We start from the raw sequence: 144,179 nt of genomic DNA, 5'->3' as shown, positions 1-144,179 counted from the left end.
GTACTTTTGTGATCGGATGTGGATACCACTGTACGGAGGACTAAGGAAACTGATAATGGATGAAGCGCACAAGGCAGGATACTCTATACACCCGGGAATAGATAAGATGTATCAAGACTTGCGAGATTTATTTTGGTGGCCAGGGATGAAGAGCGATGTGGCAGTTTATGTGAGCAAGTGTCTAACGTGTTTGAGAGTTAAAGCGGAACATAAGAAGCCAGGAGGACTACTAACACAACCAGAGCTTCCCAGCTGGAAGTGGGAGAAGATCACTATGGATTTTGTCACGAAGTTACCAAGAACGAGTAGTGGTAAAGATGCTATATGGGTGGTGGTAGATCAACTGACCAAGTCAGCGCATTTCATACCTATACGTGAAGATTATTCTATGGAGCAGTATGCACGTCTGTATCTTAAAGAGATTGTAGCTAAACACGGTGTCCCTGTATCAATCATTAGTGATAGGGATAGTCGATTTACCTCAGGATTTTGGAGATCATTACAACGAGCTTTGGGAACGCGAATCGATATGAGCACAGCCTACCATCCGCAGTCAGACGGACAGAGTGAGAGAACGATTCAAACACTCGAAGACATGCTAAGAGCCTGTGTCATAGACTTTGGAGGAAGTTGGGACACTCATCTCCCATTAGTCGAATTCTCGTATAACAACAGTTATCACGCAAGTATCGGGTGTCCACCTTATGAGGTTTTGTACGGAAGGAAATGTCGATCTCCACTCGCATGGCACGAAGTAGGAGACATGCAACTAATAGGTCCAGAGATCATTCTCGAAACTACTGAAAGAGTCGCTCAAATTAAGGAGAATCTACTGAAAGCAAGAGACAGACAAAAGAAATATGCAGACAACCGAAGAAAACCCCTAGAGTTTCAGGTGGGTGATCGAGTAATGCTTAAAGTTTCGCCATGGAAGGGCGTGGTCAGATTCATAAAGAGAGGGAAACTAGCTCCAAGATATTTTGGACCGTTTGAGATCGTAGAGCGCATTGGTGCAGTAGCCTACCGTTTGAAACTTCCCCAAGAACTAAGTAACGTACACGATGTCTTCCACGTATCGAACCTCAAGAAGTGCCTAGCCGATGAAACAACATATGTTCCTTTGAACGAGATACGAGTAGACAGTAACCTAACCTTCAAGGAAGAACCCGTGGAAATTCTAGAACGAATAGTCAAAAAGCTCAAGAGACATAAGTATACCATTGTGAAAGTTCGTTGGAACTCCCGTAGAGGTCCAGAATTCACTTGGGAACGAGAAGATCAGATGAAGCTTAAGTATCTGCATCTGTTCGCTTAGCGTATTATCCTAGTCTAGCAAGTAAACTTAAGGACTTAATTCCTAACTTGATACTTGATGCTTATTATGCAATGTGATATTTAGAAAAGTCAATGTGAAGCATGCTACTTGTTACTTTTGATGCAAATACACTTAGCACTAAACATGCAATCTAATACTTGTAAACTTAGTGTGCAAGCGAAGCATGAAACATGATGTGTAAATTCGAATTTCGGGACGCAATTCCTTTAAGTGGGGGAGAATGTAACAACCGCCTTAGAAATAATTTAAATAAATCCATGATATGTTCTAGTTTTGAATATGTGCACATGAAGGTCTATTCACTCTTAAATCTTAAATTATAAGACGCGTCTATGGTCTATTATGATAAGAATGTTAGGTTTCAAGACGTAAGCTATTGTATTCAAGAATTTCTAGTCTGAAAATGTTTCATTTAGACCCTACAATTATTAGAATCATTAATTAAGGGAAAACTATATAAGAGGTAGAAAACCCAATTTTTCCACTTCTTCTCCATTTTCATCCCATCTCATCTCTCTCTCTCTAAAAACACACACATACATTCACCATCTTCACCCACAAAAATTCATCATTTGATTTTGAGTTGTTAAACCAAGATTTCTTGCATTTTTAGCTTCCTTGTGATAATCAAAACATATTTCTAGTATCGATTTCAGGTAATGACAGCAAGTTTTGAGATTTTCATCAAAATAAAAGCTTACTTTTCAAGTGTATGTTCTTGATGATTTGGTCCATTTTTGGTGTAAAAGTCGTGTTAAAAGTTAGTGGGTTTGTGTCTAAAAGTGTTTAGTAACCTTTTCGTGATCAAATTTGGGTCGTAAACATGTTTTAATCTTCAAAACCCTCGTTTTTGTTTGAACAGTCCCAAATTCGTCCTAAAAACACTTAAAACGAATTTAGTATCCTAGAAACGAATTTAAGTCTTCCAAAACGAAGTTAAGCTTCAAAACGAACTTATCAAACAAACTTAAGTCCTCAAACGAATTTAAGGTCTATCTTCGTTCAGATACACCTTACGAACTTAAGGTCTATCTTCGTTCAGATACACCTTACGAATTTAATCTTCGTTCAGATACACCTTACGAATTTAATCTTCGTTCAGATACACCTTACGAATTTAATCTTCGTTCAGCTACACCTTACGAATTTAAACCCTATTTTCGTTAGTTGTAGAAATCAGGTTTTATACTTAGTTGTAATCCAAGTCTATCATGTACAAGGAAACCCTAATTAAGGTATAATCAAGACATATTCGATCTTGTTTATCAAAGTGCGAGTTCAAAGACGTTCATTAGGAGTCTAATATATGAAAAGCACTGTTGAGTCAAACGTTTAAGGATCTTTAGTGAACCAAATCATCAGTACATCAAGGACACTTAGTGAATAAATAATCACGAGAACTAATACATGTATCCATCTATACTCAATGGTTTGTGATTAGGTTGACATCAAGACATACTTGGATTCAAGTAGATATATTTTACTATATCTGTGCTTATACCCTGTGCTTGTAGAACTACGCTTGTAGCAGATCACTGTGAGTCTTCGTAGCCCCTTTTTTCTTTACTTATTTCGGGGTGAAAGGAATACTACTCATGCTTTTACACATGCCGTAACTACTTTTACTACTCTTTGGCTATTTGACTACTTGTTACATATTAGCCGGTCCTATTAAGGATTGTGTGTGCTCTATTGATACTATTAGTCGGTCCTATTGAGGATTGTGTGTGCTCTATTGATACTATTAGCCGGTCCTATTGAGGATTGTGTGTGCTCTATTGATACTATTAGCCGGTCCTATTGAGGATTGTGTGTGCTCTATTGATACTATTAGCCGGTCCTATTGAGGATTGTGTGTGCTCTATTGATACTATTAGCCGGTCCTATTGAGGATTGTGTGAGCTCTATTGATACTATTAGCCAGTCCTATCGAGGATTGTGTGTGCTCGCTTACTTATGTGCAAGTTGGTCACTAGCCACTACATACTACTTAATACTTGAGATCTACTGGCGGTACAAAATGCTTTATTACTACTTGTTTATACTCAAACCTACGAACTCACCAACCTTTGTGTTGACTCTTTTAAGTATTCCTTTCAGGTAATCAGGCTAATCGTGGCTAGGAGTGGTAGCATGGGACTATTAGCAGACTTCAGGATTTAGGGTTGGAGTTTGCATGCTTGTAATTTGTGGTTGGTGGCAATATGCCCAATCGTATCCCCTGCGTGGGACTTTTCATACTTGATTTGATCATCTTTGTTGAACTTGTGTGTAATAACTATTACTATGCTTGTTTGGTTGTGAAATTGACTATTTATGTTTATTCTAAGCACCCATTTAGTATTCCTATGTAACATCCATGTGCGCGTGTGCTTTATCTTATATCCCGAGTTTTCCGCCGCTGTCGGGGTGTTACACCATTTCATCATGTTTATGTCTGTAGAGAGCCTCAACACCACTTGTTTGTAGAATCATTTCTGCTCAGCATCCAAGTGATCTTTTTCAAGGAGTGGCAGCTGTCTTATGAATTCCAAGTTTTTCTTTTCATTTTCTTGGTTCTCTTTAATTCTGTCCAGCTCCTTGATGGCTTCTTCTTGAGTTTTACCCTCAGCAATCAAGGCCAGAATGTCAATCATTTGATGTTGATGACTTGCTGAGGATTGGATGGTCAAAGAATTAGCAGAGAGCGAGGTGGAAGAAGCTAGAGGTTTCTTGAAGAATCCAGACCCCGTGAGCTGTCTCCTTTGACTATCGGTCATTGGAGTGATTTCAGCATTTGCCAGATATCGTCTGTGAAAGATTGGAAACATTTCACTAGATCTGTTTACAGCCATTTCCTGAGCGAACCCGGCTTCCTATACAGCTTTCATGGTTTCAGGTTCCATTTGCTCAGCTTCTTCAAAAATGTCAGGTTAGGGAGACTTGGTAACTATCTGCTGCTCCCCTTCAAGATCAACATCTTCAGTCTCCCCCTCAGCACCATCAGGGGGAATTTCAGCATCCATTTTTGTCTCCCCCTCAATACCAGCAGGGGGAGTATTCACATTTTCCTCAGTGACAACCACTATTGCCAGTTCATCTTGTGTTTCAGTGGCCGTAGCAGTGTCATCTTCATTTGCAACCTTGTCAGCAGAAGCTTCGTAAATATCGCTCACCGCTTTGTTTACAGCTTCGTTGATAAGTGCCATCACAACAGCATCAACTTTCTCCCCCTTGGAGGTTGTATCATTAATAACAACCTCCACCGTTGCTGTTGGGGCTGCCTGCTGCTGAAGAAGTTGGGACAACATATTCTTTATTTCCCCAACTTCTTTTACTAAGTTCTCTTGGCGCTTACGATCTTCCTCAGTGAATGAGACATGAGGAGGAAGACTGGCCACTTGAGTTTCCAAGGCATTTATGGCCTTGGTGTTGCATTCAACCTGGGAGATGAGAGGAGAAACCAGGTCAGCAACCTTTTTGCTTCAGCAGCAGCAGATGCTGTTGGATGCCTTCTTTGCTGAAAACCATACAGCATTCCCAATCTTGCACAGCGATCACGAGAAACCTCGAATGGCCTGCTGATCTCTTTTGATGACAGTAGTATAAGTGTAAAACTTCTCTTGATCAGCAGCCATCGAAACAGATTTTTCTTTAAGTGTCTCGATGCTGGCAGTGTTCTCATTTTGCTTGCTGTACCAGCTCGCCAAGATCTTCACCAATCTGTCATCTTCATGACTTTTCAGGTGAACAGCGAGTGTGGTAGCCTTGGTGAGATCATTTAGTTGGTGTTCCACCCTGGCCAGCCTATCAGAAGAGTTAGTGGAGTAAGAGATACCCAACTCTTTGGCAGTTTGAGAGTCGATAGGCTTGGCAGCAGATGAGCAGCCAGGGACACTTTGGAAGGAAGAGGGTGGAGTCTGAGGTCTGGCAAAAAGAGTCAGCACCTCAGTTTCTTCAACATTTGCTGCTGCATTATCATCAGCAGCAGCTTCTTCAACACTTTCATTGATGGTTTCTGCATTTACATCAGCAGCAGCCTCTTCTCCAGCATCAACCTCCATGTCACTCGCTTCAAGTTCATCAGCCTGTTTGGAGGAATCCAGCTGGAATTCATCAACCATGAAATCTCCAGATCACTCTCCTCCTCATCAACATCAATATTTGCAATTAAGTTTTCTTGTGCGACAACCTCAGCACCTTCAACCAAACTTCCTTCACCACAAAAAACATCCTCAGCATTCTCAAAATCAACACTTATCCTTTCCTCTACTGAAAAATTTAAAGGGGTAGGGGAACCGGGTGCCTCAGCTTTAGTGTGTTGTGTCACCAAAGCATCATCGGCCGTAGATTTTGTTGTCTCTAGCATCACCTATGATATGGCTGCTGACAACGACTCAGAGGGTTGAGAAGAAGAGGGTTTTATTTGTTCGGTTAACTCAACTCTAGTGGGCTGGGGTGGCCCTTGATCTTCACCAACCTCGCCTACAGAAGATTGAGGTGGCTGCTTGCGGTTACCCTTTTTCTCGTCAGCAGCCGTTTGGGAGACTGCTGACGGGTTGGCTGGGTTTCTAGTGTCCTTGGGCAGTGAGGACTTCTTAACCTTAGTGGTTTTGCCCTTTGGTACTCGCTGCTGTTGTTTTGGGACAGCAGCAGGAGGTGAAGTGGAATAAAATGAAACAAGTGTTTTCTTGGTTTTCTTGGGAGCTTTGGAGGTTGCTGGGGGGATTATCAGCATACCAGCTCCAGCAGGGTTCGGTTTATATATTTCAGGGTACATAGAATATAGTACCTGTTTCATTGCTGGAGTGAGCACAACATACTTCAGATCAAATTGCTCTGGGTCGCAAGCAGGAATCTTATAAATGAAGCTCGCAACCCTTGGAGAGAGGATGAATTGAGCACCTTCAGGGAGGTACTTATCTTTTAGCTCCCTTCTGAAGATCATTGAGAGAAAACGTGCAAAAGGCACTGAGCTTGACATGTTCTTGATTGTGACCTTCCCTTTTAGCTCTTCAAAAATTACGCTGGCAAAGTCAATAATGTGACCATTTGCCAGCGCATATATCATTTGCATTTGAGCAGCAGTGGCTTGATCAAAAGAGCCATTGTTGCCACCAAGACATTGGATGACATGAGTGAACAACAGCCTCCACACACCCGACATATACTTTTTCTGAGGATTGCTGTGCACAGGTTGTGTTGGTTCCATGTTGGTCCCATACCCAATGGTTAACAACCATTCCTTCCATACTCTAATGGGGACCAAATTGACATATGGATGCTATTCCGATTGCTTGGGAAGACGGAGAGCATCTCTCAGTGAGACAACTGAGTTGGAGATAGAGTGTTCTCCTTTCATAATTGTGCCAGTGATGGTGCTACTAGCAACTTTATAGTCACATGTCCACCAAAACTCCCTTAGGAGGTGGACACACATCTCCTTGGGATCACTGTAGGCCTTTTTGGTAGGACATCCCATGATGAAGTCAAGCATTGAAAAGTATCCCTTGATTTTAGATGGGATATCTTCAGATCCCAGATAATTATTGGCCTTGATGACCAGTTTAGACGCTTGGAAGGACACTTGATTAGAAGAATAAATGCCTTCATTATCATATACTTTGGAAGTGAGATAGGAGAGATTTTGTTGTTCAGGAACGTTTTTCAGATGAGGAAGCCATTTTAGATGAGAGTAAAGATTAAGAGTATGATTTGAATGAGAATTTGAGAAGAAAAATCTTTGGAGAATAGATAAGATTTGAGAGAGTTTGAGAGATTTTGAAAGTTTGAGAGAGAAATGATCGTAAAAGATGAAGAAGTGGAAGAGATTTGTATATATATGGCATGGATATGGGTCCCATAACTGCAAACAGTGAGTCGTCACACGTACTCTCTTACATACGTGGCATATAACATATTATTTTAATTTAAAGAGCATTGTATATATGTACGTATGAGGGTTATATGATGTGACCACATGACCCACGATTTCAATTGTACTCGAGTACATACGGCGCATACAGTGTACAAGTTGGCCATTTGGGAGAAAATCGAGGTAACCGTTTGAGATATATATAATAAAATATTAACAAAAATATGTAGTGGAATACATTAAGATAAATAGAGGTATCCACTGAAGAGTCACTATTATATTAAAAAAAATGGTTACCAAGTTTTTAATTAGTAACACAAAGAAGGAGAGGTGGTTGCTGACTAACTTTATACAATTTTTGGCAAATTGTCAGCCATCAACGGATTTTAGATGTCTTTACCAGCAGTCGTTTGCTGCTGGACTAGATAGGGACTTTCAGCACCCTATTACTTTTGTTATGCTTTTTCCCAAAGCATCAGGGATCAACGGATTTTAGATAACTTTACCAGCAGCCATTTGTTGCTGGACTAGATAGGGACTTTCAGCACCCTATTACTTTTGTTATGCTTTTTCCCAAAGCATCAGGGATCAACGGATTTTAGATGTCTTTACCAGAAGTCGTTTGCTGCTAGACTAGATAGAATTTTAGCTCTCTATTGCTTTTTAGTTCAGCGAGTAAGACACACTTGAACTCGCTGAAATAATCTTGACAAGTCAAGAGTTAACTTACAAAAGACATGTAAGCTAAGTAGCAGAGTCACCATTCAGCATTCCCAACCTGCTGACAAGATCCTTGTATCTATTTTCATCTAAAGGTTTAGTGAAAATGTCAGCAAGTTGATCGTCAGTGGGGATGAAGTAGATTTCAACATCCCCCTTCATGACTTGGTCACGAATGAAGTGATACCTAATATCTATGTGTTTTGTTTTGGAATGCTGAATAGGATTATGTGTAATGGCAATAGTGCTTGTATTGTCACACATTATGGGGGTCTTAGAGAAATCTAAGTCATAGTCAGCGAGTTGATTTTTCATCCAGAGGACTTGAGCGCAACAACTCGCTTCTATTACATACTCTACTTCAGCAGTGGAGATGAAAATTATATGTTGTTTCTTACTAGACCAACTAGTTAGCCTTCCCCCCAACAGTTGACATCCACCACTGGTACTTTTCCTATCTAACATGCATCCAGCATAGTCAGAGTCAGAGTATGCAACTAAGTCAAAGTTAGAATCTTTGGGAATCTTTGGGATACCAAAGACCTAGGGAGGAAGTCCCTTTGAGATATTTCAAAATTCTCTTGACAGCAAGTAAGCGAGACTCCCTTGGGGATGCTTGATATCTTGCACAAAGACAAGTAGCAAACATAATGTCAGGACGACTCGCTGTGACTGTGAGATACATCAGCAAGCCAATCATCCCACGATAGTGAGTGGGGTTCACATGCTTTCCATCTAGGCCAGCATGGAGATTATTTGGAGGAGACATAGGAGTGGGCTTAGGAGTGATATTTGTCATATCAAACTTAGCCAGCATGTCCCTAATATATTTTTCTTGTTTTATAAAAATTCCATCAGAGAGTTGACGAATTTGTAAGCCAAGGAAGAAGGTTAGTTCACCCATCATACTCATTTCAATGTGAGATGACATCAGTGAGCTAAACTTTTTACAAAGTTTTTTGCTAGAAGATCCAAAGATAATGTCATCTACATAAATTTGGACATATAGGACATGAACACCTTTTCTATTAATAAAAAAGGTGCTATCAATGGATCCTCGCTGAAACTCATTAGAGAGAAGGAACTTAGAGAGAGTATCATACCAAGCTCTGGGAGCTTGTTTAAGACCATATAAAACTTTATAAAGACGATAAACATGGTGTGGCTTGGCTGGATCTTCAAAACCAGGTGGCTGCTCCACATAAACTTCTTCTTCGAGTTTTCCATTTAGGAAGGCACTCTTTACATCCATTTGATAGATTGTGAAGTTTCGATAAGCAGCATGTGCCAAGTATAAGCGTATGGTTTCTAGTCGGGCCACTGGAGCAAAGGTTTTGCCATAATCAACACCTTCTTCTTGAAGGTAACCTTGTGCTACCAGCCGAGCGTTGTTATGGATAACAACACCATCTTCGTCCATTTTATTCCTATAAACCCATTTTATACAAATGGGTTCCTTGCCAGGAGGTAGAGGAACCACAAACCAGACATGTTGTCTTTGAAATTGAGTAAGTTCCTCTTGCATGGCAGCAACCCATGATGGGTCAACTATTGCCTCTCCAATATTCTTAGGAGTGATCATTGACAAGAAATTTACATAAAGACATGTATTTCTGGTTGCTGATCGAGTCATAATGCCCTGCTGAGGATCACCAATGACTTGGTGGGCAGGATGACTAGATGTCCATTTTAGTGCAGGAACACTTGATGAACCAAGTAGAGGGGCAACGGAAGTTTGAGGAATAGGTTCAGCAGGAGAACTGTAAGAAGAGAGATCAATAGTTAGAGTTGGTTCATTTGGACTTTGATCAGAGGAGCCATTTAACTGAGTAGAGTTATCAATGATGATGGGGTCAACAACATACTCCATATCTTCAGTATTAGCTAAAGTATCATGAAACTCTTCATCAACAGAGTCATCAACTTGCAAATCGCCAGCCAGTGATCTAGGTTTGGCTGATGCAGCATGGATTGATCTTAAAATGGGCTCGACTGGCTCAATCGTGTAGATGTGAGCAGCAACTTGCTCAAGTTCAGGTTCCACTGAACTGTCCTCAGTGAGTAGCTGATTATCAAGAGGCAGCAAGCAAGAAGCATCAACAAATGAGTCAACCTCCATAGGAGGATCAGTGAGTTCATTAAATATATCTTCAGAGGATGAAGACTGGATATCTTTGAGAGTAGAAGAGCTCTCATCAAAAGTGACATGAATGGATTCATCCACCTTTTGAAGACGAGTATTAAATACTCTGAAGGCTTTGCTGATTGCAGAATATCCAACAAAATAGCCATCATCAGCTTTAGGATCAAACTTACCAAGATGATCCTTATTATTAAGAATAAAGACAGGGCAACCAAATACATGAAAGTATTTGATTTGAGGTTTCCTGCCTCTCAAAACTTCGTAGGCTGTCTTGTCATGTCTTCTGACAATGAGACAGCGATTTTGAGTGTGGCAGGTAGTGCTGACAGCCTCTGCCCAAAACCGGCTGGGCAGGGAGGACTCACTGAGCATTGTTCGTGCTGCCTCAATTAGTGTTCTGTTTCTCCTTTCAGCAACACCATTTTGCTTAGGGGTTCTAGTTGAAGAGAAATTTTGTGAGATCCCTTGATCAGCACAAAAGGATTCAAGAGTGTGGTTTCTAAACTCAGTGCCATGATCGCTTCTGAGTTCTTTAACCCTTATGTTGTTGAGATTTTCCGATTTCTTGATGAATTTAATGATCTCATCAGCAGCATCACTCTTGGAATGAGGAAAGATGGTCCAACTATATCGTGAATATTCATCCACAATAACTAAAGAGTATCTGCTACCCTTTAGACTCTGGACATTTACTGGACCAAAAAGGTCCATGTGAAGAAGATGAAAACAACTCTTGATAGAGTTGGCTTGTTTTGTTTTGAAAGTAGCCCTATGGCTTTTACCCTTTTCACAAGCACCACAGAGTCTATCTTTTTCAGAAGAGAGAGGAGGAAGGCCACGAACAAGGTTCTTTTTGGCCAGTGAGTTGATGGTTTTAAATTCACATGCGACATACGCTTGTGCCATAACCAATTTCATTCAGCTGCTAACTTTGCAAAGAAACAAATCTCACTATCAGTTTTAATAGGAGTGAAGTCTACAAGATACACATCTCTTTTTCTTGGTGCTACCAAGACGACTTCCTTGTTAATATTTACAACAATGCCTTGATGCTTATCAAGAATCACTTTGTAGTCAGCATCACAAAGTTGACTAATGCTTATGAGATTGTGTTTTAATCCATTTACATAGGCGACTTTGGAGAATTTTATAAGGCCATTTGAAAGAAGACCATACCCTTCAGTTTGTCCAGTGGAGTTATCACCAAACACTACAGTAGGACCAGGTGCCTCTGTATAGTTATCCAGCAAGGACTTAGAGCCAGTCATGTGTTTTGAACAGCCGCTGTCCAAATACCACACTCCTTTTCCCAGCAAGCTCTGCATGGATATAATCAAAGGATTTGGGCTTCACTTTGGGATTCATCAATAACCCTCTCAGTAGGGTTAGAAGATGGTTCATTAGAGGTAACAGTTGGCTCTAAAGAGAGAGCATCCACAAGAGTGGGAAAGTCACCCCCATCAATATCCCCACGGGATGTATCATTCTTATCATTGGGCATTATGTTTGTTCCATTAGTTTGGAGATATACATAGCTACTGACTACATTAGGAGCACTATATTCAACCAGCATTGCTGGTTGTCCCCAAGTATAAATGACCCTTTGAGAGTGAGGGATTTGATATGCTGAGAGGAGATGTACTCAGCAACATTTGCTTTAGTGACAGAAGTGATGTCACTGGTTGTAGGTTCAGGAGAAGGGTTCTCACTGATCCTGGTAGAAGAAGATGATGCTCCAGCAGACATAGAGGAGTTAGATTGTATAACAACCTCTGGAGCTTCCCTTGAACTCAAACTATCACATTCGGAAGCAACATGTCCTCTGCTACTACAAAGATAACATTTTTTGTCAGAAGGGTTGCCTTTTTGACTGTGAATAAGAAAGTCTTTCAGCTGAGAAGAGAGATCATTTAATCGCTGAGTGAGTTCATTGATTTGAGGGTTAGAGGAAAAAGCCTTACCCTTTTGCTTAGATTTTGATTTATTCCTTTGCTTAAATCTGGGTGGAGGCACCCGAGGAACAAGACCAAGGATGGACTCACCATAGTGATTTTGAGGATTTTGTGATCCTCGAATCATGGTCCATGCTTGTCTGTTAGCAGGGTGAGAAGATGGACCCTGCTGAGGTTAAGTCACTCTACTTGGAGTGATAGGTCTAGTCTGACGATTTGGAGTCACTGACCTCATTTGCCTATGAGGTAAGTACTCCCTGTTTGACAATGAGGATTGAACATGCCGATTTGGCATTTGTCCTCTTTGTGGGGTAGTGGGTCTCATTTGCTGATGTGGCAAATGTCCCCGTGAGGAGTTATAGGCCTCACTTGCTGCTGATGTGGCAAGTGTCCTCGCTGAGGAGTAATAGGCCTATTTTGAGAATGTATTCTTCCTCTCTGAGGAGTGTTATACCTCGAAGTTGATTGAGTTGGCACTGATTGAGGTACCATATGGGTTTGAACATCAGCAGGTACATCCTTTGTGGGAGGTGTTTGCTGATATCTAGAATCAGCGAACCTAACACGTCTTTTTCATAAGGCGATCATGCTGATCATTCTTATTACCAGCATGAGCAGGTTCCTGCTGAGTAGAAGAAGAAGATTGAGCACAAGAAGGTTGTTGAAAGACTGGTTCCACTCGCTGAGGAGTGCTTTAGTCATATGGCGCAACAACAGTGCTCCTCTTAAAGGGTTCAACAGACTTTCTGGATAGTTGCTGAGGAGCAATGAGTATGTATCCATCACTTGAAATGTCCCCAAAAAAATGTTCTTGGAGGAGAGAATTGAATCCTCCCTTCATGTGGCATCATGCCAACAATAGGGAGATGAGAAAACATGTTATTAGTGCTGGTTGTAGAACCAGTACCTTGAACATTAGTGGAAGAAGAGAATACACTGGTGGAGGAAGAAGTAGCACCAGTATCCATTTCAGCATGGTAGTCACTTTGTCCCTTAACAAAGTACCACTTTTCATCTCCTTAGGAGAGATGGAAGCTGAAGAAGAGGGAGGAATAGAGATTTCTGGTTTAACATCATCTTTGAACTAGTCAGCAAGTGAGGCAGCAACATCAAAATTGCCACCAATCACTGCTTGTACTTGAGCAGGAACTTGTTCACTCAAGCACTGATGATGAAATTTAGAAGCTTTTGACCAAGAGGTCACAATCTTCTTAAGATTTGAGACTTCAATCTTGAGATTTTCATTTTCAAGTTGGAGTTTTTGAGTAATTCACTCATGAGATTGAAGTTCGACATGAACATTTTTCAATTTCTAAGAGTTTTTCAGACTTTTCACTTAACTCTACGCCAGCAGAGTTGAGTTTGGCTTGAAGTTCAGCACGTAGAGTTTCTACGAGATGAAGATCACAAGACAAAGACTCAATGATTTTAGTCTTGTCAGTTTCAGAGGAAGAAAGAAGAGAGTGTACCTTTTTAACAGTGATATCTACCCACTGACTGGAGGAGACTTGATCCTTTGTCAGCGTATCACCGTCAGCGAGTGCCATCAGGCACATGGTATCAACATAATCATCATCGTCTGACTCATCTGAGTCAGCCCAATCATGTTCTTCAGCAACAAGTCCTTTTGCTGGAGTTTTGGCCTCTTCTGTTTCAGCCATCTTTGCCTTTAGCTGATAGTATTTATTCCTGTACTCGTCAGCAGACTTAGAACAATTAGATTTAGGGCTGCTGGAGTGGGAATAGCAACCCTGCACTCCTTTTGGTAGTGGCCTTTCTGCCACACCTCCAGCATTCTTCCTGTGATTTGTCAACATGAGGCTTGTAAGGAGCAACCGACTTACGGTTGTTCCATTTTCAGGAATATTTCTTTCCAACAATAAGGGTATAGCCCATGAAGTCACTAAACATTTCTTGTTCTTCATTAGCATCAAGCTCATCAACAAGAGATTGGATAGGACTAGGGAGGTTAAAGAAGCTGGCACCATCATTGAGATTGATGGGCTCAGCAGAGATAAGTGCAAGAGGGTCTGTGATAGGATGAGAAGACAAGCTGACAGAAGAAGAAGAAGGGCCAGCATATCTCCTGGCATCAGCAGAGGCTCGAATGTTTTGAGCCAAAGCTCTCTCTTCAAATTGAAGAGTGCCAAAGAGTTCTTCAAGATCAAAATCTTGAATTTTCTTTGTGGTACAGAGAGTTTGTCTTAAGTTTTGCCACTTAAGAGGGAGAGAATCGATGAATTTGTGGCATACTTCAAAATTATCATGAGTAATGCCAACATTAGTCATATCATTGAGCAACCCTTTAAAGCGCGTATAGGTGCCTTCAAGACTTTCATCAGGAAGAGAGAAGAAGTTTTCATAAGCACGTTTTAAATCAATTTTCTTGATTTTAATAAGGTCAGCAGAACCTTCATAGGTGCTGACCAGTCTATCCCATACTCTTTTGAAGAGGGATACTTGATGACAAGCTTCATGATTTCAGTAGGAAGAGTGACAATAATCATGTTTTTGAGTCTGGCATCAAGATTTACCAAAAATTGTTTGATGGGTTGGCGACATGGTGTAACAAAATAGTCGTCTACCTGTTAACATGTTCCCTTCTGCAAAGAAAAAGATTATGTTGACGATCTTTTTTTCTTTGGGCTACATTCCGGAACCATTGTAGTGTATCGGGGCAATGGCCCCTAACGGCCTACAATTTTTTTAGTATAGATATATCATATTTACCTATATTATCATACAATTTGTACTCATGTTAAAGCCATTTGAAAATACAAACAGTTCCCATATCTTTGTGACAGTCCACGAATGCACAACTTATGTTATAATTAAGCGAGACAAGAAAGTAATTAAGAAGATAAACAACAAGAACAATGACAAGTTCAAATATAATAAATCAATGCAAGTATAATCATATGTATCATTGATTAAACGATGAATACATGGTTGATCTTACAAATTTGACTTACAAGAATACAAATGAACAAAGTAATTGCTAAGTCTAGACATACTGCAAACTTAAACAATTACAAGTGACACACACTTTAAAGGTGACAAACACACTTGATACAATGCAGCTGTGTTGCTTTATATAGGGAAGGAATTAGGGCAACACAGCCTACCTTTGATGGTGATAGATGGTGGTTGTCGATGTCCCATTGGCTCTTTGTACTTCCATACAAGAGCCCTTGTCTTCTTTACCAAAACGGGTATGAGAGAGAAGACCCTAGTTTTGGTCCCAACTTGTACCTTTGTCATATAAGGTATGTTACAGTTGGAAGAACCACCATGTGGCTCTTGTCTTTATCTAGTTTGAAATCTGCCCGCCTTGACCAACAATTTGGGCAACATCCAACCCGCTGAAGAGAGTGACTGGACTCGCTGACGACACACGTCAGCGAGCAAGTCTTGTCAGCGAATCCAAGACTCAACACTTTGTTTTTACCTTATATATCTAATAGATCCAGTATAGTCATGGAGGAACCAGATGTATTAGAATAATTCCTTGGTGGGACTGGATTGGAGCACATAAATCAGATCAAACATGCAGTTAAATCTGCAGCCTTCGATAAGGTTCCGATGCAATGGTGTCAATATTTCTTTAGAGAAATGATAACCGCAACGGCTTGGAACTGCAACATTATACACACAACTGCTTGCTAATAAGTACACATACTTGTTGTTATCTTCCTTTATTGATACCACGTAGCCCCGGTCAGGAACATTGTGAACCCACAGCTTAAGCCAACATTCCATTGGTGAGTTATGGGCCCAACAGAAAGGGACCTTGGAACTAATTAAGTTTCCGCTGTTTTTAGTGGTTTTTATAGTTACCCATATAGTATAACTTTACAAGTCACTGTATATATATATATATATTATATATATACCTGCAAATGTGTTCATATATGGTTAAATCACGATGTGCATCTAAAGTACAATTTAAGGGTTTCTAATTTTCAAATTATTTAGAATTAGATAGAGAACTAGCTGATATGAAGTTTTGCCAAATGACTGAGTAACCATAAAGAATTCTCTAGAAAACCAATGTAGTTTTTTCTCTTTTCAAAAATTACATTCTTTAAACATACTAACCAGCCACACAAGCATGGATCAGCATCAGCACCATAGAAATAAACACCGATTACTGAGGCGGGACCTATGCTTGCCCCTCATAAACACACCATCCACAGTTTCAACCTGCCTTGATTATCCGAGTAGTCCTTGTATCTAACTTTTCGTATCATATCATGCCATAATGTACTATTGGCTCACCTTCAAAGCCCGCTAGCACATAATCACTCGTGTTTCTTAGACAACAAATAAATTGAGGGTTTTCAATTGACATTAATTACTTTAAAAAAAGGCCAAAGTACCTTTTTCGTCCATGTGGTTTTTCGAATAAGCATTTTTTTCCATCCTCGCCGTTAACTTTTGGCTAAAATCATCCCTGTAGTTTGCATTTCGTCCCTGCCATTATAACTTTGTCGTTAACTGATGAGCGTCCATTTTGTGATAAAAACCCCTACGGAAATACGTCATTTCTATGCTTAAATGAGTTATTATTCCGGAACTATTGGTACTTAATGAATGACGTGTTTATGCAGGTTCCTGGAAGATGCGAGAAAGGGTAAATGACATCATGTGACTCAAGAAGAAAGCCTATGAAGTTACAAGACACAAGGAAGTGATTCGATAGCCAAACAAAGACGCAAGAACAAGAACAGCAGCCACCAGTGCAGCTGGCCACCTAGCCAGCGCCACTGGCCATCACCAGCGCCGCTCCCCAGTCACGAGCATTGCTAGCCCAGGGAAGCCCAAGACCAGCGTGGCTGGTCGGCCCAGATCAGTAACCGACTTTTATCCCTATTTAAGTCGAACTAACCCTCAAAACCCTAAGAGAGAGCCGATTCAGCAGCCCTAGCCGCCCAACAACAACCCTAGATCGAAATTGCAGATTCCAAGGAGGTTTTAGAGCATCTAAACACCTTCTGATCTTCACTCTTGGTTTAGATCTTTCATCTTTATTTACTTTATATTATCGAACAATGTCTTTCATCTTTTCAGACTTTGTTATTCCTTTAATAATGCTAGGCTAGTAAGCTGAATACTTGTTTGGATCAATGTAATCATGTAGATGCTTATTGTTTTACTATGTTTCTTTAGATTTTGTTGGTGTGTGCTTTACTGTTTATCGTAGATCCATGTTTATTAGTAATTTAAGTTGCTATTGGTTTTATATCTGAACATATTAGTTTAATTCTGATGGTTGTCTATGATCATACACTAGGACTAATATGCTAGGACAGAAAACGACTAGTCGGTCTATAACTAGAAGTAAAAAGTGATTCACTTGTAGCCGAGGGATCTAGAACCATAGTAACTAGGATGAATTGAACATGAAGCTTAACAACGCGAGACGCGATCCTTTGACTTGGAAACGAGCACTGTGGTCACCGGAGAGAATTATATCTGGTCATGGCTTAAGACCCAGGTAATTAAAAGATCAATTAGTAACACAAACTTTAGGTCATTAATGCTTAAAACAATGAATCTAGCAAAAATTGGTTTTAAAGGGTAGTGTGAGTCTAGCGACAGCACTACTAACTAGGCAAAGTGAATCTAACGAGAATCTAAACCGTGATTAAGTTTCCAACAAGCTAACAAACTAGTAGGATAGTATTTGGTCGGACCATGAGATCGGAGATGCCAAACGAGTATTTTAATTTAATTACTGGTATTTGATTTTTCCAAACTACTTTGAGATTAGCCTCTCGCTGCAAAGAGTGTGATTAGATTTTAATTTTTTGTTAAAAGTATTAGTTTATTAGGAGTTAGTGACAAACCCCCAAACAAACTAGAATTACACAGACTACTAGATTAGGTAACACAACGCGTCCCTGCGAACGATCCTGTAACTTACCACTAGGCTATACTACACTGACCGGGTTCTCTGCTCGTTACGTGTGTTTAGATTAGATAGTTACTTGTACAACATAAATTTAAAGACAAAATAAAAACGAACATCACAGTCTTTTGGCGCCGCTGCCAGGGACGCGACGCATTCTTGGTTTAGTAGTGTAGTTCGACCCTACTTTGTGTTTTGCCACGAAGTAGTTACTTTTCAGTACTTCATTTTTGGTCAAATTAAGTAGTAAATTAGGTTAAAATTAGGGTTAGCTTATTTTCTTTAAAATCAAAAATCCAAAAATATTTTCATTCTCATTTCTAGTTTAAGTAGTTTAATTTAGTTTTTCATTTCTAGCTTTATATTGGTGCGTTGATCTTTTTCTTGAGTTTTGCAGGGTATTTAGGTAATTGATGCGTTTAAGATCCGGAACAGTTTTAAGACGCAGCTTGACAAGCCTAAGTAGACTCAGACGAAGGAGGAGGCTCTACAGATCCAATTCTACCCCCGTAGGTAGTTTAGAGCACCATTTCAACTTAGAGGACCCCGTAGGAACAACCGAAAACATGTCGCAACCTAACTCCCCGAGAGGTGTAGTTGACAATTTCGACCGACCAATGATGGAAAGGACGAGAGCCGTAGCACCGATGCCAGGATCGGCTATAGTCTTACCCAACTTAGGAGATTCGTTTTCAGTCAAAGGACACCACCTTAAGTTAATTCAGGATAACCAGTTCGACGGCCGAGCCAATTCCGAACCTCATAAGCATGTAAGCAAGTTCACCAGTTTGTACAAAATGTTCAAATACGGAGGAGATGTCACCGATGACAATGTGCAACTTAGCTTATTCCCGTCATCTCTCACCAGAGAGGCACATGCTTGGTTTGATGAGCTCAATGAAGGTACCATCACTACATGGAATCAACTTCGCAGGAAGTTTGTTTCGCGATTCTTTCCCCCGAGTTTAGCTAGGAAAATGCTTCTAGACATCAAAGCTTTCAAGCAAGACGGAGGAGAATCACTAGTTGTTGCATGGAAAAGGCTTAGGGAGATGATCAGAAACTGTCACGGGAATGGACTTAGCAAGGATGAAATCATGGAAATCTTCTTCTATGGTTTAACAAAGAGCTCCCAAAAGGATTTAGACCTAGCCGGCGGTGGTAACTTTTTGTACAAGACTACAAATGCCGCATACAAAATGATGGAGGATATGGTGCAAGCTATCTTAGCTCTAGATGTGGATGATAAGGATCGAGAAAGGAAGCCGAGAAGAACCGTGGCTAGCATCGAGAGCAGCTCCGACAATGAGGTAATTCATGAAATTAAAGCTTTATCTAATTGTTTTTCTACATTTGAAGATAGGTTGAACATTATGGACAAAGACCTCAAGGTGATTGCACATGGGTGCAACAAATGCAGAGGAATGCACTATATCAAAGATTGTGAAAAGGAGGCTACCGACCAAGTCAATTTTGTCCAGAACCAATACCGATGAGGCTTTCAACAAGGACTATTTCAAAGATATTCCCGGTAATTCTAACTTTAATGCAAATTATTCTAGAAATAATTTTGGTTCTTTTCAAAATAGGTGGCAAAGGAGTAATGGTCAACCCGAGCAACCCAAGGTGGAAAATGAAGTCAAGGAGGACCCGATTGCCAAGCTTACCAATATGATGGAAAGATACATGGAGATGAATGACAAAAGGCATGACTCCTTGGCAAGCTACACGAAGTCGCTCAATGAGAAAATAAGCAATCTCAATCAAAAGGTTGACGAAGGAGCGAGGAATCAACAAGCCGCAATCAAAGAGCTAGAGAGGAGGATAAATAGATGGATTGAGCAGAATACAAGGAAGGAGAGCAGTCCTATGCCAAGGCCAATCTTGCAAGGAAGCTCAAGCTCAAGCCCTAGCTCGAGTCAAAAGTACCAACCTCCAATCAGACGAAATGAGAATGTGAACGCCGTGTTCACCGAAGGTAATGACTCTACTGTGGTTTCTAATGATTCTTGCGAAAGTTCCAGTCAGGTACAGGTCATACGGAAGCAAAATGGAGACGAAACGGAAAAAAAGGCAATTCTGGAATCTGTCCAGAACCCACTAGCGTCGCTGGAGGTACCTTCCAGCGCCGTTGGTTACACACCAACGCCGCTGGTGACCCTACAAGTGCAAACCAGTGCCGCTGGCTCCTTACCAGCGCAGCTGGTAGCTCCCAGGTGAACAACCAGCGCCGCTGGTGAGTCCGTCAGCTCAGATTCGCAAAAAGATTCGTTTTCAGAAGAAGACTTAGGTATCCAGCTCGCATCCAAATGCAAAATGAAGGATGGAGACGATTGGGACAGAAGTGAAGAAGTTCAAAATCCCAACACATGGGATGACGGGAAGCAGCTACCGCAAGCAACTGAAGATCCGGGAAGTTTTCTTATCCCTTGCACTATTAATAATGAATATTTTTCGAGTGCATTAGCTGATTTAGGGTTAAGTATTAATGTTATGCCTACTGCTATTTATGAGAAACATACCCTCAATTTGCTAAAACCCGCCAACATGAGATTCGGTTAGCCGATCAGACTTATCGACAACCCAAGGAAGTTGTCGAATGAGTCCATGTTAGGGTTAAGGATTTAGAATTTTGGATTGACTTTGTTTTGCTTGACATGGTTAGTGAAGTAGTGACCCTATACTGTTAGGCATAAAGTTTTTGTATTCGGCAGATGCTAACATCTATGTTTTAAAACGAGAGATAACTCTTTTTAAGGGGAATGTCAGGGTCACATTACCAATGTTAGATTCTAAGGATAATGATTATGGTAAAATGTGTTGCAACATTGAAATGGATTGTAAAAAGAAACCGTTGAGTGCCTATCAATGCCTTAAAAGTTTAAAGAATTTCGAGTTCGGTGGAGGTTTAGATATGAAAAATAGGTATGAGAGAGGGTTAAGTAATTTGCATAGGGAAGTTGACAGTAGTAATCTTGAGAAAGTTTTGGAGAAGGTAGAGAGAAACATTGAAAAAAGGCAATAAGATAATAACTGATGTAAACAAGGTTCTAGACAACATAGGATGGGATGACATTAAAGAACAATCTTTGGCTAGATAAAACCCTTATCTCTCGACCAATGCCCTAGGAGATCCGACCATCTTTAATATTAGAATGGGAATTCGGGGATATTTAGGCTATAGAGCATTTATTGATGCCAGGGCTACCTTGAACGTACTTCCCCTGGATTATCACAATAGATATGCTAGCAGAGAGTTAGGAGAGATAGAATGGAAGGATAAAATGATATATCTATTTAGGAATGTAAGGATTAGAGTTCGTGGAATTGTGAAAAAGGTAGTGATGAGCATAGGTGGACTAAGATTTTTGACAGAATTCTTTCTAGTTAAAGAAAATGCGGTCACTAGGGACAATCTGATTTTAGGTCAACCCTTTTTATGAACCGCATGTGCTGATATAAATGTTGAACTAGGAGAATTAATGCTGCAGTCCAGGGTTAACATATTGAAGTTCACAAAAAAGGAAATAAGTGATGATAATCCATATGGTTTTGACTGCAAGTATAAGCTTTCCAAGGACAAGGAGAAAGGATGAATATAGAGTCATTTATGGAAGACCAGTCGGACATTTTCATTCGATACAAACCGACAGGTGCCAGCCCTAGGCCTAACCCGTATTCCTCAACCTAGTTCCTAGGTCGAGTCCGGCTGAAGACTTGTTAAACTTAGCGCTTCTTGGGAGGCAACCCAAGCAGTAATTTTTATTTTTATTTTTCATTTTAAGGAAATTGTGACAAATTGGAACTAAGTGATTGTTTTAAATTTTATCATTGGTGATATTTTATGTTTTGAGTATCACAGATGCAAGCTTTCAAGGACCGAAGAAACAAGTAACTTATTGCAATCGTACTTTATGTTTTTATTTTTCATTTTTGTTTTAGCTCGAGTTTTTCCATTTTTGATAAATTGATTGAAGTGTGCAGAAGTATATTGATTTGTAGTCTGAAGGAAACCATACACTTGGCTAAAAGCTAAGTGTGGGGGAGTTCGAGCATCAAATCGCTGAAGAAATCAGACCTCAGAACATGTACTGGAGTCATGAGCGCCGCTAGTCACTAACCAGCACCGCTAGGACTGCATTGGGGCAGCCCATCGCCGCTGGCACCATCACCAGCGCAGCTCCAACGCCGCTCATCACTACCCAGCGCCACTACCTGTCCAGAAAACCACCACCAGCGCCGCTGGTCATCAACCAGCGCCGCTACCCACTCCACCAGCTTCGCTTAAAGCTCCGTTCGGCGCACCAGATCGCCAAAAACACAAAAAAATCAGAAAAATCCAAAAAAATTGAAAAATCAGAAAATACCAAAAAGAAAAGAAGATGGAGAAGCAACCATGGATCGCCATCATATGGAGACGATTGAATTCATCAAAAGCTCATCATGTTCAAATTACTCCACAAATGCCATCTTCAAACAACAATCATGTAATTTCAGGCCCGGGAAGTTTCGTTAAACCCTTTTTCTTTTACATTTTACGTGTTTTTCCTATAACCCTTTGTTACGTATGTCAAGTACAACGAGGATGTTGTACAATTTAAGTGTGGGGGGATGGAATAGGAAAAACCCTTGGTCAAATTGTTTGATTTTAAACAAGTTTTCTACTACTTATTTCATGCAAATTTAAGTTTTTAAGTGTCTGAAAACTATTTTGAAAATATAAGCTTTGTAAGTAGACAAAAGATGACGATAATTAAGCAACATTAGCTTGGTAGGATGAACGGTTAGTTAGAATTGGTAGCTTAACTATAGATTTGTGGTTATTCATGCTTCCAACTGGATTAGAGCTTAGACTGAAACCGTATGCGATTATGTTTGTCATAGCACACTTGACCGGACTTTAATATACCTAGCAATTTAGAGCTTTCTAGTCATTAGCATAGGTGTATTAATTGGACTTAACATACGTGCTTGTATAGGAACTATTTTAGATGTATGGTTTACCTTAAATCTTACACTATTTAATGTGAACTAGTTGCATGCGGAGTAGGATTATGAGTCATCTAGGATCTCTGATAATGTCTATTGCATTAATAATGTAGTAAATCTAAAGGAAAGGCAATCAGTAGATTAAATAAGTTCAAAGAACTATTAACGAGTAAAATCTATATAAATACATCAAGTTATGTCGCTTTGCGCGTAGGGACCACCGACCTGTCACCGCTGTCTTGATGTGAACTTTTAGTTGAGTTATGTCGCTCTGCGCGTGAGGAATCACTGACCTGTCACCGTTGTCTCAACTATTAAAGATGATAATATTGTATGACTGCTTTTGCATTTAGCTAGCAAACATGACTGTAGTGTAGAAGTATATCTAAGTAGTGACTCACAAGTACACACACTTTGAAATATAAATGCTTTGCTAGTAGCTAGTAGTTCTGATTGTTATACAAACTTGAATTAAGTGCTTAACTAGTCAGCAAAAGGTAGTAAGATTGAGCTGTAAGACATGTGGAAGTATAGAACTGTTTTAGAGGTATGAACACAAATAAAAAGTTAGCTTTTAGTTTTGATTTACTGATTATCTAGCCTCTAGCTATAGCTTACTGATTTTGTCTAAAGCTTTCTCAAATCATTTTGCATGACTATGCTTTCAAATGAATTCGATATAGTAGAATACTTTAACACTTAAAATGTCCACTCATCAATTGTTTTATTTTTCTCGGACTGTTTGCTTGAGGAAAGGCAAAAGCTTAAGTGTGGGGGTATATAATTAGCGTCTATTTTGTGATAAAAACCCCTAAGGAAAGGCTTCATTTCTATGCTTAAATGAGTTATTATTCAGGAACTATTGGTACTTAATGAATGACGTGTTTATGCAGGTTCTTGGAAGATGCAAGAGAGGGTAAATGACATCAAGTGACTCAAGAAGGAAGCCTATGAAGTTACAAGACACAAGCAAGTGATTCGGGAGCCAAACAAAGACGCGAGAACAAGAACAGCATCCACCAGCGCCGCTAGCTACCTAGCCAGCACCGCTGGCCATCACCAGCGCCGCTCCCAGTCACCAGCATCGCTCCCCCAGTCACCGGCGCCGCTAGCCCATGGAAGCCCAAGACCAGCGCCGTTGGTCAGCCCACCAGCGCCGCTGGTCGGCCTAGATCAATAACCGACTTTTATCCCTATTTAAGTCGAACTAACCCTCAAAACCCTAAAAGAGAGCCGATTCAGCAGCACTAGCCGTCCAGCAACAACCCTAGATCAAAATTGCATATTCCAAGGAGGTTTTGGAGCATCTAAACACCTTCCAATCTTCACTCTTGGTTTAGATCTTTCATCTACATTTACTTTACATTATCGAACAATGTTTTTCATCTTTTCAGACTTTGTTATTCCTTTAATAATGCTAGGCTAGTTGGCTGAATACTTGTATGGATCGATGTGATCATGTAGATGCTTATTGTTTTACTGTGATTGTTTATATTCTGTTGGAGTGTGCTTTACTGTTAATCGTAGATCCATGTTTATTAGTAATTATGTTGCTATTAGTTTTATATCTGAACATATTAGTTTAATTCTGATGGTTGTCTATGATCATACACTAGTACTATGCTAGGACAGAAAATGACTAGTCGGTTTATAACTAGAAGTAAAAAGTTATTCACTTGTAGCCGGGGGATCCAGAACCATAGTAACTAGGATGAATTGAACATGAAGCTTAACAATGCGAGACGCGATCCTTTGACTTGGAAACGAGCACTGTAGTCACCGGAGGGAATTATATCTAGTCATGACTTAAAAGCCAGGTAATTAAAAGATGAATTAGTACCACAAATTTTAGGTCATTAATGTTTAAAACAATGAATCTAAAGAGAATTTGTTTTAAAGGGTGGTGTGAGTCTAGCGACAGCACTACTAACTAAGCAAAGTGAATCTAACGAGAATCTGAACTGTGATTAAGTTTCCAACAAGCTAACAAACCAGTAGAATAGTATTTGGTCGCACCATGAGATCGGAGATGCCAAACAATTATTTTAATTTAATTACTGTTATTTGCTTTTTCCAAACTACTGTGAGATTAGCCTCTCACTGCAAAGCGTGTGGTTAGATTTTAATTTACTGTTAAAAGTATTAGTTTATTAGGAGTTAGTGACAAACCCCCAAACAAACTAAAATTACACGTACTACTAGACTAGGTAACGCAACGCGTCCCTGCGAACGATCCTGTAACTTACCAATAGGCTATACTACACTGACCGGGTTCTTTGCTCGTTACGTGTGTTTAGATTAGATAGTTACTTGTACAACATAAATTTAAAGACAAGAAATAAAACGCACATCATTAACCCCCTCACATGCAAGTCACATGAGGGGCATTTTCATCTTTTCATAGAGTTAAGTGCAAAAATCGTCCCTGTGGTTTATCGTTTTTGCATTTTTCGTCCTCGGAGTTAACAAATGTAGGAAAAAATTTCAAAAAAAACAAAACAAACAAAAATTACCGTAGCAATTTAATCCAAACAAAACAAAAACCTATATATTTATATTTGAGGATATGCTCAATCACTATCAATGTAAACACGTACATACAATGTTTTAAATACCGGTAGTATTACCCGTAATACCGGTATTGGAGGGTACCCCGGTACAACTATTTCTGATATTTTCGGCATTATCGTTCCGGTACTTCTGGTATTCACATTTTTTATTTTTTGAATTTTTTTAAAAATTATTTTTATAATGCTTTAATGTTATTTTTTGTAATTTGTGAACTTTCTTGTATTTTGTTATAAAGTACCTATTTGGTTTTTTTTTTTTTTTTAGTGAATTGTAATTATATTTTGACTATTTTCATTAAATTATAGTAAGTTTTATAACATTTTCTAGAAAAATAAAATAAATTAAATTAGTTGTACTAGTCGGTACTAAAGTGGATCCTTATATGTAGGTGTATATATATGTTTTAGATTTGAGTTTGTTTTGGCTTTTGATTAAATCTTCGTTTAGAAATTTGTTAAATACAAGGATGAAAAATACAAAAAGACAAACCATAATGACGAATTCTGCACTTAACCATAGGGACAAATGGGTGAAAAAGACATATATGCCCCTTACGTGTTGCACGTGAGGGATTTAACGGATCCAAGGACAAAATGCAAACCATAGGGACGATTTTAGCCAAAAGTTAACGGCGATGATGTAAAGTGTTTATTCATAAAAACACAGGGACGAAAAAAGTACTTTGGCCTAAAAAAAATAAAGTAGAAGTTCAAAAGGCAAAGATCAAACAATCATTTTTTCAGAGAATTGGGTTTGGGAGTGTTTCTTGCTAATAAACATTCAACAATCACTTTATTAGGGATAAGGATTCTTCTAAAGTTCATTGAACTTTATAGGTAAAGTTCAAGATATCTCAACCCTTTAATTAAAATTAAAGGTCAAGATTCAAACTTGATATTTGAATCTTGACCTTTGATTATAATCCAAGGGTCAAAATTTGTTTAACTTTACCAATAAAGTTTATTGAACTTTAGAGAATCCTTATCCCTTTATTGGTATATGTCAAATTTTCTTACGGAGTATATTTTTTTTATTTTATTACTTATGTTGATGTTGATAGTTTACTATTAGTAATGATTGTTTAGAAATACACTGACATCTTTAATAGGTTGTTATCAAAATTTAGAGAAATTATCACAAATCGTTCATGTGGTTTGTTCGATTCACATTTTCATACATGTGTTTTTTTTTATCATTAGGTGTCCATGTACTTTTCATTTTTATTGCCAACCGTCCTTAACACTAACAGTAGTTAGTTCTACTCCGTTAAACCCCTCATGTGCAATCCACATGAGGGTATAATTGTCAAGTTCGTAACCATAAGTACTACTTGTAATAAAAATATTGGACTAAAAGAAAATCTTTGGATTCCTTCTCCCACACAACTCCTACCCTCACTTCTGACCGGCCGGCCACCACCAGCTACTGCCGGAAAAGTTCGTCGGAAACCGAGAACCACCACCCCACTATAGTTACCGAAACAGAAGAGAAAAACATAGTAATCGAGCATGGTCAGATCTATAACGACCTGTGTTGAAGCTTGAATATCTCTTCTTCTTTCGAAACCGTCGTGAGGTGTTGGTAGTCAGGTGGTGCGTGGCTACGAGAGACAAAAATAGAAGAAAAATGAAAAGATTAGGGTTTTTAGAGAGAGAGAGACAAAATGGGTTTGTTTAGAAGATCGATACTTACGTTTCATACTTTCCTCGGATGTCACGGAGTCGTGTAGTAATGTCTAGAAAACGAAACAACAACGATAGTGGCGGTAGAGTAACGGCGCAACGGCGGCGGCAACGGTTTCGTTGTTGTGATTAAAGATGAAACCCTAATTGTTGTTGGGGATGACGCCAGAGTTTTTTATGGTGAAAAAGAGCGGCGGCAGGAGGTTGTGAAGGTGGCCGGAAGTTTGGCTGGTGGTGGGAGTGAGAGAGGGAGGAAGATGATGAGTTTTTGTCTTTTATTACAAATAGTCACTGTCCCTCAAAGATGTTTTATCACAAATAGTCCCTATAGTTACAAACTGGACGAAAATGCCCTCATGTGCATTGCACATGAGGGGTTTTACGAATGAAAACTAACGGTTGTTAGTGGCAGGGACGACTAGCAATGAAAATGAAAAGTACTGGGACACCTAATGATAAAAAAAACACAGGGATGAAAATGCAAATAAAACAAACCATAGGGACGATTTGTGACAATTTCTCCATATTTTAACTAATGATGATTGTGAATTATAACTTGTGGTCAAAGTTTGGTGCTTTATAACTCATAGTTAACTAGTTCATTTTATGGTTAAAATAGACATAGTTTGACATTTAAGATAGATTGATATTAATGGGACTATCAAACATTGAAACCATTTAACTCATACTAGATTACTACTTGTGGTTTGTAAAATTTGTACATCCATAACTAAGGTGAGCATGAGTCGGTTTGAGTCGGTTTTTATCTAAAACCAAAACCCAAACTGATCCCTTCGGTTTTTAGAAAAACAAAACCATTGGAGTCGGTTTTGGTTCGGTTTGTTTATTGTTGTTTTTTGGTTCTGTTTGGATCAGTTTCGGTTTTGGCTTCGTTTTATAAATATACATATATATATATATAGTTTTTCATGTATTATTTAATAAATTTAACTTTCAATTGTTAAGGAAAAAAAATATGATGTAGAAATTAAAATATACGGATGTTTTTTATTTATTAATTGTATTTTTTGAATGTTTAAATTTTTGATAAAATGAATTGATTATATTGTTTATTTTTATCTAAAACATACAATTTATATAGTTATGTATCCTAAAAAGGGAAATAGTTTAAGTATATCAACATATTTACTAAGTATAAGTAATGAATATAAATGTAATACAATATGAATATAAAATAAATTATAATATATCATGTTCGGTTGGTTCGGTTTTTGATCCCTTTTTTTGCATATAAAACTAAAACACGAACCAATTCATTAGCTTTTTAGAAAATGAAAACAAAACTAACCAGTATCGTTCGGTTTTCAGTTTGGTCGGTTCAGTTTTCTCGACTTTTTTCGGTTTTTGGTTTTACGGTTCGGTTTTTCTCACCCCTAGCCATAACGACAAAGCAAAAAGGGATCGATCCATTATTAAGTATGTTGGCATTTGTTTGTGTTTTTTTTAAAAAACTTCTCACCCTAACCTTAATTCCTGGTTCCACCACTGGTTATAGGGTTGGTCACATAGATTGCTCTCTCTATAATAAAAGACTATTACCACATTTGAGATATGATTAAATCTATGTAATAAGGGTTTGTAGAGAAAATCTTGTCGAGTTCTCAATAATTAACAACTTTTCCATTCTATTTTTTTCCAAATTTTTTATAATATACGTTAATATTATATATATTATAAAAACTTTATGACACATCTATAAAAAAGTCGAATGAATCTTGAATGAATCTTGAATATATTTGACGAAGGATATTATGAATAAGTCAAAGATATTACGAATAAGTCATTTCTTGTTCTTGAACACCCTGTCTCCTCATCCCACTGTCACATTATATCTTGAACACCCTGTCTCCTCATCCCACTGTCACATTATATCATCCATACTTTTTTTATTAGTTGATAAACCCCATGTTTCAACCCAAACTCACCACTTTTCTCACTCCTTTTGTTCTCGGAGTCTTCCTAGCGGTGGTGCCATATGTGAAGTTGAGAACGAGTAGGGCGATGCCCCACAACGCCCACAATGGAAGAGGTCTAGTTATCTTGTTGGCACAATATTTTGGTGTGGGCACTAAGAAAATTAACTCAATTAATATATATTTTTTTGATTTTATTTCTACGACTTGCAACCATAACTAATTCTAGTTATACTTTCATGACATAATTATGTATTAGACTTATTTTAAATCTAATATGAGTACTACTGTGATTTAATTAGACTTTGTGATCTAAAAAAACAAAGCCTCAGCAGAGGATACTTATGTAAGCAGCACAGTCCTATTAATCTATTATTGTCACAACAAAAGATTTGAAAACTTGAATCCATGGGAAGCCCATCAAAAGTATCAGGTTGAAATCCACTCCTGCCACTTGGAATGTTATAATTTACATATAAAAACTACTTGAACCGACTAAGAATAATAAACAACTCCCAAACGAACCCTTCTTAGATAGAAGGTAGAGCTCACTGTCTCTACGTCTCACTGAGGACGCTACTTTTGAATGCTTACTTTCTTAGCTATATATAATTATAAGTATTTAGCTTAGCATTGACACGTTAATTAGCCCAAGTAGGCTCAAACATTCATGATTTAGACCACCCATATGCAACTATCTAAGATTTTTACATATCAAAAGCTAAGTTTGAACAATAAGAAGATTTGAGCAAACCTTGTTGATCCTGTTAATGAAGAAATTGTATCCACAGCGCAGAACTGTCCAATTGCTTGTCTGATAAAAGTATCCAATGAATTTGTTCCTTCGTCCACTTTCATTGCATAAATCTTTTTTCCAATAGAGATCTAAGAAAAATATTAAAAACTCTTCAAGAAGACCTCCAAAAAAGAGTGCTAAGACTATTTCAATTAGACCAACATCGTAAAGTCATTAATCCTTGAGTAATTATAAAACAGACCCCGACTTTCTTCCAAGAACTTGCATGTTACAGATGCAATATCTTCATTCAATTGGTGGTAAAAAACAAATATAACTTGTAATTATAAAATTAGATTTGCGAACCTGCGTAATTCGTTCAAGCTCAATATTGAGCACCTAATTAATATGAGACTTGCTTACAGCATAATTTAAAATAATAATATTCTGTAGCTTCAACTAAAGGATACTTTGGAAGAAGTCCTCCATAAGTTCCTTAGACAAAAAACATCAAAAATTTATAAGAGACTTCAGTACCATTATTTATTTCGAGACTGAACTCTTAAATTGAAACTCGCTTACAGCTTACTGCATCCCTAATTATAATAAAATTATGCGGCTTCAGCTTGAGGTACTTGGGCAGAACTCCATCAAAGGTGCCCTTGTCAAATACGTATCAAAACTTTGTAACAAACGACTACTGTGCCAATATTTTTTATCAAAAATGGAACTGATCATTTCTTGCTCTTGTAGTTGATATTTTTTCGAATTACTCAAATACATTTCATGTGGTTCTTAGCCAGGTCTCTTCAATGTATCAAATCGGATAGCTGAGAGTAAAAGTTCACCTGTCCAAATCATATCAGAATACACTTTTCAAAATATTGACAGAAATTATTCAGTCCAGGCGTTTTTTATAGATCTTCAAACAACTATATACGTAATTTCTAGCAAAGGCTACTAGTAAGGTCTCATGTAACTGGAAGACCCTTGGCGATATTTGTTTGTCCAAACATTCACACATGACTTAAAACGAAATAGGACTTGAGTCAGCAATTTCACACCTTCTTATTTTAGAATTGGTAAGTTCGGATGTTGTTGTATTTCAAACGGGTCGGATGGATAAAAATGATATATATAAGGGAATAACATTTTTTATTTTAAAAATTCCAATAAAAAAGTTGCAAATCAATCCAACCCAACAGGTATTTTAACTCACTACTAAAGATAACCTGTTACAATTTGATTCTTTTTGACACATTACCCAACCCGCCTAACCCGTATGACCTAAACCATATAAATAGAGGGATTTACCGGAATCTTAACTTAATGATAACGGAATTCTCTTTGGAGATCCATTTCCAGCTTGACAGTACTGTTGGTAACATAGTGGAGAGCTTTCAAGTTTTCACTAACAGAATAATTGCATGAATGATCGTCATCTGTAATATAGTTTTAGTCCAGTTGATACAGGATTTTGGCAAACTTGAAAGAAGTTGTTTCAAGATATGTGAAGCTTTTTGATGTGCGGACATGGGCCCTTGTTCGCATGACCTATTTATCGCTACTGCAAAGGTTATGTTTTCTTGTGTATAATCAACGGGAAATATATCATAGAAATTTAAGTCACTACAGAAAATACATCCGACCCACATGCCCTATACCGTACAGGGGTGCTTAGATATGCCTTTAAGCTTAAGTTGCAATGATGTTTGAAGTCTTAAGAAAACTAATTATCACCAAAAACTCTCATTATCCAAATAGCTAAAGCAGAGGCCGTGCATTCATATCATACTGTTTTTGATAAATTGTTCCTCATGGAAAGCAATATATCCATAATGATCATTAAAAAACTAGAAAGACCAGCTTACCGATTCATACTTGAGCTAATAGGCAACCTTTTAATATCTATTTTATTCCTTTCATTGAATCCTGTACAGTGATAGCTGCAAAAAAAATTAAAATAAATAACACACCCAAATATAAATGAAAAAAATAAAAAATCAAAATGAACATTTACATCAGTCAATGGATTAACGCACTAAAAGCTATCACATTTATTCCAAACTGTAATGCTAGAATAGAAAAAATTAAAGTCTTTGAGAGCTGAAAAAAGTTAAAATAGTTTTTCTTTCCATATGTAAGACTGTAAACTCATAGAATTGAGAAGTTTTGCCAATTATAGCTCATTTCGGTCAGAAGGTCAAAACGGACTCAAATTTGTTCACATTCTTTGATGAGCTTTGTGAGAACTCAAAATGTTATCTTTATTCACATGAAGGGTTCTACATGAATGACATTGAATGTTGTTTTTGTAATCAATATTAGTTCAAAATATGCATTTTTTAAAGGCCCATATTTTTGTAAGTTGGTTCAACCTACAAACACCACCAAAATAGTTAGCCCCAAACATGATAATAAATGTCAATAGTTTTCCCCAAAATACTACTTGGTAATGACCTGACTTTTAACAAAATTCAAAAGGATTAAAGCCATACAGTTTAATTACCTTTAAGATGTTAGTTGGGTTAACAGTAAATTTAAAAGCCTCGTCAATTTCTCACGGGCATAAAGCAAGATTGGAACCGACAATCAAATCAAGAAACCTTATCTTCAATATCCACAAAACAGTAGTGATATAATCTTTTTCGGAAAACAAATAAATGCCTCAAACTTTAGAATGAAAAATGTATTAAGCACATAATTTGATTGGTTAGCCAGAAAAGCATCAATAAAAATAGTTACGAAAATATGTAAATTTGGACATGAACTTACCTGTTATTGTACCAGCAAGTGATCTTCAAAGAGTTTAAGTTGAGCGAAAACCCAACAAATGCCTCAAACTTTGTCTATCGAAAAACTAAGAAACCTGGTCATTACGTATCTACATAACACCAATAAAAGAGAATATAATTTTAGTTTTGATACAAATTAAGTAAGTAATCATATCTATAATGTATAGATAAATAAATATAAGATACCTCAGCCCTATTCCAATATTGAAACCGGAAATCCCACGGTAAGTGTTGATTCATGTCAAAAACCTGCAAGACATAACTAATCATATATATACTACAACACCACATTCATCATGAAGGAAACTAAATTCAATATTGAACTAAAAAAACTTAGAATCAATAACGAAAAAATTAATTTCAAGAAATATAGGAGAATAAATTAATACCTTGAGTTATCAAACCTTGTTCTTCGGCTGCCATACCATTCTTCTTACACCTACACCTACTTTAATACGGAAGGAAGATATGTAACAAAACTTTTCGACTCCCAATAGAATTAGATAGCTCAAAAGTCATCATTAACAATTCAATTTACTACAACACACTATAATTAATCCTAACAAAGCAGTAAAATCATAAAAGCCCTAATCAATTGTTAATCCTTTAACATTGATTTCTTAATTACAGCCACTATCTAATAACTCAAGTAAAATCATAAATACCTGTAAATTATTTTAATCCACAATTAATCTTTAATCCATCAGCGCTTAATTCAGGCTTACAACTTTTATAAGATATATAAGATACTACTTGATGAGGGTGTCTAATTTTGAAATTTCATCATAAATTTCTCGATACTAATCATCTACATTGTTAGATTATCACTCTGTTGTGCAAATTAGTTTATTAACTTCATTTATTGTCTTATAAATACTCGTATCAGTTGACTAATAATTATCATATATTTTTATAGAAGATAGTGTAGCAAAAATAAACACAATATACATAAGGGCTCGTTGAATAATTTAGCTACTAAATTTATTGAGCTTTCTTTCTTCTTCCCAAATTTAAAGGGGTTCAATCCAAATTTTTAAAGAGGATCCATCAAAATTTTATAAAGGGCTTTGTTGAAAATAATTTTCCCTAATAGGGGTCCAATGAACACCCCCCCCCCCCCCCCCACTATATATAAAACCGCCACTGAATCCAACCATCACCTCCACCGTCCATCGTCTTCACCTTATCACCAGTGAAAATAGGGACACTTGTATTCTATGTCAATGGTATTCGCCGCAACGCGCAGGTACCATGCTCGTTTTTTATGGGTTTCATCACATGAAAAGTACTTAACTATCGATGTGTTTTTAGCTTATGTTTACACTATTCAATGTGTGTTCCAAAATATCACTCATATTGTTTTTTCTTAGATGTTATTTCTGCAATATTAATTATTATTATTATTATTATTGACGTTTTCATATCAATGTGTTTAGTGATTGGTATTATTAAGTACTAATAGAATTTTTTAGTATTTTATACTATTAGTTCAACTTGTGTTTTTGCAATAATTTACTATTTAAGTACTCGGTAGCTCAATAAAAGAATGTTTTGACCGAGTGTGTCACTGTTTTCCCGAAGACCTTCAACGTCGCTTTTAACAAAACTGCCCAAGTACATAGATATCAACCAAGTGCCATAAGTATAAGATAGTATTTTCCCCTAACACTATCAGGCCCATAATTATAAGATCGCTATTAGACGTCATTGGATGTCTTATCAAGATGAGAGACATTATACTCTACGAGAGATATAAGATATTGCCCTTGCGTTGCGTCGGTGAGATGGTGGTAGTTATAGGTCAAGTTATACAGTATCATAACCAAATACCTTAGCCGTAAGAGCTCATTGGGAATAAAATGATTTAGAGGAATAAAATGATTTATGTAAGAGATGGAAAAAAGAGTGGTTGAGATTTAAGGAGAAAGAGAATAATGAATAGTTGAGATTTAAAGGTATTATAGGTATATTAGGTAGAGGTGTTTATATTAGTGAATAAAGAAGATTGGTAATTTAGGTAGTTCAATTAATTAATTGAGATTTGAAAAAAAAAAAAAAACAAATGTTTTATAAGATAGTATTAGATATTAGATATTAAATATTGGGAAGTGATTTTGCTACAACATTAATTAGTTATCTACAATAAATGTACAAATTTTATTGTACAATCTACAACTTTATAATGCAGGTATTGTTGTAAATGGCTAAATATTATTGTAGCAATATTATTTCCCTAGATAAGAAAGAAGAAGGTTGTTTTCAAGGAAGTTTTGACGGATTTGTAAATGCTCTATTACTTTGTGTTTTTTTTCCCAATTACGTTTACAACTTTTCACTGGTAATAAGGTTTAATTTTGTTCATTATGTTAATATTTTTTCACTGGAATATATACCAATATATATTTTAATTTAGAAGATCTCTATATATAGAGGGGGTCATAACTTTTTTTTTTAAAGTTAGTTTGGATTTTAACCAACAAATCGCTAGACCTCCAACCCCTTTCTCATGGATAATACCTTGAGATGAGAAACCCAAGATTTGAGACCTTGGGAAAAACTCACCTTCGTGGCCTACATTGTGGATTTAAATGTCACCATTATTTTTACTTAAATGTTTTTAGAGCTATGTGGATTGTATATACCATTGCTTGCATTTTACAGCTTAAAATAATCTACAGGGAGGATTCCCTAATTCGTAATGGTAATGGTATTCAGTCTTCTAAACTAAAGTCGTCTGAATCAGAACGTCAAAGTGATGCTATGGCAGTGCAACGTGCATTTGAAAATACAAACAATGTATGTCAATTATGATATCTTTGTTTTTACCTTATATTGGTATCTAATAGATCTAGTCTTGGGGATGCCAGATAATCAAACTTCTGAAATCTATTAGGTGGTGGAGGTGTTGATATGATCTTGACCCATGCAGTTAGTATTAGTGGGTTAGCTTTGACGTTCTCCACCAGAACCATATATCATGATCAACAACATCAAATCAGCAAGATATATGATAATTGTATCTATTATCATGTATCGAAATGTTCCGACTTCCTAAACGAAGTTATATAATTAAGCTATTTCAAAGGCTAAAATTTTGTCTTTGCTTTTTTTTAGGCTAATATAAGTCTTTATGTTGAGTATACAATGATTACTCTTCTCATAGCAATGACACATCTATTTCAATAAAATGATCAACATGAAAAACTTACACACTCAGCTCTTTCCATGTATGGATTTTTGTTTAAAACAATGGGATGAGTTACTTTGCCACTGAATCAAGTAAAGTTAGCCTTTTCCTGTAAATGCACCGGATGAAAGTATTTCAGATGCCTGTTAGTTCCTAGATGATCCGCTTAACCATTCTAGTTCTAATTTTAGGTGCTAACAGTACTAGATAAACAAGGAGCCCAACTTCTTGCTGTTCTTGTAGTTTTAAGAACATGGATATCAGATCGCATAGCTTCTTTAAATGGTATCTTCAATTCATGTTATTTCATTTGTTTTTTATTATGATTCTACATATTCTGATTGTCAATGTTTTGACTTCACAGGAACGACTGTGAAGTATGTTTTGGAGCAAGATAAAGCAGCCTTCATACGGTTGATTGGTGTTAGTGTCCTTCAAAGTGCGGCTTCATCATTTGTTGCACCTTCTTTGAGGTATCCATTATCATTCTGAAGACATCATGTACCTATACAAACCGCAAAGAAAGCAACAAACAACACACAAACGAACACCACGCCCAAGCTATATAATGTGTTGTGCTTGCCATTGGTCAGTGACTGGATTTGATTTATTTTTCTTATTTGTTACGTAAAGGCATTTGACTGCCAGGCTTGCACTCGGATGGAGGATCAACTTGACTTCACACTTACTAAAGAATTACTTGAGGAAGAAGCATATTACAAGGTGACATACAGTAACATGCGTTATGTTTTACAGAAATTAAAATTTGATGTATTTTGTATATCACAAATCGTTAGAGGCTATTTGCTAGTATTAATTGTGTAAAAGCTGTTAAAAAAAAATTGTGTGTAAAAGGGATAAGGTGTGTATTTATAGAGCTACAGGTTACACTTAGGTACCATCCAGACTAGTATATTTAAACTGTGTACCTGTCTATGATGCCTATGCAACCTAAGGACGGCGAAAAACTTGTATCTTGGATTAAGAGAAATCTTGGAGTTAACAGCTGCTTGATGAAGATATGGTTGATCTATGCATTCTTATATATAAACTATAAACAAAGATCTTTGAAGGTAAAATTTCTTCAAGGAAATGAAAATGAACTTGCCACGGGGTCTGTTTCAGGCTGTTTTAGTAGAATATTTCCTTATGATTTCTATGAAAAAATGCATTTTGAACATTGAGTCGTCAGCACTAAGAAATAGATAGCTCAGATGTATCAGGGATTACGTGCAATAATGGTAGAATAGAGGTCGTTGTACTCATCTCTATGTCCAGACATGGAAAATATAGACATGCAAAGGAGTAAAGGTTCTCAATGTCAACTGGAGAAATATTTTGATGAGTATGTTGATATCACAAACTTAGTCGTTTCTATTCTATAAGGTACCATGATTAAAATTGACGCATTAATGCATTATATAGAACAATAACATGCGTGATGTAAGAAAGCCAAATGTTAATTCAAACTCATTGTCCGTTATATATGCCAAGTGCATCGTATTTATATTTTGCAACCCAAAATATAATAAGTCAATTCATAAATGGTTCAAAGAGTGCAAACAGTTGTAACATTTATCTTTGTATGCCCGGGTACCTTTTGAGTTGAAAAGCTAGTGGAAGTCTGTATTGGGTTTCATGTTTAATATTGAGTAGTTACTGAGCTTTTGTTAACATAACACAAGCATGTGTGAGTGAGAATACAGTCTTAAGGCCAAAGCTGTCAAATTCTTGATGTAGAAAAGGTATACAGCTATAGGTTATTATTGTGCTCTTAATATGTTTTCACCTTGTTTTAAGCAATGAAGCTTTTTGGATATTTCTGACATGTTATAATCTGCGTCATCCAGGTTCATGCATGAGAGGCTGCGTACCCATGCTGAGTCTGTTGCGTTTTTCGGAGGTGGTGCTCGAGAAAGAGCGGTAACTCCTTTTACTTGAATAATTCTTTACAAGGCACAAGTATAACTGGCCTAAGCATACTGGAAAAAATCATTTGAAAGTTTGTTGTCTGTAATTGCTGAACACCTATATGATAGTTCTACAACTAATATGCTTGGTATGCTTCTATTCATCTATTGAGAAGTAATTTAGAGAGATGAAGTTTATTTAGTCAATATAGTACGTCTCTATTATTACGGTATCACTGGCTTTTATTCCAACAATAATAAATCATTGATATACTCCAGTTATGCCAGTGTGCACTGTGCAGGAAAATTTTGAATATGTACATCTCTAATGTATCATTTTATAATACTTCGGATTTATACATTATTGCTGGCAGATGATCGAGTCAAGATTTAATGAGCTTCTGGCTCATGCCAAAATGCTGCTGAGGAAGAAATGGTTATTTGGCGTACTGGATGATTTTGTTACGAAACAACTGCCTCACAATGTTACTTGGGGATTGAGCTTGTTATATGCCATGGAGCACAAAGCTCACCGTTCATTGACCTCCACTCAAGGTGATTTTGTGGGTTAGCTGGATTGACCCCAGTCACATTTTTTTCAATTTTATAGTTCTATACATTTCATTGATTGCAAAAACGATAGTTTAATGATGCTTATCTAATTTTGGGATTAAAACAAATAAGGAGGCTATGTGTTCTTTATTTGGGCAACTTTAGAAACTTAAACCCATTCTCCCTTTAACCTATTCCGTATATATTTGACCCATTTGCCTTATTTTCTAGCATGTATTTCCATTTGATTTGTTTGAGATAAATCATTATTCCCAGGTGAGCTGGCACATGCATTGCGGTTTTTGGCATCTGTTGTATCTCAAAGCTTCTTGGCTTTTGGTGACATTCTGGAGCTGCATAGAAAGTTCATTGAACTCTCTGGTGGTGTTAATCGGATTTTTGAACTTGAAGAGCTTCTCGATGCTGCACAATCTGGTTAGTGTATTCTCTGTTATCAAGTAATTCTAATTAGTTCCTTGTTTTTGTTATTCTGTGTTTGTTTTTATGGTGGGTTATATTAATCGCCTTACTTTTAGATTGAACTGTTTTATATGTTGATTTATGAAGGCCGTCATAAGTTATAATTATTTTCGCAGCATATGCAGGCTGATGGGTTGGGTAACTGGCCAAAACTGGCTCAGTTAAAAGGTTCATCTTACAGTAAGAGCAGACATGGGACTGGTCTACCTTGTTTCCTTCTAATTGAACCATTTGGTTTGATCTGTTTTGTATAAAATACTCCCAAAAATCAAACCATTTATATGTAAATCGGTATTTCTATTGAAGTTTCCACCTGTAGTTATGCTTTATTGTCATGTCCCTCCTATAATTGAGGATTGCCTTGATTTATGAATTTCAACTGATCATGGTAATATTTTACAGATGAGACTGTTGGCACTTCATCACAGTCCGATGAGATGCATTTCAAAAATGAGGACGGTATCTTTATTTCGGAGGTTGATATAATTACGCCATCACAGAAATTGTTAGCAAGGAGGTTGACGTGTAATATAGTACCAGGGAAAAGCCTTCTTCTTACTGGTTAGTGAAAATATATTCTTTGTATAATTATTCCTCATCTACATATTTCTAACAATTCAAACATAATATTGAAGGTCCAAATGGTAGTGGGAAAAGTTCGGTGTTCAGGGCTCTTCGTGGTCTTTGGCCTATTGTCAGTGGACACATTCATAAACCTTCCCACAATGTTAATGATGTTGGTGAATTCAATTGTGGTATATTATACATTCCCCAGAAACCGTATACTTGTTTGGGAACATTACGAGATCAAATTATCTATCCTCTCTCACATGACCAAGCAGAAAAGAGGGCAAAGGCGTTAAGTTTGTATCGAGAAGGTGAGTTTTTTTCTACCGTTATTGCTTATGTTTTCTATATCTTCTAGAGTTGGGAAAATGTGAGGGTCGAGACGGTTGCATAATGTGTCAAAAGGAGTTCGTTTCAAAACAAATGTATTTTATTCAAGATGGATTTAGGTTGGAAAAAGTAATCTTTTAATGGAGGTCAAAGAGGGATTTTTTTGTTTACTGAACCAAGATGGGTTGCGTCGGGTTAACTACGTTTAATGTATTAAGTATTATAAATATTTATCGTTTTAAAAGGTATACGAGTACTATTTTTTTAGGTTTGTTTTGCCTAAATAGAATTAGGTGGTTGATAATATTTGAATAATATGCATATGGTGACTATTAACCGATATGACTTCTGTCGTTCCCAAGTAAATAAATTGAGATGGTCATATGTGATGGTGTGATTGCCATCTTCACTTGTGATAAGGGTAGTGATATAATAGACAAGGTTTTTCGTGGGATATGCCACAACATGGATAATAAAAGAAAACAAAGTTGTTTAATTATTTTAATTATAAAGATATCACATGACATGTTTATGCAATTTTTCCAGGGCAAAACGATGGCGTTGACGCAAATATTCTAAATGTGCATCTCAGAACGATCCTAGAGAATGTGAAATTATCTTACCTTTTTGAAAGGGAAGGAAGCTGGGAGGCTAGTCAAAACTGGGAAGACATCCTTTCTCTTGGGGAACAACAGAGATTAGCCATGGTGAGCTTCTCTTTTAGATCCTTGATCATGGGATCTTCATATAAGATTATGTGTCAAATCCATATGTTCAGCCTTCTAATTTTTTCTGTTATTTAAGGCCCGGTTATTTTTTCACAAGCCTCGGTTTGGTGTCCTTAATGAATGCACCAAGTAAGTAAACATAGTTTACACACAAGGAAAGGATTCATTACCAATCTTGCTTTATATATATTTATTTTCCTTTTGTATTCATTCTAGTGCTACAAGTGTGGATGTTGAAGAGCAGCTTTACAGGCTTGCTCGTGATCTAGGCATTACGCTTATTACATCATCACAGGTACCTACTAGTGTTCTCTTGCAACAAATAAATATAGGTGATGGCTAAATCTACGTCTTATAATGGGTGCGGGTGAAATGGGTAAATCTTATCCAGAGGTGAAACCGATTGTGGTGACCGCTGGGCCAACCCACTATCACATTTTTAATTTATAGATTCTTGATGTATTACTATTGATAACAAAAGTTCTATGCCTCGTATCAGTGATCTTAACATCTTTCATAAAGTGATGTATGAGCTTTTATGCATTGTAATAAATCATTGGAGATGACTTTTGACATTCTTAGTTCATTGAAATCGTATTTAGAGTTGGTATAACCATTAATCCACTATGACCTGAAAATAATTGTTACCTGAACAATTCTATGTTAATTGGTTGAACTTGCTACTTGCAAGTAAAACCCATTTTGTATATTCTTTATTAAGTTTTTTTAACCACTAAAGTAAATAGTTTTAAATTTTTTGCCTTTGAGCGTCCTGCTTTAATACCATTCCACTCAATGGAATTGCGATCGATGGAGAAGGAAGGTGGGAGCTTCGGTCCATCAAGCAATGAATTAAGACCCTCTCATTTGAAGGTGACATTATAACTACTTGTTAGGCAATTATGCATTTAGTCTTTTGGCAAAAGCTAAATGAAATAACTAACCAGATATAGGGTAATATACAACTATATAGCTGATTGTTTCATGTATTATATGAAACATGTATATTTGTTTTGCTGTAAAAACTGTTTCTATACAGTCAATTTGATTAAATTGTATTAGGAGGAATAATTATTGTATATTAGAGTTAAGAAAGTTTGTTGGCTAGAGCTGCTTAACTGTAACTATTTTTCATTACAACTAATTTAAGTGTGGACTCGTCAGCTTTTGCACCTTATGACAGCATGTATTGTATGTTATCGTTCTGGACCATTGGACACACACACATATATAATTATACTAGATTTTTTACCCGCACGATGTACGGTTGTTGTATTGAGTTTTTTTAAACTTTTAATATTGACATTAATAAACGTGCATCATGAACAAAAGTAAAATCTTTATTTGAAAAGAATTATATGAATTAATGATTGATCTCATCTAAACAATTTAAGTCCTGTATTGTTTTGTTTTAAATATAAACCTTAATATTACTACTTTTTTTAAGGATTCATCCTATCATATATTGGTAAATGTGTATGTATATATCTGTATCTGTATCACCATATAAAAATTATAAGCTCGTGTTGAAAGTTTAAAAAAAATGAGACATGTAAATGACCAAAATTTCCTTAATGAATTAAATCACCATCAACCCTTAATATTAAATTACACCATTAGTTCATTATATTATAAAATGGGAAATGATTAATTTTTCTAACCAAATAGCCTAATAACCCTCCTAACTATAAGATGATGACATATGAAAATGTCAGGAAGCAAGAATAAGAAAGAAAATTAGTGGATACCACATGTCACCTTCTTAATGTATTAGGAGGATTTATTTGGTTAGGAGGATTTGCCGTTTTCCAAAATAAAATATTTCAACTAATCCCCTTTAAATCAAATACCTTTACCTACACTAATTGATGTCGTCACCACCGTCACTATCCTTCGCCGGCATCACACTACCGTTATCGTCGGCTCGCCGCCGTATTACGCAGGTATTCTTGTATAAACACAACTATCTACTAAAGATGGTTCCTCTAAAAATTCGTAGGTATTAAATAAATAGAAATTCTTTTCCTATGCTAATTTATCTTCAATTTATCTTCATGTCCCAACATTTGAGCCTTAATATTAAAGAAACTAATACTAACAAAATAACAATAACAATAACAACATAAAGATTGGGAAAAAAAACACTATTATATAATATTAATATTATATAATATTAATATTAAGAATAACAAACTACATTAATAAAAATAATAAATAAAGTAACCTACTTTGAATATAGATTGCGATTAATTTCTTGCAAAGCTTCGGTTATACTAATATGAAAATATCAAAGTTTTTGTATTGAAACTTGAAAGACTTTTGAGATGAGGTGTTGGTATTTCTTGCAGGAAGGGTTGGTACGATAGATTTTTTTTTTTTTGTAACATTAATTAATAATAAATTACATTGTTTATGTTTATAGCCATAATATGGACTTATTCACAGACGGCGTTTGGAAAGGATTTATTATAAGATTTGGTATTTTATATAAGATATGATTTTATAGATTTCATATATATTTGTTTAATGCTTTTGGATATACATAAATAGATATAAGGTTTATAGATATTATCAAAAAAAAAAATATGGAGATGCCATGTGGGATTAATCCTATGTGACAATGTTATAAGCTAGTTTTAAGTTGAATATGCTTTAAAATCCTCCAGCTAACTATTGTTTTAATAATTATATAGATATCTATTTTATATTATAATGCAACTCAGGTTTTAACTTTTAATTTCAACAATGTACACATGATAATGCATGATGTACCATACATCAATGTCCCACAACTTTCAACTTTCATTTTCATCCCTCTCATCAAATCTCAACCACTCATTTTTTCTCTCTCCTCCATAAATCATTTTATTCATCTAATTCATTCAAAATCTTTTATCTCAAAACCCATACATCGATAAAAATGTCACAAATGGTCCCTATGGTTTGTCATACTCACATTTTGACCCCTGTACTTTTTTTTCGTTGCAACTGGTCCCTTTCTTTTTCGTTTTTGTTTCCAGAAGCCACTGACACTAACTTTTGTTAAATTTGGTTGTTTAATCCCTCACGTGCATATCACGTGAGCGCATAATCTGTTAGGAATAAACTGCACACACACACAATTGAGAATCAGAAAAGAACAAGAAGGAAGGACACAAGATTTAACGTGGTATCTCACACTAAACTGTGTGAACTCATCCACGGGGGTAAAGAGGTTTTCTTATTTGGAACTAGCCTATGTAATGGTGCTGGCTAAAATTAGGGTTGCTAAACTTGCTCCCTAAGTTTCCTAAATTTGAAACTGGCCTATGTAATGGTGCTGGCTAAAATCAGGCATGTTGTCCTAATTGTCTTCAGCCTTTTAATGGGTCGTAGACAACAATACGCCAACAATCTCCCATTTGGTGTCTTCGGACCTCGAACTGCACCATCTTCAATCTCTTCCGTACATCTGTATTAAGAACTAAATCTCAATCTTCATTGCGTCCTATTTATCCCTTTGGCTTTCTCCAAATAACCTGAAGGCCCGTTAAAGCTCCCACTGAGCTTCAACCCATCAGTCATGGAAATCTCTGCCCCTGACTTGTTCTTTGTCTCTACCGGCTCCCACTGAAACGAACTGCCGGATCATGAGAAATCCTGAGAACAAACACTCTCCTTTAAAGCAGATAATAAACTAGAGAGACTTTAACAGCTGGAATACTGGTTCTCTTAACCCACTATCTGGAAACTTTGACTGAAGCACAACACAATGCTCCCACTGTCATAAAAACCCTGACTGGTTTCTCTGAACCTTTCCTAGCACGTTCAACCTGTATCTAACCTGTACCTCTGGGTTTGCCATTTGCAAAACAAACCTTCTTCTGCCCACGAGATTCTGTGAACCAGATTTTGTTTTCTTCTGAACTGGGATGGTCACTCCCTCAGGCGATAAACTGACTAAATAACGCGAACCCCATTTCTTAGCTCGAGCCACGACTAGAATTCCCTTGATGACTCTCTACAGCCAGTTCCCGAACTTACCTCATACCATAATCATCCAACTGCTTGACAAAATCAACTGTCCAGACTGGAGTAACCAGGACTTTCAAAGTCCATAAACCGGTTGGAGTCTTCAAATCTATGTCAACCATGCCCTACACATCAAGAAATTCATGTTCGCCAGTCTTACCATTTCAAAATCCCCAACTTTCAGATTCTGTAGTGCTTCATTGCTGTGGGTAGCATTAAATGAAGCACTATCCACTGTCTGAGTTGTAGTCTTCTGTAGTGTTCAATTCTTTGAGATTTTCCGGACATTGATTCCAAAAATGTCCAACCTCTTCTGATCATGCTTGTTGAAAGAAACATCTCCACCAACCAAGAAAACAAGCCACCTGTTTTCTTTCATGTTGCTAAACAAGAAGAATCCAAAGCCACCTGCTTTGATGGATCCTTACTGCCTGTTTTTCATGCAACACGACGGTCTCCTCTTATCATGAACAAGCCAATCAAGGCCCGCAAAGAACTCAACATCAACACACCGTGCTGAAAATTTTGATCTGACCTTAACTACCCAATTAATTCTTTCTCAACAACAAACAACAAAATAAAAAGAACAAGTACTGAGCCTTCTGCTTCTATGTCCCCCCCCCCTGTCCGAACAGGCCTGGAAAAAGAGGTAAGGTCTCGCTTTCCCCCCCACCCCTTTTTTATAGCTAAGGGTAACCTGGTTCAAAGCCTCCTGCTTGATGAATTTTTCCCATTCGCTTCTGCTCTTCTGGTTGAAATGACTTCTGCCGCAAGAACAAGTGGTCATGTTTCCTCGTTATTATACTTGGCAAAAAGGAAGAATAAAACTCGGTTGAAGGTATCTGATCAAAACAGTCCTGCAAAAACAGCTTTGAAACATCCCTACCGTCCCAAGGAGACTTGAAACAGCCCCTACTGTGAACAGTCTCTATTTTCTGCTGTTATACACACTCTAGGAACAGCCCCTACTATCCCAAAAACCAGTTCTTCCTCCTTTTAATTCACTAACCCCCTAAAAACCCCAATGTGCCAAATCAAGCTCTAATCTGCCCAACTGAACCCTGATCAACCAAAATCAGACCCGGAACTGCCCAAAACATTATTGCCGGAACCCTAAACTGCCCAATTCAGACCTAAATCTGCCTAAATCAAACCTGCATCTGACCAAAGCAGACCTAATATTGCTTAAATCAGCTTTGCCCGAGCTTTAGTCTTTGGCTGATCTGGCTGTTCTGGTTGATGGCGGTTGTTGCGGTGGCTGGTCTTGGCCGGAACTCTAATCTGGGTGACGGATTTGTGTGATCTGTGTGAATCAGAACCTTGGAAGCCGTTAACCTTGGCTTTGATGTCGCTTGTTAGGAACAAAGTTACACGTTCTGATTTAAAACACACACGAATTTGGAATTTAAACAGAAAAGAAAAGACAAGGAACACCAAGATTTAACATGGTATCTCACACTAAACTGTGTGAACTAATCCACGGGGGCAACTGATTTTTCTTTATTGAATCCCTCAACCCAAATTACATGTACAAGAGATAAGAGATTATAGGCTACAATTAGGGTTGCTAAACTTGCTCCCCAAGTTTCCTAAATTTGGAACGGGCCTATGTAATGGGGTTGGCTAAAATCAGGCCTGTTGCCCTAATTGTCTTCAGCCTTTTAATGGGTCGTAGACAACAATACGCCAACATAATCGTCCATTTTGTAATTGCAGGGACTATTTGTGATTAAAAAAAAAATCCTTCTTCTTCCTCTTCTTCCTCCTTTTTTCAGGCTACCATCCCCACCACCATAATATATACATATCTCATAAAATATATATAGGAGGATCCCATGTTCTTTCCTTAACATATCTCATATCTCTTGTTTCCATGAGTTCATCAATCCGTTCTCTCTATATATATACATTTATATTTATACATATATTGTATATTTGTATCTGTTTCTATCTATTATATGTATAGGAGGGGATGATATATTATCTCAAAAAGAACATCGCCTTCATATCAATAAGAACATCAACAAGCAAGTATTTAATCTTCACAATTTAAATACAACACATCTTTCTTCATTTCTTCTAGAGATTTAAGCAGTAATAACAGTGTCCAACTGACTCATTTTCATCATTATTATTGACAACACCACCAACAAATCCCAAAATCTTATGATGAATAGGAACAAAGAATCTAAAAAGAAACACATATATATCTACCATTTACTAAAGACATGCGGTATCATCTCGCTACATGTGATGTCGGTTCAAAAAGTGACATATATATCTACCACTAATTAACATGTAAATCCTTGCCTCTGATTATATATATATATATAATATCTGGAAATCCTTTTGAAAGTGTCGAATTTAGCCTTGAAAACAAACTGAAACTGGTTTCATTAAGGCATTTTATCGAACTCCTGGTGTGCAACTTTCTACCACTGATTTCTCTATGAAATTGAACCTAATGATTTGCCCGAATGCAAGAATCAATCAAAAGAAGAAATAGGACGAGATTTATTTGCATTTTCATTTCAAGAATCAACCAAAATAATCAACGTTGGATTGACCAGATTGTAAAGAACACCAAATGTTATTTGGTTCAAAAATGGAAAACTTAAATTGGTAGAATCTTTAGGTTTTTTTTTCTCATCTTTTTTATGGTTTTTAGGCATGATTAGATCTGAAATTGAGAAAGAAAGATAAAAGGATCATTGAAAGATTGAAACAAGTTTTGGTGAAAAAAGCAAAGTGCCTCTCTCCCCCCCCCCCCCCCCCCCCCCTCTCTCTCTATATATATATATATATATTATTTTTGTATAAAAACTTATAAAGTGTATATATATAAAACTCTTTTTATCACATATAGTCCTTGTGGTTGTGCCAGGGGCTTTTGGCAACGAAAACAAAAAAGACAATGACCAGTTGCAACGGAGAAAAAAAAGCACAGGGGTCAAAATGCGAATATGACAAACCACATGGACCATTTGTGACATTTTCTCTTATAAAAATTATATGGTTGTTCTTAAAATTTCATGCTCTTTTATCAGAGATATCATTCGATGTACTTTCGACGAATTTTTAAATCCGAGGGCGGAGTCCGTATGGATAAAGCATTTGGCTAGCATACGCTATGACCTATCATCTCCTATGATCTATCACACTCTATTACCTATCATCCCACCATCTTACCACCGCAACGCGCGAGTAATTTCTCTCGTGTGCATATATATATATATAAATTTTTTTTTTAGTGTTAACAATTTGTTGTTAGAAAAAGCTCAATACTATAAAATCACAATAATATTAACAATCATTATTGCAATAATTTTACCATATTAATAATATTAAGGTGTGTTATTACTTGCTAATAAATATGTCAATATGGATTTTGTTTCACCTTTAAGAGTCGGATAAAAGGTTAGTTTAGTTATAATGCTTGCTCTTTTGTATGCTCAAGAATACATGGAAGATTCTTTATATGCATGATAACATAATGTATTTTAGCCCACTAATTACAACATACCCGAATAAATATAATATTTTGACAAACTCTTTTTAATATGAGATAATACACAACCTATGTTCCACTATTAAACACAAAGTTATAGTAGAAACAATACTAGAGTAAAATATTACTCTAAACACAATAATAAACATCAAAACCTCTTTTCTTCAATAAAACACGCATCTCGGACATCTTCCAACATAGTCTTGAAGTATATCCGTTTGATGACCAGAATGCCCGTATCAAAATGTCGTAGCATAACTTATTTTGAACCCATAAATATCCTATTAAACAACCACATGCTTAGTTATACGCATTTATTTAATAGTCAAACTACAACATGAAATACATTATCAAATATACTTACAAAAAGTAGTGTTTCTGAATTCAAATACCTCATTAGAAAAACTTTTTCCTTAGTCGAGCAAAAGTCATTATAATTGAGATAGTTAGAAAAGTGTAAACATTCTCTATCATCTCAAAGTAAACTACCCTCCAAATCCTAATATAGTGAAAGCTAACAAAAAGTCCCATGAAGCCTACAACAAATCCCGGGATCATACCAGCATAAAACCACGAGAAACCTTTTATGCCATTTTCACCTTCATTATCACCAACATGAGTGTTTGATTTATTGTTTGTTTCGCAACTCCTCAATAATAATCCACATAGTCCGTTATTCCCTTCATACATAGCAACATCAAAAGTCTGGAGATGATTTCCAATTGGTACTATACCAGATAATTTATTGAACGATAGGTTCAAATAGCCTAGAAAGTTCAAGCTAGCTAAACTTGGAGGAATTTTCCCAGACAACTTGTTCTTCGACAAATCTAATGATTCCAATGACTTTAAATTTCCGATCATTGTAGGTATGTGTTCACTTAATTCGTTTCTCGAAAGATTCAAATTTGTCAATTTTTCAAGGTTCATCAACACATCAGGAATTTCACCTATAATTTTGTTGCTTGAGAGGTCCAAGGATACAAGAAACTGAAGTGTGCTAGTGTACTTTAGTACAATTCCCTTTATGCAAGCTTCAATATTTTCTTCATATTCATTACTTTCTTGTAACTCGACATCACTCTTGATGATCATACCAGTTAAATTACAAAAGCAATGAGGGATATTTCCAGTTATCTTATTATTTGCGAGGTTTAACTGTTGAAGAGTTTTGATTTGACATAGTTCTAGTGGAAGCATACCTATGAACATATTTGATTGGAGATTTAAAATTCTAAGCTTTGATAGCTTTTTTCCAATCCAAAAAGGGATATTACCCGTCAACAAATTGTTTCCCAAATCCATAGTGACCAAGTTTTTCAAGTTTTGTAGAGACACTGGGAGATTACCCCCAAATTTGTTGTTACCCAAGTGTAATGACTCAAGTTGATATAGAAGGCCCAATGACTTTGGAATATCACCCGTTATATTGTTACTTGTAAGATCCATCACTCGCAAATAAGTCAAGCTCCCTAAGCAACCGGGAAGAATTCCAAAAAAATTATTATGTGATAAATCAAACACTTCTATACTATGTAGCTCGCATAAATGGGTTGGGACGCTTCCAGTGAAACAGTTTTTCCCAAGAGCAATAACTCGGAGACCTGGATTGGAGTTGGGAAACCATTAGTCGTGTTAAAAGTTCTAAGACAAGTTGTGTTGGATTAACTTGGGGAAATCGTTAGTCTACTTAAAACTTACACTCTCTACGTCCCTTTTGAAATGTCATGATTTGACATTTAAAGTCTTTTCATTTAACTTTGACCGTTAATACTTTTGTTTGTATCACTTAGTAGTTGATGTTATATCAATTAATATTTGTTTAAAACTCAATCTATTAATATATATATATATATATATATATGTTTTAGGTAAAATAAAACAAGCATTAAAGTAAAACAAATAAAACAATAGGTTTTTCTTATATGGCGATCACCGTGCATCATGAATATCATTGTGCATCAATTGCTACGTTAATCTTCGTGCATCAATTTAACCATGATGTAAGGGTCAAGATCTTGTCTTATTTGTTTTACTTTAATGTTTGTTTTACAATACCCAACTAGGGATGGCAACGGGGCGGGTATTGTCGGGGATCTCAATCCCCATCCCCGTATCCGATTTTTACTTGTAATCCCCATCCCCGTCCCCATCCCTATCCCTGTCGGGAAATTAAATTACATCTCCATACCCGTCCCCATCGGGTATCGGGGGTCCCTGTCGGGTATCGGGGATACCTTTTTTTGAAAGAATATGAATTTATCTTAATAGAAAATATGTAAAAGAATGTGTATTTCGATATTTTCTTTCTATGTATAAACTAATTTATATGTTAAGTAAATGATTAATAAAGTATAACACATAAAAAGTATTAAATAAAAGCTCTAAAACTTAAAATTGATTCTAGAATACAGATAAGAACTTAAAGTGATTTTTATAAATATATAGAGTATTTTCGGGTTCGGGTATGGGGATTGGGAATTGACGGTTTCCCATCCCCATCCCCATCCCCATCGGAGATTAGGATTTACATCCCCATACTCGTGCCCATCCCTGGTCAAATTGGGTGCGGGTATCGGGTTCTCCATCGGGTACGGGTAATTTTGCCATCCCTATACCCAACCCCTATATATATATAACCCCGATATATATATATAGATATATAGGGTTGGGTTATATTAGGGACTCCTTATTTTAGGGAACATTAGGGACATGTAATTTATACACTTACACATGTGTAAGTCGTCGTGGCGGTGGTTGCCGTCGCCGGAGGATCATGGTGGTGGTTGGAGATGATGGTGGTGGTGGTGATTGTGGTTGTATAACTTACACATGTGTAAGTACAATAGTTGTACTTACACATGTGTAAGTCGTGGTGGCGGTGGTCGCCGTCGCGAGAGGATCATGGTGGTTGTCGGAGATGATGGTGTGTCGGAGATGATGAAAAATGAATGATTGAGAAGTGTCTATAATGGTCCCTAAAATAAGGAGTCTCTGATTTAACTTTTCCATATATATATATATACTATGTATATGAGTGATGAGAATATATGACTGTCATGTACCTAAATTAGGTATAAAACCTCTCACATATTAATATTTTAATCCATAAGAAACATGAGGGGCAAACATTTATTAATTTTACAATATATATTAAAATATTAGTATGTGAGTGGTTTCCATACCTAATAATATATATATTATCAAGTGTTATATAACACAAAAAAATGTTAACCTTCAAAGTTGAGAATAGATTTAAAAAGTCAAAATATAACATTTAAAATGTGACGGATGAAGTATATAAGGAGATAAACTCTAGTTCAACAACCTTCTTAATAATACTATTTAAAAAAAAGCTAAAACCAGTTAAAAAATTATTACATAAAAGGCATAAATAATAATAAAATATTTACTTTGAATGTTTGTCGGCAATGAAACCGGCCACCGCTAACTCTAGTTACGTGTTTTGATAAAAATTTTAAATTTAAATCTAAAATAGAAAGTTAAATTTAAATCTAGAGTTTTATATACGTAAAAGTTATTCACCCGACACGAATAAGCTTTTAGGTTTATCAAAAACATATATACAAAGAAACACAATGTATTTATGGAAAAAAAATTTTTTTTCCAATAACAATAATTTTAAGTTTTCCACTAGCAATGCGAGGTCACAAATATTTTATAAACTTTTTTTTTTTACAAATATATATAGCATGAGAGGTGTAATGTGATTCAATCAATTAGGTGAAAGAAAAAGATAATAAACAAGGAGAATGATAAATTTTTAACTTAAAAATCATCTTAAAACTATAAAAAGGTGACATGTGGTATGCACTAATTCTTTTTCCTAATTTTGTCCCTTGATTTTTTTCACATGTTATTATCCATTATTAGGAGGATTTTTAGGCTATTTAGTTATAAGGATTAATCATTTACTAGTTTAAACATCATTTAATTAGTGAATGTTATATTTGTAGAAAATACTTTTGTAAATTATTTTTAAAGTTAAAATTACTTTTATTTATTGTCAAAATCCGAATATTTATAAAAAGTTAAAATGTAAAAAGTCTTTTATACTCGCACAAATTAAAATAGAGGCTAAATTCAACAATGGTGTAAGAAAAGCTTATAACCTCAAATATAAATATTTATAAACGTTTTTATCCAAAAATTTCTCTTACCACCGGGACAAAATTGCAAAGATAAAAAGTTATTATCCAGTAATTGCATACCTGTGTTGTTATTCGCTATTATTCGTGGCAGATTTCCATGGATCTCGTTGTCGGACAGATCCAAGATTCGAAGATGAGAGGAGATGTTCTGAAACCACTCTGGTATTGTATCCCTAATACTCGAATTTGAAAGATCTAAGTCTTCAAGATGTGTTTGTGTTTGAAGCCAGTTTGGGAATTGGGGTCCCATGTTCCAGCAGGAGCTTAAATTCAAATAGTCCAATTGGAAGGGAGGAATCCAATGACGGCTCATATTCAACGTTATCAATGAATTACCAGACAACCCCAACCAGGTTAGATTGTAGAGTTTGGTGAAGTGATGTTCAGAAACAACCCCACTCAATTGGTTACCATTAAGATTAAGGGAATAGAGGTTTGAAAGCTGACCAAGACTAGTGGGCATGTTCCCACTCAATTGATTAAAACCAAGATCGAGCCATTGTAGGCTGGTGAGTAGTCCAATGCTTTCAGGTATGCTCCCATTCAATTGATTATGCCGAAGATAGAGGTCTGTTAGAGATGATAGGCCACCAAGTGAGGGAGGTATTGGACCACACAATTGATTATATTCAAGGTCCATCTGAGAAAGAGAGCTCAAGTTTCCAATAGAATCTGGTATTCGACCAGACAATTGATTCAATGAAAGGGAGATGATATAAAGAGAGCTCAAGCTTCCAATTGAATCTGGTATTCGACCAGAAAATTGGTTATATAAAAGGACCATGTAAGAAAGAGAGCTCAAGTTTCCAATAGAATCTGGTATTCGACCAGACAATTGATTTCCTGAAAGGTCCATGGAAGAAAGAGAGCTCAAGCTTCCAATAGAATCTGGTATTCGACCAGACAATTGATTTCCTGAAAGGTCCATGGAAGAAAGAGAGCTCAAGCTTCCAATAGAATCTGGTATTGGACCAGACAAATAATTGAATGAAAGGTCCATGGAAGAAAGAGAGCTCAAGTTTCCAATAGAATCTGGTATTCCCCCATGGAAGCTGTTATCGCTAAGGTCTAGATGCACGAGGCGAGTAAGGTTTGATAACCAAACGGGGATGGTGGAGTTGATACCATAGGAAGTGAGATTAAGTGAGACAACATGAACAGTTCTTGTGTCACACTTAACTCCTCGCCACCCACAACATTCTAATCCGGTCCATGGTGACAGCCATTTTGATTGGTTTGTGAAGCCTTTTCTGAATAAAAGCAGTGTTTGCCGCTCTCTTTGGATACATGTAATGTTTGAAGAAGCTGTGTTGCTGCTGCTTGCGCCATATGTTTGAAAGAACAGGCATAATATTGTAAGATTGACAATAAAATTAGTGGCTTCCATTTTGGAGTAATTAGGATAGAGTAGATGTTGTATAACTCAGAGACAGGGTGAATGGGGCATATATATAACACAGCATGCCTTAAAATCTTTTATGAACGTATACTTAGGTAGATATCGACTTGAGTCCACAAGATATTTCATAGCAGACTTGGAGTCAGTCAAGGATCACCCAAAGTCTTTCAAGAGATAGTGGCCACACACAGAAAAAGGCAAAAAGCTTATGGGTCCATAACGTGTTTACTCGTATTATGCCCAGCCAATGCTTGTTAGCTGCTGTGTTTTGGAATAATTTGTATTTATGAATTGCACAATTGTCATGATCAAGAATTTAACGGTAGACTTGGATTCATGAATGGCCACATACATATCAACTTGAAAGACTTGGTACAAAGTCTTTCAAGATCCGGTGGCCACATACATATCAACTTCTTTGGGTCATTATAACATGTTAATGTCGGTCAATGATTTTTGAATGCAGTGTTATACACGTAAACTTTCTATCAATAGCCAAAATTTTAATCTCCCAGTTAAATTTTTGTTGTGTCTTCTGGACTGGTATTTCTTTGCCATCATGTCATCTTTCTTTGGTGTCTCAGTTTTTATTTTGTTTTGGGAGTCACGAGGATGACAGATTTCATTGTGTTGCAGGTCCAAGGCTTGGTGTATTGGTCCAAGTTTGGTGGTGACAATAGGCCAAGTACCACGGAGAGGCCTGAACACGAAACTTTAGCTGTGTCAGTCTTTAGCAGGCTTTGGTTTTGGTGGGTTTTGTACTTAAAGCTGTGTCGATTTAAACTGCAATTATAGTTGCTCATGAAAGTGGTCATATTTTAGGTGCTTGATTTCAAGGAATTCATGCAAGTAAATTTGCTTTTGGTTTTAGGCCTATTTAAGCTAAATTTAATGCCAATTATGCTGAGTATTCTTTAAGAGCATTTCCATTAGGTGTCTTTGTTGGTTTTCCTGATAATGATCATGATAGTGATATCCCAAATTCCAAATTGATGATGAATTAAAATAGGCCTATTTTGGATAATATTTGTTATTTCAGCTGGTGTGATTGCAAATATAATTTTGCATATGTTATTTATCTTTGCTCAAGTTGTATTTATTAGATTGTCGCTCTCTTTGGATACATGTTACGTTTGAAGAAGCCGTGATTGTGGTATTGTTGCTGCTTGTGCAATATGTTTGAAAGAACATGTATAATATTGTAAGATTGACAATAAAGTTAGTGGTTTTCATTTCGGAGTAATTATTAAGATAGAGTAGATGTTGTATAATTAAGATACAGGGGGAGTGGGGCATATATATAACACCGCATGCCTTAGATTTTATGAATGTTTACTTAGGTTGATATCGACATAGTCCACAAGATAATTTATAGTAGACTTGGAGTCAGTCAAGAGATGGTGGCCACATACAGAAAAAGCTTGTGGGTCACAATGGTCATAATCAAGAATTTAACAGTAGACTTGGAGTTATGAATGGTACGACGTCTTTCTAGAGCCAGTGCCCACATACATATCAATTTGTTTGGGTCATAATAACATGTTAATATTGGTCAATGGTTGTTGGCTGCAGTGTTAATCATGTAAACTTTCTATCAATAGCAAAAGTTGTGATTTCTCTAACCTTTTAAAGTAGGATGTGTCTTCTTTGGTTGTTTTCAGCTTCTTCAGAGGTTTCAAGGTATCGGGTAATTTTTTGCTATCGTGTCATCTTTCAAGCTATCTGTTATTTGGTGTCTTAGTTGTTATTTTGTTTTGGGAGTTATAAGGAGGATGGCAGATTTGATTGAGTCACAGCCTCACAGGTCTATTTGGTGTCTTGGTTGTTATTAAATCAACTTAACATGTTTCATTCATTATGCAACTGCTTTTACTTAATAATTATTTTTCACAAGAGTGACAATTTGATCTAACTCTACTTTAGCTAATGATTATTTTGCTTAATGGTCATACAAAAGGCCAAAGACCATGGAGAGCCTTGAACCCCGAACATAAGCATTATCCGAGTGACTTTACTTTTGGTGGGTTTGAAAGCGCACAATCTGTACATGAAACTGTGTCAGTTTTTACAGCAACTACTATAGTTTTTCACGAAAGTGGTCTTTTTTAAGATGCTTCACTTCAGTTCTAAAAGGCTGAGTATTCTTTAAGAGCATTTCCTTTGGGTGGTTTTGTTAGTTTCCCTGATCACAATTGATGGTTTTTTTATTCCGAATAATAGGCCTATTTTGAATAGAATTTTTGTTATTTCAGCTGTTGTATTGCCAATATAGTTTTTGCATATGTTTTTTATCTCTGCTCTAGTTGTATAGGTTGGATTGTCTGTACAAAAAGCTTTCCTTGGTGTGATTGTACCCAAGGTTTTGACCCTTTTTGGCTGCATCCCTAGACAGGTTGCTAGCCAATGATTTATTCTTTTGGTTAATGATGGTGAGTTGCCTAAAAGTATCCCGAATTCAGTTTCACAATTTAGTTGATGACATTAAGAAATGATTTATTCTTTTGGTTTAATAATTTATTCTTTTGGTTAATGATGGTGGGAAAGATTTTTTAGTTAAGGTTACCCAGCATAAGAATCTTAATGGTAGTGGTCGAATTGGGCTTCAGAGATGACATTACTGTTAGCAAGGAAATTAACATGTGATTAAGGTACCACATAAAAGCCTTTGTCTTACTGGTTAGGAAAAATATATTGTTTATAGTATTGTACATTTTTCTGACAATTCAAACTTAAACTTGAAGGTGCAAATGTATTGGGAAAAGTTCTGTGTTCAGGGTTCTCCGTGGTCTTTGGCCTATTGTCAGAGGATGCATTACGAGAATAAATTACCGTATACATGTTTAGGAACATTGCGAGATTAGATTATCACACAAGACCAGAAAAGAGGGCATTAAGTTTGTATCGAGAAGGTGAGTTTTGTTTTTTGCTTATCTTTTCTATTTATTCTTGAGGTGGGAAAATGGCTGGGTCGAGACGGTTGCGTAACGTGTCCAAAGGAGTTCGTTATACAACAGTTAATATTGTTTTCAAGATGGATTCCAGCTGAAATAAGTAATTTCTTTAAGGGGGTTATAAAGGGATTTTTAGGTTGAGTTGACCAAGTATTAAGTAATATAGATAGTTATGGTTTTTAAAAGCTATACCAGTAATATAGTTTGAGGTTCATAATATTTGACTTAATACATATGGTGACTATCAACCCATATGACTTGCTCCATCAGACCATCAGTTTAGTTAGTTTTTGTTCCCAAACTCGACCTATTCTCATTTCTCAAGTAAATGGGCTGAGATGCTCATCTGTGATGGTGTGATGGCTTCATATGTGTTGTCGGAGTGCTTCAATTTAATAAAGATATTGTGTCACGTGTTTATGATATATTTCCAGGGCAAAACGATAGTGTTGACGCAAATATTCTGGATGTGCATCTAGCAAGATGTATTTCCAGGGCAAAGCTGGGAAGACATCCTTTCTCTTGGGGAACAACAGAGATCCGGCATTGTAAGCTTCTCTTTTAAACCCTTGATCATGGCATCTTTATATAAGATAATGTACCGATCTATATGTTCAGCTTTGTAATTTTTTCCTTTATTTAAGGCCCGATTATTCTTTCACAAGCCTTGGTAATTTTGTGTCCTTGATGAAGGCGTTAAGTAAGCAGACATAATTTCCACACATAAAAAGAGTTCATTACCAAATTTTGTTTCTATGTATTAATTTCCTGTTTTAATCATTCATTCATTCTAGTGCTACAATTGTTGAAGAGCACCATTACCTGCATGCACATGATCATCACGGTTATTACATCATCACAGGTACCTACTACTGTTTTCTTGCAGCCAGCTTATAATGGGTTTGGGTTAAATGGGTAAATCTTATTTGCGGGTTGAATGTTGAAACCAATTGCGTTGGCTACTGGGCCAGCCTACAAGCACCTTTTAGTTTATAAATATCGGCGTATAGTTATTGATTACAAAATCTCTGCCTCATATCAATAATCTTGACTTCTTTCATAAAGTGATTTATAATCTTTTATGCTTTTTAACACATCATGGCGGATGACTTTTGACCCCTTGATTCATTTCAGTTGTATTTAGATTTGGCTTTAACCAATTTGAGCAGAAAAATATTTGGAATCTGACCAATTCTAAGTAATTTGGTCAAAATTGCTACTTGCAAGTAAAACCAGAAATAGGGTATACAAAACATATATTTGTCTGTTCCTTTTATTATACGAAACATATGTATATTTGTTTTGCTGTAAATAAACAGTTTCTATATTTAGTCAATTTGATTAAACTGAATAAGGAGTAATCTTAATACTGATTGTATGTTAAATTTGATCATGGCTTTGGTGTTCCTTGTGCCATATGTGTGAAACTTGTTTGATATCGACTCGAGTCCACAAGATATTTAATAGTAGACTTGGGATCACACGAAGTCTTTCAAGTGATGGTTGCCACATACAGAAAAAGCTTGTTTGGGCCCGTAACGTGTTGCTCCTATTATTATCAGCCAACACTTGTGGACTGTAGTATTTTTAGGAAACTTATTTGTATTCATGAATCGCACAATTGTCATGATCAAGAACTTAACAGTAGACTTGGAGTCATGTGTGGTACCAAGTCTTTCAAAAGTCAGTAGCCACATACATATCAACTTGTTTGGGTCATAGTAACATGTTAATGTCGGTCAACGGTTGTTTCTTGACTGCAGTGTTAAATACGTAAACTTTCTTTCAATAACCAAAATTCGCTTAAATTACTTAAAATAAGATTTGTCTGTTATGTTAGGTTGATATTGAATTGAGTCCACAAGACATTTAAAAGTAGACTTGGAAGTCTTTCAAGAGATGGTGGCCAGTGGCCACATACTGAAAAAACTTGTTGGTCCATAACGTGTTACTCCTATTACTAACAGCTAATGCCTGTGACTGCTGTGTCATGATCAAGAATTTAACAGTAGACTTGGAGCTATACATGGTACAAAGTCTTTCAAGAATCCGTGGCCACATACATATCAATGTTAACGACGGTCAATAACGATGGCTGCAGTATTAAACACGTAAATTTTCGATGGATTTTGCCAGAATTTTGATCTCTGTATGTGTATTCTTAGGTGGTTTTCTGCTATTTCAATTCTCAATTAAATTCTAAGTATTGTTTTAATGATGGAATACTTTTGTACTCGTTTTTCTCAAATAAGTAATTCTAATCCGGGGGTTGAAACCGACTGTGTATATTACTCTAGATGTTAAAAAATAAGTAATTAATTCTTAGAGCCGCAACTTTTGCCATTTATGATAGCAAGAATTGTTCGTCGTTTTCGCCTTTGACCATTTCCAAAACATTGAACAAATTATTAATTTGACAGAAACTGAATTGTAACCAATATAAGTAATTAAGTGAGAATATAATCATAGCAAACATCCATGGCAAACTATAAGTAAATGGATTAATTTGTAGGCGTAAACCTGTATCTTAATGACGGTATCACTTGGATTTGAATTTGGGTAAATTTATTTACAGTAGAATGTTGGGATTTTGTGTTAAGATAAAACTCTAAAGTCTAGACATGCTTCTCTTTGATAGTATCTATACATGTCGCGAATGCAAATGAATTTGTAAGAGTTTCAATACATGAAATCCTCAAAGAAATTATCTCGAAGAAATCTTTGATCCTCAAAGGTGAATCTATTTCCACATACTAGACTTGAATGGATGGAACTCTTTCAACAAATGAAGGGGCATTTGGTTGGGGCCGAGACCAATATATGATCTTCATAAATTCAGGTCAGGATAATGATTGGCTGAGATCGTTTTGTTCGTTAAAGACTCGGGTGAAGATGGTATTCGTCGAAAAGTTTTGCCATTGATTGGCAAATTAGAACTAGCAGTAGATGTTCTAAGATAAAACCGCAAATGCTATCATAGTAATTTGCATACTTACAAAAGAGACATATTACACGGGGTTAGTTGTAACAAAAACAAAATTATCTGTAATTTGATACTTCTAAACAAGATGAAAATAAGGTTAAAAAAATACCATTCAAAGTAATTTAAAAAATATATATTCGATCTACAATCCTTTATATCCTTGTCCTCCCCAGGGTTAGTACACACTCAAAAGTGGAAATTGTCAGAGTACTTGTGTAAATAGGTGAAAGTATCACGATAACCGGCCAGATATATGAGGTGCTAACCATTAAAACTTTTTTTTGCAACTTAATATTAATGCCTTGATTTAAGTACATAATCCATAAGAGAGTTTGATTGCATCACACAACCTATTAAAACTCAGTTAACCAAATTTCTTTCTAGTTACAACTTAAAAGTAAGCTGGTTGAAATTGCCACTGTAAAAAAATCATTTTTATTTCAAAAGCTTTTTAATATGAGTATAAAACATTAACAAATATGGTTTGATGGGTTCAATTAGCAACATGTAACAAAACAGTCGTCTACCAGTTAACATGTTCCCTTTTTGAGTTGACTAGTCATATGCCCACGCGACGCGGTGGTACGGTGGTGTTGGCGGCGTTGATGGGTGGTGGTGATGGCGGCGACAAGTGGTGGTGGTGGTGACGACGGAGGGTGGCGGCGGCGGTAGTGGCGTGGTTATTAATATAAAAGTAATTGATGTAAAAGAATGTATTGGAGTTATTTTAAGTGTTGAGGGATGTATGTTGTAAATAATTTTATTAAGAATATTTTATGTATATTAGGTGAAGATATTTAAATTTGTGAATAAATTAGATGAGTAGTTTGGATAGATCAAATTTTTTTTTTTGAGAATATAAGATAATCAAATGCTTTAAGGTAGTTAAAATTAAGATTAAGATTATCTGTCTATAAGTCTTTTGAAAAGACAATAGGAAAGCATGTAGCAATGTTTTAAAAACCGGTATTTTGGTTATACCGGCGTGGAAAAATTTTCCGGTATTACCGGTATTATCGGTAATACCGGAAATACCGGCCGGTACGACTATTTTTAATTATTATATTATTTTGTGTAAAAATCTTACAAAACTAATTACAATTTAACAAAAATAGTCAAAATGCAATTATAAAATACTCAAAAATAATACCAAATATGTATTTCATAACAAAATATAGGTTTTAAAGTTCACAAGTAACAAAAAATAACATTAAAGTATCATAAAATATACCGGAAAATACCGGGAATACCGGAAATACCGGCCGATATTGAATAGTGAAAATACCAGAAAAATACTGGACTTAAAATACCGACGTGGTCTCCGGTACCGGTAATACTGGCCGGTATTTACCGGTATTTAAAACATTGGCATGTAGTGTATAAGGAGGGGGAGAGGGAGAGGGGGGGAATGGCCCCCAACGGCCCAAAAATGTTTTAGTATAGATATATTATATGTATGTAGTATCATGCAATTTGTACATAGGGGAGAGGGTGTCATGATATATCAACCCACAACATCCACCTATAGTTTGTTGTCAAATCATTTCAACCCATTAATCCAAAAACTCACTATTTTTTTTACAATGTGTTATGATCATTTATTTTTTTTTTTTACATTTCTCGATAAACAATCATAGAAAAAAATACAACACTTGATATTAATTATATAAACTACATTTATAAAAAACATAACATTTAAAAGTAAATAAAAAAAAGTTACATAATTCTTAAACCACTAAATTAAGTCTTCAATGGGTAGTGGTTGAGCCGCTACATCATCAAGGTACGACAAGTCTTGAGCCGTTACGTGCTCCGTAAGATCATATCGGAGGCGTTGATGAATTTCTTCTTCTAATAACTCAGGCAGTGCATCCGGGTTATAAACTACTGCAACTTGAACCGGTGATATTGTCCTTCCGTCATCTTTTATAATCATGTTGTGCAATATACAACACACATAAACGAGTTTACCAATTTTTTCTACGGTCATAGGCCGGAGTGGACGTACCAAAATCTTTCATTTCCCCTTAAGAACACCAAAGGCACATCACACTCTTTCTTGCCGACTCTTGTACTTTTTTGAACTTTTTTTCCTTTGGATTAGTTGGATATGGATATGATTAAACAAATGTTGAATACCTAGGATAGATTCCGTCGGAAAGATAGTATCCACGTTTGTAAAATCGTCCATTGATTGACTATCAATGAACTATTTGGCGTTGTTCCATTTCGCTCGGTAAGATATAATGGAGACTAATTCAAAACATTAATTTCGTTGTTTGAACCGGGAGGACCAAAGAACACATGCCAAATCCACAAATCATATGAAGCAAAGGCTTGAAGCATGATAGTCGCCTAGTCGGGTATTGATGATCAACTCTCTTATATAGGCCAAACAAATTGTGTACAATCAGTGCAACCAAGCATTCCAGGAATTTTATGTTTTAATTCGTGTGTCTGGAACAAGCATGCAACGTCATCGGGGGTAGGTCTGCGTAAGTTTTCTCAGCCATATAAATAAATTATCGCATTACAAAAACCGTCAAGGCATTCACTGACGTTCTTGCAGGCATGCATAAATAGTCATCAAAGTTTTCAGGAGGTTCATCCATTGTGAGTTGCCAAATTGCCGAAGTACATTTTTGTAGAGCCGTGAAGGTTTCTTTCCCGTCCGTCTTCCCCCTCTTGAAACCATACGAATGTCTCTTCAACATGACCAAAATTTTTTAAAAAATAAGTGCCTACTCATGCAAAACCGATGATGAAATACATGGTAGCCGAACTATGGTTCTTCGACTAAATAATCACGCATTAGAGTTTCGTGAGCTTTTTCCCGGTAACGTTCAATATACATTCGAGTTTCGGTTGAGCTTCCCGTGTCATCAAGCAAATCATAAATGAATTGCAAAAAATGTAGTGTACTACCCGTGGATAACTCGGGAAGGTTGAAGGGAAGAAAGAACTCATCACAAGAGGAAGAAGAGGAATCCATTTTTGTGAAATGTTTGTGATGGATATAAAATAATATTAGAGAAAGTGTTTGAAAGGGTAGTAGTAAAATAGATATGTATTTATAGTTAAAAATTAGAAAGATTATGTTCATTTTAATAGTAATGCTTGCAATGATACAATTCATTAATTCCTAGACAAAGCAACGGATGATTCATGTATTATCAAAATTGGTTTCACAAACCGATTTCCTTCAAACCAAATGGAAACCAAAAAGGTAGCGGTGGACTTTTCATTCGGCTTCAACCAATCCGTGTGGAAACCAAAGCCCACACCTTCCCCCCTTGTGTTTAAGCCACTTGAAAACTTAAGTAACTATTGATCCATCCATGTTTAAAACTTACCATTTTAGAATATGGATATTTTGTAATCTTGATTTAAGTTTCAATACTTATAACTATATGTATGTTTATTGTTGTTAGTTGTTCGTTCATTAGTGTTCGTTTCTTTGTGTTTGTGAATATTCGTTCATGAACATAAACAAACGAACATGAACAAGCCATTATGGTCGTTTATCTCTTAATGAACACAACAATTGTTGGAGTGTGATCATTTTATAATAGATCGTATGTCTGGAAATAATTTAAGCCTACGGGGTCACACGAAATGATACGGTAATTCTATATTATTAATTAGTATATTATGTAATATATTAATTAAAATATAATCACGAATTAATTAATTATGTATTTAATTAATTAAGAAGGAAGTGTTTGTGTGTAATTATGAATTAGTGGAAGTTTCCTCATTCTAAAGTGATAGGGCCGAAAATTATAAGGCTTGGAAAGCCTTTGAAGTTGCTAGCCCATCAAGTTTAAAACCCTAACTAGTTAGCCTATAAATAGAGGGCTAATTCCAAGGGTTTTTTACACAATTACACAAAGCAAAAACCTCTCCTCTCATCTCTCTTAGGATCGGCCGAAATCCCCTCTCCAAGGGATTTTCGGTTTTCGACTTTTAGGGATAATAAACAAAGGGTTGTTTGGTTCGTGATTGGGGTACTAGCATACGGTATAGGAGTGTCTAGTGTGCGATCGTAGAGGGGTTTTACTTTAAACCCTACAATAATAATAATCTTATTGGAAGCTTTATGCAAAGGTACACGTTTCAATTCTCTCTTTGTTAATTAACTTGATTGCATATTTGTTTCGATTCTTCCGTTGCGTTTACTCGTGATTATATGTCTATATATTAACAACAATATGTTCGTTTATCCGTTCGTGAACCGTTCGTTAAGTTAAACGAACGAACATGAACAAGGTCCCGTTCGTGTTCGTTCGGTTCGTTTACAACCCTAGCTAGGCGTGGTGAAAAAAAAAAGAGATTAGGCATGGTAAGCTTCTCTTTCAGACCCTTGATTATGGCATCTTCATATATGACTATTTTCTCTAGCAACAAATAAACCTATGTGATGGCAAATCTACTGCTTAATTATAATGGGTTTGGGCCAAAATTTTATGCATTTTAATACATCGGTGCGGATGATTTTTGACATTCATGATCTATTTAAATCATATTTACATTAGCTTAACCAGTTTGACCTCAAATTTATTGGGACCTCAATAATTTTATATAATTTGGTCGAACTCGGTTGCAAGTGAAACTAGAAATAAGGAATACACGTTGTATAACTCAGAAACAGAGGCAATGGGTGCACATATAACTCAGCATGCCTTAAAATCTTTTATGAACAGATACTTGGGTTGATATCGACTCGAGTCCACAAGACATTTAATAGTAGACTTGGGAACAAGGGCCACAAAGTCTTTCAAGAGATAGTGGCCACATACAAAAAAAAAAGAAGCTTGTTTGGGGCAATAACGTGATTGATATGGAGAAGGAAGGTGGGAGCTTCGGGTGGTTAAGAGCCTCATTTGAAGGTGAAACTATAACTACTTGTTAGGGAATTATCTGATTGATTCATGTATGTATTATAAGAAACATATGTATAATTGTTTTGTTGTAAGAAACAGTTTCTATATAGTCAATTTGATTAAATTGTATTAGGAGGAATGATTATTTCATATTAAATTGTAAGAAACTAAACAGTTTCTATATAGTTAATAACTGCAACTATTTTTCATCGCAACTAATTAATTCAAGTGTGGACTAATTAGAAACTGAACCATTGTGCTATTAAGTGGTAATATAATCATAGCAAACATCCAATGTACAACCATTAGAATCAGGACGTCTCAACCATTTGGTTGGGGGCCGAGATAATAGACATATTATTGTGAATCTCAAAGAAATCTTTGATCCTCAAAGGTGAACTTACTATCAAATATTCAACTTGACTGGAACTCTTTTCATTAATGAAGGAGCATTTGGTTGGGAGCCGAGACCAATTTTGGTCTTGATGGACGCAGACCAAGATGGTTTTGTTCACTAAAGACTCTGGTGGAGATGGTAATTCGTCAAAAAACTTTGCCATTGATCAGTAAAATGTTGAAGAATTAGCAATAGATGTTCTAACATAAAACCTCCTATACAATCATTGTAATTTGTATAGTTCCTCAAGAGAGAGAAATTACACAAGGCAAGTTGTAACAGAAAAATTATCATCATTGTAATTTGATACTTCTAAACAAGATGAAAATAAGGTTAAGCAAAGAAATGCTTAAAGTAATTAATAAAAAAAAGTACATAATTAACATATATTCTACCATCCTTTACATCCTTGTAAATGGACCCAACGTAGTTCAATTTCAACTTCGCCAGTTTCAACATTTTTTAGTCTAAGAGAAAGATGTTGAACAACCTCTTTGTCTTTCCATGTTATGCAGCTTTCTTCGGCTAGGTAGTTTGTCCTCCCCGGTGCTATTCTCTTTAAGACAGTCCCATTTGGGTGCCGTTCTAGACGTGGCATTTTCAAGGCCTCTACAAACGATTTTATGTCAAATTCTGCATCACCCATTGGGTCATCCTTCGATAACACATCATGGTCATACACTGTCTGAAACCACAAAACACATGAATACCATCAAAGCTAGCAAATGGGCGGGGTCAAGCATGCCAGTAAGATAAGTCATGAAAACGGGCCAGATTTGATGTGTTAACCATTAAACCTATTTTTACAACTTAGTACTAATACGTTGAATCTAAGTTCATAATCCATAAGCGAATGATGATGTTTTATGCCTTTGATTGCATTACGTGACCTGTTACTTTTTAGTTTACCTCATTGATCCCTTAGAAACAGAACAAAACAGCTTATGAGTAAGTTAGTTGAAATTGCCACATCAAAAAAGTCATGTTTAGCTTAAAAGCCTTTTAATACAAGTATAAAACCGATAACAAAGATGGTTTGATGTCCGGGTTCAATTGGCGACAAGGTGTAAGCTCACAACATAGTCGTCTAGCAGTTACCATGTTCCCTAGCCTTTTTGGTTGTATGCCTTTTGAAAAGACAACTAGGATTATGTTGATGATCTTTTTTGCTTTCGATTACATTTAGAGACGGATGTAGTGTAGAATGAGTGGGGGCAATGGCCCCCGATGGCCCAAAAAAAAAATTAGTATATATACATCATATTCATGCATATATTCATACAAGTAGTACTCATGTTGAAGCCAAATGAAAAGTAAAGTAACTACTGATCCATCCATGTTTTAAATTTACCAGTTTAATTGGAAGATTGACATCTAATACAGAAAGAGTCAATTCTTCATCCCACACAGGGTTGACGTCCTTGTTAACAACTCTGGTCTTTTGTTTCTGCACCAAGTATAAACATGAGACAGTCATGCATCTTCTTAAGTATCATATAATACTAGTACTATGCTTTTCAAAATGCTAACCAATTAGTTCTAAAACATCGAGTATCATAACTAACAGAAATTGCTAGTATCTTTATATTGCAGACAGTAGATAACACGTTTCGAAATATTTGTGTCTTTTATGTTTTAAAAAATGAACTCAAAGGGAATATACAATAGGTAGAAATCATAAGAATAAAAGGATTTAAACCATGATATTTAGAAATGTTTTGATAATTACATAACCATCTACAAGGTGGTGAGTTGGATAAGGTAACATCATGACTTCTTTGCAAGAGATCTCGTGTACAAATCATGATAAGTACAATCTTAGAGGTCGTCAGGGAAGGGTTCGGAAATAGTCATGAAATATCTTGCCTTCCCAGGATAACCTTTACAAGAAAAACCTCATCCAAATTGGGGACCCTAAAGACGGTTCTGTTACACATGATCATGGTACAATACTACAATTTGTCTACTATGTGACTATAACTCATAACGTCTTGGTTGATGGGTCATATAATATGTTCTTATTGAAAAAGATAGAAATAAACTAACCTGATCGCCCATCTTTATGACAAGATAGGGATCGCTATCTGTAATATCACGAACAGCAAGACTAACGCCTTTCTTGATCTTAACTTTCAAAAGACCCAGCACATTCTCCATTTGGATTTTTGGTCCTCCATGCGCGTTTGGTGATGATGCCATGGCTGTGCATTTCTCTCTACACGAAAACCTGTTTGGTTTTAGTTAATTTAATTGTTAATGGAAGGCATTTATGGTCTGGAGAAACATTAGGCTGGAAATTCTCTATTGCCAATAAAAATATTACAAAAAATAAAAAAACTCTAACTAGTTTATTGTTATATATACATGTCATCTCTAAATTGTTGTATTTGTTTCTTTCTATACTATATGGGATTTTTGATGTAATGTCTTTACAAATGAACTGACTACCAGATTGGAAAGGTAAATGTTGTGATTTTAGTGTCATTGAGTCATTTTAGATTTGAGAGCGATGTACTTGAAATCAATGGATTTCCGTTTAAGCACAGCTATGATTTGGTGAGTATAAAATACAAACTCGTTTGAGCTAATTCGAATCGGTAAACATAGCAAGGATCAAGGGGGAAGCGCCCGGCGTCCCTTGATTTGGACAAATACTGATTTAACTGAAACTCACAACTTTTTCTTTCAAGAGTAGCAACTTATCTTTCTGAAGTTGGTTTAAACAATTAAGTTGAGCTCGAGCTCAACTCAACTCGTATACGGCCATACGTAGTAAAAAAATATCAATTTGAATTACTGTAGTCTAAAGTGTTTAAATGCTACAATCTGATACCCAGAAAACTCATAAAAAGGACTACCAAAAATTGCACTCACAATACAGAACATTGTTATTTTTAATCAAACCAAGGTGTCCTTGTTAGTCGTTCCTACATATCCCCATCTATTACGCCTCCTTATCCGCGTTATCCATCTTATTGAGCATCGGCTTTCTTGCCCTCGTCTACCGGCCTTCCTTTGTGCCCTGGTGACGCATGTACGTATAGACTATGTTAGTTTCATTATTTTGATTTACGTTAGTAACTACAGAAAACATAAGAGGACCTAATGACCTGTAAATAAGTACCAGAAACATATATATCTTGATAAGCGCTGCAGGTTTGCTTCTTCAAACCCCTTATTAATTTATTATAACAAACAACTATTACGAACCGATAAACAAGGGAGGCCCTGGGGAAGGGGCAAACCCGACCCGTGTCCCGTGCCCATTTTCTTTGAAGTTACAATTTTAAAAAATTACTCCGTATAACTGTAGTTGTCATTTATAAAAGTTTTGTTTATATACTTGAATTCGCTAGCGGTAAGGGGACTTTTGTTATCGGCTCGTCCTGAGCACTTAAATCTTTAGGACCACTTAAAATTAGTTAATTTGCACTTTTTGATTTTCCATCAACAATTTACAATTTCACCCAATTTAAAATCAATTAATTTACATTTTAATTTTTAACATTGAATTCTTATGTTATCATAATTATTATTTCTTTTAATTTAGTTGTTGTCCATTATAAGTTCGTTATGGCTTCTTCTTCAACAACAAAAAATATGACCACATTAGTTAATCTTGAATATTTTAAGCCAACACATGTTAACCATCATTTACGATTCCGTGTTATGCATGTATGGACTGTTTCGGAGTGGAACAACCCAAAGAAAATCAAAACGTTCGAGATGGTATTTGTTGATGAATTGGTATTCATTTTTCAAATTATATAGTTTACACTTTTAGATTATAAGAAACTGTAAAAATTTTATTTAACTAAAGTTGGAAAAAAAGGTAAACTGGAATCAATATTTATATGGAGTTAATTTTCGTATGTTTCTTCTTTAGTTTTCGTATTGATTAAGTTGTGATATATGACTTAACTAATTTAAATATCATATATTAAATTTTTTATTTGTAACCTATATTAATTCTTAGGATTTACGATTATATTTTTCTATAACCTTTTAAATATAAAGTAAAAATTTGCTATGAGTAGGTTTCTGATTACTTTAATATATTGACTTTGATTATTTTGATTCTGTTTTGAAAGTGGCTCATTAATGGAGTATACTTCAGATTTACGATTATATCCTTCTATAATCTTTTAGATAAAAAGTCGAATTTTGCTATGAGTAAGATTCTAATTATTTTAATATATCGACTATGATTATTTTGAATCTGTTTTGAAACTAGCTCATTAATGGTGTAATTTTTTAGCCGCTGTTATTCTATCACGGAAAAATGCTACATATTGAGATGATGTTGAATGTTTTAGTATGATTATTTAGCATGGTGGAACAATTCATCATTTTAGTTTGTGTATGACGAGTATACTTCGAATCTTATGAAAAGCATAATATCAATTTTAAAAAATATCTTTATATAAAACCCTTTGATCTACGTTATGTTTAGAATTTAACACAACAAGAGATGGCTTTGCAAGGTTTTTGGCTCGACTCCTTTTTTGATCAAAAATTTGTTTACTTATCTGAAAGAACTCAACTCGACTCGACCATTTTTTTTTTTTACAAGTTGACTTTATCTGACTAATCCATACTTGGAAAATTTTTAGACAAAATAAGGTGAAAAACTCAAAATGTTCAAATTCAAAATCTAACAAATTAGAACACCTTAATATGTCATAATAAACATAACCTATAAGTTTCAGGCCTTGAAAACATCGGATGAAGCTCGAAAAAAATTTTGCTCGAAGACAGAGAAACTGCGGCCGCAAGCACGGTCGACCGTGCTTTGCGTCCGTGCTCTCCCCCACTTTATCTTTTCTTACAAACTCAAATTATTACTTTGAACTTATCAATTTCATAATCAAACACATCATATAACTCAATGACAACTAGGTTAACTAAGGAATTGGGAGAAATTAACCATAATTCATTTTCTAGCAAAAACCTCCAATTTGGTTCATCCATGAACCCTAAATTCAAAAAGAAAGATAAAAACTAAATTAGAGGAATTCAATACCTCAACAAACAATAGGTTAATGCTTAGACTTAAGTTGGAAAATTGTTCTTCCTTTCTTTTCTATAGCAATTTCGGCCACCACCACAAAACCCGCAAGCCCTAGCTTTAATTTGCTTGGTAAAGATTATTGATGATGATGGTGATGATTTTTATGGATGATCTTATTATTGAATTGAAGGATTTTAGTTTGATTTTTGAAGAAAACAATAAGAATTGCATGAAAGAAATGATGGGGGAAGAAAGGAATGGAGTGGAAACATGACTCATAAGAAAAGAGTTGGCTGGCACTTCCTAGAGATGCCACGACCCATTTCTCCAATTGTAGGCATTTTACCCACTATCCGCTAAAGTTCCAACTAAATTAACCCCCGATTCAGAATTGAAAGACTAGGAAATTATTTTAATGTCAAAACTACAAAAAAGGGGTTAATTTATTTATCTTAAAATTATTGGGGTGTTACAACTCTCCGCCACTTGGAATGCTCCCCCACTACAAAAAAGGGCTTGACAACTGCAAGATAAATAACGACGGCACGAGCAAAAGTACAAACATTATAGAACGCTCCATTCGGTTGTCAACCACATCTCCACCCTTATAAGTATTTGCATCGCCTCTTCATCACATACACAACTTAACATTTTAAGAACTCCACCGCTTCGTACCTAAAACTACATAAAAAAATTTTTTTTATCATCAAAAGGGATTTTGAGTTAGATTGAGAGAATTTTGGTGATACATTTATTATACCCATCCTTCACTAACTGCATTTTGTTGTTCCTAACCTTGACTTGTAACGCGGTGCCTAAGAGTAATTTAAATACGTGAATAATATGAACCAAATAAAAGGCAACAAGTGATTTGTTGGTTTCTGAAGATCGAAAGAATCCGTATAGGAATATCATACGTAGGAGAGATACATGCGAATACATTATTAGTATCTTTAAGTTTTTACTCTAAGGTAAGTTGGAAGGACCTACCTTGTTGATTTCCATAAGCTTGTGCATTCCTTCTTTCCACTTCTTTTCTCCTTTCTTCTTGCCTCTCCTCTTCAGTTAGCAATGGACAAGAACTCCTCATATGTCCCCCTTCAAAACATTTAAAACACATGATCGGCTTCTCCGACCCCGCCTTACAATTTCGACTCATATGCCCCATTTTTCCACAATTATAACAACCCTTCATTGATGCCTTGCACACACCTGAATGGATCCTTTTGCATTGATGGCAAAAAGGAATGTCGTTCTTTGCAAATCCTTCGCTTGAACTTCCAACGTGCTTAGGTTTCTTGTTTGGGGAATCGGTACTCTCAACCTTTCTTCCCGTGACATCCTTATCCACTCGCGTCTGCTCAATCTCATGATCTTGAGCCACATCCGCTAACATAGAAAAAGACTCCATTTGACGCAAGCTTATCTTTTCCCTCAAGCTTTTCTTCAATTTCATGTAAAATTGCTCTTTTAGCAATTGATCGTTCTCAAGAAATTCCGAACAAAATTGTGCTTTATCCAAGAATTGAGCGCGAAATTCATTCAAGCTTAATCTCCCTTGACAATCATTGAGAAATTCACTTCTCAATTTAGTTACTTCGGCCTCCGACCTAAACTCTTTGAAGAACATGGCCAACAATCCATCCCACCATCTTTTTCCACTATTTCTAAGCATACCCACCGCAAATATAACTTTCAAATGTGAGGGGCATTGACTAGTACGGAAAACCCCTTCTATCTCCGATATCCACCGAGTACAAACGATGGGATCACGGTCACCGTGATATTCCGGTGGGTGGCATACTTCGAAGTCCCTAAAAGTGAACTTCTTTTTGTAAACCCTTTCTCCCGTTACTTCCACATCTTTCTCCTTCTCGGTCTTTTTGCCTTTATCCTTGGCATCCCGTTTCTCAAACTCTCGTTGCACATTAACCGCAACTTCTTCTCTTATCATTTGTGCAATGTGGTCATTCACTGCTCATTCTAAAGTTTGATTCAACCTCTTTAGTAAGAGGGGAGTATACTTCTCTAAAGCTCTCCCTATTTGATCTGAAATGTCCATGCTATCCTCGTCAAATACGGGCTCTTCTTCTTCATTTCGTCTATTGTGTTCATCTTCGTTATTATGTTGGTCGGCCATACTATAATAAGAGTGAATAAATCGATTTAAATTCATAACCTATCTCTACTCATTCAAACTAAAAGCCAAACCTATAACTTTATACTAAATCGTCCCAAGGTTTGATGCCGTTAGTTTATAATTTGTTAGTACTTCAACCACAATAAGACCGGCTTCTTATTGTGCTTTAATACTAGCAAGTTTATAAGCTAACATCATCAAACACTCTTTCGGGTCTCATATAAAATTACCGAACACCTAAGGTCAAGTCATGTCTAAGGTTTAAGTCTAGCCATTCACTAAACAAGGGAATACCTAAATCCCTTAAACCTCGGCTCTGATACCACTTGAAAGAACTCAACTCGACTCGACCATTTTTTTTTTTTACAAGTTGACTTTATCTGACTAATCCATACTTGGAAAATTTTTAGACAAAATAAGGTGAAAAACTCAAAATGTTCAAATTCAAAATCTAACAAATTAGAACACCTTAATATGTCATAATAAACATAACCTATAAGTTTCAGGCCTTGAAAACATCGGATGAAGCTCGAAAAAAATTTTGCTCGAAGACAGAGAAACTGCGGCCGCAAGCACGGTCGACCGTGCTTTGCGTCTGTGCTCTCAGAAACTGAACACCAAGAGGAAATACTACAGACGCTGAGCACGGTCAGCCGTGTCTGCTTCTGTACTCTTACTGCACACACAAAACATCAAATTTGACTATTAACTCAATTTGCAACCTATTCCAAACTCAAACACAAGTTCCATCACACATCAAATTTGATTTCAAACATTCACATGACATAATTTACAACATAATTACTACATTCGAAACTTTAACCATTGAAATTTACACTAAAACAACCAAGCGGGTCACTCGCCCGCATTTACCCAAAGTGACGAAATGACCAAGTTGACTCCAAAATTATTTATACTTCAATCCACCATAATAGTCAAGACTTCAAGACTTAAAATACATCATACACAACATTCTCATTCGAAAGACACATGTATCAAGAGCCAAGAGTTTGAGAGGGAATTAACTAGGTTTCTAACCAAAATGTTATTATTCTATGGTTGACCAAATACCTTCAAGTCACTAACACTTCAAGTCAACAACTTCAAACCAAAAATACCTAGTTCCTTCTTCCGGAACAACCTATAAAATGGTAAACAACTAAAATGTAAGCGAATGCTTAGTGAATAAACTTGCATACAATTATACATACAAAGGAGGGTAAAAACACAAAAGACTATCGCATGTAGCCAATGATACCGTCATATCATCACTTGCATACTCACTTTTGCGCTAACAAAACATACATGGATCCAGATACGCTAAACAATCATCAACATGATTAACTATCGGGATTCTTAGGCCCTGGAGGTTCTTAGGTCTCATAAACACTATGCCCCATATGGGCCTACGCCGAATCAATCACCACACATAGATAAATAAACTTCAACATGATGTGGTCAACACCACACATGGACAAAAGGCTTCAACATGATGTGGTCGATTGATCCAACGTATACATAAAGGTATGCAAGAGTACTCACCTCCTCCGCGGCTATCAACAATCAACAATGCAACAACAAGTGCAAAGCTTTCAACCTATCAATTCAATACAATATGCACATAAGACTTTATTCGCAATCTTGGCTAACTCACTTAGCCGAACTAACGATTCACTAGCATTCCTATTCACCCAAACTCAATTTCCTTAAGTTGGCTTAAAATGAAGTTTCGCTTAACAAAGCTCAATCTTTTTAACTCATCAATCTCAATTATCTATCATTTTGCTAAAAATCTCATTTTACCACCAACATGTGGCCATTTCGTCTAGTTGCTCAAAATTACCAAATTCTCATTCACTAGTCTTTTCCAAACCCAAAACCCAACCCATTTGTCATTGAGTTACTTTCACCTTTAACAACTATATTAGGTAGTTCATCTTACCGTTTTCAACCACATTACAATAACTAGCAAAACTTTATCTTTTCTTACAAACTCAAATTATTACTTTGAACTTATCAATTTCATAATCAAACACATCATATAACTCAATGACAACTAGGTTAACTAAGGAATTGGGAGAAATTAACCATAATTCATTTTCTAGCAAAAACCCCCAATTTGGTTCATCCATGAACCCTAAATTCAAAAAGAAAGATAAAAACTAAATTAGAGGAATTCAATACATCAACAAACAATAGGTTAATGCTTAGACTTAAGTTGGAAAATTGTTCTTTCTTTCTGTAACACCCCGCTAAAGCGGAATACACAGGATGCACAGATAAGCACAAGCACGCACAGTACAAGTTCAAACACAGCTTATAACATTAAGGAATAAGAAGTATCATAAGTTATTACAGCATTTGGGATAACCCTGAATTAGATAATATTCAAAAGACAGAACAATTATCTTAAGTACTTTTTGAACTCAAAACAGGAACAAGCAAAAGGAAGTCTTCTAAGCCACTAATCTTGAACGCACGAACAATCTCCATAGAAGTAAGCTGGAAGTAGGAAGACTCCTATGTTAAGAGAACTAAGAACCTAGCCTGAAAAGCATGTAAGTTCAAAAGGGTCAACTACAAAAGTAGTTGGTGAGATTCACATAAAGTACTCATTAGTTATACAAAATATTAGTATGTATATTAAGAACAAGTCATAAGGTCTGTACGTCTGTCAAAAGTACTTTGTAATATTAAGGATAGTTTTGGGATATGTAGTGTACTTAATATGCATGTATATAATTACTGCTAACCCGATTGGTCAATGATGAACGATAATGAATCAGTAAGCTCACAACAACCAAGTAAGCTACAAGCATGATCTAGATCAAATAAGTACATATAATATGCATCCTCCAGAACTGTAGAGAATGAGGGTGGACCTACCCTAACAGCGCTGTCCATAATTACCTACGGTTCATTCTCTGAACTGTGGGATATGAATTGATAGCAGTAAAAATAGAACTCATGCATAGAACGATGAGTACATACAGAGAACATAAAAGTGATACAAATGTATTCAAGACCCTGGCCATTCAAGATCTAGAATACAGTTTCAGAGAATAAGTATGATGATAGGAATGTATTCAGATCCTGCCCATTCAAGATCTAAATACACTCAAGAGAGTATATAAGAAGATATGGATGTATTCGAGATCCTGCCCATTCAAGATCTCAACACACCACAGAAGATAAGAATAATAATAAGGATGCATTTCAGAATCATTTTATAAATAGTCGGTATGTTCATAAAATAGTACATAGGACAGTTTTAGAACATATGTATATATTTATATATATATAACTTAAGTACAAAAATAGTTTTCATGCTTTTCAGTCCCCGATAAAAAACTTTTGAACAAAATGTACAAAAAAAAGGGATAAGTGAACTCACAGTGATCTGGTACAGTACAGTTATCGAGCAGAAAGGATAAGCACAAAGATAGATATTATTATATCTATCGAAGTCCAAGCACGTCTTGTCTGAGGCCTAAGTACACGTCGTTGATCACATAATACGTACATATATCAGTCTTAGTGATTAATTAATCACAGAAATGTTCTTGATGATCCGATGATTTGGTCCTTTATGCACAGAAAACGTTTTGACTCTTAATGAACTTTAAGTACTTGAACATGCCTTTAAAATGTCTTTGAATATACACTAACAGATTGTACCCAATTATTCTTGTAATTGTTAACGTGGAACTTGTACCCATTTACCACGATCAAGCAATAAATCATTATTATTTTATTCAACTAGAACTTGGCATTAGGGTTTGTACTAGAAACATTGTTATAAATTGTCTCATGTCTTGATCTACTTTGGTCTATTAATAGATGTTCATATACGAATTTAGGATTCACGATCGAGTCATAAGATTACAATATACTTTCTTCACAATAAGCTAGGATTGTATCAAGGTTTATTCGTCATTTAAACAGTCCTTGGCCAAAAGATAATTTAGATCGTTCTATATTTGGTGATTTAGATCGTTTCGTCCTAGGCACCTTTGGATCGTTTTGAGTGAGCTTCATTTAGGTCGTCTCATACAAGTTCTATTTAGATCATTTCAGGCAAGCTTCCTTTAGATCGTTTCAAGGTGTTGTTCAGTTTAGATCGTTTCGCTGCTTCCCATTTAGATCGTTTTACTGCTTTTCCATTTAGATCATTTCATCAACAAGCAGGAAGAGATCGTTTCATCAAGCAGAAAGAGATCGTTTCATTATTCTGTTCGTTCATCCATTCTGTAATCGTGACTAGAGCCGATTCAACATTAGATTTGAGTGAAACCGATCATATGATCAGTTGCCCAGAATGTGAATCAAGACCGAGCCACACTCCAACCATAATGACAATGAGAAGTAGCAGTAGCAACTCAAGAACATAAACACGAGCCCAAACAACCAAGAAATCAAGTCTTAACGAGGTCTAAGTCGGTCTTGGAACGAGTTAGGACGTAATATTAGTACATGTTAACATGTTAACACCATTTTCTTATCACATTTTCAGATTTCAGAATCAATTTAACACATGAACACTTGGTGGTTTCAAGAACAAGTTATGCTCATATTTGAAAAATGGGTTTTGCAATTTAATCACGTTATGACCCAAATTTGTTCACCAACATGATGTTAAACACATTTAGACACAAACCCATTGCTTATAAACATGATTTCTTAACAAAATCGGACCAAATCATCAAGAACAAGAACATAGAAAGTACACTTTTATTTTGATCAAATTCTCAAAGAGATGTTGTTACTACCTGTGATTTGATCTTGGAAACGTGTTTTGATCGTCACAAAGAACCCAAAAGTACAAGTGATTTCACTCAAACAACCCAAAATCAAGGTGGTGATTTTGTGTGTGTTTATATGTCTGACTATGTGTTTTTAGTGAGAGAGTGAGAAATGGAGGTGATGAATGAATAGTAACTTTTCTCACACTACAACATTCTATTTATACATTTTCCAAATGGATGCACTAGGTATTTCCAAGGGACTATTTGTGAACATTTTGCACTAGAACACTTATGGACACGAACATTTATGAACCGAACCTTCATACTTTATCGAATTTAATTCATAATCCGTCACATAAATCAAGGTTTAAGATCTAATTGACCTTCAAATAAGCACATTTTTTGAGTCTAGAGTACGTCAAGAACTTAAGTAGATTGGACTGTCTAGCCGTTCCGATGGCGATAGGACGAACTAAAGAACTTATTTAGGATATTTATTTGGCGGTTGTTACACTTTCTTTTCTATAGCAATTTCGGCCACCACCACAAAACCCGCAAGCCCTAGCTTTAATTTGCTTGGTAAAGATTATTGATGATGATGGTGATGATTTTTATGGATGATCTTATTATTGAATTGAAGGATTTTAGTTTGATTTTTGAAGAGAACAATAAAAATTGCATGAAAGAAATGATGGGGGAAGAAAGGAATGGAGTGGAAACATGACTCATAAGAAAAGAGTTGGCTGGCACTTCCTAGAGATGCCACGACCCATTTCTCCAATTGTGGGCATTTTACCCACTATCCGCTAAAGTTCCAACTAAATTAACCCCCGATTCAGAATTGAAAGACTAGGAAATTATTTTAATGTCAAAACTACAAAAAAGGGGTTAATTTATTTATCTTAAAATTATTGGGGTGTTACATTATCTTTCTTGCTTTAGCCGATAAAATCATTTGATCGACGTTTGAAATGTCCTCGGTTGGGTTCCTTTTTTTATACAGAGTAATTTTCCTGTAGGATTCTGTATGCAACAATGTTTATTGGATTCTTATGGTTAATTAGTTTGCGTTTCTTAAAAACTTGATTAAACATATAAAAATACACTAAGAGAACTTACCAGTTTTTTCCATGTTTTTTTTTGCTATTTGTAGGGCGCTACCATACATGGCTCGGTCAATGGTGAATGTACGGAGAATTTTATGAGTATTTTAACCGATAGAGAGGCTATTCTGCTAGCAAATTTTCAAGTTGATTTCGATATCTATTTAATATATTTAAATTTCAATTTTTTAGCTTTGATTAATATATTTTAAAACTACCCGTCCTTGAACACTAATATCTATATAATGTGAGTAAAATGAGATCACATATATGTATGGCCTTTTAGCATTATGTTTATAAAAAACTTGACACCTTTTAGTTTTTAGCAGTGACCTTGTATTCTAGGTTTACGAGCTATACAATATATAAAACACTTTCGAGAGAAATTATCAATAGGGTCTTATGGATTAAAGTTTCTACAGATTTATAGAATCCATATTGGTTAGCATTACACGAGACTTATATCTTGATGAGTTTACACTAAAATTGATTCATTCCTTTTGATCGGATTATTTCTTGTGCTTTTCGGGGATTTCAATTAAAAACTGACCAATAGGTGTAAGTTATTACAAAAAAATAAAAAAAATCAGAGCAAGCAATGATAAACGAAGCGCGTAACCCAACCAGGGAGAAAGTAGTAACCCGACCACCCACTATTAGCGACGACGTCGCCGCAAATAGTGGGCCCCCAATCTGTCAGTCAACGGCTGTAACTGGCCGAATCACGTGGGTGTGGAGCCCACTATTAGCGGCGACGTCGCCGCAAATAGTGGGTCCCCCCAGATCGTCGATATAAACAAGGTAGCCCTCTTCTTCTTCTTCTTCTTCTTCGTCTTCTCCATTTTACTCCTCCGTAAAAACTTTTAATTTCTCCAAAAAATCCATTCTTCTCCATTAGTATAACTCACAAATCCGAGCATCTATCCCCTCATCATCATTATCAACGTTCTTTTTTACACCACCTACGTTTTCCGGCCTTCCGGAGTCCATTTTCAGGCGTATTTTTAGCGGCGACATTTTTCCGGCGATTATATTTTCCGGCGTACCAGTTTTGCGGGGAACCTATTTTCCACCATTCATATACGGGGAAACAGATTTGAAACTTTTCCGGTTTACTCCGGCGACTAATATTTTTGCTGGCCAGCCATCCGTTATTTGTTCTACTCTTTTTTCCGGTAAACCAGTTTTTAGACGAGGTAACACTCATTTACTTTTTAATATATAATAATGTTATCAAATATTTATTTCTTATAGAAATTATTAGTTATAGAATTGTTATATATTTTTGTTAGAAAATATATGTTGAAAAAAAAAGTTAGAAAAAATATGTGTTAGAAAATATGTGTTATAAAATATTAGTTATATAAATGTTATAGTTTAATGTTATATAAAATATATGTTAGGAACAAGTGTTAGTAAATATATGTTAGAAAGTATTAGTTATAGAAATGTTATAGTTTTATAGTTAGGAAAGATTACTTATGTTATGATAGTTAGGAATGATATGATTTTTTAGAAATTCATAAATATTTAAGAAAACATTTGTAGTTATAATTATTGTTTATTATAGTTCAAAGTATGATTCTTAGTTAGAAAACACTTTTTAGTATGATTGTAATTGTTAATATAGTTGTTATTAGGTTAGTATTAATGTTATAAACGAATGTTTGAAAAAAAAGTTGCAAAAAAAGTGGTCATTTTAGGTATAATAATTTTGGAAAACAATTTTGTGTCCAAAATATGTTAATTTAGGTCGCACCTTTTTTTATGACTGTTATGTTTGTTTATGTTATTTTATAAATTGGGACGGCTGATGTAGGTTAAAATGGCTGCACTTCACGGCGGAGATGGCGGCAACGACCCTCCAAATTGGGGGTGGAATCCCGAATGGGGTTGTAGGCGTACGGGTGGTAAGTATATATTAATGTACGTTGCATATAAATATATGGTACATATGTATATATATATATATATATATTTGTTATTTTATTTTGTTTTGCAGGTATTAGCACAGGGAGAGCTGCTGCTGCTAACAACGATCTGGAGCGCGAGTTTCAGAATTCGGGACGCCAAATCTCGCTTATGTTAAATAACGATCTCAGTAGGTGGCAGGCAATCGGGGACCACGCCAAGTGGTACAAGAGCTATTTGGGGACCTATGTCGCTACCATCAAGGATGGACTTACTGACTGGCTTATGGTATAAAACTATCTTTTTTTACTATTTAAATACGTCATTTAAATAATATGGTGTATGCTAACTATTACTTGGTACTATTGCAGAGACGGTTCTACTTAGAACCATATCTAGGTCACCCAGAAAATCACCCGTTACGAGAGGCCGTGACCAGGATGATTCGTTAGGATGCCCTGAAGATCTACAGGGATAAAAAAGCAAAATTCAAGAAGACTTGGTTCATTGACAGGGGTGGGTCACAGAGGCTGGCAGAACTGGAGGGTCAACCTCCGTATGGGATGCCTCCACAGGTGTGGAGTTATCTACTGGGTTACTGGACCAGCGAGCCCCGGATGATTGTTGCCCAAAGAAACACGACAAACAGGCAGCAACAAAATAATTTTGTCAGTACTCACGGTCGGCAGTCATACGCTCAGCGTGAATGGCGTTACGCTGTAAGCTATACGTAATTATTTATATCCATGTATGTAAACATATATCTATACAGACATACAAATACAAATATATAACTTTGATTAATGTATATACAGGAAGATAATGACGGGCGACGTGAGGAGCCGCCCGAGTTTTATTTGCGGGCCCACACGAGACGAGATGGGATGGTGCATGACGCAGTTAGGCCCATTTATGTAAGATCTTGCACAAATCCGGAAAAAAGATATTTTTTTGGTTTATTTATATTAAGTATACATAAATTTTATTCGTTAATAACTTAATTTTCATGTGATACAGGATCAGCTTCTTGAAACCCACCAAAGACTTTCCCAAGTGCCCAATACCCCGCCCACGCAGACATATGTGGACGCTTTAGGGACCCGATCGGGACATACTCGTGTGGTTGGGCGTGTGGTTAGGGGAACACGTGGACTGAATGTCCCCCTCCCAGATGATATAGAGCAACCCTTCCCAGCCCAGCAGTCACCGTCCTTTAACGTCAATGATATGTTCGCCCAGGGTAGCCCTTGGAGCCAGCCATCATTCCAAGAAGGGCCTAGCACGTCATCATCCCATGCTGGGCCTAGCACGTCACGGGCCCCCACACAGTGTTTGGGTAGTGATTGTGATAGTGATAGTGATGATGAAAGTGATTAGTTTTTTGAGTTTTTTATTGTTTTTATTCATCGTTTAACTGAAATGTGATTTCCTTTTAGAATCTTGATTTGCGTGATATAATCATTTGTATTTTTTATGTTTTAATACATTTGATGATAAAAAAATAATTGGAATCAACTTTAGAAAAGTATTATAAAATCAATGTATGTACAACAGAAAAGTATGAAAAATTATTGATTGAAACTTGTGTTGGAACAACAACTTAAATACATAAAAAATATATACAATAAAAAAAGTATACATACAAACAACCTATATAAAACATTGAACGAATTTAATCATTTATTACAATAGTAGTTGGGTACAAACCGCGATCCGATTGGGTCCCCACAAATTCCTTTTCTTCATCCGTCATCCGTTTGGCGTATGCATTCCCGTGCAGATTAGTAGTTGGATCATGATTATGTCTCCAATCCTTGACAGTTAACCTCCAACCACCATCACGCCCAGATCGGCCTATTAAAGTGAAAGGACAACCTATCTTACTTGACCGTTTAGGTGGGCCAATTAACCTTGCATCGCGCGCTCCACCGTGGTGACATATAAGTGTCACTTTATTGACCACCTCTTTTGAGTTTTTGTTCGTCCGCCGTATAACTAGAACATAACCCAAATCCATTGCTGTTCTTTGAGCCCACTCCGTTAATTCTTCAAAGGAACCGAACACCTCATCAGTTTCAAAGTCCCCAGCTTCGCATTCATATTCACCGTCTGCATCAGGTTGCTCAAACACATTATCCGGCACTTCAATACGTACGTTTTCTGGGTCTGCCCAAATATCCTCCAAACTATCCATCTGAAACAATTCAAGTAAACATCAACCTCATTAACTATTAATGATGTCCATACTATATATATATATATATGTGTATATATTTACACATACGTATAATATCTATATCTATATTCATAATACATATATATATATATAAACAATAAGCTTGAAAAGGAAAAGATACACAAAACCAGCAACTACAAATATGTAATGAAAACGATGATTCCTATATATGTATATATATATATATATATTTACACATACGTATAATATCTATATCTATATTCATAATACATATATATATATATATAAACAATAAGATTGAAAAGGAAAAGATACACAATACCCGCAACTACAAATATGTAATGAAAACGATGATTCCTATGTACCCAAATTTTTTTTCGAAATAGACAAAGATTCAGTATGAAAACCACGACTTAATGGTATTCTGTATCTTATTACATGAATATTGGTTTTCAAGTGTACGATAGATAATTAGACATTCCATATATATATATAGTCTAAAAGTATCGCATCGATAATTCCTATGCGCTACATCTGTTGATCTTATTGAAACAAATACAAAGAACCATTCCAGATATGTGAATTCCCGATATACACAGACTGAACAGCGTTGCAGATTAACGTGACCGCCTGACGTGGCAGTCACGTCAGGCGGTCACGTTAATCTGCAACGCTGTTCAGTCTGTGTCGGGGGTCCCACTATTAGCGGCGACGTCGCCGCTAATACCCTGGTGGGGTTGACCGTTAACCTGGTGGTGTTACCCAATGCCATGATAAAATGCATGTATTCTAGTGCTAATCAAGGTGGGTCTAAGCAGAATTGGGACAATCTCTTGTGATGACTTTTTTTAGCTAATGGGCCATCTCCATCTTTTTAAATATTTTTGTCAGATATATCTATAATACTACTCGTAATTTTTTTTAATGGTCATTCGGTATTTAACATCAAAGGACACCTCAGCGTATAATGGTGAAGGTTTACATGTACTCTAAACTACAAGGTGTAGACCATATGCCGTTACAGATGATTCAAAGGAAAAACCTCCAGGACATGTCACTCTAAAACCAGGGATGACTCCAGCCAATTGATCTAGCCTTCATTAACAAAATTAATTTACAACAATAATCCGCAACTTTTAGATTATGACATGTCACTCTAAAGAGTCAAACCCATAACTTGAAGTAAAACCAGGGATGACTCCAGCCAATTGATCTAGCCATCATTAACAAAATTAAGTTACAACAATAATCCGCAACTTTTAAATTTACAACAGCTATCTCGCGACTTCTAAAATAATTACCCTATCTTTTTTTACATCACTAATCGTTGCCACCAAGCCCACCACCACCGCCCCTTGCCCCCACCAAAACACCATCGCTAACACTACCACCATTACCATCGCGACGACATCCCCTATGGTCTTAATAAAATGACATGTATTGTAGTGAGTTAAATCAATAAATCTCATCTATAATAATGATATAATTAATAAAATCATATATGATGTATCAGATTTTCAAGTGGTCGTTGAGTCACAAGTGACTGAGGACGTATTGCATGACATACAATAACTTGTTTTTTTTCTAGTTAAAGATTTTACCTGTACTAATTAAACTATTGATTAAATTAATATAAAGCTTATCCCTGTGATCCCTTCTGGATGATTATATTTAATATAAATCAGCACATTAGCTAATGTATTCAGTTATTATTATTTAAATATCTTAGAATTAAACGACAATTAATATTTTTATCCAAATTATTAACAACTCTTTTAACTTTCTAAAAATCAAGACAAGTCGAAATTTTGAACTTGAATTTAATTAGAAATTAGAAAGACTGTACATTAAAAAAGGGTGTAAAAACTTAACAACAGATATCACGAAGTTCCAAATACATGAATTTCATCGTGTGGATCTATTTACATAAAACAAAAACTTCATCACTAGTTCCGGTCAAACTCTGAAACCGGCAACTTCAATTCTCAGTTTTCTTGTTGTTTACAGAAAGGATGTGAAAGCAATTGCGAAGCCGTCCATCTCTTACTTGAATCTTTCTGCAAACAACACTCAATAAAACTTCTAAATTCATCAGAAACCCCTTCCGGCAAACTTGGCGGTTCACCGAAACATATTGCACACATAAGTGTGGCCCAGTCGGGCTTTTGCCCGGCTGGCAAGAACGGAAAGTGTCCCACGAATAGCTCCAATAGAGTTAACCCCAAACTCCAGATATCACCAGAATATCCATTATAGTTCGACCCATGACTATCTGGGTCGAACCGTTCCGGACTCATGTACGCGCACGTTCCTACATAGGAATTACACGCGTCCAGAGTTCGGGACATGATCTTGCTGACTCCAAAGTCAGCAATTTTCACATCCATATTTTTATTTACCAATAGATTCGCTGGCTTTATATCCCTATGAATTATTTTGTGAGCATGTAGGTAGTCAAGTCCCTTGAGAACTTGACGTGCCACGTCAGCTAGCATTTTTTCAGTTAACGTGCCACCGGTTTTGATAACGGATTCTAGTGTCCCAACATCCATATATTCCATCAAAATCGCAATATCTCCAAATGACTTTTCGAATATCTCGTGACATTTAACGACGTAAGGCGAATCTGTTCGTCTTAAAATCTCCATTTCTCTAAATATTTGTCTTCGCATCATTGGATCATTTTCGGCGTGAACCACTTTAAGTGCGAAAACGTTTTTTGTCTTTTTATGTACAACTTTGTAAACCGTGCCCCCATTACCATGACCAAGAACATTTATTGTCTCGTATTCCGTGATAGAAGATGTGCTAGTGGTCGTTTGACCAATAACGGGTCGGTTATCCATTTGATTGGTATTGGGAGGGAGGGGTAAAGGGAAACGAGGTCGATTTCCGGTTATTTCAAGTAACCGGAGACCGAGTTTAGACTGGCGTCGTTCACGGACCAGTGCCATGTTTCGATAATATTTGCAAGTGCAATTTGGATTTTGAAAAATGAATTGAAATGTGAATGTGAATGTGAGCTAGGGGGTATATATGTGTGAACGTGAAAAGCACGTGGGATTTTGGAATAGAAAAAGATAAAGATAGAGGAAAGCATGCGGAGCTTAACGTGGGACCCAAGTTATATAAGATTCATCTGTATTTCGCTAGCCAATATGTTATTGAATTATGTTGATGTTGATTCTTGTTTTTTTGCTTGAATTGTTTGTTTGTTTAGATAGCGCCCCCATATCCCCACTATTTTTTTTTGGGTAACCTCACCATTCCTACTTTTTACTGTGAGGGTCGCTGCAAAAAGTAAAAAAAATACGGGCCCCCATATCTATAATGGTAAATATGATAGAATAAAAACAGGTCATCTGTCAAGATCGCTGTAAAAAGTCTAATCGGGTTACTAAAAAGTTAGTCGGGTTACCAGACACCTTAAATAGAAGGGTCCAAAAATTATGACATGTGTTCGTAAATGTGCACTTGGCCATTTGCACAACAAGTTGTTTTTGTTTAGTGTTATCTAGTTTAAGTACAAGATAGTGTCTACACTATTTTAACATTGTTGTTTCCACACCTTCGACTATGTATTAATTACACTGTGGAATAGATGGAGTGTTGCTTTTTATTCGTCAAATTTAATGAGGTTTTCTTTTTTTAATTTGAGATTTGGAGTCAGTTAGAATAAAGAAGTGAGGCTATTTGCAAAAGGGAACTTGTGAGTTGTGACATTTTACGCCACGTTATCATGGGGAAAGTGAAAAAAAAAAAGAAAAAAGAAGGGAGTGAAGCTACTCGGAAGGGGCGAGAGACTTGTAACAAGTGTATTTAGGTAATTGGTTGGGGGTAATAAAATAAGAGAGAGAAGATTGATAAAGAAGTCAAAGAGAAGAAAAAAAAAAGGAAATGGTTTAGGGATATCAGAAGTCGCCAACAAAAATAATTTTGCCAAGTCGCTAGGTGGAGGTGGTGTTTTAGGCTATGACATAGGCGACTAAAAGGTGGGTTCGCTCCACTCCCTTTAGTTTTAGCGCAACGCTAAAAGATTGAAATTAAAATATTAATAGGAAAAAAAAAAATTAGAATCCATTTGCCATTTGTCTCTAGCTTGTGTGTGGCCGATGTTCCATTGTTTACATTACATATATGTTACTAAACAAGGGCCGATCTTGTAAACACGCCATGTTAAACTTTAGATTAATTACTGTAATCATTAGCAATAACTTGTACACAGTACATATATATATAATTAGTACAAATACATAGACAAAGTTGCAGTTAAATAATGTAATTAAATGGATATATTTTAACATAACAGAGACAAAGGTTGATAGTAAAAAAATTATTATCATGTGTTTTAAAAATAATAATAGTTTTAAAACCCAAATTATCCTAATTATCCTAATTATCCTATAATTCTAATTAGAATAAAATTAAATTTAGAAAAAGTTAACATTTTTAGCAAAATCAGACTATCAGCTAACTCGGATTAATATATATATAGCTCGGTGACTTACTTAACTGTTTCATTTAAAATGTCCACCTATAAAGGCTAAATGTTTTATCGTTGACACATTGTGTCAGTTGTCAACGTTGTTTTTTCCGTGACATACCAATGACATATTCGTAACACTCTCTTAATCCCGTTGTAGGGGTCTTTCATTATACGCTTCCATGTCTTGTGGTGCATATCATGTCTTTCAGGACCAATGTGTAAGTGTGTAACTAACTTCTTAACAATTTGTTTTTGGATCATGTCTTAGTTTTTTTTTTCCAGTTGCCCCAGTTATAGTTGTCGTGGTTAATTGTTTATATCAGCCATGTTCATAATATTAAGACGAGCAATCACATGTTTTTCTACTAAGCATCATACGATACACATGTTATAAGAATACTCATTTAGATAATAATAATGCTTTCCTCGCGCGTACATCATATAATCTTAAATTGTAAGTAACTTTCCAGTTTGTTTGTCAAAAAAAACTTTAATCTATCAAGCAATTATTAGTTTACCGTGATGATTGCATATATTATACTTCAATTTATAGGACATTCATCATTAATTTTTAACGAATCTTCCCTTTTCATTAGAATTTTGATGATAACAATTTAAAGGGTGATACTATAGCCCTCTCTTAGCTTTTAGGAAGAAGTAATATTAACTCTTGAATTAAAATCAATGGTTAAAATTCAAAATTTATCTTTGAATATTGACTCTTAAATTAAAGTCAATGGTTAAAATTTAAAATTCTATCTTTAAATTTTGACTCTATAAGGATTCCCTTCCCTAACTTTTCAGGATACCATTTAACGACGAGCAAAAGGGACGGTTATTGCCCCCATCTAATCTGATATTAACCTATCACATTAGTTACATGTCACTATTGCCTCTAGAAAATAGGAAGTGATAAATGTACCACCACAAGTAATTAATCTACCACATATATGCAACAATAATTTATATTGTATGCGGGAAATCTTGTATCTTATAATAGATTAATAAAAAATGATGGTACTATTATCATTTCTCTTAAAAGATTGATATTTTTCATTGCTTTATGGGTGGAATCAACAATCATAACATGCATGTTCCCATATTATTTTTCTGATGTTATGTTATGAGTGTTTTGTAAATCTTAAAAATGAGGTTTTGAGATATTTTTACAAAGATGGCTTAACAGTAGTACGAGACTAGGCGATCATTTTAGGCCCTCAAATTTTTAAGGCTTTAATATTCTGTATATTAGACTTAATGTTTGGATTTAGGACTAAGTATCATTATACAATTTACATTGCAGTAACGCCTTTTTAGTTTTTGTATCAACATCTACATCTTTTTTATCACTAGTAGTTGAATAACAAAAGTCGAGCTACTTTTTTTGTTACTTTAATTTATATAGTAATGGATTAGGCCTCCAAAATTGATTTCGTTTGAGGCCTCTACAAACCTTGAGCCGCCATTGTGTTTTTATCTATATCTATCATATCCTTATCCGTTGTGGTTACCATTTTTTGTTTTCTGTGTGATCGGTATATATATCTGTAAATGAACCGAACAAACACGAAACGAATAAGACGTTGTTCATGTTCGTTTATTTAACTTAACGAATGGTTCATGAACGGATAAACAAACATAATGTTGTTTGAACGAACATATAAACAAATTGAACACGATGGTTTGTTCATATTTGTTCGTTACCGTTTATAAACAAATGTTCACGAGCACAAACAACGAACACTAATGAACAAACATAAACGATCAATTACAAACGAACACCAATGAACAAACATGTAGTTATAAATATTATAAATATTAGACTTTATGTTTAAAATCATGAATACATATATGACTAAAGTAAATTCCTTTTTACCAAAAAATTCAAAATTACAAAATATCTATTGACTAAACATTTTATGGAACATTTTTACTTATAATGCAAATATACAACATTTATCTATCTATATCTATTTATACTATCTTATAAAGCATTTTACACTTTTTTTTAAATCTCAAAAGATAATTTAAACTATCTAAATTACCCCTTTTTTTTTCCACTAATTTAAAAATATCTACCTAATATACCTATAATACCCTTAAATCCAACCACTCATTTTCTCCCCTCTCTTCAAATCTTAACCACTCTTTTTTTCTCTCTCTTACATAAATCATTTTATTCCTCTAATTCATTCAAAATCGTTTATCTCAAAAACCGTTTATCGATAAATTATAAGAATTTTATGGGTGTTTTTAAAATTTCATGTTTTTTCATTAGAAATGTCATTTGATATACTTTCGACGAATTTTTAAATCCGAGGGCGGAACCTGTACGGCTAAAGCATTTGGCTATCACACTCTATAACTTATCACCTACTATCACTTATCACCTCCTATCACCTATCACCCCCACCACTCACCGCCGCAACGCGTGGGCACTATCCCTCGTTAATTAAAAAAAAGGTTTATATCATCTCATTTTAAAAAAATAGGATTAAATGCTCAATATCATATGGTGATAACTATGTCTTAACAATATTTTACTCTCGATGGCTCGATGCTAAACCATCTGTTAAAATTCGGAATTTAAAATGATATTATGTTTGTTAGTCATAGAAAAATATCATTTCTTTCGTAAGATAATTCAAAATTCAAAATTTAAAATGCTATTATGTTTGTTAGCTACATAAAAATATTAATTTTTGGTAAGATATTAAAATTCAGAATAGAAAATGCTATAATGTTTGTTAGTCATATAAAAATATTAATTTTGGCATAATATTAAAATTTCAGAATTTAATATGATACTCACTTACTCGTATTATGTTTGTTAGTCATATAAAAAGAATCTGTTTGATCTTAGCTCATAACTTTTCATAATATATATATCACAAAATATAATTAAACAGCTAACTTTTAGTAAACAGGTTTGGTTAGATTGAATTAGATCAGATTAGATTATACTTTATACTATAAAACAAAAGTTAAAATTTTTCTTAAATGAACACAAATCTAAAGATTGTATGGTGTGGGGTTCTGAAAATATTTTCTATGCAAAAAATCATATAGAACGCAACAAATTTTGTTAAATAACAAGGAGGCGGCTGGTAAGAAAATTTTGTCAAGGATAGAAAATGACAATGAAATGAAACTGAAGGGGATCTTATGAAACTTGTAGTTTGTTGAGGTGTCCTTTCAGCTATGGTGGGCAGCCAGCAAGTGGGTTACAACGCCACCCAAGCGTCACGCAAGTTCGTCGTAACCCGGCAGTCACTCTCATCGACAAAAGTTTGGATAGCGACCAAATAAATTATTGTTGGAAAAAAAATTTGGGATGTTTTTATTTTTTGAAAAGTTATATAGGTGCATATCTTACGTCTCCATATCATTTTTGTATTAGCTAACCCCGTTTCCGTTAACCTTCGTACATTGTTTCAAAAGTGATACATTTCAAAAGTGATATATTAACCGCAGTTTCTGTTGATTTTCGCACATTGCTTTAAAGTTCAAAACAAAATATTATGTCATCTTCAATGTACAATTTATTTACCGGAATGTACAATTTATTTACCGGTTTGTTTGGCTAGACAAATTGAATATCAGTGTGTTTAATTACGTACTCAGTTTACTTGTTAAGTTGTCTTATCAATTTGCTAGCAAGTAAATTGAAAGCAAATTGAATTTGTGAGGTCATATTATTTTTTTTAGAATGTATATTTAATATATTGTTTTATAAATTTATATACCTAAATGATAATATGACATAGATATAATGAGTTTCAGTAAATTTGGTGGGAGACAAAGTAAGTTCAATATGTTGGTTCACATTGTTGAAACAATTTGTCAAACGTGTTATTGATGAGGTTGTTGATTTACTTGAGCAAACTGAATTGAGAATTTGAGATGGCCTTAGTTATATGGAAAATATATATTCAACATATATACAAGGAAATCTACTATTTAGTCAAAATGACTTCTCAATATTTAGTCAAAATGACTTTTCAATGGCCTTTGAGGTGAGTTTGAGTAACGAGAATTGCTAACAAACAATGTTTGATTTTTATGAAATTTGAACAAATAACTTACTAAAAAAGTTACATTTTATTCTGTAACTGAGAAGGGGCTCTTACCTGTTTGGGTTTATTTAGTCGTGATGTGTAAGTGGTTGAAAAAGAGATCAGTGCTTCGTCCTCATATCCATCGTATTGTGCGGGTGTCGTGCTAGTAATTCTAAAGGAAAGACAAGGGGATGACATAACAAAGATTCATTTTTCAGAACCAATGAAAATTACTGATGCTTTCTAAATGACGGGTGACTTAGTGAGTGTTAAATTGTGTAATAGTGAGTGCAAGTGGGTCGTTAAGCTAAGCTCTACAACGGGCTTGACAAGGCATGTAGATTGGGCCTAGAGTTACGTCAGACCATATTGGTAAGCCTTCTTCAGTTCTTCACTTCTTTGCTGCGATATACTCATAGTTGGGCACTTGGGCCACTTAGGTTTAACGTTTAAGCATTTTTGAAAAATTATTGAATACAAAAACTAGATTTATGATGTGAAAGGAAGTAGACGCCTAGACGGAGCCAAGTATATATTTTTCCATTCAAATATTTGATTTGAGCTTGGTCCTGAACAAGTTCACTCAGCAGCTAAACTGGTTTTAATACAGACTTCACTACAAAGATCAGAAAATAGTAAAAAAATATTTTTTAGCTAATTCGTCTATTGGTAAAAAAAACAAAAGTAATGAAGAGAACCCTAGCCCCGTACCACAATTGGATAAACAAAATAATAATAATAATAATAATAATAAACGTTGTATCTTCAAGAACTAGTAAATAAAGGCTTATAATACCTATAGGTATTTAATTGGCATTAGAAGTTAGTAATCAATTAGGTTAAAATAACTTACTATCCGTTATGTTTGGCACGCCTTCTGCGTGACTAGCTCTTGCTATAACCTTAACGTCTTTTTATAAATGAAAAATTTGTTAGCTTAAGACCTTAAAGCAAAAGAATTAATAATCGACCAACAGTGCCGCCTTAAGCTTTTTGGTGGCCTTAAACGAGATCAATTTTAGGGACCTAGTTTCTTAACATACGAAGTAAAGTAAACGAAAAAAAAACATACCTGCTTTTACCTGCTGATGCTGCTAGGCTTTTCTTTTTAACTTTTTAATTCTTTTCAAATTACCACATTCATATTTATGATACATTGACAATCAATAAAGAAAGTTAGAAGTCTACTAATTTACAAAATCACATTTAAATATAAATAAATCAAAAAGTTTAGATGCACAAATTAGTTAACATAAATAAAAATAAAATTAAAAATTAATTAGATATCATAAGAAGACGATGACAACATAGCATGGAGTAGGTTTTTTAATTTTGAAAGAAGGATAGAAAATACATATTTTTTTTTAGATTAGTTTTTTTTTTACCGAATAGCCTCTTGATTTTTTTTTAAATACGTAAACATCACCTCCCATTATATTTGGGGGCTTTTGAAGATTGGTGGCCCAAAGCATGTGCTTGGGTATCAAATATAGTTGGGTCGGCTCTGTCGACCAACACAATTAAAAATTCATAACATAATTTCTTATCATATTAGATGCATTTGATATCACAAAAAATAATGTCTCGATAATTGTCACGATGCGCTTTTTTAAAATCCTATTAGGGGTAAGGGTGTAGTCGGTAAAAAGCATTGGCAAAAAGCATCAGCTAAATCGGCTGATTGTCAACTCTATACCACATGCATTGGCTTGTTTTGGTAAGTTAAATCGGCAAGTTTTGACAAAGCAACATCGGCTAGTTTTCGGCAAGTTTTTTGTTCATAAAATTAGGGAGGGACCCACTTTTTGTTTTTGTCTTTTGTGTTGAAACCAAAAACATGCCGATTAAAAACTTGGAACCACTACACCCTTTAATTTGGTTATTTTTGGCTAAAATAGGCTTCTTTTTGTTTGGCCATGTGTTCACTTATGATTGGGTGGAACCTTGTCAAAACTTTGGCAAATCGGCACTACACTCTTACCCTTAAAAACCACCTATTTTTGTAGACCCGTAGGCTGTATCCTTGCCCATTGCTCATAATAGATTAACGAACCATATGATATCAATTCTTAAAGGCCTATTTCGTTTCTTAACAATTATATTATGATTTCAATAAGTTATAATGATAATATGTTTTCTTTTGTATATAATTATTTCAAAATAGATACGAGTAATATATGATATAGTGAGTTGGCTATCCGACAAATGGTATATAAAGTTTAGCTCATTAAGATACATGAACAATATAATGTCTATACCAAACCATGATATGCACAATGCACTTATTCTTGCATGGAATATTCTCACTATTGAAGTTATAATTAACTTATATATAATCATGATTTGGTTATTGATATGATCTAGCCCATTCATAGCTGAGATTATTTTAACAAATCCATGTGGAGCAAAATTATCCAATCATAGATACAAGAAACACTAGTCAAGATATTATTATTATTGTAATTGTAATTATTATTTTCACAACGATATCTAAAAACCTCACAAAACAGAAAAGAAAAATTTATGTTAAATAAAATAAAATCATATTAAAAACAAATTATAAAGTTTAATAAGAAATAAGTTATAAATTGTTTGACGATTCCTCGGCAAATTATTCCAATTTATTTTTCATTTTCTTAGATCAAGTGGGGAGACCAACTGGGTTAAATCATTGTTGGAGCCTAAACCTCTAGAGATGGAGGTCAAAAGTTCAATTCTCTCATATCCAGGAGATGCTTACTTTTTTCTTTGAATCAAGTGGGCCCACAACTTTTTTCATCACATAGATTGTCAAGAGAAATAAAAAATTACGACAATGTGGTTACTTAACCATTTTTGTTAGGTATTGCGATGATTATAGCATTATTATAAAAAAAAAGAGTTGTGTGGAGAAAGTGTTCCATGACATCAAGGCTACAAGCTTCTTTTGGTTCAAGAATAAAAATAGAAATGGAGACTTAAGCTGGAAGGATTGAAATTGTTTCAATTTTTGTATGTAATTGTATACTCTTGCACATTATAGTTAGGCCACTCCGTTTTTGAGTGAGTCGACATTGTGATTAATAAAAATTTCTTTTCGAAATAAAAAAAAACTCATAACATGATTATGAGAATCATGCTATCGTTGGAAACACGGAAATCTGCCAAAAAGGAAAACTATGTTTATTACTTCATGTCTAAGTATATATCTATAACTAGCTAGTTATACAAGTTATTTTATACATTAGTAAATAGGTATTCTATAAGTTTATTATGTGGAAATTGATTATGTTATAGTTCATGGTTAAATTTTGGTCACCTTTTGACTTTTCTGACATGTCAATATTACAATCACTCAACCTACCGTAGTTATTAAACACTTTTTTTGATAACATTTACCTTAAGATATTTTGATATCATCAACAACACCATTTGTGTAAAAATAAATCAAATGTAAATCGGTAATGTAGCAAATTCCTACGTGGCAAAGTCTAAAAATATTTTTAAGTTGAGTTGGATGACTTTATAAAGCTAGGATTCTTATTGTTTTATTAGTTGTATAGATATAACTAAAAGAGGGGGTTGTGTACCCACCTCCTTGAGTCTAATCCTTCATCCTTATTAATCCTCTAATTTTTTAAATATTAATCTAAATTAATTTACACTTTTTGGTTTTCCATCACCAATTTACACTTTAACCCCAATCTAAAACAATTAATTTACACTTTTTAGTTTCCCATCACCAATTTACACTTTAACCCAATTTAAAATAATTAACTTACACTTTTTGATTTTCCATCACCAATTTACACTTTAACTTAATTTATATTTAATTATACTTTTATATATATAGTTTACACTTTTAGAATATAAGAAACTGTAAATTTTTTATTTAACTAAAGTTGAAAAAAAAGGGGTAAACTGAAATCAATATTTATATGGAGTTAATTTTCGTATGTTTTTTCGTTGGGCGGATAATTCTTGGAGTATTTTGACCGATGGAGTGGCTATTCAGCTAGCAAATTTTCAAGTTGATTTCGGTATATCTATTTAATATATTTGAAATCCAATTTTTTAGCTTTGATAAATATATTTTGAGACTACCCGTCCATTGGACGAGCCTGACCACTAGTGTATATATATAAAAAAAAGTTAACTCCTTAGGCTTGAAATCATATCGGTAATCAATTTACATACCTATGGAGAATCAAATTTTGCCGAGTGTAGTCATATCTTTTAACTATTTATAAAGAGAATTGGATTAGAATTTTTTTTTTTTTTCAAAATGCCCTTTTCAGTATCTTATGATTTCCAAAATGCTCTTTCACATACTAAAACACTATTTTTTTTTTTTGAAAGGTGAATTTTAAACTTGTTTTTTGCTTTATTATATTAGTTCACTATATTTATTATCAATTTGTAATTAATTCTAATTTAATTAACATTGATCTTTCTATATAGTTTTAAAACAATTGACATAATCTAACCAATGTGTTCATCAAAAAACGTAGTTAAAAATTTCCGCCGCAACCACGGGTACTATGCTCATTTTTATAAATAGAAAATAGCGTATATAGCGAAAATCGATCTTAAATACGGAGTATATCAAAGTACCTAATTTTTGTTGAATTTTTAAAAAATCCACAAATCGCAAAATTAATTGCAAGGAGAGCTTGCGGAACGCAAGCAGTCCTTGCGATTCGAATACACTCCTTGCGATTTTGACTTTTGTTTTTAATTTAATTTCTAGGTAACTTTTTTGTGATACTTTCTATACTTGCAACTACATAAACGATTAAAAAAAATTAAACAACGTATGTAAATCAAATAATTAATACAACGTAACTTTCAAGTATAGAAAATCTCAAATCTCAAGGACTTGTTGCGATTCACATGCAATCCTAGCGAATCGCAGGGACTCCTTGCGATATGCACTACTTGTGCGTTTAGCCATTTTATGGTTATTTTTTGAAAACTTATAAAAAGTCGTGTGTTTTGGTATATTAAGATGAATATTGATCATTTAGATCATCTTAAATCAGGCTAACATGATAAACTAACAAAATAATTGCGTTCATATCCTATGTTTTGTACATGATTACTTGGCATATGCATATGACAAAGTTCTTGCAACCCTCATGCATGTATCAACTAAATAACTAACCCAATAATACATATAAAAACAATTATCAACTTTCATGTTCCCCTGTACTTATAAAAGATGCATGCCCCAATCCAAATCAAAAACATACTGAAGCACAAAGTAATACTATCATATATCACTCACAACAAAAGGATGCCAAATATGAGAACTGGGATTCAAGTCTCTGGAAGAATGAAACTTCTTATAGGAGTTCTTGTTTTGCAACTTTGTTTTGCAGGTTTTCATATTGTGTCTAGAGTTGCACTCAATATTGGTGTAAGTACAGTCGTTTACCCGATTTACAGAAACCTCCTCGCTTTAATTCTCTTGGCTCCGTTTGCATACTTCTATGAGAGGTAATTAAGTCGTAGTAACAAAGTCACCAATGTATACTTGATTAATAGTTAAGATTCATTTTTGATATCCATAATCAGTAATTGTAGCATCATAAATATTTTTGATATCCATAACAAAGTCACCAATGTATACTTGATTAATAGTTAAAATATATTTTTGATATACATAATCAGTCATTGTAGCATAATAATATTCTGTATTGAACATATATAAACTCATCAACAAGGTGTGCCAATTACAATAAAAATAACCGAATCTATGTAGGCGTTATGCATATGATCAGTATTATTAGCATCTAGTTTTTTGTTTGTGTTTAGTAAATGTCCTTTCATGTTTTCTCTGCCTGCAGGAAAGAAAGACCACCCCTTACATTTCCGTTGCTCGTTCAGTTTTTCCTCTTGGCTCTAATCGGGTAAGTGATCAATAACGCAACATTTGTTTGTCGTTTTCTTAATTAAGTTACTTTATATAGGTTGTTTGTCCTTTCATGCTGAATTGTTCTGTTTTTCTTCGTTTTTGATCTAAAGAATCACAGCCAACCAAGGATTTTACATACTCGGGTTGTACTATGCAACACCAGCTTTTGCTTCTGCTATGCAAAACTCGGTTCCTGCCATTACTTTTCTCATGGCCTCTACTTTAAGGTATACATATACATACGTACATCCTACAAACAAGTTATATATGAGTATTTAATGAGTCATTTGGTAGTAAAGGTTAGCTAATATATACTACTATATTATTTGGGCTGTATATATATTAGGCTTGAGAAAGTAAACCTATCAAGGAGAGATGGGTTGGCAAAAGTTATAGGCACAATTGCAAGTGTAGGAGGTGCAACTGTTATTACCCTCTACAAAGGAGCTCCACTTGTGCATCAAGATGCGTCTAATGTGAACAATAATCAAGATCTTCTTACCGGGTCGACAAACATGCTTAACTGGACATGGGGTTGTATTTACCTAATTGGTCACTGCTTATCATGGGCTGGTTGGATGGTCTTTCAGGTATTAGGGCCTTCGATCTTTCTATCATTCAGTTATTTCGGGTTAGAAGGATTATAACGATTTAACTAGCCCTGTGACTCTAAGAATTTATGGATTCAAGAAAGAAGTTAATATGGTTAAAAATAATATTTTGCAGGCTCCCATAGTAAAGAAGTACCCAGCCAAACTTTCACTCACCTCTTTTACATGCTTCTTTGGGCTGATTCAGTTCATGGTCATAGCAGCATTTTTCGAGAGGGATCCAGAGAAATGGAAAATTAAATCTGGGGAAGAGATTTTTACCATCTTATATGCAGTAAGTATTAAACAAGTTCTGCTGATTTTCTTTGTCATACATTTAACGAAATTTGTAGTCAAATTACAGGCCTTCAAAAGTAATAGCCAGTTTTTGTATACAGTAGATGCTTCCAATTTATTTCCAACAGTATATGAAAGAAAAATTGTATCTGTATTAGGGCATTATTTCATCTGGGATTGTGTTATGGCTTCAAACATGGTGTATTCAAAAGGGAGGGCCTGTTTTTGTTGCGGTTTTCCAGCCCGTCCAGACTGTTCTTGTTGCTTTTATGGCTTTTGCGATTCTTCATGATCAGTTGTACCTTGGAGGGTAAGTAAATCCTTAACTACTTACCTGAAACTTTGTTACGGTTTTCCAACCTGTCCAAACTATTCTTCATGATCTATACCGACAAAAAGTGACCACTCATAATTTGATCTCTAACAGCAATGGTAACCAAATTTAGCCTATTACTGACGAAAATTTGGTCATTACACGGTATTAATGACCAAGTGTCTTTCGTTACCAAATGTCTTGTGTCACTAATCAACATTTTTCTAGTAGTGAATAACATTGTTAAATTTAAATAATACCCAGGAAAACAAACAAACATTCTGGTGACCAATATATGAGTAATCATTTGAAATAACTGTGTTGACTGCAGATTGTTGGGGGCAGTTCTCATAATGATTGGTCTATACTCAGTACTATGGGGCAAAACAGAAGAACAGAGAATATTGGCCAGGGCAGAAAGAAAGGAAGGTCCATTAACAAAACATCTTCTTGATGATGATGACAGCAAAAATCAAGAATCCACCAATGTTTCTGACATCCCTTGACTTAACAATAGAATATGAAGAGTACTAACATGCCATGTTGGCTTGTCAAGTGGATCTAAACAAGATATCCAAATTAAGTAAGTTTATGTTTCATTAACATTATTTTTCTGAGGTGATATATAAGCTGATCAATTAACCACAATAATGACATATTAATACTTATAGAGTATATAATATTTGTAATGTGTGGTGAATTTATCAATGTAATACCAATATCACCTCTATTAAATCATGTTGTACAATGTTATATGTGTTTTAAAGTTATGTCGTCACTCGTTATAGTTGAAGTGGCTGAATTTGAGGCTTTAAAAACTGTACTTCAATATCATATTTACATTAACTTCCTTAATTGTTCTCTCATCTTTTTTTCTTGGAAGTAAACTTGTGTTTGTCAAGACAACTTTCGGGCTGAAGTCCTGATTATTAGGAAAATTAGATAATACGTAACATGATGGATTATAACTAGCATAAAGCCAATACTACTAGCTATATTGCAAATTGCCACTGGATACCGAAATTTGTTACATCAAAAGGTTGGAACATTTAGATACAAGAATCAAAACAAAAAAATTGAAATAGAATGAAATTTGTTACATCAAAAAGGCAATATGTAGGTCATAAATTTATCCTACATGTAGATTAAACGGTCAGGTCATAAATTGAAATAGAATGAATAGAACTCACAAATAAATTTTATGATGTAATTTTCTTTAGTTCATGGTCATAGCATATATTCGTGTAGATCTTTATCAAAGTATATGCCCACTTCTTTAATTGAAAGTTAAGGATCTACTTCAGCTTATATTTGATCTGCATATAGCACATTTCCTATCATTTCATCCAGGAAGTTGGTCTTTAATGTGAATGATGTAATGGTAATTGAGATTAGGTCCAATATATGTAACTTGGGGATGAATAGCTTAGATTTATTTAATATTCGTTTTATATATGTAAAATAAATGTCGGTTTAACGGTATTATACTTTATAACTTTATGTACTAACTAATGTAGCATGGATATTTATGTTTTTATTGGTGACAAGATAGTTGGTCATCAATTTTGTCATATCAGCGTCACACCAATACTTATATACTGACATTTTAAAATTTCTTTATTTATAATTTTTCTGTGAAGTTAACTGTTGATTTGATAAAAAATGTTTTTTTCAAAGTTATTTTGAAATGGTGATCGAAGGGTGGACTGATTAAGCTTGTCTATCAATCGTTGGTAAATCAATTATAAAACCGATGCATGAAACCAACGTAAAGACTTAGGCCAATGGTTTCCCATACGCGACATGTAACTGACGAGGAAGAGACGAGCCCGGTGTGAGAAGGCTAAACTTGCCCCATTTCCCGACTAGTAATGATAATAAAAAAATAAAAAATAAAAGAAAAGTAAAAGGTAAAAAGGGCTAAATAAAGTACAAACAACAACACTCCATAAAATCAACTGGTAGTTCCTCTTCCACGCAGACAGGAACAGGAACACCCTTTCTTCCTCCCTCCATATCCTAAAACCCTCAAATTTAACAAAACCCCTTAAAACATTCATTCAATCAATCATGCCATTAAATTCTCCATTATCCATCCACACTTACTTAAAACTATCTCTCAAATCCACGACCTCTTCTTCATTCAGACGTTCTTTCCACTTAATCCCCCTTAAATTCATCAAAAACCCTAAACCCTCATTATTAAAATCAAGGCCACCTTTAATCTTTCTTTGCTCATCTTCCTCTTCTTCTTCAAATTACTTGATTCGAAAAACCCGAAAAAATGATGATTCTTATTCCTTACCTTACTTTTACCAACAGCAAAGTTTCCCTTACGGCCGATACGCTTACGACGAATACGCGTCTGAAGATGACTCTGATCGTGAACATTTCCAATGTTCTCCACATAATTTGGTTAGTTTTGGTTTTCTTGATTTCGATTTGTTTGTATTTTAGATGTTGTTTGCTACTAAAAAGGACTGAACTTTACCATTAGAAAAGATAGAATTGTAATATTTTAGGTACGGGTGCGAAATGACCGTTTTTGAGGGTGCTGAGGAGTGTTTGGTTTAAGTGCTTACGGCTATAGGTTCGAATTAAGTAGCTTTCAACTTAGTTGTAATAAGTTTGTATTCTTTAAAGTATTCCAAATTGAACCGAATTAATGGGTAAACGGATGAGGTTTCGTTACCCGGGGATAATGACTTTGAGTCAGATGTATGCGGTCTGATCAGGATATTCCTGTGATGGTTTCTGAACCCTTTCGTGGTGTTTTCCAACATTTTTGTCTCCATAGTGGAAAACAATTGGTAGTTTGATAACTTTAATCTAAAATTGTTTATCAAAAAGGGAACGACTGCAAAACTCTAATGCCTTACGTAAGAACATTTCAAAGCTTACGGCTTTTTAGTAGTGAGAATGAGCTTTAAATTTTGGGTGGCACTTAGTTAAAGGAGAATCATGGAACTAGCTTAAGAGGGCTCATGATTTAATTATTTTATATGGTTGAACTTATGGTTTTAGATTTATTTTATGCATTATATTGGCTTAATAAATACTGTTTTTGTTTACACGTACTCCACTTATTGAACTATATTTGAATGACATTTTAATTTAGCAAATGTAGCAAATGTTTGTGTGCGTAGGAAAAGTATAAACCAGGTGGGCATATCTCATTGAACTTAAGATGTTTACCTTCAATGAAGATGAGCGTTTAGACTTTAGACAATCCAAATTTTGAGAAAATAGCATGGCTGCTTATGATGATAAACGGTTGCCTTGCTAGCTATAATTGTAGCTTACATGTTAATATGGCTACTATCTCACCACATATCACTTCATTGTTTATATGTTGTTGACCAGGGGGCTTCCACTCTCGATAACATCGATGAGTGGCAATATAAGCTTACTACACTAATCCGAAATAAAGATGAGCAAGAGTTAGTTTCACGAGAGAAAAAGGACAGGAGAGATTTTGACCAACTCTCAGCACTGGCAACTCGGATGGGGTTACAGAGGTATATTTAGCTTCAATGGCCAAATTCTATGTTTCGACTGTTTGTATTTGTCTTTGTGCTCTGATTATAATAATCTTTGCAGCCGTCAATATGCAAAAGTAGTTGTCTTTAGTAAAGTTCCTTTGCCAAATTACAGACCAGATCTAGATGATAAACGTCCTCAAAGAGAGGTATGTATTCATGTCCTTTTCATTGTTCCTCACCGTGGCGTCATAACTATCAATGATACTTCACATGTATACGAAGTTTTAATGTGATTATGATTTCGGAAACTTTAGTACTGGTATAAACAAATTAAGACTTGAAAGTGCAGTTTTAGTGTTGAAGCCTAGATTGGCAACCTTTTTTTATATAAAAGTCATGGGTCGATTCATGCACGCTTGATTACTTGCATACAAAAGATTATTTAAAAACTTTTATATGCATATACCCACAAAGGCTCATATAATTGTTCTGTTGCAGTTTAACTTGTCGAAATAACACGTGATTTGTAGTGTCTAGATACATATAAAGGATTAGGTGGACCTGCAGGGGTTTTGTCCATAAACACTATATATAGCATAGTTGAAAGCATGTGGGTGTGAGCATTCTTAATTTTCTGTAGGTGGTTCTTTCTTCAGAATTACATAGTCGGGTTGATTATCATCTCAAGTCATACCTTTCACAAAAATCTGTTACTAGAGATGGTTATCCTAATAACAGTTTACCTACATCAAGCACATCCACAAATCTATTTTCTGAGGAAGGACTTCATGAGCAAGATGAGCCTATCAAACGAAGTCCTGTTGCAGAGGGAATTCTCAGGCGGAGAAGTGTTCATCTACGAAATATCCAACAAGATTGGCAGGTTTCTATCCGCTTTCTTTGAAAAGTAGATCATTGAGATAGATGAGTGGCACTTTTTGTTAGTTTTCTTTTCTCTCAAACTTGATGCATATTTGAGGCAGCAAAATGGGGGTGGGTTGGGTTATTGCCTACACAGCTTTAGTCATTGAATTGCTACCTGGGGTTGAGTTAAGCCCTAACAACCTCTCCAGTTTTTTTTATAACTTTCTATAAACAATTAAGGGTTAACAAAAATTAACTTATTCTAATAACGAACTAATATTGGTCGACAAAACTTTGGGCAACTTGAGGACCATTTGGCCCTTAGATAGGTGTCTATCTCTGAATCTGCTATCCTGATTAACTCATTCAGTCATTTGTAACTTGCACATTATTTTTAATTACACGGATAGGGTGATAGCATTTAAACGATTGTTAAATGGTATTTTAATCCTTCTCAGATCATTGACATCTTTATATGTAGGAATCTGCCGAAGGCCAAAAGATGCAAGAACTACGAAGAAGTCTACCTGCTTATAAAGAGAAGGAAGCATTGTTAAATGCTATTTCCAGAAATCAGGTAGGTTAGGGATTCTTTAATTCTTCTCTTAAACTTCTATCTGTCTTTTTCTTTTTCTTTTTTTTTTTTTTTTTTTTTTTTTTTTTCTAATTCCAAGTTTGTGGTACAAAAAAAGAGTTTTTGTACCATGTTGCTCCACTAATGTAAGTCATTATGGCATGCTATCGGCAGTGGTTTCGTCAATATTGATCGTCAAATGTGTTAATTATTATCATATGGCTGTTTATGGTTTGACTACTGGGTCAAAGGGAATTGCTTTTAAAATTGGTTTTAACAAAACGAGAGACATTATTCCTGCTTTAGCTAACCAAATATGTAGGAGATTGAACATCTGGACGTCATCGTCGATGCCCTAAAATCTTTGAGAGTTAAATTTGGCTAATCTTTCTTTTTGTTAACCAATCTGAATTATTATGTCAAAGTTTTGTTTCCATATTGTAAGATATCACCGCTGTGAAGCAGAAAAATGTTAGACCATTTACATGATCTGTTACTTATTTATGAAAATATATATGGTCATTAATTGGCAGGTTATTGTGGTGTCTGGTGAAACGGGTTGTGGTAAAACGACTCAACTGCCTCAGTACATCTTAGAATCAGAAATTGAAGCTGCTCGCGGAGCTCAATGTAATATTATCTGTACCCAACCCAGACGAATATCTGCTATGTCAGTTGCAGAGAGGGTTGCTGCTGAACGAGGGGAAAAGCTTGGTGACTCTGTAATTATTTTATCTACTACTGTATATATAAGCAAGTTTGTAGCTCTGAATAATCTTGTCAGAGGTGGCAACATTAGTGTCAGCTGGGTAGAGTAACAGGTCAAAAATGGGTAAATTTATAGTAATCATTTAAACGGGTCGATTCTATTTGGTGGACCTAAAACGATATACAGTGTAAATATGGTTACCTAAATCCAAATACTAGAAATTTAATGTAAGGTCCTTCACATAACGTGTAGGAGGTTGTATGTATTAGGAGCACAGTTTTAGTGACTTCTTTTGAAATTGACACGTTACCTTTTTCAAGTTCTGAGTTCTGACCAGTTACAGAAGAAACCTAACCCAAATCGACCCTGTAATAGGTAAATGGGTTTTAACTGCAACCTCCCGATTGTACAATGCTAACATTTTGATCCTTTTAACTTTTTTCAAAGGTTGGGTATAAAGTTCGCCTTGAGGGAGTTAAAGGAAAGGATACTCGTCTGCTATTTTGCACTACTGGCATTTTGCTAAGAAGGTTACTACTTGACAGGAGCTTGCAAGGTGTAACTCATGTTATTGTTGATGAGATCCACGAACGAGGGATGAATGAAGGTATTAATTAGGAAAAAATGTGCGACACTTTTAACTATGTAAATCATTACCTTTTCTTGATATATACTCATGTTGTGGCAGATTTTTTACTGATTGTTCTGAAGGAGTTACTTCCTCGCCGACCTGAACTCAAGTTAATTTTGATGAGTGCAACCCTAAATGCCGAGCTTTTCTCCTCTTACTTTGGGGGGGCTCCAATGATCCATATTCCTGTAAGTTTTCCATATTACTTAATAGTACAATTTTTCACATTTTGACCGTACATGTGACACTTCATCATCTTTATTCAAGTTGTGATAATGCACAGTTTGAGCGTAAACTGCCATTCATAGGAGATTTGTGATGTGCGTTATCTGACCAAGCATAAGCTACCATTTTTAGGGGATGATTGTTACTTTATTAACAATATATAAATTATAGGGTCTTGACCTTTTGATGTACCAAAACTGACTCTTTGAGGCAAAACTAATTCTTTTTGGCAGACGGAAATTATGTCTTTGGATTTTTTATGTAGCCCTATTCTACATTTTAAACATATTAAGTTATAATTTGTCTTATTTCATCATGTTATCTATATTCAGCATACAAGAAGAATATGCCATACAATAAAACCAATAAGTATTCAATTGCTACAACTTCAAACATAAGAGAATATCCAAGCATTACCACATGCATCATAACATTTTACAGCTTCTAATCCTCAATATTGAAAATCACATAATCAGTTTGAAAACACACATCTGAAAACTGACTTAGATAATGTTCCTTATTGACAGTTATTGTTGGTTATCTGGATACTCTTTCTATGTGTCGTCAATAATACTAATCTTGTTCTTTTCTTGTGAACTTTTCTTGGCAGGGTTTCACTTATCCAGTAAGGAGTTATTTTCTTGAGAATGTTTTGGAAATGACTGGATATAGGTTGTCAACATATAATCAAATCGATAACTATGGCCAAGAGAAAAGTTGGAAAATGCAGAAACAAACTCTTCGTAAAAGAAAGAGTCAAATTGCTTCAGCTGCTGAGGTATAGGATTACATGAGCCTTCTTCTTTTTCTGTCTGCATTTTTTTATATTCCAAGTAAAAGGAAAAGTTTGTGCATTGAAACAGGAAGCACTCGAAACTGTGGATTTAAGAGATTATAATCCGAGGACTAGGGATTCTCTATCATGTTGGAACCCAGATTCAATTGGGTTCAATCTTATTGAGAATGTCCTTTGTCATATTTGTAGAAAAGAAAGGCCAGGGGCTGTGTTGGTATTTATGACTGGTTGGGATGACATAAATTCTCTCAAGGATCAACTCCAGGCTCATCCGCTACTGGGAGATCCAAGCAAAGTCTTGCTGCTTGCATGCCATGGTTCTATGGACAGCTCAGAACAGGTAATAATGCACAAGGTTTGGGAACTCGCGAGGTTTGTGACCTCTGGATCGGATCGGCAAGAGGGGGTGGGGAGACGAGATTTTTTGATAACTCTGGATCGGATCGGGGAGAAATCCGATTGGGTTCTTTTTATACAAAAAAAATAGATTATGAAGTTGTATGCAAAAAACTTCAAAGTTAAACACAATTGTTCAGAAACGTTAACATAATACTTCAAACTTTTAAACAATTAGCATAAACTTAAACCAATTTAAAATTATTTTTCAAAGTTTATTAAAGAAAAAATTGACCACAGTTTTGACCCGAGTCAGCCGATTTTTGACCGAGTCGGCTAATTTTTGGCCGAGTTTTACCAATGTTGCGTTGATTCTGAGCCGTTGACCGATTTTTAGTTCAATCTGGTCCGACTTATCTCCTGAGATGGCCGATCCCTGATCTGATCTCGATTTCTCGGCCAATCCGGCCGATTATTACTACCATGGGAACTAGCAACTCTGACTCGGCTCTGCCGGGGTCCGAGTCATGAGTGATTGGCAACTCGAGGAGTAATCTTATAGAGATTTTTGTATATAAAAAAGAAAGTAATAATTTTTGATATTTTATGTAATTGAAAATCTAAAGTAGACTAGAATTATTTAACTTAAACATAGTTTAGAAACATAAATGTAATACTTCAAAGTTCAACCTAATTGCTTAGAAACATTAACATAATACTTCAAACTTCGAAAAAATAAATATTGATTGATATATTCTATTAACCCAAGTATGACCGACAACTGATTTTGTACTCTGAGTCGGGCTAACTCGATTCGCCAGAAATCCAAGTCAAGAGTCGTCGCCAAGGAATATGCTACTAGTTTTTGCAACAGTGATAACATGGATAGTTTTTTAACTTTACACCAATCATCATTTGACCTTTAAGGAGTTTATGTATGATGATTTTGAGTCATGTCTATGAAATTTGGTGTATACCACTGTTCAGGTAATGTGAAATTAGTGTAACAATTTATTGCCATTTATATGTGATTGGGTTGATTTTGGTTTTGGGCTATCATTGTATGTAAAATGGGTCAAACATAGGGTTCTAAACGAGTTGAGCCACAAAAGCTTGGCTTCACCCCTCTAAATTAAGGTAGTTTTTCAGAATAGCTCAAAAAGTCTTCATGACGCAGACTTGAGCTCGGTTGGGAAGGATTTAAGATCAGCTTGATCTTGGAGTGGAAAAGCTTGAATGTGTATGTGAGGTTTTTGTGTCTTAATCTTGAAAATCTGGTTAAATGTAAAATTTAAATTGATAAGTTTTATGGCAATAGATGTTCAGTTTATTTATAAAAGTTTGGAGTAATAGTTGATCTTATATTTAAAGCATTTTAAGTTGTCTAACAAGAATAGATTTCCTGAATTAACATTCTTGAAAACTCCATATATACAGGTATTACGTACATAGCACATATCGTTCAAAAATGGTTGATGAGAGATTTTGTGCTCATTTTTTATGCTCAAGCTTGAACTTGCTAAAAGCTTTACTTTATTGAAGACCAAATAACATTTGTCAAACCAAAAGGGTATCTAAAAATGAAAGCAAGTGGGTCAAATTGGTCATACTGGTAGCAAAGTTGCTTGAAGGGTTTGCAGTTAGTATGGATGCCCTAGCTATGGATACCATTGCAAAAGGGTTTGCAGTTGGTCATACTGGTAAAAAATTTTATGCTCAAGCTTGAACTTGCTAAAAGCTTTACTTGATTGAAGCCCTAATCACATTTGTCAAACCAAAAGGGTATCTAAAAATGAAACCAAGTGGATCAAATTGGTCATACTGGTAGCAAAGTTGCTTGAAGTGTTTGCAATTAGTATGGATGCCCTAGCAAAATTTTACCCCTTAATATAGAAGCTCTTTGATGTTTTCTATATGCAGATTTGTTATTTCTTGTAAAAATTTTCTTTAGTATTTTCCGAACTCCATTTAATGTAATCGGGAAATAAATTTTTCTCTAGTTGTCTAATTCCTATTTACTTCATTCTTTGTGGGTTCACAGAAATTGATATTCAATAAACCTGAAGATGGTATCAGAAAAATAGTTCTAGCCACCAATATGGCTGAGACAAGCATCACCATCAATGATGTAGTTTTTGTGGTTGACTGTGGAAAAGCTAAAGAGACGTCCTACGATGCACTCAACAATACTCCATGTTTGCTTCCGGCCTGGATTTCAAAAGCTTCTGCTCATCAAGTATGACTACTTTAAATTACAACAAGAACTATAATTTTCTTGGATTTTTAGATAGAAATGATGCCTATTTCAAATGTAAAACATGTTGACAATGGAATTGTTTTAAAAGTGCTTTAGGATTTGAAATTTGAATCTTGCAAAATAAGGTTTGACATTCATTGGATAAGGGTACCACATTCTATACAGTGCAGGAAGTAGTAAGATTTTTTTATTTAAGTAGCTTCACGAAGGGCTCTGTCTATAGGTCTGGTTTATTCTTAAAGGCTCACGTAATTTAGTTTAGCTAAAGTACAAACACGTCAATGGGCCAAGACAGGTTTTGGAAATGGTGTACTGCCAATGGTTTTCTAAATCCTTATATATAATCATTTATGTAATTGTATTTAACACATTATATATATATGTATGTATATATATAAGGACAGAAAAGTGTTGAAGGACCAACCCAAGCTGCCCGCCCATATTGACTAGTACTAAAAGCTGTGTATTACAAACTGTTTGTTTTATCAGTTACCTAACCTGCCCATTTTGTTACCAGTATTTTCTCTGTTGGTATGGTTTGTTTATCTCTATGTGTGCTTATCACTTTTTATCCATTGATTAGAGGAGAGGAAGAGCAGGGCGTGTGCAACCAGGTGAATGCTATCATTTGTATCCCAAGTTTGTATATGACTCTTTTGCTGAGTATCAGCTGCCAGAGTTGTTGAGGACACCCTTACAATCTTTATGCCTTCAAATTAAAAGTCTGCAACTAGGTAGTATTTCTGAGTTCTTATCAAGGGCCTTGCAGCCACCGGAACCTTTATCAGTAAGTTTGAACATAAGCTTACTCAAATGAAAATTATATTTTGCGAATACGTGCTTCTGCTGAATATTCTATGATTCTCAACATGATATCCGTATTTTTCCAAATTCCAGGTTCAGAATGCTATTGAATATTTAAAAGTAATTGGGGCTCTAGATGACCAAGAAAATCTTACAGTGTTGGGTAATATTCACCATGGATTCATTTGATATTTTTTTGTTACGTTTTGAATATTTAGAATTGTTGCACATATGACAGTATTTAGCCTAACTGGTCTCATTTATCCTTTGAAAATATTCAACTAAATAACTTTTTTTTGTTGCAGGCCGTAAATTGTCAGTGCTTCCAGTAGAACCCAAGCTTGGTAAGATGTTGATATTAGGGGCCATTTTCAATTGCCTTGATCCAATAGTGACTGTCGTTGCTGGTCTAAGTGCCCGAGATCCATTTTTGATGCCATTTGACAAAAAGGATGTAAGTAGCATGTGGTTATTATCAAGTGAGCCTTGCCTGTCAGGACAGATTCTAATTTTTATGAATCTTTATTAGATGGAATTATGGAAACCAACTTGCTGGATCAAGCTGATAATTATTATCTTTTTCAAAACCTAAATTACATGACATGTTTTATTAGAAGTATCAAACTTATTGATTCCACAACCAAAGAACCAAATTTAGTCACTCTTATTATAGGTGGCCTAATTGGCCGATGGGATAAGGTATGGCAGGTTGGGGTCAAAAGCAATCACTCTTAAGGGCTCTTCCAACCTGTTTGACCTGCCCTCGTATATTTATTTATTTATATTTGTATATTTTACCTATCTGACTCATTCATAAGCTTGATGTCCCTTTTATTATTAAATAGGTTGTAATTGCCACATCTAATTACTACCTAAATTTTAAAATGGATCAACTTCTGAAGAAATAACACAACACCTTTAAGTTCAATGTATACATTAACCATGCTCGATAATTCACTTTGTTGGTATTGAGTTTCTGATCATCTATTTGAATTTTGTGTTTATTATCAAATTACCTCAAGTCTTTAAATGAAAAGATGAAGTATCTTTTCCATAATGGAGGGGTGTATTTGCATGCTCTTGTGATTTATGCGTTTATCCAGTTCCCAGTTATGATTTCAGTTTGGAAGGCAACTACATTCGTACGTATACTTTCCATATATAAGTTTCATTTAATTGTTTCTCAATTCTTTTGCTTTAATAGCTTGCCGAGTCAGCAAAAGCCCAGTTCTCTGGACGTGATAATAGCGACCACCTTGCTCTTCTTCGTGCTTATGATGGTTGGAAAGCGGCTGAAAGACAGCAATCGGGTCACGAGTACTGCTGGAGAAATTTCCTATCTTCACAAACTCTGAGAGGTATTGATTCGCTTAAGAAGCAATTCCATTATTTGCTCAAGGATGGTGGCTTGGTTGATAATATAGAGAGATGCAACACATGGAGCCATGACCAAGATCTCATCCGAGCCATCATCTGCTCGGGTCTTTTCCCAGGAATTTGCTCTGTTGTGGTAAGTATCATATATATATATATATATATATATCGTTGGAATCCTTTTCAATTGGCCTTTCACCCTTCTGAGAATCTGAGTTAAGCTTCAAATGTTTGTAGTAAACTTCCTTGCCTTAAATTTGTTCTCATAAGCATAACTTTGCTCTGTTTCGATTAGTTTCCTTATAATGTAATTCCTTCGGTTTGACACATATGATTTGTTTCTGATGGAACATAACCAAAGTCAACCATATTAGTAAATGCATCAAAGTTGCTTCCTCTAATAAAGTAGAAACTGGCCTCCGCTGTCCAGCTGCTTAAGTTTGTGATGCAACCTACGTTCTACTGGATATCTAAATTAAGTATTCGTATTTATATTCTACATGGTAATATTTAAATTTCCTTTATTAATAATAGCTTGCTATAGGGTTAGTATTAATATTAGTGTAGCATTAGGGTTGTTATTCTGGATATGAATTAATTGAGTCGAGTCACTGAGACTTTTATTTTACGAGATCTTTGCTTCTTGAATTACCAAGAACTGTTCTAATCCATTTCATCAATTTGTTGATATATTTGTTGATGAAAACATGTATGCTTTTTCTTGACAGAACAAAAAGACTTCAGTGTCACTGAAAACAATGGAAGATGGTCCTGTATTGCTCTACTCAGTAAGTCTATTTTGCTATATTGTTGTTCTCAAAGCAGTGACTTTCAACATAATTTCATATTTTACAACTTCCAGTTGATTCGTATGTATTTTCTCCATCTTTCCATACAGAATTCAGTTAATTCGCAAGAACCAACAATCCCATATCCATGGCTGGTATTCAATGAAAAGGTGAAAGTGAATTCGGTTTTTCTAAGGGATTCAACAGCTGTGTCAGATTCTGTAGTTCTTCTATTTGGAGGAAGTGTTTCAAGAGGTGGTCTGGTACGTATACTTTTTTCAATTGCATTTTTTTCCTAATGACATGGAAATTGTTAAACTTCAAGTTTTATATTAATAGGATGGACACTTGAAAATGTTGGGGGGCTACTTGGAGTTCTTTATGAAACCTGGCTTGGCAGGCACCTATCTTGCCTTAAAGAGAGAGCTCGATGAACTCATCCAGGTCAAGGTAAGTGAGCGTGATCATTTGTATATCGAGTTCTTGTCAGTAACTAGAATAAAATATGTTGAGTTTTTGTATTTCTATTGTCCATGTGTCCATGACAAGTTGGGGGTGTTTGCTTGTGTGTTTAGAAATTGATTACGTGATCATATATTATTAATTTCACGTAAGTAGTGATAATAGGACATGTTGCTGGAGATGGTATTTGGGTTTTTGGATTGCTTTCGGTGTTTGAATAGGTGATAGTCTGAGTAAATTATCAATAAAATGCTTAGAAAGGATATTCTTCTTTATGAGATTTATCTTTTTTTTTTTAGATTATGAGATTTATCTTTTGTTTCTTTCTTTCTTTCTTTTTTCTTTTATTTTATTTTATTTTATTTTTTGTGATTTGATGATAAATAAAAGAGTTAATTGTAGGATTCATCTCTATGGTTTGTGCATTTTACATTTCTCTTTAGGAATTTTTGTCCATTAGGTCCAAACTACTCAGTTTTGTTGCAAGTTACATCCCTGATGCCGTTAGTTCTGCGAGTTACATCCCTGTGGTTTTTCATTTTCTTGGTTACATCCCTCTTTAGAGATGTAACTCGCAACAAAGTTGGTAGTTTGGATCTATTCCATTAAGGGATGTAAACCAAGAAAATGAATGGACGAATCCTAGAATTAACTCATTAGTCTGAAACTTTTTCACATTTAACTTAATCAATCATGTTACAGCTGGTATAGAAATGATCATTCAAAGCTAATTATCTGAACTATATAGTTACCAGAATTCATGGCTTGTTTAATTTCTCAATAATTCCAATTGCAGCTTCTGAACCCGAAAATAGACATAGGCAACCACAATGAACTTCTGGAGTCGCTGAAACTATTAGTGTCAGGGGACCGATGTGAGGGTAGATTCGTATATGGCCGTAAAGCTTCACCAGTATCAAAGAACACCGGAAAAGAAGCAGAGAAAAAAGGAACGTCTTCCATAAATGGCAGTATAGCTGAGAATGATAACTCAAAGAATCACCTGCAAACATTGCTTCTCAGAGCGGGTCATCAACCACCTACCTACAAGACGTCACAGCTGAAAAACAATAAATTCCGGTCAACTGTGTTGTTCAATGGTTTGGATTTTGCTGGGCAGCCATGTGGTAGTAAAAAACTTGCCGAAAAAAGTGCTGCTGCTGAGGCTCTTCAGTGGTTAACGGGTGAGACCCAATCATCACAAAAGGCGATTGACCATATATCGACCATTCTAAAGAAAAGCACAAAGAAGAGTCGGGTTCGTTAGTTCTTTCCTACCCAAAATCCACGATATCAGCTAAAGGTGAAAATTTCAACACACTTGTGCATTAGTTAATTTGGTTTGTGTTTTATCTCAAACAGGTCAAACAATATTTTTAACTATAAGGGAATTGAGTTGAACAGGCAAGACGGGTTGATGGTCACCCAAAGTGTGTTATAATGAATTTAACCATCTGATAATTTTCTATAAATATTTAGATTATCATTGTAATAGTATTGGTTTACGTAGTCGATGTATTTTTTGTTTATAGAGAAACGGGAAAGAATACTAAAAAGAAGTTTGGTGAGCCCAATCCGACCTGCCTGTTTTGACCACATATCCCTCCTTTCAACATGTAAATGCTTTGACCTGTTACCTAAGTCGCCTATATCTACCTTTAATACTAGCATTATATTTCCTTCTGTGCAGTGGAATACACGCGCTACACAAATGATTTACTCATCTCGCATTTATTATTTACTTTGAAGAAGCCCAAAACTAAAGAGAAGATAGATGGCAAATTTATTCCTGCACCAATTGAAGAATTCAAAGTGCCGTGCCAGGTGATGATAATATATTTGCCTCTGTTTTTTTCTATTCAGATGGTGAGCTTTTGGGGAAGATTAGGAACGAATAGTGTCATACATTAGTATAGTGACAAAGTAACAAGCTAGACATGGTGCCAATTCATACAAAAAGCCAGGGGTGTTTGCACGTAGAAGTTGACTACCAATACCAGAATGTTGTGGTCATTCTTCGTACATTATGTATTGAGGCAATTGTTGTATGCATGCACATCTTTAAATGTTAAACCAGGTATGATCGAAATGTAATTAGTTATTCTTTTTGGCAGAAAATTTCAGCATACACTGAGACTTGTCTTCTTTGAATGATGGCTATATGCTCTTGTTTGCCTAAATATGGTTTTTCACTTTTGAATTAATTCATTAAATGAGGAATGGCTCATCGGGGAAACTGTTTTTCAAGCTTAAGAAGTAGATGATCTTCATATAAAAACACTTTGATATAATAACGATATAATGTCTTATGAAGTGTCATATACAAATACTTGCTGTTCAATATGAAGCCACAAACTAAAAGGTAAACTAAGCGTAGGGTTTTGGAGAACTTTCTAGCTTTTCAGCTTTTATGGTGTGCGACAAATGGGAGAAAAACAAGCCACTCTTTTTTCCCTACAAATGTCCGGGCTAATTATTTCCTAAAGCGTTGAGGAATGAGTATTAATCAAGAACAAGTAATCCACAGGATAAAATGCTTCAAGACTATCTGAATGCAAGAAAATAGCAAACGTTCGAATAGCGTTTTACATAGTCATATGGTTGGATGACAAAGAATTCAAATTTTTTTTATAAAGCCAATTTCTATCACCTTCTATCGGATGAGAGCATCAGTCGATGTAGTTTCACAAGACTTCCAACTTTCGCTTGAATCTGTTTAACACAAGATTTTGTCCAAGTCCCGAATTACTCGTATGTGAAAATTTTTTCTCGCATGTATAAGTAAACATTTTGTTTTAATTTTGAACAAGTTTGTAAATTTTTCCATAATTTTTAAACGTGTGAAAAAAGGACATTAGAAAAGTGAACTTTTTCTTATTAAGTGACAAAAAGTGTATGATTATAATTTGTTGCTAAAACAAAACGAAGATTGAATGTCTAAGTATGTCCTTTATTAATTATCATTACACAAGGTGATTTTACAAAGGGCTAATTGTTTAGAAAGTATCTCAATTTGTACCAAATAATTTTATTGGAGTCCAAACAAAAAACGCATTCTTTATGACCTTAAACTTGTCAAAAACATGTTTTATGGAATCTACGTTATGTTCCTAACAGAAAATGCTGACGTGTATCGTTAGTTTTTGTTTACCTTTATTTATTATCCATGTAGATATTCCACCTCATTTATCTATTCCACCCGAATGTATATACATATCCAAATAATGCACAATATCCAAATCTTCTCTGGTCTTGTTGATTAAAGCTACGAGCAAATATAGCGTGCACTTTCATTTTTTGATCCTTCTATATAAACATTGTGATGTAAGTTATAACATATATGGCATACTTCATATAACAATATATACAATACAACTTTAGTTGCCTACCAGAAAGAATCACGAGGATTCGTTTGTTAACTATTGCTACCCACGTTTTCAATATAATCTAGTAGCTGACTTCGGTGCTCACCTTTTGGTGTAATAGTTTCTGTCATTATAAATTATTCCTTATTAAATATAATTAGTTCTAGAGTTTTTTCCAAAACTAGTGTAGTGGAAAATTTTATTTACCAAACTAGTATACTTTCAAAAATGTTTACCAAATCAGTATAGTTTTAAAATTATGTTAAGTTTTTTTTCTCAAATTAGTATGGTGGGCAAACTTATTTACCAAAATTAGTATAATTTCAAAAATATTTATCATTATAGGTTAATATCTAATTTAATAATATTATATTTAGTTATTTATTAAATTAAAGAATTAAAAAAAATCCCCAATCGCAATTTTTTTCGCCATACAAATTCGTAACTATAGAGGGCGCTCGAGTCTAATAAGTTGGTTGAATGTCATTTGTGAAACGAACATTTGTAACAACAAATACATCTAGGCATACGCATATTCTTATTAGCGATTAACATTTTTTTGATGTAAGTCATTCATGATTCACCTATGCATACGTATATTCTTATTAGTGTTAACATTATTTGGTTGGAATGTCGTTTGTGAAACGAACATTTATAATAAAAAAATGAGTAATTCTAGGTTTACAAACAAATTTTTACAAACTTAACTTCCACCAATTAAACTACCTCTACGTGTTCTCCCTATTCTTTCTATCTCTTGTTTAATTTAACCATCTCACATGCTACCTATGTTTGTAACAATTAGTTTGTAATTTGTTTTGTTGGAACCACATTAAATGTGACTGTCACTGATCGTTTATCATTCGTGATATGATAATTGACGATAACTGAAATCCCTATATCTAGTAAATATACGATGGGCGTATTTACTCTTAAAAACATATTATAGGGTTTCCCATTAGATGATTGGAACTTCAGGGACTAATGTAGCACACAATAAATATCGGGGTTAAAACTCTAAGTTCTCTTATTATAAATAGAGACTCATGGGTTACATTTAAAACTCTAAGTTCTCTTATTATAAATAGAACTCATGAGTTACATTTTAATCTTCTAATCTTTCACATAGTCTTGTGTATGTGTTCTCCCAAATTATAATCCCCATCTAAGAACAATCATCTTGTTTTGGGAACCCGACATCAATGGCAAACATTATTGCTCTTACAAGGTTCTCTAGATCGTCAGGTACACATTATTATTATCATATATTCATTATTTTTACAATACGAATCATAATTATTTACAACATGTTTGTCATTCTAGCATGGCTCTTAACTTTTGGATGGTTCTCTTTTCAGCCAAACGTATACATAGGTGTATATTTTATGGCTCAAAAGAGAACCATCCAAAAGTTAAACCGTACATTAACAAATGTTTTTTTTAAAACGACCCTCTCTTTGTAATATAAGTTATGTCTTTTAATATAGTCAAGCAGAATTATATATAATTCCTATAAAATAAAAGATATGTGCATAAAATAAATAAGGGAAAATGACCTGTGGATGTAGTGAATTATGACAAAATATCTATGTTATGTATTGATTTAATCAGAGGTCTATGTTATGTAACGAACTTACCAAAACTGTCTAAGTGATGCATGTTACCGGGTAATCTACAGGTAGCCGGTTACCATCCAAAGGGATAATGACCTGTGAATGTAGTGAACTATGACAAAATGTCTATGTTATGTATTGATCTAATCAGGGGTCTATGTTATGTAATAAACTTACCAAAACTGTCTAAGTGATGAATGTTATTTATTGTTTCCAACTCCTCCCGAGTATTTGAGAACTAGTATTTCCTTGTTTCTATTTTATTATTTATTAATATCCCGAAAAGAGAAATGATGAATTTTGAGGTCAAAGGGATTTGATCTTTTCAGCTTTAGGCTTGTAATGCGTTTTTCTAAGTTTGTTGTTTTGTTGCTTTAACTAAAATCTAGCAATTAGTTATTCTTTCTCATTTCAATTATAAGTTATGCTTCAAGAAGTCATGTAAGAATACGTTCCCAAGTATCTCACTGTATGTTTGTGTGGGTTGTATATATGTACCCTTAGATTTGTGTGTGTCAATGTGTATATGTTTGAGAATATATGTAGTGATTGGTTTCAGGTTCTTAACCTTATAAGGGATCGTAATCTTCAAATGCGATTTTAATTTTTGAGATCTTTGATTTTTTGGTATATGATTGTGTTAGGGTTGATCGGAAAAATGGGGAGGTAGGCGGCGACCAGAAGATATGAAGGTGTTTACAGTTTTTATATAATTACAGAACTTATATACATATATGTTTCCATAACTTATATTTATTTATATATGTTAAATAAATAAATTAATTATTAAGATTAAAAAATAAAGGGAAAATATTTGATGACCGGCTTTAGCCTGTAACATGCATCTCTTAGACAGTTTTGATAAGTTCATTACATAACATAGACTTCCGATTAGATCAATACATAACATAGATATTTTGTCATAGTTTACTACATCCATAGGTCATTATCTCAATAAATAAATAGGATTTACATGAAAGTAAACTTGATTATCTTTTAATCAACACTACAAACAATGTTGCATTTGTCTACACTTTTAGTTAGTGTGAACAAACTAAAAAAATTCACGCTTTTATTTGTGTAAAAATATTTAGAAATAAAAGTGTGCAAAAATTTTTACACACTTTTATTTATTTTTATATTTAATAAGCATAATATTAAAATAAATTTAACCTATAATATTAAATATTTTTAAAATTATACTAATTTGATAAATATTTTTAAAAGTATACTAGTATGATAAATAAAATTTTCCATTATATTAATTTTAAAAAAAACTCTTATTTCTATAAGTTAGAGGACTTTTTATTTACATTTTTATCAAATTTATATGTTGGAGACCAAGTTTCGTTGAGACGACTTGGTTGCCGACGCAAGTCACATTAACTATGTTTGACCAAGTATATTCATCCCAATTTTGTATGTCAAAAATAAGCGGAAATAAAGAAAAAGAACCGCTTAACAAAACAGTCAATGTTTAACTGAGTATATTTATTCCAAATGATTTTCTATTATGTGTCCCTAGACACATGATAGAAATTAAAGGAGATCATTGTTTTCCTTATATAAAACACAATTAATATTATTAATATCTTTTTTTTCATTCTAATTTTTAATTTACCATTTCTTTATTTAACTAATAGAATATTTTATTATAGGCCCTCTAGGCACATGATAGAAATGAAATGATCATCATTGTTTTCCTTATATAAAACACAATTAATATTATTAGGGATTTTATATTATGTGCCCCTAGGCACATGATATAAATTAATTAATCATCATTGTTTTCCTTATATAAAACACAATTAATATTATTAATATCTTTTTTTATTATTCTAAATTTTAGTTTACCTTTTCTTTATTTAGAATTTTTAGTTTACCTTTTTTTTCTTTAAACATTATTTATGTACATTTATATCTCAATATTCTAGCAGTTTACTTTTCTTGATCTAACCAATATTGTGTTTTTTTATCATCCGATTCCCACATGTTGTAACAAAAACTACACCCAATTTTGTGTTAAGATAAACTATCTCATTCGTTAATAACTTTACGTACATATTAATCGATTTCTACATATTAAACTTTTACAAATTTTTCCCACTCAATTTTTCTTCCTTTTGTCTAATACAGTCTACTATAAAGTTTGTTATGCTTTTTGTTCCTGCAAGCCAATATGAATTAGTTTATTTTCATTTCGTCCCTTCTAATTTACAAAAAATGAGAAAAAATATTTATATGATTTTCCAACATAAGATATTTTTGTAAGTCACGATGAGAAATCTGAAAACAAAAAACATGTTTTTGATACACCATAAGATATTTTTAATTGGGATTTTCTATTATATGCCCTCTATACGCATGATAGAAATTAAATGATCATCATTGTTTGCCTTATATAAAACACAATTAATATTATTAATATCTTTTTTTCATTCTAGTTTTTAATTTACCCTTTTGTTATTTAACTAATATTCATGCACACTATTAAATGAATGTACATAGGCGAATTATAGTATTTTTTTCCAGTTACTTATAACAAGATTAAAAGCTAGGCCAATAATATCTCAATAATCATATTTTAATTGTTTCTTTATAGATGAAAAGCTGAAAATTAAATTACAAACGAAAAGATAAATAACTTCAAAATTAAATTTTAATAAAATCCAAATGCTTCTTCTTTCTTTAAAAATTTATTCTTTTTCGCAAAATTTTAATAAAATTCAATGTTTTATATAAGAAAAACAATGATGATTAATTAATTTCTATCATGTGCCTAGGGGCACATAATAGAAAATCCCTTAGTGCAATTTATATTTCAAAAATAAGCAAGAATGAAGAAAGAGAACCAATCAAAATTTTTTCATATTTATAAACATGTGAAAAAAGGACAACAGAAAAAAGAATTATTTCTTATTAATTTTTAAACATGTGAAAAAGGACATTAAAAAAATGAATTTTTCCTTATTAAGTGACAAAAAGTGTATGATTATAATTTGTTGCTAAAACAAAACAAAGATTGAATGTTACCATTACACAAGGTGGTTTTACTATTGAAGTAGTTCAAGGGCTTTGAACAATGTCTCTAGAAACCTAGAAACATCAAGCTTTACATTTTGTTTATCCATATATATTGATCTATAAGCTTCCCAACCTTTCTTTTGAATTGAATATGGATCCATGAAGACTTGATGATTAGATGGATATTGTTTTATTAAACTGCTTTCCTCTTCATTAATCTTATATTCCAAGTACTTCAATCCCATTCCCTTTGAAGGCTCTCCATAAAAAGTGTTTGCCATCCATTCCATCTTTCCCAATGGAACCACTTGTATAAACACACCATTTTCAGGCAAGAAAACCATGTTTGTTAACCCTGCACCATGAACTCCTATCATCACATCACATGAGTTTACGAGCTTCGATGTTTGAGTCAAGTTCGAATTCATCTCGGTCACAATCACCTCAAATCCTATATCTCTTGCTACACCAACCATATCTTTCACATTTGTAAAACTTCTTGATCTTTTCCTTGAAACTATCAAGAGTCGGGGCATTTTAGTCGTGCCACTGGTTAACTTTATGGCTTTTGAACGATCCAGCGAGTAGGTACTTCTCAAGAAATTTGAGAAATTTTTCATTGCATCTGTGTTTAGCTCTTTTCGGTCGTCCTTTATTAGACCTACTATCATACTTGGAAAGCAATGTACCTTATTTTCAACATCAATATCAATGATTTCATACCTTGATAACTTATCTAATATATTTTGAAACTTGCTAGTCCATCGAGAATTTCTATTCGTCGTGAGAAACTTCACTTCTCCATTGAATTTCCGAGAAGTTGCATAGAGAGGGATGATGATATCTGAAAAGGCATGAAAGTTGTTTCCGCTATAACCACCAACCGAAAAAACGATAGCTGGTACATCATGTTTTTCGGTGCATTTAGGCATTGCTTCGGTTTGTTCTTTGACCGACTTGATGGTGAAATTTGTAATATGTTCCATTGCACTTGCATCGCCTTTGCGTGCATAAGGTTTTATTGTCACCAAAGCATTTGTGACATTTTTTGTAGAAACGAAAATAGTTGAAGAATTCCCATGAATTCTTATATCGCCCTTCATCTCGCAGGTATCTGATCTCCTTTTCCATGTCTTGCAGATTAGCTTTGTTTCCATTGTTTCAACATCTAGTTGTTGTAAAATAAGTATTAGATTAAAAAACACATCTGATAAGATCTTGACTATTAAATCTTGAACAAGATGAATAAAACTGATGCAGGAAGATTCACAAAATACAAGTAAAAAAAATCATTCAGATTTGCGTGAAGTGCAATAAACTTTTATCGTTTTATTACTATCATATATGTTCAACTTTAAAAACCTTATTTGTATGTATGTACCCAACTTTAATTTGTTTTACAATTAGAGTATCAAGTCATCAAGGCGTGTTAGAAATTTTGTTGCTTGTAAATCATTTTGCTTTTATATGGAGATGAAAATCATCAATAAAGTACTTACACATATTTTTATGTTGCCTACTTGTGTTAGAAGTAAAGAGATTTGTTGCATGTGTAAACATACTTTATTTAACATGATCAAATTAACTTACATGGCCGTTTGGGGTTGCTAGTGATATCGGTAACCATCGCCAATTTTAGTTCATCAACCATCATTAACCTTAAATTCACTGAAAAAACCATAAAAATCAGATCAAATAAAACAATTAGATAAACAAACCTACACACATTACATATTCCCCGTGTTGGACCCATATTGGGCCAAAAATTTATCGGTCTTGCGAGTTAACATGTAAGAAGTTGTATGTACTTACGTACATATAGGGGGCCGAAGTAAGGCTTGAATACCGTACACAAGTACCATGTGACCACGAAACATCCAAATAATGCACCATATCCAAATCTTTTTTGGTCTTGTTGATTAAAGCTGCGAGCAAATATATCGTGCTCTTTCATTTTTTGATCTTTCTCTATAAACATATTAAAATGCTTGTGATGAAAGTTATAAGTTATAACATATATGGCCAGTTAATTAATTATATACATACCTCTATGTAATGTATATAACAATATGTACAATCCAACTTTAGTTGCCTACCAGAAAGAATAATGAGGATTCGTTTGTTAACTATTGCCACCCACGTTTTCAATAAAATCCCGTAGTTGACTTTCATGCTCACCGTTTGGTATGATGGTTTCTGTTAGTATTATTATTTCTTATAATCCCGTACTATTCTTGTTATCAATGATACATGCATGAGATGATGATTAACATGTGTTGAGTTTAAAACTTCAATTTGAACCAACGTTATCTTCTTTTCATTTCATAAAAAATAACAAAATATATGTCATATTCTAAATTACAAAAAAATATAAATAATGAGCAAAATAAGTTAATGAGCAAAATAAATTTAAACGAATAAAATCTTTTGTAAAAGAAGTCATGGTGAACCTACTATTGACAACAAAATAAATAAAAAGAGTTAAAAAATAACACTATCATAATAATTCAATATCAAATAATGAATAAACATGAACAAAATTCCAAAAATTAAATTAAAGTGAAACGTATGTTTCTTTATTGAGAAATTATGTGACCATGATTTTTTTTTAAAGATAGAAATGAGAAGAATGATGGGAATTATTAATAAAACTTTAGGTTGAATATATAATAACTTTTTGAAAGAACTTGATTTATTCGAACTATTCATTTTATTTATTCACTAATTTAAATATCTTCACCCAATATACCTATGATACCCTTAGTAATATTATTTATAACATAAATTTCTCAACTCTCAAAATAACTATTATACCTCCTTTTATATCAATTAAAAAAGAAAGAAAGAAACTGCTTAGTGCCGTCTTTCGCGGGTTTTGAGTCTCAATACCTCGACGATGTGTGGGGGAGGTTAAGATGTAGACAGACCTTACCTCTACTTAAGTAGAGGAACTGCTTTCATTTTCTGCCTAAATAGTAGAAAGGCCCTCCAACCTTGCATGGGATGAGCATCGCACCCATGACCTCTGTCTCCACAGGCCAAGATGTTTAAACTGATCCAACCAAGATGTTTAAACTGATCCAACCATGCTACTTTTATATCAATTACTTTTATATTAATAACCACGCATTAGCGCCACCACTCACCCCACCACCACCACCACCACCTGTCACTGCAACCATCTCCACCCGTCGTCTCCACCACTATATTGTTGGCATGTGACTAGTTTAACTAACAGTTGTACGTAAACCTTACCTCCACTTAAGTAGAGAGGATGCTTTCATATTCTACCTAAATAGTAGAAAAGACCCTTCAACCTTGCATTGGATGAGGATCGAACCCATGACCCCTGTCTCCACAGGCCAGGATGCTTACTAATGATCCAACCATGCTACTTTTATATCAATTACTTTTACATTAATAATCACGCATTAGCGCCACCGCCCACCCCACCACCACCACCTGTCTCCGCCACCACCTCCACCCGTCGTCTCCACCACTATACCGTTATATCGTGCGGGCATGTGACTAGTTTAACTAAGAGATGTAACTCGGTCGTCATTAATAAAGTGAACATTCAACTTCTTTGTACTTTGTGTTTTTTTTTTTATTTACTTAATTACTTTGTTGCTTTAAATTAAGATAGACTTGTGCAAGTTACTGGACCAACAATATGTGTGTTTGAAAAACGGTTTTCAAATTAAAAGCTTTTAAAAAGAATAGGCTTTTGAAGATTTGAAAATCTTCTTTTTACCAAATTTGGAAATTTCTTTGTTTTCTTTCTCAAATTCCCTATGACCTAAAGTGGCGACATTAGATTTTGAAGTTTTGCACATGCATACTCTTGACTTTGAAGTGCGGATGAACATTGTTGAGTTCAACTAATTAGGTTCGCACATTGTCAAGTATAATTGTGTATGAGTCATAATTGTGTATGAGTATGACATAATCTGGGTACCAATTTCTGCTACCTATCCTAATGGCTTCTATTGTTCCAGTAATATATAATTCGGTTTTTGATTTGGTTTGAAAATCAACATAAATCAATCGATAAACCATATTACAACATTGACTAGGTCCAAAACCAAACTAAAAGTGAATTTCAAAAATTCAACTTTGATTTGATTTTATTATTGGTTTCCTGGACTTCATTCCACATATCAATCGACCAAATATTAGACCTCATCACTGATCAATACATGTAGTTTACCTATGAGGGCATCTGGGCATGGTTCATGTGAAAGCATTTAACATTCTGTTAAACAAAACTATCACACTAAGAGGGTGTGGTTCATGTGGAAAGCATACAACATATACTAAAGTTTTAACCCGTACTTTACTTTGACCCGTTAGGCCTGTTTCCGTTTCAGTCATCTTATTAAAAATAAAACATATACAAAAGTTTTAAGCATCTAAATGCGCATTTTAGAGACCCATTTGACCATTTGGACCTGTTATCAGTAAAATACAACCCATTAACCCAAATCTATCTATTGCTATAAAAATAGAATATAAAAGCCACATTAGCCTAACTACATTACAGCAATCTAGCTACATTCTTTGAAGTGAGATAGAGGGAGAGAGAGAAAGCGACAGATAGAGAGAGCATACATGAATCATTAACAACCTGAAATCATGTGATGATTAAAAGGTATCAGTATTTAATTAGAAAAACAATCATAAACACAAGAAAGTCAGTGCATTAAACGAGTTTTTTTTTATAAACCATGCCCATCTGATATGTGCCCTGTTTTGAGGTGAAACCTTTAAGACCCATTACCCAGACTGACCCAACCCAGCCATTTTGATAGAGAATAACAGAAATACATACCATAACTTCCGCAACTAGTCCATTCACAATGCTTCCATCTTTACGCGTACGACTTATCCAGTATGGTATATCACATGATAATAAAACGACACCTTTCTTTCCTTTCTGCAATATGAAGTGTGTGTTAGCTAGTTAAGAGAAGTATATACTTGAAACGCATATACATGTAATGCTATCAAATTAGAGTGCACGGTGGTGAAGATGAATATGAAACAAAAACACGAAGTATTGCTACCTCTTCATGCAGAAAAATACAAAAGGAATTGGTTCCAGTTGCCACGGCTCATTTGACCTGGAATGGATCTTTTTCCTCGCCTCATCAGTTTTCTGTCCAATAAAAAAGTTTGTCATTACTGGGCATAAACATTATAACACGTATATTCATGTTGCAGCATGTAGGGTTGGACTCTTTTAGGAGTTCACACGTATATTTACCCGAGTCTTCACATTATTCCAACGAGTCACTAGCTTCTTGAGTTGTTTACATGAGTTTTCAGCAGTCTAGCATATGACTCATACAATTTAGTCAAGTGAAGCACAAATCAGCACTTAAAGATAATCCATATAACATACTGTTTCGATGTTACCTTTGCACCAAGGCTATTTAGAGCAATCCACAAACAGCACAAGGAATATGCTATCACCGTACCTGAATTGTCCCATAATAATCACTATAAGTCAAGAAAGCAAGTTTCTGAATGCCGTAAGTGCCACAATTTTTCCTTATATCTATAAGTGGTCATTCTCATCATTCAAGTCTTACAGTACTTCCTAATATTAACTAGCCATGATCTCATCAAATCTTAAGCTTTGATCAAAAACGTTTTTCAACTCATAAAATTTCCATGACTTCAGTTATGATTGACCTGCATTTTATGTTCAGACTATTAAAATGATCAGTTTCAAGCATGTAAATCAGATATAGAACAACCAAATGAAAACAATGGTGTTTGAATACAAATGTTGTAGTAAGCAATGTGAAGAGAATATAAACCTTAATAAAGATGCATCAGATGATATAATCCAACCTTTCCAAAAAAAATAAAAATAAAAATAAATTTTTTTTTTTTTTGATATAATCCAATGTATCAACAAGCACGATCTTACCATCTGGTTCTATACACATGATATAAGCCTGTCATGAAGACCAACAAGTTGCAATATAATGACAAGGAATCACCACTACCATAGGTACTGGTCACCATAATGTGAAACTAAACATACCAAATCTAGAATATCATGATTTCCAGGGTAACTTTAACTAAAAAATCTTTCCCACCTCTATCTACCTTTAACAACACTATCGATTTTGGATTTTTCTTAATGACATCAACAATATGTGAAATTGAATTCGAGAGCTGCCTGTTAGGCAACTCAACGTCATTAACCAAAAGAATAACATCACCTGCTAGCACTGCGTCTCGGGAAGCAACCAAAAAGGGTCGAACCTAAGGTACAATCACACCAGGGAAAGCTTCTTGTACATGCAATCCAAAAAATACAATTTGAGCAAAGATAATAAATTAATAACAAATGCAAAAACTGTAGTGGAAATCACACCTACTGAATTATCAAATATTTTATCCAAAATAGGCCCAATATCAACATCAATTGGGAAATCAAATATCAGAATTATTATCAGGAAAACCAACAAAACCACCTAAAGGAAATGCTCTTAAAGGATACTCAACATTATTAGCATTAAAAGAGGCCTAAAACCAATAGCAATTATACTTGCATGAATTCCTTGAAGTGAAGCAGCTACACTTTTATGAACAATAGCGTTTATACACCAATAGCAATTACACTTTTATGAACAACTATAATTGCAGTCAAAACTGACACAGCTACAAGTATAGATTGTGCACTTTCAAACCCACCAAAACCAGATTTGAAGATGGTAAAAGTTGAAAATAGAACTTGGGCTTCTAGTTGTGATGAAGGTATCTAATGGTTGAAAAAGGTTGAAATTTTTGTTAACATGATAATGTTTGTGTTTGTTTTTGATAATTGAGATGACCGGTGTCTATATAACTACATAAAGGTAGCAGCTCATCAATATACCAGAATTCATTTAAGACATAATGGTAGCAGCTCATCAATATACCAGAATTCGTTTTTCTCCTATCACAACTCCCAACTAGACTCCCATTTAACAAGCAAATACTCAAACAGGCCAAAAAATAAAAAGACTTTGGTGAATAAAAGGATATTGACTTCCACCTTCCCAATGCACACTTTCAAAGAATACTCAAATATAAAAAAGCAACTAATTTCCGATCTGCACCAAAATAACACTATAGTTTCCTATATATTATTCATCAGAACTACAAACTTCCCATGGACAGACTCAAAATCCTAAGACACTAACCCAATCAGACCATCCCACCTCCTTATTTAGATGCGCATTAGCATTTTATGTAGCATATAATCTCACCTCCTATTTAGAAGCGTCATTGTGAAGAATAATATTTATCGAAATACAACAATGTTACTGCCTAGATAAACAAACCTGATGCTGACGCGCTTGAATGCATGCTACATAACATGACCATTAAGTAAATAATCATTAGCAAAGTTAGAATAGATCAAATTGTACTTCTCGTGAAAAATAATCATCAAAACTAAACGCAGCTGCACAAAGAATGAAATATGTTAACTTGATTTAAGACACCAAGACTTAGACCTGCAACTCAATAACATCAGTCATCATTCTTATAACTCCCAAAAATATAACGACTAAGACGCCAAATGACAGATAGCTTGAGAGAGGACACGACGGCAAAGAAAACCAGTAGAAAAAAATTCCACCACTAACCCAATACTTAGAATTCAATTGAGAAGTGAGCTAGCAAAAAATTACCTAAGAAGACACATCCTACTTTAAGTGAAATTAAGAGAGATCACAATATTTGCTGTTGATAGAACGTTTGTGTTTAAAACTACAGTCAACAACCGTTGACTGACATTAACATGTTATTATCACCCAACCAAGTTGCTATGTATGTGGCCACCAGCTCTTGAAAGACTTTGAACCATTCATAACTCCCAAGTCAACTGTTAAATTCTTGACCATGACAATTGTGCGATTTACCAACAAGCATTGGCTGACAATGATAGGAGTAACACGTTAGTGACCCACAATCTATCTCTGTATGTGGCCACTATCTCTTGAAAGACTTTGTGTGATCCTTGACTGACTCCAAGTCTACTAAAAATGACTTGGGGACTCAAGTCGATATCAACCTAACTATACGTTCATAACAGATTTTAAGACATGCTGTGTTATATATGTGCCCCATTCCCCCTCCTTCTGAATTATACAACTTACATTCTACCTTAACTACACAAAAATGGAAACCACTTTTCATTTCAGTTTTATATTATTATTCCTGTTTGTTCAAACGTATGGCGCAAGCAGCAGCAACACCATGATCACCGCTTCCTCAAACGTTACATGTATCCAAAGAGAGCGGCAATCACTGAGTGTAATCAGACAAGGCCTCTTGGACGAATCAAATCAGCTGTCCACATGGACAGGACTAGAATGTTGTGAATGGTGGGGAGTTGGGTGTGACAGGAGAACTGGTCATGTTGTCGAACTTGATCTTCGATCTACATCGTCTTTCTGGCATGGAGGTAAGGTAAGTCCTTTCTTACTCAACTTGACGCATTTGCGTTACTTGGACCTGAGCATGAACTATGTCTTTGGACAAAATATTCCTGGATTCTTTGGGTCATTCAAGTATTTGGAATACCTTGACCTATCAGACTCAGGATTTAGTGGTGCGGTCCCTCCTCATCTAGGAAATCTCTCAAGGTTACAAAGTCTTGATCTTAGTAATAATTTCGATTTGATGTTGAATAATGATATGCTGTGGGTGTCTTTATTGTCATCGTTAAAGCACTTGGATTTGTCATGGATAACAATCGGTAACCATATTGATTGGTTGCATCCAGTTAACATGTTACCTTCTTTGCTTACACTCAACTTGCGCTCGTGTGATATCAATATCGCCTCTATAAAAGTCATCAATTTCACTTCTCTTAATTCACTTGATCTCTCTCTCAATGACCTTAACTCCACCATTCCTGTCTGGTTATCCAACCTAACTCGCCTCAAGGATCTACACCTTAGTGAAAACAGCTTCCATGGGGGAATACCAGATTCTATTGGAAACTTGAGCTCTCTTTCTACCATCGACCTTTCATTCAATCAATTGTCTGGTCGGATACCTCCCTCACTTGGTGGCCTATCATCTCTAAGATATCTATATCTTGAGTTTACTGAATTGAATGGGAGCATACCTGAAAGCATTGGACTACTCACCAGCCTACAAGAACTCTATCTTGGCAATAATAAATTGAGTGGGAGCATTCCCACTAGTATTGGTCAGCTTTCAAACCTCTATTCCCTTGTTCTTCCTCGCAATCAATTGAATGGGAGCATTCCCAATAGTCTTGGTCAGCTTTCTAACCTCCGATACCTTGATCTTTCATGGAATCAATTGAGTGGGGTTGTTTCTGAAATTCACTTCGCCAAACTCTACAATCTAACTAAGTTGGCGCTGTCTGGTAATTCATTGATAACGTTGAATATGAGCCGTCATTGGATTCCTCCCTTCCAATTGGAGTATTTGGATTTAAGCTCCAGCTGGAACATGGGACCCCAATTCCCAAACTGGCTTCAAACACAAACACATCTACTAATATTAGATCTTTCAAATTCGAGAATAAGAGATACAATACCAGAGTGGTTTCACAACATCTCCTCTCATCTTCAAGAATTGGATCTGTCCGACAACGAGATCGGTGGAAATCTGCCACTGATAAATACCAACAACACAGGTAGGTATACAATTACTGGATAATAACTTCTTTTATTTTTGATACTTGACTTGTGATCAGATCTATTTCCCAAAATCTGCCATGAATAATCTTTTCATTCCTTTATATATTTGAGTTTTTAAACTGGATAATAACTTTGTTTGTTTGAACAAATTTAATAATTAATTAATACTCGTACTTTTAATTTTATTATTAAAAGAACCGATTAGATTTCACTCTTTGCGTATATCTAATACATTACTTATTTACTTTTTCCATAATTTTTTTTTATCTTTTGTATTATGAATGAATTGATAAAAGACCAAAATCCTTTCCCTAACAAAGTTACTGACCGTAAATAAATTTCAGCATATATAAAACTTAAGTTTAAACTAACACTCTCTAATCTTAACAATAGATTTTAAATTATGCGAACATTATCTACCAATAAAAACATAATTAAATATTTTGTAAAATTAGTAATAATTGATATCTTAATCTTAATTTATATTTATTTTTAGCTATCAACTTGAGAAAATTTTTTAAAATTTACAATCATTTAATTAAATAAAAAAAATTTAACCTATGAAATATTTTCTAAAAAAAATTATTTGAAAACCTAATGACTTATTAACAAATATTAGAAGAGTCCCAATTGTTATCAAATTTATCATAGAACAAGTGATTGAAAATAAACATATGTTTGTTATGAACGCGCATCATGATTAAATACATATACTTGAATGTCAAGTTCGGGATCACAAATATGTTTATATTTTAATTCTTAATTATTTTTCCTAATAATATCACATTATGAGTACATATGTTTCAAAATATATTATAATAGAGAAATAATTATATATAGTATGTGCCTTGTGGAATGACTACGACAAACAATTCCATCAATATGTCTAGGCTAATAATGACAGTGAAGAACCTATGATTATTGTACTACAACTTGCAAAATATAACACTTAAAATCGTGTTTTTTTTAAAAATTATAAGCTTTTATGACTTAAATGTATGAAGATCTAATATTTTTAATATCTTAAATCCCGTGTCCAGTGTTGGACACGGGTCTAAAATCTAGTATTATTACTATTTTCTATAAAAATCGCATTCGAAGTTTAATAAAGACTATAAAATACTTCAAGTAGTAGTATTTTAATACATTGGAAAAAGTAACTCAATTTTAAGTCATCAAAAATAATGATAAGAATAATAATAAAATGTAAAGAAATGAAACTCGACTTTGGTGGATATTTTAAGGTCAAATACATTACCAATAAATCATTAACTCATTGACAATAATAAATAAATAAATACTAATATTTTTTAGTATAAATCTCTTAGAATTTTTATACATATTTTTTAAAAGTTTTTATACATAAAATCTTTAGAAAATAATAATAAAATTTGTAAAATAACAATATATAGTTTTTAAAAAATAAAACATTATTCATAAAATGATAATAGTTTATTATAAAATATTAGTATTAATAAATTTCTTATAAAAAAAACGAATTCCTTGATAGATAATAAGCATAAATTACACGGATGGTGTATAACGTCTTTCATACCTCACGAGTAGGCTTACTTTAAGAAAACTAACGACCGTCAGTGCAAGGTATGGTCTGAATGTGAATCTATAAAAAAAAATAGGTACCATTGGTGTATCTTACAGGTATGCAGTATTTTCGATAAAACCACAAGTATTATTTCAGTAATTTAAATTAAAGTTTTTGTGGGCCCATATTTTTTATAATAGTAAAAGTCAAAATTGAAAACAAAAATTAATTTTAAAAAATCAATAACTCTGCTTGGTCGATAATTCATTTAAACAATTGTCTTTTAGCATATAAGAAGATTCCACTTATAGCTAGGAGTGAGCAAAAACCGAACAGGAAAACTGAAAAAACCCGAGAAAACCGAACCACCAAAACCGAAAACCGAACGAAACCGGTCGGTTTGGTTTTTGTTTTCTAAAATGGAACGGATCGGTTCGGGTTTCGGTTTCATATGCAAAAAACCCGATCAAAAACTGAACCGAACCAAACCAAATACATTTTAGTTTATTTTATAAATATATCATATTACATTTATATTTATTACCTATAGTTAGTAAATATGTTAATATATTTTAAAATTATTTTGCCTTTTTAGTATACAAATTAACAAATTCTTTGTTTTTGATGAAAACGTAGTACAACGTCAATTCATTTTATAAAAAAATTATATCAATTTTAACACATAAAAAGTATAATTAGTTAATTAAAACCATTGCTCGTATATTATAGTTTTGATATAATATTTTTTCCTTAAGAATTGAAAGTTAAATTTATAACATAATAAACAAAAAGCGTATAAAAACGAAACAGATCCAAACCGAACCGAAAAGCTGACAAATCGAACCGAACCAAAACCGAATCCAACGGTTTTGGTTTCCTAAAAAGCAAACGGATCGGTTTGGGTTTGGGTTTAGGTTTTAGGGAAAACCCGACTCAAATCGATCCATGCTCACCCTTACTTATAACTACGTATTGTAATAAGCCCCCCAATTAATCACACATATTAAAAAGATATATTTTTCTCTGTCTTTCCTTCCACACACTTTCATTCTAACAGACACTAATGTTAATCCTTCTTGATTACACAAATCAAGTTCAAATTACTTCATTGCAGTGTGAAAAAAGTTTTGTTTATGTTTAAAAAAGACTAATGTGATTTTATGCCAATATTTGTCTACTAATATATAAATTTTAACGGTAGTTCAATTTAACTATAGTTCAACCTAAGACAATTTCTCTTTTCTTATATATTTAAATAGACTAATGATTGCCTAATCAGGTCTCGTATTTTTCAATATTGGAAACAACCGTTTTAATGGAAGCATTCCAGCTCACTTATGCGAGAAGCTTAGTATAACGATACTGGATTTATCCAATAATAACTTTTCTGGAGTTCTTCCCATGTGCTTAGGAAACTTGATTCAATTAGAGGCGATCGATCTTACAAATAACGCTATAACGGGAGATATTCCAAGCTCATTAGGTTCTTTATCACAGCTTCGGTCTTTGCATTTGCACAACAACAAATTTCAGGGCAATATCACGGTGGCTTTACATAACATGATAGGCTTGGAAACCCTTGATCTAGGGAACAATTTGCTAACATGTAATATCCCTTCTTGGATTGGAAAAAGACTATCAAAGCTTAGAATCTTGAATCTCCAATCAAATAAGTTAATGGGTAAGATTCCAACCGAACTTTGTCAAATCAAGCATCTTCAATATTTAAACCTGGCAAATAATAGCATAACAGGAAGTATCCCTCATTGCTTTGGTAATATAACGGGTATGGTGACGATTGACTTCGACACCATATATAATAACTTTCCATATGAAGAAAATGTCGAGGCATACATAAAGGGCCTTCAATTGAAGTATACCAAGACAATTAGGTTTCTTGTATCCTTAGACCTCTCTAACAACAAAATTGATGGCGAAATTCCTGATGTATTGATGAACCTTATATTGTTGAAAAATTTGAATCTTTCAAGAAACCTGTTAAGTGGACACATTCCAAAAAGTATTGGAAATATAAGGTCAATGGAATCTTTAGATTTGTCGAACAACAAGTTGTCAGGTCAAATTCCTTCAAGTATGGGCAACTTGATATTTCTAAGCTACTTGAACCTATCATTCAATAAACTATTTGGTCCAATACCAGTTGCAAATCAGTTTAATACTTTTAATGATCCTACAATGTATGAAGGGAACAACGGACTATGTGGAAAACCACTGCCAAGAAATTGCAAAGAAAGCAATTTATTATACACTCATGTTGGCGATGGTGAAAGTAAAGATAGTTTACATGGTTTGTCATGGTTTTATACCGGTATGGTCTCGGGTTTCGTTATTGGATTTATGGGACTTACTGGTAGCTTGCACTTTATTAGGATTTGGAGGATAACTTACTTTGAAATGATAGAGAATGTTTGCAGTTGGCTAACTATTTCAATTCTAGTGACTCTCTCTCGAATTAAAAGGAAGTCTTTCTAATGAGGTATAATACTTTTAGATTAACAAAAAACATTTTTTTTTCTAATTTAATGTCTCATGTTGTGGTTTGTTTATCAAATGAATGGGGGTATTATTTTTGGGTTCAAAAATTAATCTTCGACAAGGTTATGTTGGTACCTTACGTTGATGTGAAGATTCTACAAGATTATGCTTCAAGAATCCAAAGTTTCGTGTTTTATTATAATGAAAAGTAAGTTTTAGTATTTATAATTTAGTCTACTATGATTTTTCAGTATTATATGTACTAATGTACTATAATTATGTGTTTGGTAGTAGATAATAGGTTGTGTATTATGACATTTTAAGAAAAGTTCGATAAAACACTGTTTGTATTCGTATGATTTGTCTTCAGGTATATTATAAAAGGTTCATGTGGTAAACTACATAATTCTACTAGACATATATCTAACCTTTCAAGAATTAGTGAGCATGCTAGTTATACCTGGCTAACTAAAACAACTAAAATAACTAAGGCAATCTTTTTATCCATTACTAATGATGATATAAAATCCAAAATGAATTATTATTAATAAAAAATAAGTTGATGCTAAATCTAATTATATGACAGATGTATGTGGGTTGTATTGTCCCGGATGATAAATTTTCAAAAATGTCTTTAAGATGTAGCTAACGACATCCTATTTTTATAATTTACCTTTATCCATACTTGTTCTAGTGTTTTAATATTACTACACGTACTTGCTCTATATATACCATCATTCCATACTTGGTTGCTAATGTCATTCTTTGATGAACATCAAGTCAGTGTTATGTATGTTTGACTAAGTATTTTAATTCCAATTTTGTATCTCAAAAATAAGTGTATATTGTAACACCCACTAGTGGCGGAAACGTGAGATGCAACTAACGAGCTTGCAAATTGATATTACTCAGAAAAACTATATAATGTTCATATAACACAACAGACTGTCATACATGAATCAAAATACAACATATAAATCTCATGAAAAGGAAAACAAACCGAGGCATTGTGCCCGAGTCTAAAGATCTAGAATGAAATCAAACCATCCTTAGGTCCATAATGTGGCCATAATCATACCGGGTGTGGATTCGTCAATCCACTATCACGTTTTACTATAAATATAATATACGTCTTTCGTCTCATAACATATAAATAATAAGGATTAAACAATCCATAACGTCAGGTCTTACACACGTATAATACAACACGATATCAATATAACAATACAACGTCTAATCAACAATGATGTATCCACATAACAACACGTTCACGTTTAACAACAATGATACATCCATAACGACACGTTCACGTTTAACAAAGAGTAACGCTTTCCAATTAACTAAATCACCAAATGGATCTAGGTTTCTGATATGTCATTTAGGTATTGGTAGGGTTTGTATATAGGTGATACCATCGGCTTTCCCTCCACCCAACCAACACCCATTAAGCATATCGAAAACCTACCAATTTCTAACCATATAAACACATCAAATATCATATACTATAACAAAATATCATTCTTCCATAGGCTAAAACAATCTTATATTTTCAACTACGTCAACAAAGATACCAATCACGATACATGTCTACCTATGACATGTACTAGCACAAAAATGTATGCACGTAAAATAAACATAAGCTTAATCTACAGCATTACACGTAAACACATAGCGAGTATCTTTCCACCCCTTAAGCAAACAACATATAGTAGGGGCTACGAAACTCACCTGACGCGCGCAATACAATCCGAAGATGAAAGGAAAGAGAACTAATGTCCACGAGAGCCGAAGAACTGATGTCCACGAGAGCCGAAACCTATCATACACGTATCACATTAATCCTAAAGCATCTCAAAAGTCAAGGTCTCCTAAATATTGACCTAATACTACTATAAATGCTTTATTATATCCTTTTTATAAGTCTTTGATCCAACAAAGGTAGACTCGTTATGTTTTGTTTCACAATGACTAGTCGGGACTGGACCACTATTGCGTCATCGAAACTTTTGATTTGTTCTAATTATGTTTTGGACTCAGAGTCTTATACCATTGTAAACTAGACTCATTCACGCTTCCATCGATATCTTGAATGTCAAAAACGAAGTTACGGTTCAAAAGTTACGATAGCTTCAAAAATTCAGGTTGTTGACTGAACTCGGAAATATGCGGCGCATGCAAGAAATATGTGGCGCATATTTCAGCATTTTTGAGGTCAGAAATTTTTCAACTCAAAATATGTGGAGCATAAAACTTTTGTGCGGTGCATAACGTATGTTTTCGAGCAAAAACCTGATTTTCGACACAAATTGACCCACCAAACATAAAGATCAAAGCTTTAAACACTAACACAGCTTAATACAAGTATAAACAAATGTAAAAATCAAATCATTTCACAAACCTATTTCTGATTCCTCAAGCTTTAACTCAAAACCCGTTTTTAAGCTAAACACACACATTTTACACTCAAATCGACCGCCCATCGTTTAGATCTACAACAAGGAAGTATTCTACTAGTTAAGAGGAACATTTTGAGCTATAGAATACTTACCAATTCGACCCGAAGCTAAAAATCCGGTTTTGGAGCTCTTGGAGAAGATGAACACTTACATAAACCCAAAAATCTTAAAGTTTTGCAAGAAATTATTATTATACAACAATTTTCTAACACTTTGGTTATTATCACCAACCTAAATCCGAATTTATGAAGAGAAGAAGAAGATGATGATGAAGAAAATAATGGAAGGGTGTTTGGTCTTGCTTTTAGAGAGAAAAAGAAGAGAGGGAAAGTGTGAGAGAGAAAGTCAAGTGCAAGAATGAGAAGGAAAAGGAGGGGGAGTTGGGTTTTGTTCCCCACTAGCACTCACGCAACTAGTTCTGGTCTCCCCCGAGCAATGATTCGTTTAGTTAAAACTTTTAACCCGAGACTCATTCAAATACTTCGTTGACATATTATTATCTATTTCAAAATTACGTTTCTAATGACTATTTATAGGCCTACCTTTTCACTACAAAATTTTACTTTATCAAAGTTGACGTTTTAAAACTACTAGTCCCGTTATGTTGACCGGTGAAAACCCGGATGTTACATATATGAAAGAAGAAAACTGCCCAACAAAATAATCACATATTTGACTTTCAGAAAAAGTCAACCAATTACGTGATTGTTTCATATCCATTAAAAGAATGGATATATTGTATAACTACTCTACATGATTTTTCATTAATCTAAAATGGCCAGAAACAAAAGGATAATTAGAAGTATTTGTTAGGTCCAGATTTACTGGACTCGCTCCAAACATAACTACTGGAGCCCTTTGAAGATTTGTCCAGAAATTATGTGAAGACCAGTGAACAACTTACTCGTATAAAAATCTGGATTCCAACAGATTTGTTCACTGGACTTCACTCCAGTCAAGATCTGCCCACTGAAGAACATTCTCACTGAAGTCGAAGACTGAAGTCTGAAGAAAGAAGTCTGACAAATAGCGGAGCTCACTGGAAGACTTACCAAATCTCCTAACTGGAGTCCTTGTCAGTGTTCTAGACCTTACAAGTCTGAACACTGATTACGAGGAATTGACTTTATGCCTTTACATGCCTTTAACCGGACAATCCATTTGTCTTTTGTTAAAAGCCTTACACGCATGTAAAGGTGGTTGGTTAATTAGAAGACAAGTCATTATCATGTGACATTATTCTTGTACTTTAATCCATGCTTTTAAGGAATTAATGTAATTTCCTTAAATGCATGTAACCATATTTGTACGGCAAAAAGAATATTATATTTATTCTTTTTACCTATAGATACCAAGTCACTTCCTCGTCCAAATAACATACTTTTGCAATTTGGTGCCTTTGTTCAAATACTCTCGATCTAAACAGTCATACTTCACAACTTTAAGTATTTCGATCAAAGAGTTTATTTAACAAAGATTAGATCACTTGTATTTCATAGGTTGTTTAGATACTTACTTTGTAATATCTTGTTCCGCAACAACCTTGTATTTTATTTAACATCAATAAATAAAATACACTTGAAAATTACATTGTGTCTCACCATTTACTTATTTGTTTATCTTTATATTGCTTAATTACGTATTACGTTATATATATTCTTGCATTTATATTAATCGTAATACTAGTCCAATCTAGTGCTTACTTGACGTTTAATACTAGTCATCTCTAGTGATTACTTGACTTGTTATTCTACACTTGTGGGTTATACCATCGAGTGAGGGACTTCACAATTGGTATGAGAGCAGAAGGTTAACATACTTGCCTAGATCTGCATTCTCTTGATGGCCAACCCAGAGAATACACAAGGAAACCCTTTAAATGCTGGACCTCCACCCATAAATGAATTTGAACAAACCAATGACCATGCTAACAATAATCCACCACCACCTCCTCCTATTCCTGCTTCTCCACACGTGCATGTGCACTACTCGAATACTCCTGTTCCCAAATTTAGTGGGAATGGTGATGAATTTGGCACATGGAAGGCTAGGATGTTGTTACATGTTACTGGTATTGAGAGGAATATGCTTAAAATTTTAAATGAAGGACCCTATATTCCTAGAAGTCCTCTCAATCCACTTCTTGATCCAACTGGAGCAAGATCTGGGAGGGAAAAGAGAGAGGAACATTGGTCTGAAGAGGAAAGGAGACTTGTCAATATTGACACTACTTTAAAAGTCATGATCCTTGGGGCCGTTCCTGAAGCTCTAATTTCTACACTAGCTCTTTATCCCAGTGCCAAAAGCATATGGGATGAACTAGTGAACCAGTATGAAGGTGGTGATGATACTATTGTTACCAGGAAAGTGGCTTTAAATAAGAAGTACGAGTCATTTTTTGCCCTACCCAATGAATCATTAACTGGTACCTACACCAGATTTATGTCTATCATAAACCAGTTAAGAGGGCTTGGGGTAGAGATGGACAAGGACATACTTCTTGAAAATTTTTGTGATATTCTTCCTTCAAAATGGTCTCATATGATCGTGGTCTTGAGACAAGGTAAAACCTTGCATTCCCATACTCTGTTATCTTTGTATGGAGCCTTCAGATTCACTGAAGAGAATCAAGCCTAGAGAATTGAGGCAGAAAAAGATGCTATTAATCATGCTTCCAGTAGTTCCCCAGTGGTTAGTCATACTGAACCACCATGTGCAGCATTAATGTCTTCCGAGAATGTATTTTCTATGAAGAAGATGATGTCTTAATTAATGGATTCTGGAGTCATGAATAATATCTCTCCAGATTATGATGAAACTGACAGTGATGATCTAGTGGCTATGATGGCTAAAACGTTTAACCGTTTCAAAGCCAGAGCTAACAGACCCACTGGACACAATGCACCCAGTTCTTCCACTGATAAGACCAATTTGACATGCTTTAAGTGTAGCAGAAAAGGTCATTTCATGAAAGAGTGCAAGTCCAATCAGTTTGTCTCACAATCTGGTCCATCACCTTCTTATAACAAGCCTGATGATAGCTACAGATTAAAATACAAAAAGCTTAAGGCTCAAATTGCTCTCATGTTTGCAGAAAAAGATAATAATAAATGCATGGTGGCAAAAGAAGAATGGGTTCCCTCTGATGACTCATCAGTCGATGATGACAAGGAAAGAGATTGCTGTTACATGGCTCTAGCTGATGAAGAGCATCTGGTGAAAGAAGATGTCACATCTGGAAGATGGGTGGACATTGTCATTAAAAAAGGCGATCGAAAGAAATATATTTGGTATTTTGACAGCGCAGCTGGCAGGACAATGACCGGATGTAAGACCCTGCTGGAGGAGTTCGAAGTTTCAGACGGACCCTCCATTACTTTTGGAAATGATGGTTCTGGAAAGACTGAGGGATATGGTGTTTTGAACAATGGTCAAGTCAAATTTAGACGAGTGGCTTATGTAAATGGGTTGAAGTATAATCTCATAAGTGTGAGCCAGTTGTGTGATGATGGCTACCAAGTGTTATTCAACATCTCTCAAGGCATCGTATTTAATAAGGATCGGAAGGTAGTATTGATTGCTCCCAGAAAAGGGAATGTGTACATAATGGATATGGAAAGCTCTCCTTCAGAGCAGTGTTTCTATACCAAGGCTGATGAAGACACAAACTGGTTATGGCATAAAAGGTTGTCCCATTTAAATTTCAAAAATATCAACAAGTTGTCCAGAAAACAACTTGTAGATGGGATACCTTCTGTCTCCTTCAAAAAGGAAAGACCATGTCCAGGATGTGAGATGGGGAAGCAGAAACGCACCAGTTTCAAGACAACAGAATTTTAGCATATCTGAACCTCTTCACATGCTTCATATGGACCTCTTTGGTCCAGTGAATGTTCAGACTCGTGCTGGAAAGAAATATACCCTGGTAGTTGTTGATGAATACTCTAGATATTGTTGGGTAATATTTCTTAGATCAAAGAATGAAACTGCTGCTGAAATCATCGCTCTAATCAAGCAAATTGAACTCAAATATAAGCGAAAAGTGTGTCAGTTAAGAAGTGATAATGGAATAGAATTCCAGAATGCAATTCTGGAGAACGTCTGCACTGACACTTGCATCTCCCAGAATTTCTCATCAGCACATACACCAGAACAGAATGGAGTTGTAGAAAGAAAGAACAAAACGCTAATAAAAGGTGCCAGGAGTATGCTTGCTGAATCTGGTCTTCCTAAAATGTACTGGGCTGAAGCAATTGCAACCGCTTGTCACACTCAAAATCGCTCAGTATACGTGAAGAGACACAAGAAGATATCCTATGAAATATTGAGAAATAGAAAACCAAATATTGGTTATTTTCACGTTTTTGGATGTCCAGTATACATCCTGAACGACTCCAGTCAGTTAGGCAAATTTGATGCCAAAGCTGATGAGGGATATTTCTTAGGATATTCAGCCATTCGCAAAGCTTTCAGAGTCTATAACAAGAGACTGGAAAAGGTCTAGGAGTCAATACATGTCACATTTGATGAGTCAAATGAAGCAATCAATAAAAGGCCAACCCTTAATTCTCCTTCAGAAAGTCCAATTATCTTTGGTGAATCTGATCCTATCATCTTCAATAAAGATTCATCTGAGGATGCTTCTAGTCATCCTGACTTGGAACCAGTGAAATTTGAAAAACTTTCCAGTAATACTTCATTCTATCCTTCAATAAGTTTCAAACTACCCTTTGAATTTGTTATTGGATCAGATGTTCGTACTACCCCTCTAGTATCAGATTCAATTGATCTTGAGCCAGTAATCTAAGAAATGACTTTAAATGAATAATTTCATGATGCAAATCGTGATCTTACAGATTCTGATAAAGATGCTGAAGTTGTCTGGCAAGATCCTACTCCAAAGAATCAATTGAATTCTTGCACTGATATTGTTGTAAGAAACAATCCTGGTCAATACTCTAAGTGGACAAAAGCTCACCCAATCAACCAGATTATCGGTGACTCCAGTAGAGGGGTTCAGACCAGAAGTGCCTCTAGTGAACAATGTTTGTATGTCAGCTTCTTGTCACTGATGGAACCGAAGAAGATTGACGAGGCAATGAATGACCCAAGTTGGGTGATAGCTATGCAAGAAGAGCTTCACCAGTTCGAACGAAATAAAGTTTGGAATCTGGTTCCTCCTCCAGTTGGCAAGAAAGAACCAATTGGAACCAGATGGGTCTTCAGGAATAAAGTTGACGAAGATGGTCATGTGGTCAGAAATAAGGCCAGATTGGTTGCACAAGGGTATGTCCAGACAGACCTTGACTTTGAAGAATCATTTGCACCAGTAGCAAGGTTAGAAGCCATCAGAATGTTTTTAGCCTTTGCTGCTCATCATAAATTCGAAGTCTACCAGATGGACGTAAAAAGTGCATTTTTGAATGGAGAATTAGAAGAAGAAGTTTTTGTCAAGCAACCTCCAGGCTTCATTGATGAAAAGCATCCACATTGGGTATATCGTCTGGACAAGGCACTGTATGGCCTCAAACAAGCCCCACGAGCCTGGTATTGCTCTTTCTTTGGAAATGCACTTGTTGATGAAGTACGGAGATTGTTATTAGTTGACCTTGCTTTGTAGTAGTTTCTTTTGAAATGCTTAGTCACAGCGGCAAGAGCTTGGTAAAATTCATCATGAACACCATCTCTTGGAGGCAAAAAATCATCTCCCTCCTCATCAGACGACGAAACAACAGTCATTTGTTTCTTGAGTGCCTCCGAAATCTCTTTCAACAATTAATGCCAAAGGATCAGCAGATACAACTTCTGGCAGTTTGTTGGATGAGTACTTGCTAAGAACTTGATGCTCATTCAACTTGAAAGATTCATAAAGGGTATGAATGGTAAACTTCGTTAAATTCTGATGTTGCTTGATTTGAGTTCCAAAATCTTCCCATTCGACCAAGAGCTTTGATGAATTTGATATTCAACTTAATTTCAGTTTTCTTGACCTTGTTCTTTCTCAGTTCATTGATTACATTGCAAAATCTGTAGTACACGGACTCGAGAGATTCATTTGGTGCTTTCTGAAAGTTGTCAAACTCAGTTAATTGAGAATTTTGAAATGATTTGGGTAGAGTTTTGGTATGAATTGGATTGAAATGAATTGAGCAAAACCAATCACGAAGATCAGTTACCCAAGAATATTATGATTCCCAAACACAACTCTTCACGCATTACTCAAACCAGAGAAGGTTCAGGTAAAACTTGAAACGATCTAAAAGAGATCGTTCTGGTTTCACAAAAACTGAAACGATCTAAAAGAGATCGTTTTGGTTTTCAAAGGCTGAAACGATATAAAAAGAGATCGTTTTGGTTTCTTATTAGGATTTCTCAACAACTTGATTAATTTTCAAGAAATTGAATTGACCAAACCAATCCAAAGGATTAATTAGCCACAATCAACTCTTCACAACATAACCACACTTGTCAAAACGATCTAAAAGAGATCGTCTTACAAGCCATAAACACTGAAATGATGTATAAAAACTAAAACGATCTAAAAGAGATCGTTTTAACTTCAGTCGTCTTCAACCTCAGAACGTGAAAAACTCCATTGATGAACCTTAAAACTTCAATAACTTTTGATTTTCTGGGAATTAGAACCTGATGCCACTTGCAAACTGTTTGAAATCACCTCAGCAACGATCCGATTAACACAATTCAACTCAAAACATAACAGAATCAAAACCCAAATTTTAGCGCCAAAAACTCAAAATCTGAAATCGTGATCCAGATTGAATCAGAACGTGAAACTTGAGAGGATTATGTTATCAACTATTAGGAATCGATTGGTGAACAAACATTTGTGATTTTATGTGATTTGAGAGGTTAATTTTTGAATTTTCAGTGAATAAAATGACGAACTAAAAAACAGAATTAAAACAGAATTAAATTTTGATTTTTTGATGATTTGTGATTGAATTCAGTTATGGATCGAGATCAAAATGATATTTTGCTCTGATACCATATGTAATAACACGATTTTCATCACCAAATTCACATCAACAATGGTGTTTGGTTAGTGTGTGTGTTCTTGGTGTTTGTGTGTGTGTTGAGAGAGAATTGGGATTAAGTGTGTGTGATTAAGGTGTAAAAGTAAGAAATGTTATGAAAGGTTATGATTTCTAAGTTGATGAGGGCTATTTATAGGCTAATCTAAACAACTATGCTAATTATCATAATTAGCCCCTCAACCTTAGAAATCACAATCTCATGACTTAACAACAAGTAAGTCCTATAACTTAAATTACAATGTATGACTATTTTGGATTTCTAATTGAGAAAGGTGACATTGAGCTCTACTTCGTGGGTACTGACTACCAACTCGCTGATTTGTTCACCAAACCACTGGATGAAAAGAGGTTTAACTTTCTAATCTCTAAACTTGGTATGTTGAATTTTGATCCTTGAATCACTTTACCATTCAAGGAATTCTTGATACATTTTTCAGAAAATTAAAAATTGAAAAGATAAAATCAAATACAAAAGTAAAATTTTTTTTTTTCAAAAAGAAACAAAAAGTTTTTTTTATGGCTTACATATATTCTGTATGTAACCCGTTCTTCATTGAGCTATTTATTTCAAAATGGCTTATGCATACTCTGTGCATAACCCGTTCTTATTTGAAATTATTTATATTTCAAAGTTGGTATAAAATGTGTTGTTATACATATAGATTGATATAAGATAACGCGGAATTGAACGCCTTTGTGTACTTCCAAGTGGTCTTATATGAATATGTATGTGTAATGGCAATTTTTCATTTGATTACAATTGCAAACAATTCTCTTCAAGAGTCTTGATTTTGTTGCAAACATCTTCAAATTTTTCAAATAAATTTCATGTTTCAAAAACTCTCAATTGTTGATATGAGAAGCAAATGATTGAACGTCTTTGTGTACTCCTGAGTTGTCTCATCTTGAACAATTGATTGAGTCAAATCATTATGGTTTTTGTGAAATTCATTTTGCTCCACCTTTCTATGAAAACATTTTGATATATCTCTGCATAGATTAAGGGGGAGTTTGTGATTTCAAACTTCTGTCAAACTTCAAATGTGTTTTTAAATCATTTTTTTTTCACATTTGATGATTTTCAAAAGATTTTCTCCAAAGGAAGTTCGGTGTTTAGTTTGCACATGAGCGACTAAGTTTTTTCAAAATTTACTCCATGGACTTCATCATCGCCGATGAGTTCTAACCCCGGAGTATTCACTTCTTTCATTAGATAGTGAGGGTATTTTGAGTGATGATGATTTCGTGCAACTAGGATGGAGGGAGTAAAGTCGAAAAGTGAAAGATTATGGTGATATGTTGTGAGAAAAGGGTTAAAAGAATTGATACCCTTCTCTAAAATTCTCAAATGGCCGGGTAAAACACTTTTCTATCGGATGTTATTTGTTGATATCTCGATATTGAAGAAGCCTTCATGGACCCAGTAAAGGGATGCACATCTTTACCAAACCACTCAAGTGTTTCTTAACAAATGCTTGTTTTATTTCTCACGGAGATTTTCTCATTTTTATTGACTCTTCATTTGGAAGATGTGGATATTGAAAATGGGTGACACTCTGCTCCAGTCCCCGACTTCATTTGATCACTTCGTGTCTAGAGCTATATTGATTGATCATTGATTTGATCATTTTTCATTCATTAGGACACATTTGCGTCATATCTTTGTGATATAGCCGGGACATTTGTAGTGATATCTTAATTGATATTTCACGATGATCAAATGGAAATCCTACCATTTCTAACATCACTTCCAGCTTTGAAAGTAGGTTTCATAATTACCTTTGTGTGATTATTGAATTACCAAGAAGTCTATTGTGTCTTTAAGGATAGTAGAACATGGTTATCGAACGCTTAGGTGACACTGACCACGGTTTACATTCTTTGAAGCGTTCTTGTGGTTGAAAAGCCAAAAGACTGAACTATGTTAGAGTTGTGCTTTGTGCATTTCTCAATGATACATAGGAAATCCGATAAATGGTATACATTTCTTTCGGTCATTTCATTAATCCTTTCGATTTTTGCAAATGTAAACGGATCATGCTTATCTGGTTTTCATTTCTCATCACCCCAACACAGAAAACACCAACAGCATGCTATAATGTTTATCCCAACAACTTCAATCTTACATTTTAGTCACCCATAGGAACAATTGGGTTGGTTTATTTGGTTAGATTGATGTTTTGATGGTTGATAATTCTCCATGTGCATAATGTC

General features: G+C 34.8%; 9 protein-coding genes and 4 long non-coding RNA genes across 15 annotated transcripts; 7 read left to right on the top strand and 6 right to left on the bottom strand.

Moving 5' to 3' along the window:
- The first annotated feature begins 36,057 nt into the window (after nucleotides 1-36,057).
- Nucleotides 36,058-36,458, top strand: LOC122602320. Its single transcript, XR_006324215.1, has 3 exons — nucleotides 36,058-36,095; nucleotides 36,175-36,283; nucleotides 36,444-36,458. It is a non-coding gene; the product is annotated as an uncharacterized LOC122602320 (long non-coding RNA).
- Nucleotides 36,459-37,090: 632 nt separating this feature from the next.
- Nucleotides 37,091-58,709, top strand: LOC122586720 (ABC transporter D family member 1-like). Its single transcript, XM_043758712.1, has 9 exons — nucleotides 37,091-37,155; nucleotides 37,661-37,733; nucleotides 38,095-38,275; nucleotides 38,549-38,707; nucleotides 39,155-39,313; nucleotides 39,388-39,630; nucleotides 56,853-56,966; nucleotides 57,213-57,280; nucleotides 58,386-58,709. Exons 1-9 carry the CDS (start codon nucleotides 37,091-37,093, stop codon nucleotides 58,410-58,412), a joined length of 1,089 nt encoding a protein of 362 aa, XP_043614647.1. The 3' UTR covers nucleotides 58,413-58,709.
- LOC122602233 (receptor-like protein EIX2) lies at nucleotides 47,900-52,372 on the bottom strand. 2 transcript variants are annotated; one of them, XM_043774955.1, is made up of 2 exons: nucleotides 52,129-52,372; nucleotides 47,900-48,177 (listed from the first exon to the last, which is right to left on the bottom strand). In XM_043774955.1, exons 1-2 carry the CDS (start codon nucleotides 52,316-52,318, stop codon nucleotides 48,026-48,028), a joined length of 342 nt encoding a protein of 113 aa, XP_043630890.1. In that variant the 5' UTR covers nucleotides 52,319-52,372; the 3' UTR covers nucleotides 47,900-48,025. The 2 variants fall into 2 exon arrangements, with proteins under 2 accessions (XP_043630890.1, XP_043630883.1); XM_043774948.1 differs by lacking the exon at nucleotides 47,900-48,177 and adding an exon at nucleotides 48,181-48,576.
- LOC122602297 lies at nucleotides 53,062-54,365 on the top strand. Its single transcript, XR_006324203.1, has 2 exons — nucleotides 53,062-53,423; nucleotides 54,104-54,365. It is a non-coding gene; the product is annotated as an uncharacterized LOC122602297 (long non-coding RNA).
- Nucleotides 58,710-63,705: 4,996 nt separating the features above from the next.
- On the top strand, nucleotides 63,706-64,465 carry LOC122597051. The gene is made up of 2 exons (XR_006323407.1): nucleotides 63,706-63,743; nucleotides 64,105-64,465. It is a non-coding gene; the product is annotated as an uncharacterized LOC122597051 (long non-coding RNA).
- Nucleotides 64,466-64,954: 489 nt separating this feature from the next.
- On the bottom strand, nucleotides 64,955-66,994 carry LOC122585327 (protein C2-DOMAIN ABA-RELATED 4-like). Its single transcript, XM_043757455.1, has 3 exons — nucleotides 66,728-66,994; nucleotides 66,033-66,128; nucleotides 64,955-65,366 (listed from the first exon to the last, which is right to left on the bottom strand). Exons 1-3 carry the CDS (start codon nucleotides 66,878-66,880, stop codon nucleotides 65,073-65,075), a joined length of 543 nt encoding a protein of 180 aa, XP_043613390.1. The 5' UTR covers nucleotides 66,881-66,994; the 3' UTR covers nucleotides 64,955-65,072.
- Nucleotides 66,995-70,653: 3,659 nt separating this feature from the next.
- On the bottom strand, nucleotides 70,654-71,646 carry LOC122586704. Its single transcript, XM_043758691.1, has one exon. It carries the CDS (start codon nucleotides 71,644-71,646, stop codon nucleotides 70,654-70,656), a length of 993 nt encoding a protein of 330 aa, XP_043614626.1.
- An 11,948-nt stretch (nucleotides 71,647-83,594) lies between these two features.
- LOC122603398 (mitogen-activated protein kinase kinase 9) lies at nucleotides 83,595-84,799 on the bottom strand. The gene has a single exon (XM_043776089.1). It carries the CDS (start codon nucleotides 84,740-84,742, stop codon nucleotides 83,774-83,776), a length of 969 nt encoding a protein of 322 aa, XP_043632024.1. The 5' UTR covers nucleotides 84,743-84,799; the 3' UTR covers nucleotides 83,595-83,773.
- A 10,817-nt stretch (nucleotides 84,800-95,616) lies between these two features.
- On the top strand, nucleotides 95,617-97,934 carry LOC122586695 (WAT1-related protein At3g18200). The gene is made up of 7 exons (XM_043758682.1): nucleotides 95,617-95,810; nucleotides 96,161-96,223; nucleotides 96,339-96,455; nucleotides 96,575-96,818; nucleotides 96,955-97,113; nucleotides 97,274-97,425; nucleotides 97,760-97,934. The coding sequence occupies exons 1-7, from the start codon at nucleotides 95,617-95,619 to the stop codon at nucleotides 97,932-97,934; spliced, it is 1,104 nt and encodes a 367-aa protein (XP_043614617.1).
- Nucleotides 97,935-99,451: 1,517 nt separating this feature from the next.
- On the top strand, nucleotides 99,452-112,848 carry LOC122602045 (DExH-box ATP-dependent RNA helicase DExH3). The gene is made up of 20 exons (XM_043774781.1): nucleotides 99,452-99,843; nucleotides 100,792-100,946; nucleotides 101,029-101,116; nucleotides 101,551-101,793; nucleotides 102,256-102,351; nucleotides 102,882-103,070; nucleotides 103,505-103,664; nucleotides 103,746-103,876; nucleotides 104,524-104,691; nucleotides 104,777-105,049; nucleotides 107,087-107,281; nucleotides 107,886-108,089; nucleotides 108,200-108,269; nucleotides 108,412-108,560; nucleotides 109,311-109,616; nucleotides 110,209-110,268; nucleotides 110,379-110,531; nucleotides 110,608-110,718; nucleotides 111,527-112,033; nucleotides 112,421-112,848. The coding sequence occupies exons 1-19, from the start codon at nucleotides 99,499-99,501 to the stop codon at nucleotides 111,995-111,997; spliced, it is 3,567 nt and encodes a 1,188-aa protein (XP_043630716.1). The 5' UTR covers nucleotides 99,452-99,498; the 3' UTR covers nucleotides 111,998-112,033; nucleotides 112,421-112,848.
- Nucleotides 112,849-118,757: 5,909 nt separating this feature from the next.
- On the bottom strand, nucleotides 118,758-119,889 carry LOC122586684 (alpha-1,3-arabinosyltransferase XAT3-like). The gene has a single exon (XM_043758672.1). It carries the CDS (start codon nucleotides 119,887-119,889, stop codon nucleotides 118,762-118,764), a length of 1,128 nt encoding a protein of 375 aa, XP_043614607.1. The 3' UTR covers nucleotides 118,758-118,761.
- Nucleotides 119,890-123,798: 3,909 nt separating this feature from the next.
- LOC122598658 lies at nucleotides 123,799-125,134 on the bottom strand. 2 transcript variants are annotated; one of them, XR_006323681.1, is made up of 4 exons: nucleotides 124,969-125,134; nucleotides 124,151-124,429; nucleotides 123,999-124,064; nucleotides 123,799-123,890 (listed from the first exon to the last, which is right to left on the bottom strand). It is a non-coding gene; the product is annotated as an uncharacterized LOC122598658 (long non-coding RNA). The 2 variants fall into 2 exon arrangements; XR_006323686.1 differs by having other exon boundaries at nucleotides 124,151-124,212.
- Nucleotides 125,135-126,916: 1,782 nt separating this feature from the next.
- On the top strand, nucleotides 126,917-132,451 carry LOC122586675 (receptor-like protein EIX2). Its single transcript, XM_043758661.1, has 2 exons — nucleotides 126,917-128,411; nucleotides 132,165-132,451. Exons 1-2 carry the CDS (start codon nucleotides 126,917-126,919, stop codon nucleotides 132,449-132,451), a joined length of 1,782 nt encoding a protein of 593 aa, XP_043614596.1.
- The last annotated feature ends 11,728 nt before the right edge of the window (nucleotides 132,452-144,179 follow it).

This window comes from Erigeron canadensis, chromosome 1 (genome assembly GCF_010389155.1).
Source record: "Erigeron canadensis isolate Cc75 chromosome 1, C_canadensis_v1, whole genome shotgun sequence".
Lineage (NCBI taxonomy): Eukaryota > Viridiplantae > Streptophyta > Magnoliopsida > Asterales > Asteraceae > Erigeron > Erigeron canadensis.
The sequence above is the reverse complement of the archived record's forward strand: the minus strand, read 5'-3'. Positions and strand labels throughout refer to the sequence as shown.

Bases quoted from the DNA above. Each gene is read 5' to 3' on its own strand.
- LOC122585327 (XM_043757455.1), bottom strand. From the start codon at position 66,880: ATGGCATCATCACCAAACGCGCATGGAGGACCAAAAATCCAAATGGAG. The intron at 66,129-66,727 runs GTTAGTTTATTT...TACTTGGTGCAG, and splicing joins TCATAAAGATGGGCGATCAG to AAACAAAAGACCAGAGTTGT. The intron at 65,367-66,032 runs GTAAATTTAAAA...TTGTGGTTTCAG, and splicing joins TCAATCTTCCAATTAAACTG to ACAGTGTATGACCATGATGT.
- LOC122586684 (XM_043758672.1), bottom strand. From the start codon at position 119,889: ATGGAAACAAAGCTAATCTGCAAGACATGGAAAAGGAGATCAGATACC.
- LOC122602233 (XM_043774948.1), bottom strand. From the start codon at position 52,318: ATGGGACCCCAATTCCCAAACTGGCTTCAAACACAAACACATCTTGAA. The intron at 48,577-52,128 runs GTATGCAATTAC...CTATGTATGAAG, and splicing joins AATAGCGAATAACAACACAG to GGAATAACGGACTATGTGGA.
- LOC122586720 (XM_043758712.1), top strand. From the start codon at position 37,091: ATGGAAAATATAGACATGCAAAGGAGTAAAGGTTCTCAATGTCAACTG. The intron at 38,708-39,154 runs GTTAGTGTATTC...AATATTTTACAG, and splicing joins TCTCGATGCTGCACAATCTG to ATGAGACTGTTGGCACTTCA. The intron at 39,631-56,852 runs GTGAGTTTTTTT...ATATATTTCCAG, and splicing joins GTTAAGTTTGTATCGAGAAG to GGCAAAACGATAGTGTTGAC.
- LOC122586695 (XM_043758682.1), top strand. From the start codon at position 95,617: ATGAGAACTGGGATTCAAGTCTCTGGAAGAATGAAACTTCTTATAGGA. The intron at 96,224-96,338 runs GTAAGTGATCAA...TTTGATCTAAAG, and splicing joins TTCCTCTTGGCTCTAATCGG to AATCACAGCCAACCAAGGAT. The intron at 97,426-97,759 runs GTAAGTAAATCC...TGTTGACTGCAG, and splicing joins GATCAGTTGTACCTTGGAGG to ATTGTTGGGGGCAGTTCTCA.
- LOC122602045 (XM_043774781.1), top strand. From the start codon at position 99,499: ATGCCATTAAATTCTCCATTATCCATCCACACTTACTTAAAACTATCT. The intron at 100,947-101,028 runs GTATATTTAGCT...TAATCTTTGCAG, and splicing joins ACTCGGATGGGGTTACAGAG to CCGTCAATATGCAAAAGTAG. The intron at 101,117-101,550 runs GTATGTATTCAT...AATTTTCTGTAG, and splicing joins ATAAACGTCCTCAAAGAGAG to GTGGTTCTTTCTTCAGAATT.
- LOC122603398 (XM_043776089.1), bottom strand. From the start codon at position 84,742: ATGGCACTGGTCCGTGAACGACGCCAGTCTAAACTCGGTCTCCGGTTA.
- LOC122586675 (XM_043758661.1), top strand. From the start codon at position 126,917: ATGGAAACCACTTTTCATTTCAGTTTTATATTATTATTCCTGTTTGTT. The intron at 128,412-132,164 runs GTAGGTATACAA...CAATGTATGAAG, and splicing joins GATAAATACCAACAACACAG to GGAACAACGGACTATGTGGA.
- LOC122586704 (XM_043758691.1), bottom strand. From the start codon at position 71,646: ATGATAAGAGAAGAAGTTGCGGTTAATGTGCAACGAGAGTTTGAGAAA.